The 144,179-nt window shown below is 44.8% G+C and overlaps 1 protein-coding gene across 1 annotated transcript; it reads right to left on the reverse strand.

The window, feature by feature from the left end:
* Positions 1-23,145: 23,145 nt before the first annotated feature.
* Positions 23,146-95,061, reverse strand: RBBP8NL (RBBP8 N-terminal like). The gene is made up of 14 exons (XM_088482902.1): positions 94,979-95,061; positions 78,942-79,074; positions 64,492-64,534; positions 62,626-62,721; positions 62,383-62,495; positions 49,687-49,759; positions 48,587-48,741; positions 45,957-46,039; positions 41,805-41,953; positions 40,311-41,121; positions 37,170-37,260; positions 36,362-36,435; positions 34,835-34,928; positions 23,146-25,696 (listed from the first exon to the last, which is right to left on the reverse strand). Exons 2-14 carry the CDS (start codon positions 79,006-79,008, stop codon positions 25,599-25,601), a joined length of 1,947 nt encoding a protein of 648 aa, XP_088339028.1. The 5' UTR covers positions 79,009-79,074; positions 94,979-95,061; the 3' UTR covers positions 23,146-25,598.
* Positions 95,062-144,179: the final 49,118 nt, after the last annotated feature.

Consider the following 144,179-nt stretch of genomic DNA (forward strand, 5'->3'; position numbering starts at 1 on the left):
GATCTTTGTCTCATCTGTCCATAGGATGTTGTTCCAGAACTGTAATGGCTTTTTTAGATGTTGTTTGGCAAACTCTAATCTGGTCTTCCTGTTTTTGTGGCTCACCAATGGTTTACATCTTGTGGTGAACCCTCTTTATTCACTCTTGTGAAGTCTTCTCTTGATTGTTGACTTTGACACATATACACCTACCTCCTGGAGAGTGTTCTTGACTTGGCCAACTGTTGTGAAGGGGTTTTCTTCACCAGGGAAATAATTCTTCTGTCATCCACCACAGTTGTTTTCCCTGGTCTTCCGGGTCTTTTGGTGTTGCGGAGCTCTCCGGTGCGTTCTTTCTTTTTAAGAATGTTCCAAACAGTTGATTTGGCCACACCTAATGTTTTTGCTATCTCTCTGATGGGTTTGTTTTGATTTTTCAGCCTAATGATGGCTTGCTTCACTGATGGTGACACCTCTTTGGATCTCATATTGAGAGTCGACAGCAACTGATTCCAAATGCAAATGTCACACCTAGAATCAACTCCAGACCTTTTACCTGCTTAATTGATAATGAAATAACGAGGGAATAGCTCACACCTGTCCATGAAATAGCTTTTGAGTTGATAGTCCCATAACTTTTGGCCCCTTAAAAAGTGGGAGGCACATATAGAAACTGTTGTAATTCCTACACCGTTCACCTAATGTGTAATTACCCTCAAATTAAATCTGAAAGTCTGCAGTTAAAGCACATCTTGTTTGTTTCATTTCAAAGCCATTGTGGTGGTGAATAGAGGCCAAAATATGAAAATGCTGTCAATGTCCCAATATTTATGCACCTGACTGTGTATATATATATATATATATATATATATACGTATGTATATATATACATATGTATATGTATGTATATATATATATATATACGTATGTATATATATATATTTATGTGTATATGTATGTATATACATGTGTGTGTATATATATGTATATGTCTATATATATATACTGTGTGTGTGTGTATATATATATATATATATAATGTTCGATCGATATACACACATATATATCGATCGATATCGCAGAGCCTCTGATTAGGGATGGCAACTGGCCATCGATGGTTTGCAAACCATCGATGGTCTGACTGAAAACAAGTCGTTTGCCATTGCTGGTGGCCATCAATGTTGCACCATCGATGGCAAACCTCATTCGATGTTTAGAAAACATCGCCAGTTGTGGTGTACACAGATCTCCTCGACCAATCGCAAAACAATTGATGGCTTCTAACGATGGTTGAACCATCGATGGTACAGCCGTCAATGGCCATCACTACAGTATAATATAAAAATTGCTATTTTTATGGTATACTGTGTTTTAAAAAAATATTTTTTTCAAATAAAATAGTGATGGATAAGTTTAAAATTACCGTATATACTCGAGTATAAGCCGACTTTTTCAGCACATTTTTTGTGCTGAAAAAGTACCCCCTCGGCTTATACTCGAGTGAAGTGTAGCGCTGACCGGACGGAGTTCGGTCAGCGCTACACAGCACAAACACACAGCCTCCGGAGCCGGCAGCTGCGTGTTTGCTGTAATCAGCAGCCGCTGAGAGTCTGTCAGACTCTCAGCGGCTGCTGCTGCTCCCACTGCGGGAGCCATCTTCCGGCTCCCGCAGTGGGTAATGGGAGACACGTCGTCATGACAACGTCTCTCCCATGCAAAGCGGCCGGAGGAGCGGATAGCGGCGGGACCAGGAGCGGGAGTTTCAGGTAAGTGATTTTTTTTTTTTTATTCTGATCACATCTCTCTCTACTGGGGGGGGGGACACTACAGGGGGCACTACCAGGGGGCGATTACTACAGGGGGCGATTACTACAGGGGGCACTACCAGGGGCACTAAAAGGGGGATTACCACTGGGGGAACTACCAGGGGAGGATTACTACAGGGGGCACTACCAGGGGGGATTACTACAGGGGGCACTACCAGGGGGGGATTACTACAGGGGGCACTAAAAGGGGGGATCACCACTGGGGGTACTACCAGGGGGGGATTACTGCTGGAGGCACTGAAAGGGGGGATTACCACTGGGTGCACTACCAGGAGGGATTACTACTGGGGGCACAACCAGGGGGAATTACTACTGGGGGCACTACCAGCTGCTGCCATTTCCCCACTAGGTTTATACTCGAGTCAATACGTTTTCCCAGTTTTTTGGGGTAAAAGTAGGTACCTCGGCTTATATTCGGGTCGGCTTATACTCGAGTATATACGGTATGTTCGTGACCTAATTCAATCATAAAAGAAACCGACAATTTTGGAGCGGTTTTTGGAAAAAGAATTAGTCAGTTAAGTGGTTAAATAGGTACACAATTCTAGGCTGTAAAAGATTGAGTGTTAAAGTGTCAGCAGAAATCCATTGGGATAATATGGTTTTCTTTGCAGCTGCTGCAATCTTTGCTAGTAGTAGACGGACACCTCCAGGGGGACAGGATGACCCAGAATGTCTTTTTGATATTACTTGGAATCATGTTCTTCTAGTATTTTTGAGCGCCACAGAGTACTACACATTTTCTTTGTATCAGTTTCTCTTATTTGTGGAGATAGGCATTCTCCATGTGTAAGTGCTGGCTGCTAGAGATACTTGATTTTAGTCAAATCCAGGTGCCTTAGTAAGCGCAGGGTAATTTGTTATATCTTTGAAGTGGGTCCTTGGGATCAATACAATCATGGCCTCTGGCATGAAGGGGAGAGAACCAACTTACAACAGGACCTAAAATATTTCCAGCAGCCTGGGCACAAAAAAACCCAAATGGGTTTTATATAATTCAGTAGGAAGGCAGTCTACATCAGGCACCTTATTATTAGGGAAGGACTTGATAGCGTCTTCCACTTCCTCTAATGTAATAGGGGAGTCCAAACAGTGCTGATGCGAGTCAGACAGAATAGGTAACATGATCAGATCTAGATAGGATGACATCAGATTGAGAGTAGTGAGCTCTAGACATATAAACATCTATATAGTTGACACAAAATATAGCAGCAATAGAGGGGATGTCCTCATGAATCGTTCCAGGGGCATCCTGCAATCTATGCACAGGAATAGGAGACATCTCAGACAATTATGCCAGATAACTGCAAGTGGGATCACCTTGAATATAATAATCATGGGCAGTAAACAGCAGTGGCTCCGCGATTTGTCTAACAAGAAATCAGTCCACTGCTTATATACAATGAGCTATTCTACCCTATCAGCTGAGAGACCCCTAGCAAGATAGGCTGCCTCAAGGGCTGTACTTTTACTCTTCAGCTCTGCCTCATGCTTTTTATTAAATACTTTTAGCTGTGAAACCCTAGAGATCAAAGACTCTCTCAAAAAAATTCTTAAAAGTGTCCCAGACCAAAAGGGCTGAATCAGAAACCAGATTCTTATCAAAATAATTCCCGCTATGCTGCAAGGAGTTCACAGGCTGCTCCAATTTGCGTCAACCAGAATGGATTGAATCTCCAAAAGGAAGTGCCCCTGGCAAATTCAAGATTCAAGGACCACAACAAGGGGGAGTGGTCTGAGAAACCTCTTGACAAATTTTCCACCCTGGCAACACAGGGAATTAAAGAGTGGGATATAAGGGCCATATCTATATGTGAAAATACATTATGGGAATCAGAAACACATGAATAACAAACTAATTGTAAGCACTGACGCCAAGCATCTATTAGACCCATTTCTGAAATGAAGGGGCCTATTCATTAAACCTAAAAATTCTCTAGAGATAATTAGGTTTAGAACTCGCATGGAGTTCTACCTAATTATAGGTGGAATTCATCATTCCACCTCTCCATAAGTATCTATTCCGAAAAGGTGTCATTTTTGCGATGACAGCTTTTCGGGAAATAGATACTTTTCCCTGCCTACACTACCTTATCGCATCTGGAAACAGTGCTGCGCATGCGCTGTTACATCTGTAAAACCAGCGCATGCGCAGCACTGCCTACAGATGCGTTAAGTTTGTGTACCCCCACCCCCCTCCCCCCTCCACTCACCTCCCCCCTGACTTACCTGTCCGCGCAGCAGCCTCCGGCTCCGTACTGCTGGTCTGTCATGTGGTTTCCCAGCAGACCACATGACAGATTAGAAAAAAAAAACTTTTTTTTTCTTCTAAACTTTCTTGTGCTCTGCTGGGGAGCACACATGTCCGACCAGCCTCTGGAGCCTGAGGACGGAGCAGAGCGCCAGAGGGACTCGTCGGGGGACCTGCATACGCGGATACAGGTAAGTCGATTCTGCTATTCGCCACCTCACAGTGGCGAATAGTAACTGCATCAAATTCCGAAAATTCATAATTTTCGGAATTTGATGGATACCACAATTTCCACATCCCCATACTAATGTGTGGAAATGAACGCAGGGGAACTTAGCAAGGAGATATCTGTGATATCTGTGATATCTCCTGTGCTAAGTCTGTTCATGAATACCAAAATAACGTTATTTAAGGAAAATGTCCTTAAAAACGTTATTTTAGTGTTGATGAATAGGCCCCTATGTGTGAAAATGAAGTCTGACCACCCCCCATCATTCAAGGACCTTCCCTCCACCATCGAGATTCATCTAGCACTTTATTATAATCTCCACAGTAGGGAATTTCAAAGTAAAACATAAGCTTAAGAGAGTAACGGCGCTAAAAGGGAGAGAAATATAAATTGCTAACAGAACAAAGGGAGAGGCATGGAGGGTACCTGCAAGGAAAACATAGCAATCTAAGGGATCTACCTGTACCTTATCACAGACAAAACACATAGACTTATGTATCAAAACAGAGGCCCCTCTAGAATTTGAGAGGAGTGAAACGATCACCCCACCCATAGTTTCTAAAGTGAGAGAATACGATTGCGTACCAAGTGTGTCTCTAGCAAACATACTATCCCCAGGGACCAAGTTTTAATTTGCCATAGAACTAAGGAGCATTTAATCTTATCATTAAGGCCCCGTACATTCTAAGATAGAATATTCAACATAAAAGTGCGGGACACCAAAAGACAGAAGGAGAAGGGCACCGATACCCCATCCAGAATAAAAACAAGGAAATAAATATCTCCAAAGACTCTGCACAGTACAAAAAACACATACGCTCGTGAAAAGAAAAAAACAATCTAAAAAAAGGTATAGAAAATAAAAGACACACACAGAAAAACCCAACTCCAACACAGGTATACCTAGATCCTAACATACAAGGGCTGATTGAAAAGTAATGAGACTGATTTTTTTATTCAGAATCAGATGACTCCACAGGATCTGAACATTTTTCTATTTCAAAGTAGCGTCCTTCACATTCAATACATTTTTTGCAGCATTTCAACAACGATTCAAAGGCGTGCAGTAGACTGTTTTGTGGTATCACTTTTAGTGTTGCAGCTGTGGCATTTTTCACTTCATCATCTGTTGAGAACTTCTTTCCGCGCAGTTGTTTTTTACAGGGTCAGGAATGCCCAGAAATTACAGGGCGCTAAGTCCGGGCTATATGGAGGGTGTTCCAGTGCTGTCCCATTAATTTAGTCAGTGCTGCCAACACATCAGCAGCAACATGTGGTCGGGCATTGTCTTGGAGCAAAAACCACTGTTTCTTCAGCCAATGTGGTATTTTCTTCCTCATGGCTCCACGCAATGGGTTTTCAGGACGTTTGCATAGTAGTCACCATTAATTGTCTGTCCATGGGGAACCCAGTGCAGTAGGAACATACCATGCGCATCAAAGAACAGCAGAAGCATGACTTTACACGCTGAAGGAATCACACAGATTTTTTTGGGCGAAGTCGCGTGTTTCCATACACTGGGCTGTTTGGATTCTGGATCATAATGATGAATTAGATTAGTCACAAGTCACAATCAGGAAATCGGGTAACCTCTCCGACATTCGAAGGGTGTTCTTGCGCGACTCAACTCGTTAACCTGTCATTTTGCAACATCTCCTCAGCTTTGCAATATTGACAACTGTAACCACGGTGGATGGTCTCCCAGAATGCGCTTCGTCAGTCATTTGCATATAACTCCCTTTTAAGTGCTTTCACCACCAAAATACTGCAGCATGGCTAATTGTTTCTCCACCGTATGCTTGCCGTAACATTTCATGAGTTTCATTTCAGTTTTTTCCAAGTTTAACACAAAGCTCAATCACACATCTCTGATGTAATCTCACAGACACGTCTTCCTCATCCACCATGATGAAATGTACGAAGAACTTCCACTCGCTGTGACCAAACAAAGGAGACTACGGCAGTCCAACCGCTGGTTCAAACACATCCATGTATGAGCTTCACAATAACCAGCATAGCGTTGCCACATCTACCTATGGGACAGAAAAACAGAGAAAGTCTCATTACTTTTCATTCAGCCCTCGTAGAAACAAACCCCTAAATTAACTCAAACCCACTATGGAAAGAAACAAAAAGGGGGAAGGGCAGCTATAACCGTAACCTAAAGGACTTGACATCCCCAGCCTAATAGGAACTGCCCAATAGAGAAACTTACTAAATTAAAAATGTAATATAACAAAAACTACAGTAGATATAAATTATACCATATCTGAGCATAAACAGTAAACAAATTGCATCAATCAGTAAAGTATAAATGCAACGTTAGAAATATGAAAAATAGGCTACTCAAGTGGAATAGAGTCTATCAAGGCGGAGGATCACAATTCGGCACCAAGTTGAGGCCTCACAAAAAGAGTTGAAGAAATGCATATCACTACCAGCAACCACCCGAATCCGGGCAGGGAATAACATGGAATATGGGAGTTGAAGCTCTCATAGCCAATGTTTTACCTGAAGAAACTGGGAGCAGGATTGTTGGACGTCAGCAGAAAAGTCTTGGAAAACTGCAACTCTTTGACCATTATGTTCTAGAGGAGCTTTGAGTCTAGCCAAAACAAAGAATGGTATCATGGTCATTATAATGAAGAACCTTAGCAATGAAAGTCTGCGGTAGCGTGCCAGGAGGAAGAGAATGGGTAGGGATCCGATAGGCCCGTTCAATTGCAAACTGTGGAGTAAAGAATTCTCTGATGAACACGGTGACCACTCAGGATTCCAGAAATTGCTCAGGGTTTGTACCCTCCGCTTTCTCAGGCAGGCCTACAAATCTGACATTATTCCTATGGAGACGACCCTGTAGATCAGTTAATTTCTGCTGACAGGCTGCCATCTGAGTTTCCAGAGAAGATCCCCAGTTCTGCCCCTCATTTTCTGCATATTTTGCCAGATAAGGGAAATATCAATATGGACCTCTGCCACACTGTCCACCAGCCTCTTTTCAGAGTCTGTGATAGCCTGTAATGCCATGGTAAATATAAAATACAGGATGGCCACCAAGCGCTGGTATCTGTTTTTATGCTCGAAAAAAAGGAGGAAAAGTTTGCAAATGGATTATATATATAGTCATATAGCCATATAGTTATATATAATCAATTTACAAACTTTTCTTCATTTTTTCAAGCTTAAAAACAGATACCAGCACTTGGTGGCCATCCTGTATTTTATATTGGACTTGCTGGATTTCCCGGCGTTGCCCGGGATTTTAAGAATGTTTGTTTACACATCATCCTCCAACCAACCTCTCCTTAGGCAGGTCTCACGAAAAGTGTGACAAACTTCAACAGTTCTAAGGTCTTCGAAGGAAGTAGGACCTGTAATGGTGTAAAGCAAACTTCGGAGATAGAAGCATTCAAAATTTGTCGGATGTACAGTGTAAACATGGCCAAGAGCTTCTGTTGCTCTGATACCAGGATGACCATATACAGCGACTAGATGTTTTCTGCACATAAAAACTTTGGGAGAAGCATTCCATGTGTATTACTTTGGCAGTTCACAGTACAGCAGGGTCCTTGCAAAGTCAAGGACAAATTTTCGCTTTAATATAGTAGAGAAGATAGAAAAGAAAAAATAATAGATAAGCTAAATCCTTTTGTAATTCTGTACCTGACCCGTAGAGGGCGGATGCTATGCAATAATTGTGGTTTTTCATTAATTAAAAATTAACACTACTTAATTTCAATTTCAAATTTTTTTAGTTGCCTCCGATGTGTTTTAATACGCTCGTATGTAAAATTTCACGATCGTGGCTTGCAAACTGTGGATTTGTATAGAAAGACAGAAGGACACATTTTCGCTTTCATATATTAGATTGTATATGTTTTGGTGAACCTGGTTTGAACTCTTGCGACGGAAGTGGGCATGCAGGTTATTCTACCTATTCTTGTATCACCAGCTGTACCATGGTGACTTCAGCAGATGCAGCCATAACAGGGGAAGAGGGAGCAGCGTCAGAAGCAAGAAAAGATGATGTTTCAGGCGAAGCAGGGGCTTGGCTTCCGCAGGCAAACTTTGCCAACTTAGCTGCAGCAGAGGTGTGCGACCTTCGCACCATCAGGTAAACAGTACAGAAAAAAAGTCACAAAAATAAATGTCACAGCACTCAGAAGACTCATGCACCACCAGATGTGCAGCAGATATATATGGTAATGCAGTTATCATGAGACCACCACTGGTGCACACAGAAGGCAAGGTGGCAGAGGCGGGCACCACTACAGTCACCAAAATGGCCACTAACCCACAGGATGCCCAGGAGCCAAGATGGCACCGGCAGCACACTGAGTCAGGAGGCACAGCAGTTATCAGACAGACTAGGGGAACACCCGCAGGAGCCCAGCTACATACTGCCAGGTCCACAGCAGCACAGACCTAGGGGGAAGAGGGCACAGGAGACTGTTTACAGCCGCCGGACAGCTGAAGTGCCAGATCTAAAATGGCATAGCAGCGTCCAAGGCAACACAGAAACCGGAGCAAGACAGCTCTGCAGCGAGGGCACACAGTGTTAGGAGGCTTACCTTACTCGCCCAGGTATCAGGGACTGCTCAGGCACTGTTATAGGGGTAAATTAAGTCCTCTAAAGGGCAACAGGATTATCACCAGGATAAATAGGCTGGAGAGCTCTGGGACCCCTACTCCATGCCTAACCAGGCCACGCCCCCCAGAGAGATAGATACTTGCAATCAGCACTAACACAGAGATGAAAATTTGTTGAAATAATTGGCTTTAGGTAGGATCACAGACCTCTTGATGGCCCACCGAGTGTTAGAGAGTCTTACCCTTGGGAGTATCCTAGGAAAGAGTATTTACAATGTTTCATCAACTTTTTACCTAGAAGAACCATCAGTCGATGCTATTGACCCAAAGTTTGCATCTTTTTTAACAATTCTTATTATCAATTACTTATATAGTGCCAGCATATTCCGTTGTGCTTTACAATTGGGAGCAAACAGTAATAGAACAATGCAGTACAGGAAGCCAAAATTTGGGACCAAAGACCATTATTGGCCAAGGCTAACATAGGAGGGGGGCTTTTGCTTGTTCCCCATACAACCTTTTTGTTTTCATTGGCTACAGTGTAAGTTTGAGGGACATTATTTCGTAGACAGGTGCCTTTAAAAGGGATGCTCAATATCCTGCCAGTTGTTTGAGGCATTCAGCGCATTCTAGAATGGGTGGTAAATATGAAGTAAGGCAACAAGGGTGTGTGCCTTATGTTGCATTGATATATATAGCATAATTTCTGGCCATAGCAAAGGAATTTGGTGTGTTATTGGCACCAGATAAAATGCAAGGCCCAACAACGATGCTAACATTCTTAGGCATAGGTGAGATGCTATTTAATTTACCAAAGGAGAAGGTGGGGGAACCGAAGATAACCATTCTCTCTCTGCTAGTAATTATGCATACTACATTGCAGCCGCTTTTGTTCACCTAATTTGTGTGAGTAGAAACATGCATATGGGTTGAGTTTTCTGCAGGCCCATCACTGCTGCAAGTTTGGTTGTTAGACACCTAATTTTATAAGACTTATAATGATAATCAAAGATCATATGAGAGTATGGCTATATTTCCTTGAAGAGTACAATCAGCATACGTTTTGGAACAAGGAAAAGTTTTTCCATTCTAAGATACAGCAGTTTATTGATACAAGAGGGTGTTTGGTTTGTATGCATTTTGCCGGAGAATTGTGTGCTTAGAAATGGCCTGCTGAATGGGTGCAAGTGGGTTTAACAGACGTTTTCCCAATATTAGTGATAGTGGAGCTATGGGCCAAGAGCTAATGAATAGACAGGTAATGTTGATGTCACAATCCACTGCAGTACCGCTATCCGACCAGTGGTACTATGTTCCAGCCAGTCTGGTCCTATATTCTGTTTGGTAATCCTGCAAGCCTGCGTTAATATTCGGATCCAGCAAATATGGGTTGCACCTGTGACTGTCCTATTTATACCTGCTCCATAGTTCCATCTGGCCAGATCATCGTGTCAGGTTCCAGTGCTATCCGGGAAATCTGCTCCAGTATTGCATTCTGCTGCAGTGCTATCCAGAAAACCTGTTCCAGTATTGCTTCACAAAATTCTGTTCCAGTGCTATCCAGAAAATCAGCTCTAGTATTGCTACACAGCAGTGCTTAAAGTGGTCCTAGAGTCATGGTCTAACTAACACCCCCCCCTGTCCTCGGCACCCAGTGCAGACTATAAATGTATACATTTGCACCCTTTCTCCAGCGCGCGCCACAAGGGACGTGGTCTCAAAAGAAAGGGGCGTGGTCCGCAAATAACACCACACAGTAGCACAATCTTATTCACATTACACCGCACATAGTGCCCCTGATTCACATTACACGACATTATAGTTTCCCTTATTCATGTTTTGACACACAGTAGTGCCCCTTATACACAATGTCAACATTAGTGCCCCTTATACACAATGCCCGCAGTATTAGTGCCCCTAATACACATAATGTCCACAGTAGTAGTGCCCCTTATAAAGTGCCCACAGCAGCAGTGCCCATTAATGCAATGCCCACTGTAGTGGTTCCCCTTATGCAATGCCCACAGTAGTGGTGCCCCTTATACAGTGCCCCCAGTGGTGGTGCCCCTTATGCAGTGCCCCAAATGGTAGTACCCCTTATGCACCATATGCAATGTCCCCATTAGCCATGCCCCCAGGAGTAATGCTCCCAATAGTAGTGCCCCCAGTAGTGCCGCCAGTAGTAATGCCCCATCAATAGTGCCCCCAGTAGTGGTGCCCCTTATGCAGTGCCCCCAGTAGGAGTGGTGCACCATATGCAATGACCCCAGTAGTAGTGCCCCCAGGATTAGTGCCCCCAGTAGTGCCGTCAGTAGTAATGCCTCCAGTGGTAATGCCCCATTAATAGTGCCCCCAGTAGTAGTGCCCCTTATACAAAAAGAAAACACACAATACTTACCTTAAGCTACGCTCCTGCATCTGCTATCGTCCAACTGCAGTGCTCCTCGGAACTATGGGAGAGACGTCATGACGTCTCTCCCTTCAACCACTGTGAGAGTCGGAAGGTGGAGTTCAGGAGTGAACTCCAGCCTCCGGGTTGCCACTGTAGGGAGGGAACTGGACGCCCGCTGGTATCAAAATCTCATCAGGCATCCGGAAATATGGACTCCAGCCCGCAGCCACCCTGCGGCGCTGGGCTGACTGGCCAGGTAAGGTGGGCTGGAGGAGGCGGAATTCATTCTGCCTCCAAATAGAACTGATGGACCGCAGTTCCACCTCGTTCTGGCCCCCTTTAATCCCTGCTTTACAGCATTCTGTTTCAGTGCTATCCAGAAACCTACACCAGTGTTTTTACATTGAACATTCTGAAGAGCAGCACCTGTTCTTGATTGCCTGCATACAAGCAATCCTGTAACTCAGAACCAGTTTCTGGACATATCTACAGTAGTGAGTTACCTTGTTTATTCCTATGTCTCTCACCTCGCTGCTTTCAGGCAGCTTAGCATTGTATCATTCTCACCACCTGTTTGTAGACTTTCACCTGTGGGCAGGGGTGGATTGGGAATTTAAAGTGGCCCTGGAAAAAAACGTAGAAAGTGGCCCCATGCGCCCCGAAAAGTTGGTGTTGCCTTGTGTCAGGGGTGTGGCCTAATGTGAAATGTTATTCCCGCAAGCCACTCCCACCCATTTTCATCATGCTGGGGGCATGCCCACCGCTCCAAAAGCTGATGCCATGCCCCCAATCCTTCTTTCTAGTGAATAAGCACAGCAAACATGTTAATGACAATGAGTATTTACTTACCTATATGATTTCTCTGCAACGAGGGAACCTCTGAAGAAATTGATCCTCCCTGGACAGGCAGTGTCTTGAGACGGTATTCACTATTCATGCAGGAGATCACAAGGTCTGGAAGCCACCTGTTTGTGTAGTAATAAAGCCAAGGTCATTATCGTTCAACAGAGGTTCAGTCAGATGTTTTGGGGCAGGACAAATGTGGGTTCCCCATATCAAACAATTTTATATTAATAAAATATATTTGCTAATTTGGTTCCACTTGCATCAGTAATATGGTTTCATTACAATTGTTGTCTTACTGAAGATTATTGTCCCCTAGTCTTTTCTTCTAATAGTACCAGTGATCTTATCGTCCTCTATGTGTGCTCCATCACCCCCCTCCCACACACACAGGGGTCAGTGCCATCCCCCCTCACCCCACGCACACACACAGGGGTCAGTGCCAGCCCCCCTCACCCCACACACACACACACACAGGGGTCAGTGCCAGCCCCCCTCACCCGACACACACATACACAGGGGTCAGTGCCAGCCCCCCTCACCCCACACACACATACACATAGGGGTTAGTGCCAGCCCCCCTCACCCCACACACATACATAGGGGTTAGTGCCAGCCCCCCTCACCCCACACACACATACACAGGGGTCAGTGCCAGCCCCCCTTACCCCACACACATACACAGGGGTCAGTGCCAGCCTCCCTCACCCCACACACACACACACACATAGGGGTTAGTGCCAGCCCCCCTCACCCCACACACATACACAGGGGTCAGTGCCAGCCCCCCTCACCCGACACACACATACACAGGGGTCAGTGCCAGCCCCCCTCATCCCACACACACATACACATGGGTTAGTGCCAGCGCCCCTCACCCCACACACACATACACAGGGGTCAGTGCCAGCCCCCCTCACCACACACACATACACAGGGGACAGTGCCAGCCCCCCTCACCCCACACACATACACAGGGGTCAGTGCCAGCCTCCCTCACCCCCCACACACACACACATAGGGGTTAGTGCCAGCCCCCCTCACCCCACACACATACACAGGGGTTAGTGCCAGCCCCCCTCACCCCACACACATACACAGGGGTCAGTGCCAGCCCCCCTCACCCCACACACATACACAGGGGTCAGTGCCAGCCCCCCTCACCCCACACACACATACACAGGGGTCAGTGCCAGCCCCCCGCAGTGGCAAACGCAGGAATTCTAGAGGGGGGTTTCTAAATGCTTGATTTTAGAGTGAGTGTGGCCAGTCCATGAAGAGGGTAGAATTAGCATTTAACCAGCTTTAATATGCGTCATATAAAGTATATTATGTGTCATAATTCCAGCATATACAGAACCAGCGATCACAGTAAGCCATTAGATGCGGCAGTAGGGCCATCCTGCCTGAGCTGAATGTTTTTATTTTAGATGTGGGCACCATTGCAGAGTATTAGAGCAAGTTCGGGAGTCTGGGGGAGCAGCAGAATAACCTAGCACTGCCCTGGACATATATGTACATATTGGGCTCTATAGCAACACATCCCTAACAGTGAATGTTTTCCAGATCTTCTAGTTGGTGCACAGGTTATTTATTACTGACTGATACATGTTAAAAGATCCACAGGTGATGCTAATTATTTAATTTATGATACTGTGAAGAACATGCAGCACTAGTAAAATTCTATTACATTACAATTTCTATTGTGGTGATGGTGTGGGCTGGGGAGGGGGATTTCCAGGCAGACGGAACCCCCCCCCTGCGTTTGCCTATGCCCCTCACCCCACACACACATACACAGGGGTTAGTGCCAGCGCCCCTCACCCCACACACACATACACAGGGGTCAGTGCCAGCCCCCCTCACCCCACACACATACACAGGAGTTAGTGCCAGCTCCCCTCACCCCACACACACATACACAGGGGTCAGTGCCAGCCCCCCTCACCCCACACACATACACAGGGGTCAGTGCCAGCCTCCCTCACCCCACACACACACATAGGGGTCAGTGCCAGCCTCCCTCACCCCACACACACACATAGGGGTTAGTGCCAGCCCCCCTCACCCCACACACATACACAGGGGTTAGTGCCAGCCCCCCTCACCCCACACACATACACAGGGGTCAGTGCCAGCCCCCCTCACCCCACACACATACACAGGGGTCAGTGCCAGCCCCCCTCACCCCACACGCAAACACATAGGGGTTAGTGCCAGCCCCCCTCACCCCACACACATACACAGGGGTTAGTGCCAGCCCCCCTCACCCCCCCCACACACAGGGGTTAGTGCCAGCCCCCCTCACCCCACACACACCCACATACACAGAGGTTATTGCAAGCCCCCCTCCTCACCCACACACACAAGGGTTAATGCCAGCCCCCCTTACCCCAAACAAACAGACAGGGGTTAGTGCCAGCCCCCCTTACCCCAAACACACACACAGGGGTTAGTGCCAGCCCCCCTCACCCACACACACAGAGGTTATTGCCAGCCCCCTCACACACACATACACACACACAGGGGATAGTGCCAGCCCCCCTCATCCACACACACAGGGGTCAGTGCCAGCCCCCCTCACCCCACACACATACAGGACAGTGCCAGCCCCCCTCACCCCACACACACACAGGGGTTAGTGCCAGCCCCCCTCACCCCACACACACCCACATACACAGGGGTTATTGCAAGCCCCCCCTCCTCACCCACACACACAGGGGTTAATGCCAGCCCCCCTTACCCCAAACACACACACAGGGGTTAGTGCCAGCCGCCCTCACCCACACACACAGAGGTTACTGCCAGCCCCCCTCACACACACACACGGGTTACTGCCAGCCCCCCTCACCCACACACACAGGGGTTAGTGCCAGCCCCCCTCATCCACACACACAGGGGTCAGTGCCAGCCCCCCTCACCCCACACACATACAGGACAGTGCCATGAAGGTGCTGGGGTAGAATCACAAACACTCACATTGAGACCATGCACTTCTCCTCCAGCCACTCAGCTGAGCTCCAGTACCAAGCTGCGACTAACCAGGAATCTCCCCATCAGATAATAGCTTCTCTCTTCACCTGGCAAGCTCCCCCATCACTCCTCCTCCATGTCTCACTCCCACAGGCTTCACACGTGCAGGGGGGAGGGATCCGCCCGCATGTCTCGCTCCCCTCTGCTCCAAACGTGCAGGAGGTAGAGGGGAAGGGATCCGTCGCTGCTGCTGCCACAGGAGACTTCGGCTGCGGACCCGCGCGCCTGTGCAGTGAGCACTCTTCCTCCAAAGTGCTGACGCGCGGGCCGGCGCAGTGTCTGACTGGGATTCGGGGGCAGTGCCAAGGCTCAGAAAGCCTCTTCTCGCGCTAGAGGTGGGCAGGTCACGGGCCGTAGCAGCTTACTGCTCTCTGTGTGTGACAGGCTGCCTGTCACGTTTAAAAAAATAAATAAATCACAGCCGGGTGTCGCGATTCGGGGGGCGGGGTCAAGATTGAGAAGCGGCCCCACAGACCAATCGGCCCACTGGAATTTTCCCCGCTAAAGGTAGGGGCCAATCCGCCCCTGCCTGTGGGAGTAGGTTACATTGTTTATATATCTCTTATGACATTATCCATTGCCTGGTACCATTTGTGTTATTGTTTAGTGCTTTTCCTGGACATTCCTGTATTAATCTACAGTGCATTCTAACTCATCCATTCCTGGACTATGTTCATTTATGTGTAATCAGACTGCTTAATTCCTACGTAAGTATCAGCATATTCACTGCACTATACCGTGTTTCAACTGTTTCACCTATTACTTCAGAAGTGCTTGTCTCATTCCCTGCAAGCACACACAGGAATTCCTAGTGACCTGACAGTTGAGGTCTGACACTGGGGTAGATGTATTATAGCGGCACATCATACACCTCTCTGGCCGATGAGATGTTAATACATCTCAATGTTAGTGCTTGCTGCTTCGCCTCGGTAAAGAGATGAAGCAGGAAGCACTAACGATAAGATGTATTAACATCTCATCTGCCGGAGCGGGGGAGTGAAAATTATCAGCCTAGTGCTGATGCGCTGTGTCTCACTCCTGGCCGGCTCCACTAGGTATGTTGCGGGATCTTGCAAGCATCGCGAGATTCCGCGTGCAGTCCCTGGAACCGGCAGCCACTAGACAGCGCTGTCCCTTCTGTGGGTATAGGCAGGGAGGGACTAAGGGTACAATTGACCCGGGCCCAGAGTCTCAGAGGGCCCCAAAGTTCTGAGGGGAAAAATGGGTGTGCAGTGTTTGATTGAAATTTATAAACTGATGGGCGAGGTGACCGGCACTGTGCAAGTGGCAAAAATGAAAACACTGTATCGAGCGCCAGCTGACCATCCTCTCCCGGCCTCCCTTCCCGGTCACCTGTCATATCACATGGTCCGGTAGCACATACCTCCCAAAATGACCCTCTCCAGGAGGGACACAATGCTCTGGTCCTGGACTTCCCTGGTAAGAGGTGTGGCTGCAGCGCAGTTCAAAATTTAAATAGGGGAGCCACACCAACTGTCATTTTACACACTGCCAAACATCACTGGCTGGGACTCACTGGCAGTTGATGTGACTCCCCTATTTGAATTTTGGACTGTACTGGAGCCCCACGCATTGTGGACCTCATTCAGAGTCGGTCGTTGCGGCTGCACGGTCGTAAGGTAAAAGGGTCCAGAAATGCAAATGAAGCGCTCGCAAGTTGCGTCATTAAGATGGGATCGTTAGCTGGACGAGCGAGGGGAGGATGCGGCCGTAAGACTTCCCATTACACGTCATCTCCGGGCATATAAGGATTAATCGAGACCATCGGGAACCATCGGAGCTGGCCGTAGAGCTTAAGGTTGACCATACCCTCTGTTAAGCACTACGATAAAGTCAGTGTAAAAACCTCCCATGTCACATGTGCCATGACACTACTTAGTTAATTATGCACTCCCATAAAACGCCGTTTGCATAGTCAGGCACGCCTGCGTTCGGATCTCCACTCTCCCGTTCACAAGCACCTTCCCCTGTTACCACACACAAACGCCTCATCCTGTCACTCAAACTAACGACCTGGCCTAGTTGAAGGAGAGAGCAATTTCTGATCGTAATAGCTAGTTTGCGCACACGCATTGCGAATTTTATGCATGCGCAGTTTAGCGAACATCAGTGGCGTACGACCGTGTGGCCGCAACGACTGACTCTGAATGAGGTCCAGTGTCCCTATTGGAGAGGGTCATGTTGGGAGGTATGGTAGCATATTAATGACGTTGTAACGTCATCATTACATTGCCGCTTCCTCCTCTGAGCAGCCGAGGTCCACCTAAGAAGAGCAGGCAGTCTGATTTGCATACAGAATCTCCAGCCAGCTTCAACAAGGTACAAGAGTCTCTCTCTCTCTCTCCGTTGCTGCTGTGATGGTACACGTACAATGGTCATTGCACAATCATCATGTCACTCTAGGCAGCACTGAAGAAAGACATATAACCTTCTTATATACCCATTATTCAGAATGGGCTCCTGTACAACAAGCTCGCAGTCTCCTAGGTAACAGGTGGCTTATAGATTATACAGTATATGTATATATCTTTATTGTGTTTTGGGGATAAATGTATTTGACAGATAAAGTTGCTTGGTTGGGGGTCCCCAGAGGTATAAGTCTACCGGGCCCCAAGATTTCTGTTGCCGGCCATGGGGATAGGGCATCACCATGCTTCAGCTGGCGATATCGATAACTGCAGCTGGCGGAATGGTCAGGCAAACTGACCGTTCATACATAGCCCAGCACATGGGCGCTGCTATCTTGTAGATAGCAGCACCGATAATGACAGGGGCACATAGCGCCCCTGTCATTTACCGCCCAGCCCCCAATCATACATGGGGAGAAGTGGTACCAGCGCACATAACGTGCGCTGATGCCACTTCGGCAGTTAATACATCTGCCCCAATAAGTAGTGAAGGCTGTGAAAATAGTCCATTCACCTGTCTGCAATATATCTGCGTGCCACCAAGGCATAAGCCGGTGTTTAACAAACAAATAACAAATGGTCTGTCCAGATTCAACTTTTCTAAGTGCTGCAGCTTGGCACTTTAGGCAGATAAGGCTTGTCAGACATGTTCACCTTTGGGGGTAAGTGATTACAAGTGTGGTATTACTGCAAGCCACCCTTGATCGGTAACTATGCTCTACCTAACAATAGTGTGATAGCCCAGTAAATAGTACCTAGCCATGTGGAATTAGGCCCTGATTCAGAGCCGCTCGTAAGCGGCCGCTCGTTCGTTCTGACCGATGTTCGCACATCTGCGCATGCGCACGGATTTTAATACGCATGTGTGAACCAGTCAGTGCGGCCGAAAATCGTTTGTTCGCTATATAGCGAATGCCTGCTATTTTGAGTGACAGAAGGAGGCGTATGTTGGTGGTAACAGGGGAAGGTGCTTGAAAACGGGGGTGTGGAATTAGAACGCAGGCGTGCTTAAAGGTCAAAACGGGCATTTTAAGGGAGTGCATAATTAATACAGCAGCGTCATTGACCACGTCACTTGGTTATTTTTTACTCAGAACTGCTCGCAAAATAGCGGTTGAAAAAACCAGCCACAAGAATAGCGAGCAGTTCATACGCTGTTCGATGTACTCGATTAATCTAATAAATAGCGGACATGATGTATGGTGCGAGCGGCAAGGGGGCGTATTTTTCAAAATTACAACCGCAAGTTTTGCTTGCTCGTTCAGACTTAGAGGCGTGAACAGACCGCAATTAGCGAACGGTTCATTTGAATAGCCACCCCTTGTTTTAGAACGAACGACCGCAAATAGCGAGCGGCTCTGAATGAGGGCCTTAGTCAGTAATTTACAAATTAATTTATGTAAACAGAAATAAAATATATATATATATATATAATGTAATGTATATTGGGTTTAAGGATAATTTAATATATGTACACTGAAAAAATATGTCTGCATGTTCAGATAATAATATATTTACACTGCATTGAATAGTTAAAGAAATGCTGGTTCATATTATGTACTGTATACACAGTTCTTCTGGACTAAGAGAACTGCCAGCTGCATTTATGTATGAGCCACCCTCCCTCACAGAGGGACACTGGAGCAGGCTGCCCTCCCTGGACTATGTGTACTGATGGGCGCGCGGCAAAGAACAGGTTAATGCCGCCGCAGGGGGGAGAAACGTCTCGATAGAGAGCTCAGGGGAGTGAGGCAGGGAAGCAGCGCGTGCGATGGGCGGGAAGCAGACCCCCATGTGACCACTACTATAAGAGAGATCTCGCAGGGGCTGCTGGGAGAGCTGCCTGAGGGGAGAGAGAGAGACGGGACTTACCTGCACACTTGGAGGGAAGCCGCCGCGGTGTTGAGGTGATCGCTGGGACCACAGCTGTGAGGAAGCTGTCCGGAGCCTGGCAGGAAGCGGCATCATCGGGACCACCCAGAACCCTGCCCCCTTCAGTGTGACTGACAGCTGGGAGGCTTGTGAGACAGAGGAGCACATTCAGACCCTCTCGCAAGATGCGATCGCTCGCTGGCAAAAAGGGGCCGGATATTTAAATTAAGCGCTCGCACTACGTTGCGTAAGGACGCCCACTATGTTTTAGCGAGCTACGGCAAAGTGCGCTCGCAAATTTCCGAAGATGCCCCCTTGCCACTCACAACACACGTCATCTCCGGGAAATGAAAGATTAATCGGGACCATCGTGAGCCATCGAAGCTGCTCGCAGCCCTTGGGGTTGCCTTAGCCTGCCGCAAGCACAGCGATCAGCGCTGGCTGAAATATATGCAGGTGACGTGTACAATGACGCTACTTTGCTAATTATGCATGCCCTTTAAACGGCGTTTTTGGCGGCCAGACACACCTGCGTTCGCACATCCACTCCCCCGTTCACAAGCACCTTCCTCTGTTACCACCCACAAACAGCACTATCTGTTACTCAAAGCAGCGACCTGATAGTGGCTTACGAGCTACCAAAGTCAGATCACAACGAATGGCTTGCGTATGCGCACTGCGAATTATACGCATGCGCAGATAGGCGAAAATCACTCAGAGCGAGCGAGCGGGTCTGAAACAGGTCCAGAGAGCGCTGTCCAAAGTGCTAAAAGGAACAAACCGAGGAGCAGGTCTGTCAGCTGCAATTCCTTTGCACCTCAGCACAATCACAAATCCTTGCAGCCCAACCACATTAGTACAGTGCCAGAGACACTAGTTCAGCTAGAACTTGCCCCGTCATTAGGGAGAGACTTAGACTCAGCTGAAAAATATCTACCGTGACTCCTAATCAGTTTAGTTTCTTCAACCTGTCAGCATCAGTTATATTAGGCTGAGCTTTTTTCCTAAAATCTCTCTCAGGAAAAATAGAGAGCAGGAGCTAGAAAATAATCTATCAATTGCTGGAAGTCTAGAACTATACAGTGAGGAATACACAGCCGTCTCAGTGCTGTCCAGATAGACTTTATACAGGTTATAGGAGAAGTTCCTATCTGGCCAGCTTATCCGGAATAGATCACATCATATAAACTGCAAAACAGCTGATCATTATCGCATGTAGCTAAATGTTGTGAGGTAACCGCGACATAAATAATTCCTCTGTTGAGCTAGGAAAGAACTCGTGAATAACCTTTTCAAGAGCTCCACAGAGTCGTCAGTTTCAGCAATATCTGTAATTGAAGTTACCCCTAATACAAAATAAGCGTCAGGACACAGTGACCTTATCGTTTAAGTAAAGGAGACTATTTCACAATTTGCACTATTACTAAGTTCAAACGTTAGTAACTATAACTGAAAACCCGGGCACCGTTTACCACATTGCGCAATCCTAAGATCATTTCTTGCATGCAGTAATATTGGATAATTAACTGTGCAGAAAAGGAACATTGAATTCATGTGTTACATTTGCAGCTATTGTGTTGTAGGAAAAAGTTGCATTGTGAATGTGCACTAACCCTTTCCTCCACAGTTCAAGGTGAGTGCAAAGTCGATCCAGTGTTCCAGACTAATCAAATTACCCCGGGACCTGTGTGTACATTTACTGTAATGCTTTGCATGGATGTATTGTACTGTATTTTTTATTGTTGAACTGCGATTGCATTGTATTAATTAGCTCCTTAGTGAGATTGTAACCTAGTGAAGGTATGCAGTTGGGAAGCCGGCGGACCTAATCCCGACAGCTGGCTTCCCGACTGTCATATCCCGGCAAGGGTCTAAATACAGGCGTGGATATACCGACGCTTGTCATTAGACATACGCCGGGAGCCCGACGCCCGGCATCCCGATCGAAGGGACCCCGGGTTCCGATCGAAGGGACCCCGGGCTCCGAGTCGCAAGGGGGGGGGGAGTGTTGGGTTTAGGGTTCCCGGGGGGAGGTTAGGGTTAGGCAACCCCGGGGGAGGTTAGGGTTAGGCACCCCCCCGGGGGACAGGTTTAGGCAGCGGGGAAGGGGGGGGGGGTTAGGTTTAGGCACATAGAGGGGGGATTAGGGTTAGGTACTGGGGGGGAGGTTAGGGTTAGGCACCCCTAAGGGAGGGTTAGGGTAAGGGGGTAGAATTAGGTTAGCTAATACTTACCTGAGGACGATCAGGATTTCCACTGCTGCCGGGATGCGTCCGGCGGTAAATAATACCGATTCCCTAGTGAATAAATTCACCTTTGTTGTTCAAAAACAAGCCAGTATACTTGTTTGCTTGAACCTTACTGAAACCGAGCCGGAATCTTAGGAAGCCGTTGGACGGGGTAAGATCACTCTACACTACACCATAGTTTGGATTTGTGAGGGCTGTCACATAAGTACGGTTCACCTGAGTAAGTCAGGGTATCTGGTACAGATTTTGTATGGATATGTTCTAAGTGTACTGACTAATATGAATAGTCAGGGACTCAGAAGCACAAGCAGAGTGAGGAAGGTTAGAGGCTAGCTTCAAGTCCAAACTGTGGTGTATTTTGTTTCTTTAAATTCCAGGCACCTGAACCAGATTACGGTATATTCTTCAAATTTGTCAGCTGAGGAGAGTATGAGATCATCCAGGCTCATGTAAAAATACAGCCTCATAAACTAGTATTATCATTGGGCTAGGGGGAGCTCATCACTGGGTTGGCACCACCACCGTGGCAACATTATTCTTACATATAGGGGAATATTTATTAATTTTAGAAATGGAGTTGTTGCCCATAGCAACCTATCAGATTCTATGTATCATTTCTCTAGCACCTTCTAGAAGATAATAGGTAGGATCTGATTGGGTTCTATTGGCAACAACTCGATTTCTAAAAACCTGCACTTTAGAAAATATACCCTATAGTAATCATTACCTCACAGAAAAGGTGGGTTTTAGGGCATTAACACCAGATGTGGATAGGATTTCCAAATTCCAGGGTTCACCTTGTGTAAGTAAACCTGTGTACATTTTAGAGAGGAGGCTAAAACAGTTCCTGTATTAGATTTTTTACTTCCACGCTTATTAAGCATATCGGGGTATTTCTAGGGATGTTAGCCTGATGGCAGAGGGGCTATTTAGCTTCCCTGTCTAAAGATGGGCACACACTAGACAATATCTTGTGCGATTCGTTCATATCACAATGCCGATGCGCGCTTCCGCCGGTCGTCCGTCACATCCTCAGATCTTATATACATGCAGAAAGATCTGAGGATGTCACTAGCGATGCCATGCTGATGAATGCAGCATGGCCCCTGCTACCCCTCCCCTGCCAGCACAGCTGGCATCAGCAAGTGTGTATGCACTTGCTGATGCTGGCACCTCCGCCGGGTGCGTCGCACGCGATAGATCGGCTGGGGGGTACATATAGCCTAATGTGTACGCAGGTTAAGGTTATGATTTGTGCCTGTTCTAACCTTACACCTAATTCTCAAAGCTGGTGAAAATCTGATCAACCAGAAGTAACATTGAATTGTCAGAATTGTTTTTGTTGCTTGCAACATTTGTTTATATTACATTCAATTGGCTGCTGATATATTACAGACTGGTCTCTTATTTTTTTATTGTAATTTATTAATGAGATGAAAAGATAATGTGCAGTTCATTTGAAGGTTAAAAGGCCACCATGCAGTCTTTCTCTTATATCTGACAGCTCATCACTATTCTAAGGCATAATGAGAATTAAATGAGACACATTTTGGCACAGAAACAAAGATAATATAATTCTATCAAAAACATGTTATGACCATTCTCACTAAACAACACAATAATAATCACTGTAGAACTGAGTAATTTCTATGAGAAGCCTCATTTATATGGTGTGAGAACCCCACATTTGTCAGATGTAGACAGGGCATTCTGGAAATATTAGTTCCACAACAACTAGAATGCATAAGCCTGGTGTCCAGGATCCTGTACTTTATTGTAATCACAGTGTGACAATCATTTAAGAAACATATTGTATTACTTTAATCCATTATATGAAATAACATTATATTACAAAAGGACAAGCATTATTATTATTACATAATTGCATAATTATTGAACCATGACAAACATTTTCTCTAATACCATCATAGTGGCACCTGGGAACTGTTTGTGTCAGTTAAAGTTGTGCCACTGTTATTTGGATGAAATGATGGGACATAGATATGAGACTGTGCTGTTCTGCCCCTAAAGTACTGATCATTAGTAAAGAGAAAATATACGTCACCTACACAGTCTTTCATGAAACAGTTCAAACGGGAGGTAGTATAAATCCTGGCTGTCGTGATCCTGGAGGTCAGAATGCCGGCGCCGGAATCCCGACACCTGTCAGAATCCCGGCACTAGCATCCCGGCTGCTGGCATCCTGATGGTAAGTAGTGGGGTTACGGTTTAGGGTTACGTACTAGGGGGAAGGATAGATTTAGCCTGCGGGAGGGCTGCTTTAGGTTTAGGCAGCTTGGGGAAGGGTTAGGTTTAGGGGTAGGGCTAGGATACTTATCAACAGATGTCGGTATCCTAACCCCTTTTGGGATTCCGGTGTCGGTATTGTGACCACCAGGATCCCAAGCATCGGCATCCCATACCCAACCCGTTCAAACTCATTCACAAATTCCTAAGTAAGACTTGTCAAAGTATAAACTTCCATTTTTTCAGTGTATTAAATATCTACTGGATGCATAAACAGCAGAGAAAGCTGAGAACAGTTTACAATAATTTACATAAGTGGGTACGGAAAATCCATATAGGCCCTGCCCTAGGCATACCAGACGATATTCCCCATTAGAAATGTAGGACAATAAGGCCACACCAAACCTGCTAAAACAATGCCCAGATTTATCCAACTCTCTTCCCTTTATTAACAGACATCATCTTTTTCATCTAGCGAAATTTGGTAGTGTTGGCATGTATAGCTTGGAGCCGCAGGGTTTCAGAGATGGAAGCCTTCCCTTATATTCATGCCAGCCAGCATAAAGAATGCATTATGCTTTTTTATTACTGGTAGAGTACATTTATTTATTCTTTATTTTGATTAGACATTGTGTCCAACAGCCATTTTGTTCCCTAAAACCAAGACTTGCCAAAATTGATGCGAGTGTGCTTGATTCGGCCCATATGTGTGTGGAGATAATGTGTGCTACCTAAAGCATTGCAATGAAATTAGCACTTTAGGCTCTAAATGACTGGCAGTATATGGACACTGGCATGTTACTGCCCAGTGTAAATAATCTTTGCAATATCTTATTTATAACCTGACACTCATGAGAGTAATTCCCAAGTTCTAAGGTGAAGTATATCGCTCAGCTATAATGTGCTTTGTATATATAGCTTGTCACTAGGTACATTAAAAGAAGAGGTTTGGGGGCTGCTGAGGCTAGAGAATCATAAGTGCTTTCCCATGTCTATTACAGTGATGGGGATCCTAACTACACCTAGTGAAGTATTGGCATGTCTAGATAAATTACTGATTGGAAATTCTGTACAAGATAGTTCTCACCTTGATCAACCCAGACCATACTCAGATCTGTCCAAAACTATATTCAGATACATCCAAACTCTACTTTGATGCAGACCATGTGCTATTCAGTAACCAGAGATCAAGACTTTCCTGGGAAAATTGGAGGTGTTCACAGGTATCTGCTGGTGGCCTGATACAATTCTGACTTAAAAGGAGATGGACAGAGTTTGACCAATGAGGTGGGTAGGAGAGTATCTTCTCTTCTTGCCCTTGTGAAGACTTCCACGCATGGGTTGTATTATATAGGAAATCATGTATCTATGCATTTTTAAACCATATAAAAACAAATAAAATTGCTTAACAATTTAACAAAATAAATAAAATATGGAAAGTTATTTAACCTCTATATGGTCCACTGTGCAAAAGTTTAACTACTGAGATAAATATAACATGAATTGTTTGGGGTGGTATAGTCTATGCCAGCATAACAAATGATTCCAATGTGCCAAGTGCTATTTTACCATGTGACTCTCACATTGTTAGCATTTATATATACAATATATAATATAATCGTAATCTAACCACCCTCTTGCCACTCATTCCAGTCTCTTTAAGCTAGGTCTTTGGTTATAACATTATCTTCTTGGGAGGTGTCGCTCTCTGCTGGCAATTCTTGGTTTTTCTTTTTCCTCTGCCATTTCTTAGAGGCTAAAAAAGAAAATGTTAAAATTTGACTGAATTTATTAGAATTATTCTTTTTTTTTTTAAACAAATACAGGTTTGTATATTTAGTTACTTTACACACCAACACGGAAAGTATTCACAACGCTTCACTTTTTCCACATTTTGTTATGTTACAGCCTTAATCCAAAATGGAAAATTAATTTTTGTCCTCATAATTATACACACAATACACCATAATGACAACGTGTAAAAAGTTTTTTTGAGGTTTTTGCAAATTTAATAAAAAAAAAAACAAACTAAGAAATCACATGTATATAAGTATTCACAACCTTTGCTCAATACGTTGTTGATGCACGTTTGGCAGCAATTACAGCCTCAAGTTTTTTTGAATATGATGCCACAAGCTTGGCACACCTATCTTTGGCCAGTTTCACCCATTCCTTTTTACAGCACCTCTCAAACTCCATCAGGCTGGATGGGAAGCATCGGTGCACAGCCATTTTCAGATCTCTCCGGAGATGTTCAATTGGATTCAAGTCTGGGCTCTGGCTGGGCCACTTAAGGACATTCACAGAGCTGTCCTGAAGCCACTCCTTTGATATCTTGGCTGTGTGCTTAGGGTTGTTGTCCTGCTGAAAGATGAACCGTCGCCCCAGTCTGAGGTCAAGAGCGCTCTGGAACAGGTTTTCATCCAGGATGTCTCTGTACATTGCTGCATTCATCTTTCCCTCTATCCTGACTAGTCTCCCAGTTCCTGCCGCTGAAAAACATCCCCACAGCATGATGCTGCCACCACCATGCTTCACTGTAGGGATGGTATTGGCCTGGTGGTGAGCGGTGCCTGGTTTCCTCCAAACATAACACCTGGCATTCACGCCAAAGAGTTCAATCTTTATCTCTCATGGTCTGAGAGTCCTTCAGGTGCATTTTGGCAAACTCCAGATGGGCTGCGATGTGCTTTTTACTAAGGAGTGGCTTCCGTCTGGCCACTCTACTATACAGGCCTGATTGGTGGATTGTTGTAGAGATGGTTGTCCTTCTGGAAGGTTCTCTCTCCACAGAGGAATGCTGTAGCTCTGACAGAGTGACCATCGGGTTCTTGGTCACCTCCCTGACTAGGGCACTTTTTCCCCTATTGATCAGTTTAGACAGCCGGCCAACTCTAGGAAGAGTCCTGGTGGTTCCAAACTTCTTCCATTTACAGATGATGGAGGCCGCTGTGCTCATTGTGACCTTCTGTCAGTGTGCTGGACAGCGGTCATCACTTACCGGGTACAGCAGCACTGGCTCCCTGATGGGTAATGGGCGGGGAGATCCCGGTGCCCGCTGCCGATGACAACCGCTTGGGCTGCCTGTCATGTCCCCTGGCGAGCGACAAGCAGGGAGATCCCGCCATCTGCGGCCGCTGGCTTCCACTGTCGGATGGGTGCAGACAGTCACGGCTGCCCTAGGGGCGCGCGTGCTGTGCTGCAAGTATATTTAGAGAGACAGGCACAGGATTAAGGAGTTGCTGATTGGGGCTGGCTTGAACCCTGACCTATAAAAGGAAGTTCCTGGGAGCACCTCAGTGCCAGAGTATAGGCTCCATACCATACTCCAGCATTCCTGTGCATATCCTGATTATTGGTTCTGACATTGGCTCGTTCGTGACTCTGATTCTGCCTCACCCCTGGTTGTGCATTGATTACCTGGTTCTGACCTCGGCTATTCCCTGTGACCCGTTACGCCTGCTCCCTGGTACTATATAGTATGTTTGGTTCTGATTCGGCTTGTTGACTATGCTAGTTTACTGCACTCCAACTAAGTTCACCACCACCTGTATTGGGAAACCTAACCTGAGGGCCGCGACCTGTGTGTCGGATGCAGCCAAATCCATACCTTCTTGCGAGGGTCCCTGGTGAATACTGCTGGCACATTAGACTCTGTGCCTCAGGAATAGGTCTAGCCAATTCCCTGAATACGGGTTGCATCCACAATCCGCCTGAGAGTTTGTGACAGAATACTCTGGCCCAAAAACATGGATGCTGCTGGTAACCAATCACCCCGAGACTTGCTCGATAACCTACTTGCTAGATTCGAGAAACAAGAACAGGATGAAGCTCAGATTATGCAGTGTCTACAGACCTTAATACAACAAGTCAGTACCATTCTGCCAGCACCCGTACAATCAGTCCCACCTCCTACGGTGACTGTGCAAACTGCAAGTGCTTCTGCACCATTACGCATCCCGAATCCTACGAAGTATGATGGGGATTCAAAGGACTGTCGAGGATTCCTGAACCAGTGCTCAATTCAATTTTAGGTCCAAGTAGCAAATTTCCCGTCAGAAAGGACAAAGGTTGCTGTCCGGTCAGGCTTTGGCTTGGGCTTCTCCATTATGGGAGAGAAATGATCCTCTGGTTAACAACAGCGCAGAGTTCCTGTAGGGTTTCTGAAGTGTCTTCGATGAGCCCGGACGAGTATCCTCTGTGGGATCAGCTATTCTACAGCTGAGACAAGGCAATCAATCTGCAGGACAGTATGCTGTGCAGTTCTGAACCCTTGCTTCTGAATTGGGGTGGAACAACGAAGCCTTAGTTGCCGCATTCATGCAGGGTCTGTCCGATCAGATCAAAGATGTACTTGCATCCAGGGAATTGCCAACTTCTTTGGATGACTTAATCTCCCTGTGTATCCTGGTGGATCTTCGCCATAGGGAGAGGGCGAAAGAAAAGCAACAGTCTCGTAGATTTACCTTTAAGGTCACCCCACATTTCACAGCACCAGTGGAACCTCCAGAAGAGACCATGCAGGTTGGGAAATCTCGCCTTCCTGTCGCGGAGAGAGAAAGGAAGTTTAAAAACAGACTTTGCTTATACTGTGGTGAACCAGGTCATCTTCTTTCCGGCTGTCCAAAATGTCCGGGAAACGGGAAGGCGTAATTGATTGAGGGGTGGTCAGATTAGGTACATTTCAACACACCCCAAAAAAACGTGTAGTTCCCCAGTTCTCCATTCATGTGACCCTAGTCCTGGGAAAGTCCTCTGAAGTCATTAGGGCTTTCCTGGACTCAGGTGCCGATGGCAACTTTATTACATCAAAGATTATCATGCAAGTAGGGGCTCTCCATCAGGAATCGATAGCATTTTACATACTTCCATCAGCCGAGAGCCCTGTTATCCTGAGTCTTCCTTGGCTCTGCAAGCATTCTCCTGGGCTAGATTGGGAGGAACTTCAAATTCTGTCGTGGGGGCCTCGATGCCATGGTTCCTGTTTGTCATCCGTCAAACCTCCATTCGGAGTTCAGCAGTTTCTCCGGAAGTTCAGCTTCCAGCTTCATACCGGTCCTTCCGAGATGTTTGTAGTAAGAAAGCCACTGAGATATTTCCTGCTCATAGGGACTGGGATTGCACTATTGACCTATTTCCTGGGAAAGAGCCATCTCGTGGGAGAATATTTCCTTTTTCACTTCTTGAGTCCCAATCAGTGTTTGAGTATATTCAGGAGAATCTGGAGCTCAGGTTCATCAGAGAGTCCAAATCACCCGCGAGTGCTGGTCTATTCTTTGTCAAAAAGAAGGACGGAGGTCTGAGACCATGCATAGATTACCGGGGTCTGAATGCTATTACCATCAAAGACCGGTTTCCATTACCTCTGATATCTGAACTTTTTGACCGAATTAAGGGAGCCAAGATTTTTACCAAGCTAGATCTTCACGGGGCCTATAATTTGATCAGGATTCGGGCTGGAGATGAGTGGATATGATTCGGCCTTCAATACTCGTGATAGTCACTAGTCATGCCTTTTGGGTTAAGCAATGCCCCAGCTGTCTTCCAAAAATATATGACTCACATCTTCAGGGATTTGCTCTATAAATACGTTGTGGTATATCTAGATGACATCCTGATATTTTCAGAGGATGTAACAAGTCATCGCCTGCATGTATGTGAAGTGCTGACACAACTCAGGGCCAACCAGCTGTTTTGCAAACTTGAAAAATGTTCCTTCGAGCAAAAAGAGCTAACGTTTCTGGGATACATTATTTCTGGTTCCGCCTTCAGATGGATTCGGCAAAACTAGCTGCCATTACTAATACCCCTTTCAGACATACTGAGATTCCCGGGATTTTGGCCTGCCTCAGCCAAAATTCCCGGGTCTCATGTCTGTGTGAAAGGTACCTACCCGGGAACACGTTCCCAGGTAGCCGCCCCTGCAATCGACCAGGGTTTTTCCCGGGACTTAAGTCCTGGGAAATTACCCTGTTGATGTCTGAATGGTGCTACCTGGGAATTTATACCCGAGTAGCACCAAGCAGCTTCTGATTGGCCGGCGGACGGTCACTCCTGTCATAGATGCAGCCTCACCAGCATTGAAGTCTGGCCGGTACTTGTGTCTCAGCAGCTCTTCTTCACCGGCATCTTGGACAATGCGAGGGGCAGGATGCTAGAAGAGGCGGCTCCGGGTCATGGGGTCACCAAGCTCGGCTCTAGCGCAGCGCCATCAACCTGGCTCCAAGAGTGGGCCTCCCCTGTCACTGCAGCCCGGGGACCCATTACAGAATGGTAGTACTGGCTCCAGCCTGGCTAGTCCCCCGCTCTCCCCTAGCACATCTCGGGGGACATGTCCGGATTAGGCTGTGGCGCTGACGTATCAGAGAAGAAAGTGAGAGGCGGGGAAGCTACGGCAGCAGTGTGGGATAAATGTCTATCACACTGCAGTCTCAGTCATCTCGCTTTCTATAAGCACCTACAACACTAGGTATTATCAGACATCCAGTGTGTATAAAACAGAAATACCCGGCTTGTGTCTGAAAGGGGTCTACCCGGGAATTTCCCGGGTAGACTATGTAGTGTGAAAGGGGGGTCTCCACCAAATACCCGGGATTTTACACAGGGGAAATTCCTGGGTCTGAGCAGGAAATTTCCCGGGTCGTATGTCTGAAAGGGGTATTACTGGCCTCATCTTGTTGGCTTAAAAGCAATACAGGTTGAGTCTCCCATATCCAAATATTCCGAAATACGGAATATTCCGAAATACGGAATAATTTTGCCATGACTGAGATAATGAAACCTTCGATTTTTGATGGTTCAATGTACACAAACTTTGTCTAAGGCACAAATTATTAAAAATATTGTATAAAATTACCTTCAGGCTGTGTGTATAAGGTGTTTATGAAACATAAATGAATTTAATTTCTGTACACAAACTTTGTTTGAGCCACAAAATTATTGAAAATATTGTATAAAATTACTTGCAGGCTGTGTGTATAAGGTGTATATAACACATAAATGCATTCTGTGTGTATATTGGGGTCCCATTCCCAAGATATTTCATTATGATATGCAAATATTCCAAAATACGGAATATTACATTATCCAAAATGCCCCTGGTCCAAAGCATTTGGATATGGGAGACTCAACCTGTACAACGCTTCCCGGGACTCTGCAATTTCTATCGCCAGTTCATCAAAAACTACTCGACCATAGCAGCTCCAATTACTGTGCTCACCAAAAAAGGACAAGATACCCGGAGATGGTTTCCTGCAGCTGAAGAGGCCTTTGTTCTTTTAAAACCGTGCTTTATGTCAGCTCCTATTCTAAGACAACCTAACTGCGATCTGCCTTTCTTCTTGGAGGTGGATGCTTCCACAGTTGGAGTTGGGGCTATACTGTCACAGAAGGATGAGTGGGCAAGTGATACTCCTGTGGGCTCTTTTCCCATACATTTTCTGCTCCAGAGAACAATTATGCAGTTGGGGATAAGGAGTTACTAGCTATTAAGCTGGCATTGCAAGAGTGGAGATATCTGCTGGAGGGGGCAAAATTTCTGGTGACAGTTTACACAGATCACAAGAACCTCACTTATCTCAAAACTGCTCATTACCTGAATTATCGCCAGTCCAGGTGGTCGTTGTTTTTTGACCGTTTTAACCTGGTTATTACCTATCGTCCAGGTTGAAAGAATGTAAAAGCTGACGCCTTGTCTCGAGCATTCAATTCTGCCCAGGAAGACGAAGTAAAGGAATACAAGACAGTTTTAAATCCTGGGTGCTTTTTTGTAGTTACTATGGTCATGATCCCACCAGGGAAAACATTTGTAGCACCCGAACTCATTTTTCACATTTTTCAGGTGATACAGGAGTGGGGAAAACTTTAGAACTGATCCTCAGGAGCTATTGGTGGCCGACTGTACGTCGTGATGTCAAGGACTTTGTGGCAGATTGTACCATCTGTGCTCAGCATAAGGTATCCTCTCAACTCCCTTCAGGGTCTTTATGTCCACTTTCAGTACCTGATCGTCCTTGGTCCCATATATCCATGGACTTTATAACAGACCTACCCTCCTGCCAGGGGTTCAATACAATCTGGGTAGTGGTGGACAGGTTCTCCAAGGTCGCTCACTTTGTCCCATTTTTAAGGGTTACCGTCGGCTCCAAAGTTGGCTGAGGCACTTATAAAGGAAATCTTCAAGCTACATGGGTTTCCCAAAGACATTGTTTCTGACCGTAGGGTACAATTTACTTCCAAGTTCTGGAGGGCGTTATGTAAATGCGTTAATATCAACTTGAGTTTTTCATATGCGTACCATCGAAAATCATTCGGATATATGTCGCAGCTTATCAAGACGATTGGGTTTCCTTGTTGCCATGGGCTGAGTTTACTCACAATAATTTGTCCCATGAGTCATCGTTGTACTCTCCATTCTTCATTCAGTATGGGCTACATCCCGTGATACAAGATGTACCTGCCCTTCAGTCAGCATCTCTCCTAGCTGTAAGTGGCACAGCGAGTCGGTTCTTCAGGATTTGGAGGGAGGTGAAAAAGAATTTGTATAAAGCCTCTTCCAGATACAAGCAGGTGGCAGACAAGAAAAGAAGAAGGAGTCCTGTACTGAACCCCGGTGATAAAGTCTGGTTATCCACTAAGCACTTACGATTAAAGGTTCCCACCATAAAGTTTGCTCTCAGATTCATTGGCCCCTTCCAGAATCTTCAGGTCATCAATCCGGTGGCAGTTCGCTTAAAACTTCCTGGTACTCTCAGGATTCCCAACGTATTCCATACCTCTCTTCTGAAACTGTTGGTGCTTAATCGATATTCGAGACAGTGCAACCCTCCCACTGCAATTCCAGTGGATCACCAAGAAAAGTATGAAGTCAAACAGATTTTAGATCCAGAATGTCCCGAGGTGCAGTTCAATTCCCAGTGGATTGGAAGGGATACGGGCCAGAATAACGTTGTTGGATTAAGGCTTTGGATATTCATGCACCTCAACTCCTTTGAAAGTTCCATCAGAAGTTCCCTAACAAGCCATTTGTGGGGTGTTCGGTGCCCACCCCTAGAGGGGGGGTAATGTCACAGTGTGCCTGACACCGGTCATCACTTACCGTATCCGGCAGCACTGGCTCCCTAACGGGCAGTGGGTGGGGAGATCCCGACTCCCGCTGCCGATGACGTCTGTTCGGGCAGCCTGTGATGTCCCCCGGCGAGCGGCAAGCCGGGAGATCCCGGCGCCTGCTGCCGCTGGCTTCCACTGTTGGATGGGTACAGACGGTTGCGGCTTCCCTAGGGGAACGCCGTACTTCAAGTATATTTAGAGAGACAGGCACAGGATTAGGGAATCGCTGATTGGGGCTGGCTTGAACCTTGACCTATATAAGGAACTTCCTGGGAGCACCTGAGTATAGGCTCCATACCATACTCCAGCATTCCTGTGCATATCCTGATTATTGGTTCTGACCTTAGCTCGTTCATGACTCTGATTCTGCCTCACCCCTGGTTCTGTGTTGATTATCTGGTTCTGACCTCGGCTATTCCCTGTGACCGGTTACACCTGCTCCCTGGTATTGTATCGTCTGTTTGGTTCTGATCCGGCTTGTCGACTACGCTAGTTTTCTGCACTCCAACTAAGTTCACCAGCACCTGTATAGGGAAACCTAACATGAGGGCCGCAATCCGTGTGTGGGACGCAGCCAAGTCCATAGCTTGTTGCGGGGGTCCCTGGTGAATACCGCCGGCACATTAGACTCTGCGGCTCAGGAATAGGTCTAGCCAATTCACTGAATACGGGTTGCATCCACAATCCGCCCGAGAGTTTGTGACACCTTCAAAGCCGCAGATATTTTTCTGTACCCTTCCCCAGATTTCTGCCTTGAGACAATCCTGTCTCGGAGGTCTACAGACAATTCCTTCGACTTCATGCTTGGTTTGTGCTCTGATATGCACTGTCAAGTGTGGGACCTTATATAGACAGGTGTATGCTTTTTCAAAATCATGTCCAATCAACTGAATTTAGCACAGGTGGACTCCAATTAAGCTGTAGGAACATCTCAAGGATCATCAGTGGAAACAGGATGCACCTGAGCTCAATTTTGTGCTTCATGGCAAAGGCTGTGAATACTTATGTACATGTGATTTCCTAGCGTTTTTTTTTAATTAAATTTGCAAAAATCTCAAAAAAACTTTTTATACGTTATCATTATGGGGGAGGAGACATTTCCCTGTTTCTTCAATGGGAAGGAACACAGGAAATGTCTGTTTCAGCCGTGGCTGGGCATATACTGCCTGATGTGGCCGACATCTTAACTCACAAATATCGCATTGGACGGCATGCTGGTCGATCCGGCATTCCAGATCCAACGATATTTAACCCTCAGTTGCCCGCACACCCGCTACAGTTATCGGATATCGGGCGGATATCACGCGGATCGCCCCGATAACTGTAGTATGTATGCCCAGCTTTAGTTAAGCAAATTGATGGAGAAGATGCTGTTAATTTAGTACACGAGCCACAAAGGTGATCTTTTATAATTGATAAAAAATGCAGAAACACAGCTTTCAAGCTGTCTTTTCTTCTCTTGAGATATCATGCAGCTATTCTGCTCCAGTTTTTACCGACATGCATAAAGGCCAATGCAGCATTGAATGCCAAAGGCGCACTTTTGGCTCTTATGATGGGAGATGACAGTCAGACATAGAGACTACAGCTAAGCCTCAATATGCCTGCTTCGGTATGTGAAGTCATCAGTTGGGATTTTGTTGTGCATTATGAGGTACTGTTTTCAACTTCAAGGAGTGGACAGAGCACACTTTTTGAGGTATTCACATTTGAGTGGGTCTCCACAGAGCATTGTAATAACACCTCCTTAGTGGAGGCAGTAATCTGATCATTGCCATTATTTTACCTTGAGAGGGTTTCTTTTTCCATTGGCCTTTGACTGGATTTCTCTCATTTGTATAACTGGCTCTGGAGATGTCTGACTGTATTTCCATTTCTTTCTGTAAAAGACAGGAACGCGTATGAGTACCAGTGCTTCCCCTGTAGTAAATATAATGATGTTAGAAGTGAACAAGGAGTACCATGATTGTTTAATTTATGTTGATATGTGCTTGAAAGGCGTTTCACTGTTTATTTAGAGATGCCTGGTGTCTCAGACAGCCAACCCACTATGGTTTTTTGTTCTGCCCACATATGGTAAATATTGAGTACAATTATATTAAAAGAAAGGGCAATAATTGTGTTTCATCGAAGAACAAATATATGCCCTGTAGGAAATCCCCTCCCCCCATCAAAACAGACATCTGTGCAAATTTGTAACCGTTGAAACAGCCACTTGAAATGTACCATTAATATATGACCAGCCCCATAAGAAACTATAGATACTCTTCCCAAAAAATCCATATAACAGATTCATGTTTCTTATCCATATGAGTGTAAAAATTAATCAGTATTTAGTGGACATGTCATAACTCTGCAATCTTTGTGACATTATGGGGAAAAGTCATCAATGTGCAACATGTTAAAATACAAAGCTGCAGGGTAAGCACATGCTAGTACTTTCCCTCCAGCTACACTACTGCCTTACAACTGACTTCACCTATTCCCAGTCTTGCAGTTCAGAATACTAAGGAAATAATACCAAATATATCAAAGTTTGTCTGTCTCTCTCTGTTAAAAATGTATCAATTACCTTTGGGTATCTTAAAATTTAACTCACAGCTTCCAGCCATGTATAAAGCCGCAAGCATTATCATTGAAGGAGACAATTTTTGTAAGTACTCACTCACATTAATACATGCTCGGGGATGCATACAGCTATGATATGGGAACTGTCAGGTTTTATTCTTGTATAGACACTGACTGCCCAGGACGCACATCTTCAACAGAGAGTGTACAGAGGTATGAGGACATGCTGTTGTATACTATCCCTTGTTTTATGGCAAGAGGTGGGTTTAGTAGTTGGGCAAAGCGATGGGTAGTGTGCTTCATTAAATAGCATAGTTGTTTATACATTTATCCTCACTGTTCATATGTTATATTCATTGGCAAATCACAGTTCATGGCATATAACTGATATTAAGCCTCCACTGTTTTTTTGGGAAAAGATTATTGTAATTGTTATCTGGGAATTACTTCATGCAAGAGTACAAGAATCATTTGTATCATCAGTAGCATTACATTAATATATACATACATTTGGCACCTGAGGACACAAATTGAACCATTACAGGCTTTCTGGGTTATATTTGCATTGCTGCATCATATATGTGACCAGCAACACAATTGAAGCCTCAAGAGATATGGCCATTCAACCTGTCCACTTAATCGTTGTCCACGCACATGACCAAATTGGATACAAATCAAGGTTTTTTGTGATCACGCTAAGTGGCCGGGTCTCAATGTGTGTGGCCTCCACCAGAGCATTACAGACCTCACTTCCTGATGTGTCCAACTCTTCGTCCATGTTTCGGTGCGGAGAAACTCTCGCTTGTTCTTCCTCTTCATCTAATGACACAGGAAACAAATGAATCATGAAATAAATTGGTGTCAGAATAAAAATTTCACTTCCCATTTCAACTCCATTTCTTAATTCACTAGTCAGACCCCCCCCCCCACCTTCATGAGATTTATGAGATATGTATCACCCAACAATGCATAGTCCAAAGAACATCCTCATAAATCTGAAACATACAGGTGCCTCAAATATAACAAATATTAATTTAATTAGATGCTGAAGCCAATTGTTACTCCTTATTTGCCCACCCATGTCTCCCACAGATATGCCAAACACTACACAGTCTGTTTCGTATATCAGTTTAAAACCCTAGTACTGAATTGATACATGAATGCTCTCAATACAAAAATATTCTGGACAGGACATGCTGGTTCTGCCATGCTCACAGAAGAAAAAAAAACAGCCCTGAGTCTTTGTTGCATATTACGGCCATAGTTGGTCCTTGATGCTGTTGTTACCTTTTCTTTGCCCCTGGATGCAGTAGCCATTTCAGCTGGCTGTGTTACACAGGGCATTCATGTTTTCCTGGTATATGTTCATGATGTTGACATTTAGAATGTCAACACTGACAATGTCAACACTGTCATAATGTCGACATTGAAAATGTTGACAGACAGTTTTAGGTTAGGGTTAGATGTACAGTTAGTTGATAAGTGTATGGAAAATGGCATTGTCGACATGCCATTCTGAGTGTCAACTTTTTGTAACATACCCCTTTTCTCACCTGTTTCCAATTCCAAACATCTTTTGTGCCCTTTTGCTGATATATTAGAGGTATTCAAATCTCTTTCCATGTCTGTGCCAGAATTGAAATCCTGAAATAGCAATACAAATTATGTCATGAGAATGTATATTTACATTAACTGTTGTATGCAAAAGTTTAGGCATCCCTGGACAGATTACAAATTGTAATGCACAGTTACTATTTATTTGCTGAATTTTGTTGAATGCAACACAGTAACACAGTAATAGGAATAGGAACTTTTTCCCACTCTTCTTATATTGTTACTCTCTCTGTACTGCCTACAATCACTCCCACAGCTCCACAGTGTATACTATTACCTGGCGCTGGCCAGGGTCCTAGAAAATTGGGGCGTGTCGGCCCTATTTTCTGGGTATGTCGTATGTCGTGGTCAGTGGCTGCGTCCCTGGACGCAGGTTCACTGGCCCCAGCAGCGTGAAATACACAGCCATCCTGAGTAACCAGAGGATTACTCAGATGGCAGATGGTCACGCAGCTGATCCGATGCTGCTTCATCCGATGCAGCATTGGATCAGAGAAGCTTATTACTTAAGATACTTCCTGCAGCTTTTGCTTATTGTAGCACAGCCTGAGCAGCTGTGCTACAGCGTCCTTCTCTGAATCAGGACCATAGTCAGCCTTTAGAGAACATGGCTTCTACAGTGCATGGTCTGAGCCCTTTTATAAAGTTATATAGAACACTACATATTTATAGTGCATGTAATATAATGCATCAGATTGATAACAGCAATGCACTGTAGTGAATACACCATTGTCCTGGGAATGAGATGTAGTTAGCAGACCGGCAGACGCCATGCCGCTGGTCTGAATCTCGATGCTGGAAGTCTGGCACGGGACTTAACATAGGCATTGAAATACTGACGTCTATCTTATTCCTGATGTCGGAACACAGACAGATGCCTGCCCGAACCAGTTAAGTCCAGGCCATCTTAGCCGTTAGCCTGCGGGGGGGAGGAGGGTTAGGTTTAGGTAGCATAGCAGGGTTAGCGTTAGGTTTGGGGGGAGGTTAGGGTTAGGCACTCTTAGGGGAGGAGGTTAGGCATCACTGGGGGGGGTTACATCTGATAGGGGACCCCCATACACATCAACAAACCTCAAGGAGAACTGCATTAAGTTCTAGTAAAAGCCAAGTACATGCCATTGTAAAAGAGATTACATTATCTAATGACCCCCATACACTTACTGCCGGATTGCCGGATCCTGCGATGGGATCGGAAACGCCGGTCTTAAATGCCGACCAGCAGCCAATCGATGTTCTGAAATCCGTCAGAGGATTGGTAAATTCCCCATGTTAAATTTCACTGATTTGCTAGTCACGATCAGATTCTGATCTTGATTGGCAAATCAGTGAAATCCAATAAGTTGGATTTTGGCGATCCTGAGATGCCGGGTTGCAGGATCGCAACATCGCTTGCCATGAAGATGGGGCACATGGGGAATGGAACAAATAAAAACAAGGGAAAGGAGAAGGGACACATGGAGGAGATGAGTGAAATGTAAATACACAAAGGAGACATGAGAGAGAGATGTAGGGACACTGGAGACATTATAGAAAGATGAAGTAAATGGAGACATGAGTGGAACATTGAAGTTGGGACACAGGATAGGGAGAAATAATTTCATATAGGAGGTGAGGGACACAGGGCAGACAGATTTGTGTCACTTTATATGTTTTATATTTTACTAGAAAGTCATAAAAGTGAGAGTGTAGAATCGGGATAGGAGCATAGCCAAGAGGCTAGCTAGCGGGTGTGTGTGGCCATGCCCCATACTGCACTCCAACCAATACAGTTGGGTGGTATGTTAAAAGGTATCTGAAGTGAAGTTTGCACTATCAAAACCCCTAAAGAGTCTAATGAAATAGGAGGTGCCCAGGATCCTGGCCATGCAGTTCAAATTTCCATATGTATATGTATATACTGTGTTTTTGGATATCTATATATCTAGAGCTATCTATCTATCTATCTATCTATCTATCTATCTATCTATCTATCTATCTATCTATCTATTTATCTATCTATCTCAAATAATTTTGCCCTGTAACATAAATATTGATTTTTTTCCCACCTTAAATCAATAAATAAGGATTCACTTCCTAATTAATAAGTTAATTGTGTCTCCTCTTATCTCCTGAATGGCCAGGCAGCCTAATCAGCATGCAATTTGAGCTCTCACATGTCTAAGCACCTTTTATTTCTGGCATTTCTTTCTGCAGTTTGATAAATCTTGCAGTTTGTGTTCTTTGCATCGAAACGATCAGGGCAGCGATTTGTATTGTAGTGTTTTGTAAAATGGATTTCCAGCAGTTTTCTAGTGTTTTTGACGGATACTGACAGAATACTGACGCCCGGGAAGCCGTCTGATGGAATACTGGCGTCGAAATCCTGATTTAAGACTAAAGATAGGCGTCTCTAAATTCCAAAGCCTATCTTTAGCCCGATGATGGAATACCGACAGACAACTTCCCGAATGAAGGTAAGTGGGGACAGAGTTAGTGTTAGCCGCGGGTTTAGGTTTAGGCACCCCTGGGGGGACTTAGGGTTAGGAATCCCCCGGGATGGTTAGGGTTAGGCTAGGGGAAGGGGGGTTAGAGGCAGGCACCATTGGGGGGAGGTTAGGCACCCCCCCCGGGAGGTTCAGGGTGCGGGAAGGGGGGGCTAGGTTTAGGCACCCCTGGGAGGGACTTAGGGTTGGGCACTACCCTGGGAGTTTTAGGGTTAGGCACCCCTAAGGGAGGGTTGGGGGGAGAAGGGTAGGGTACTTACCTTAGCCATCGGGATTCTGCTTGTTCGGGCTTCCGGCGTCGGCATTTCACCTGGCAGCTATTCAGCCGCCGGGATTTCATACCCAATCCATTTTGACTTTAGTAAACCTTGTGGTTTGAAAACCGCCAGAAAAACTGTGGTTTAATCACAGTAAACGTTTCCCCTAATGTATTCTGTAAGTATCAATGCCACCCTACAACCTACACATGCAACATAGAAAATAAGCAATACACAAAATCATTTGAGAGACTAAAGACTCCTTGAGGACTTCTACAATCCAATTCTATTATTACAGTTCTATAAAAGTGGAATAAAATGCTGCATAATATGGACTTACAATCACTTCATCTTGTACATCTTCCTCTCTATTTCTCTCCTGTTCACTTTTAGCCACCAATATCATGTCTTCCACCACACTTTCATGTACTCGGTCAGAGCTTGATGCCCTGATGGGAGGGGAGTTATTATTGCTGGACATTGGGCTTGCAATATGTGCTTCATAGATATGCTTCTGTTCTCTCTTAAGATTGTTCCGATTGTTGTGCTGCCCTTTCCTGGTGTCGGATAAATCGAGAGGCTTATCTGGAGTGGCCGCCTCGTCTTGTTCTCTGCTCTCTGGTTCTGCACACTTTACCTCTTTCTCTTCCCAGTCTTGCTCTTCCTCCTGACTACTCAGACGCCTGCTGTTCTTCCAACCTGCATGTAAAGCCTGTATAAATGACAGTTCCTTTTCTTCATGGCTTTCCCTTAGAAGACATTTTGAGACACCCGCTGGTGAAGTTGGTGTTCTAGGTACTTGATTCTGCTTGGTTAAAATGTAATGGAGCTTTTCTCTTTGCTTGGTCTGATTTATTCTGTTTTTGTAACCTTGCTCCCTCACATATAATACGGCATTCTGGAGCTCTGCCATTGCTGCCTTTTCCTCCCATACTTCTTCAGAATGTTTCATTTGTAACATAGCCTCGCGATTTTTAGCTAATAAATAATGTGCAGGTCCATCACTTGGTACTCCTGGACCACGTTGTGCAAGGCGTTTTTGGGCAAGGTGTTGTCTCAGAAGGCTGAGTTGTTCCTCGGGGATGACATGCTTCAAAGTATCAAGTGGGGAAGGGGCCTCACAAGATTCCACATATCTCTCTTTAAAATTTCTGTAAACAAAATAGTCAATATGAATGTTGACTCTCCCTTTATAACCAAGTATAGAAATACAACTTACAGGGGTGAGACTAACCATTTTGCTGCTTGAGGCCATATTTACAGATATATTGTTGTCCGTAGCACAGCGTCTCGCGCCATTCGTGGCATGAGATGGACTCCCGCAATAGGAGACGTGCATTTGCGTCTCCATAGGTTAGAATGGAGATGCGCTCCTGCGAGTGGAGATGCGCATTAGCATCTCCATAGGTTAGAATGGAGATGCACTCCCGCAATCGGGGACATGCCATAGCATACCATGGTGCGTAGCTCCATCCATGTGCACGTTTATGGCGCGATCAGCCATAATGATCATGGACGCATCTGTATATGGTGGTGAATGTAAAGAAATATATGGTAAACCGCTAATAGAGGTAACTGTTGCTGTAATCTATGTATAAAATCCTATAATTCTCCCATATGTTCCACCCTATGAGAAACATTGTGGTACCCTTATGACACCATATTCGCCAATATGAAGTAGTCCCATAAAGCAACTATATAGCTTTAAGTAATTCACATAAGCTCATCATATAGCCACAATTAATTCAGCATGGAACCATGTAGACCTACCACTTCCCTACAAATTAAAAATTAAATGTGAATAAACCCCCAAAAAACAAGCCATTTCACTTACGATTCATTATTTAAGTTGCGCTTGTGATGGGACGATGATGTTGCTGTTTGTCCACTTTTGGCTCCTGGTCTCATAACAGCGATAGTTCCATGAAGTTGGTTGGAGATTCTTTGCTGACTATGTGTATTTAGTAGCACTTTCTGCATGTTCTGGAACATGACAAGGTAAAATTATTATTATTATTATTATTATTATTATTATTAGGATTTATTCATAAGGTGCCACAAAAATGTGTAGTGCTAGTCAGTTGAGCAGTAAAAAATATAACAGAAATACCAAAAGGCAAAGTGTCGGACATACAGAAAGCAAAATGCCATGAATAAGACATAATAGGCATGATATATAAGTAGTGTCATAAAGAAAATATAGGAGGAAAGAAACAAGCATGCACAGGTGGACAGGGAGGGTGCTGACAAGAAGGAAAGCAAGGACCTGATTGCAAGAGCTTACAATCTAATGGGGAGGAGGTTGGTGAGGCTGTGACAAGAAGGGTTGACGCAGCGTAAGAACGTGGTTGTAGATAGGCAAGGCCATGGGAGTGGAGTTAGAAGGATTACTGATAGTCATTGTTGAACAGGTAAGTTTTTAAGGGGATGTAGTTATGTCTCAATCCTGATGCTGAAGTCTGACTCGGGACTTAAGGTCAAAATACCGACGCCTATAGTAATCCCGATGCCGGAACACAGAAGGACGCCAGCCCGAATGAGGTAAGTCCGGGGCGCCCCTAGGGTTAAGTTTAGATAGCATAGCGTGGTTAGCATAAGGTTTTGGTTAGGGTTAGTGACCACTGGGGGGGTTAGGGTTAGTCACGAACGGGGGAGACTTAGGTTTAGGCACTACTGGGGAGGGTTAGGGTGTGGGGTGGGGAGGGTTAGGGTTAGGCTACAAGAAGGGAGGGTTAGGGGGAGAAGGGAGGAGGGTAAGTATACTTACCCGACCCCCTGGATACCAACCATCAGGATGCCGCTGTCGGTATTTTGACAGGAGGCATCCCGAGAGTGGGCTTTGCAGACTGATTCCATGATTCCATTTTAAGTAGTTTTTGAAGCATTGGAGGCTGGTTGAGAGTCTGATTGCATGTGTGAGTGTGTTCCATAAGCGTGGATTGGGGAGTTGAGGTGCCAGTCATTGGCAGAAAAGAAAGGGTAGGAGGAAGTGTGTAGAGAAATTAGGTCAGAGATGTAGAAGTGGGGGCTAGGGGTTTTCTATAAAGAATGGAAAGCTGGTGTAGGGATTAGCAGAAAAAAATAGTCTTGCCACAGTATTGAGAATGACTTGACGTGGAGAGAAGTGAGCAAGAGGGAAGCTATATACTGTATGAGAAAGTTGCAGTATTTGAAGCTGGAGGTAGAGGGTAAGACTTTTGGTAGCATCATGTGTGGAAGGATATAAGTTTGGTAAAGTTGGAAGCTAAAGGCTTTGAAGAAACACTGGATGTGGCGAGTGAAGTAGAGAAAGGAGTCGAAGATGACACTCAGGCAGAGGACATGAGAAACAGTAGTGAGTGTTGTCCATGGAGAGGGAGAAGTGAGGGAACCTTGGACACTCATGAGGTAGAGAAAATGATCAGTTCTGTTTTAGACATGTTGAGCTTAAGTTATTGTTGGGACAGTCATGAGCAGAGAGACAGCTGGACACACAGAGGGGAGCAGGGAAAACGTCTGAAGTCTATAGCAGGTAATTAGTACATTAAGGATGAACTGTGCAGAGAGAAGAGTAGATGGCCAAGTAGGAGAGGAGTTGTGGAAGAGCTAGCGGTACAAACAGACAGGGAATGTTTGGACAGTTAAGAAGTGAACCAGGAGGGAACTCTGTTATGGAGGCCAATGGAGTGAATGGTGTGCTGAAGGAAAGGGTTGTTCACAGAGAGGTCCAGGAGGATGAGCAAAGAGAAAATAACCTTAGATTTGGCATAAAGAAGATCATTATAGTAAGAGTAATCTCTGTGGAGGGGGCAGATGCCAGAATGAAGTGGGTAGAGGTGGGACATGGATGAAAGAAGGCACTTGTAGATAACTTGCTCCAAAAAGTTGGATGCAAATTGTAAAGAAAAGATTTTTTCAGGATGGGTGAGACAAAAGTATATTTTAAGGATGAGTGGAAATTTACAATTTTGAGGGACAAGTTGAAAGCAGACAATGGGAGTGGGAGCCAATAAAGTGAGAGTGGTTGGGGTCAAGGGGACATGCAGAGGAGGGAAATGATGGCAGAAGACCATGGACTTCATCCCTAAAACTGGGGGAAAGAATGCATGATGGATTTGCTAGATGGGGCAAAACAAGTGGGAAATGTTAGTGTTGTAAACAAGGTGGGGGAAGGTGTAGTGTGGACAGAGGAAGAAGTTTAAGGTGGCAAAGAGGTGTTGGGTTGAAAGATTGCATGGAAAGACTTCACAAAAATAGGTTTGTTGAGAAAGAGATGGCAGAGTTGTAAAGTGAAAGAATTTAAAGTTGAGGAAGTTAGCATAAGAGCAAAATTTCCTACAAGTTCGCTCAATGGTACAGGATAATTTATGCAAGTTATGGGTATGCTTGGGGTGCCATGGTTGGGGTTTAGATTGCCGGAGGCCGTGACTGGCGAGTATAAGGCTGAAGTGTGAATGTGGTCATAAAGTGAGACAGCCTAATTGAGGCATGACAGAGAGGTTATAAGAGAGAGGAGTGGTTTAAGTGAGAAAGGTGGCATGGTTGAGAGCATCAAGAGGAGGGTTATTGTGTGCATGATGATGGGAGAGGTGCAGGGTGAAAGAAAGGGCCTGAAGGATATAAGGGTGAGTTGGAAAAATTGTAGAGGTGGGAGAAGGTGAAATCAAGGTAGTGACCAATACAGTGGGTGGGAGAGGAAGTCTACTGGGAGAGGCCAAGGAAAATAGAGAGGGAGAGAGGTTTGGCAGCAATGTTTTTGGATTGATCAATAAGGATTTTGAAAGTATCCAGAATTAAAGTGTAGGCCAGAAGATAAGAAGTAGCTAACCAGACAACAAACTTAGTATATCAAGGAGTAAGGAGACAGGATCAGGAGAGGAAGTCTACTGGGAGAGGCCAAGGAAAATAGAGAGGGAGAGAGGTTTGGCAGCAATGTTTTTGGATTGATCAATAAGGATTTTGAAAGTATCCAGAATTAAAGTGTAGGCCAGAAGATAAGAAGTAGCTAACCAGACAACAAACTTAGTATATCAAGGAGTAAGGAGACAGGATCAGGAGATAGTAGATATTTGGAACCCAAAGGCAGATTGCATAGAAAAGATGAACGGTGTGAACCTCAATGGAGTACAAGGGAAGAGATACAGTATCTCTGGGGAATGACCTGGAAGGTACAGCAGTTAGAAAGTAGGATGCCCACACTTCCACCCTTTAGACTCCATGTCTGATGATGAAGGAGAAGATAAGATAGTGGTTTGTAGTGGTGGATGTAGTGGTTTAAAGGAGGAGATACAGATTTTGGTGATGAAGTGCAGGTTCATAGAAGTGGAGATGTTACCCATAGCAACCAGATTCTAGCTATTATCTTCTAGAATGTGCTAGATAAATGATAAACAAAATTTAATTGGTTGCTATGGGCAAAACCTCCACTTCTATAAACCTGCACTTTAGTAAATATACCCCCTAGTGGATTCCCGGTACATGGGGTAGGAGAAGATCTGGGAAGAAATTATGGATGAGCAGAGTGGGGATAAACTGGGGTTTACGGTTTAGAAAGAAGTCCCTGCTAGCCAAGAGAAAGAGTGAGGTTGAGAAGTGAGGTGTGTTAAAACAGATGTGGATGAGGAGCTCATTGTTATAAGAGCTGGAGGGTGATGAGGGAGGGTAAGGGACAAAGAACATATCAAGGGGAGTAAGACATTGTTAGCAAGACATATTGTGAGGAAAGTATGAATGTTATATTTCAGACTTTTACAAAACCAAAACTACTAACATTTATCCAGGCAAATTAGGCCAAAGTAATTCCAGCCATAGACCTGCACAAACCTCGCCCCCAATTCAGCCAACCCTGACGTTAAGACAAACAACAATGCCCACTTTATGATATAGACCTACTGTATATAGACTATTGGTAAGTATGCCTTCCCATTCATTGGGGCTTATTACGTCTTATCTCACCAATTTGACACAGTAAAAAGATATTTACAAAGGCTTTTCACACATAACGTACCATGTCAACCTGGTGAGCTTCATTACCGATTGTCTGCAAATGCTTCACTGCTGGAGACAGTCTTAACACAGCAGCATATGTTTCTGTAGTGGAACAACATGCATATCTGTCATTCTGTGCAAACCACCCACTATTTTATTGATTGTCACATTTTTTCACTACCTTTACTTTTTTTTAATGCCTCTCCCTCATCTTCACATCCTCACCCAACTACAATGACAAATTTACATAATCTCTAATTGAGTATTGTATGAGAAAAACAAAATACAAAAAGCCTATATATAATGCATTCTGTGTGTTATTGATTTTATTCTACTAGTCGTAATCCTAATTTTAATCTATAACCATCATCGTTGTAGTCATATTGCCTTTTCCATTAAAAGTTTCTTCACTTTGCCTCCTATTTCTTATAGCCTGACACAGAATGAGTACTACAACAGCATTATAGTGTATCTTGCCAGAGCCATAACTAGACCTTTTGGTGCCCTGGGTCAGAAAGAGCATTGGTTCCCCCCCCTCCCCCCCGGTTTTTCACATAGGGACATAAGACAGAAACCCAAAAATTCCACAATTGCTGATGGCATCCTCATGGGCTGCCATTAGAAATTGTGGGGCAGATAGCTTCATGGGTAAGGTGTCTGACTGCCATGTGAGAGGTAATGGGTTTGAAACCCAGGTATGACAGTATGTTGAAATGTGTGAGTAAATAAAAGAGGGAGTGACTTAAGGTGTTTGGGGAGATGGCCAGATGGAGTGGGAGTAAGCGAAGGAGGAGATAGGGACAGAAAATTGACAGGCCCAAACAGCGCTCCCTGCCCTGCGGTGCCCTGTGCCATGGCACATGTCACACCACCCTAGTTACGGCTCCTCATCTTGCTGCAAACATATGCACGATTTGTACGCATCTTGTACGCATCTAATGCGACGCTTTAAAACTGGAGAGGTAGAATGGGGAGGGCAAGGGGGGTGTGATGTTGGGTGTAACTGTAACTGTAAGGACATGTTCACACATGCTCACCATGCACACTAGAAGTTATACCCATATATGCCTATTAAGAGAAGTATCTATTTTACCAGCTACGCTAGAAATGTGGTCAAACCTCTAAAAATTACTTTTTCGGGGATTTGACCACATTTTCGATATGCTTGGACGGTGGACCTATAGATGGTGTTGCCTGATCAGCGCCGTATCTGGACGGCAGTGCGCCTTGTGCAGCACTGCCGCCCTTCTCGCTCCCTCTCCGCCCCCCTCCTCCCCCTGAGCGCTGACCTTTCCTTCCACGGGGTGGAGGGAGCCACGCACCACTGCTGGAGGTCTCTTCCTGCAGACCTCCGGCGCCGGGAACCGTGTGGCCGGTGCCACTGGAGGATTCTGCCCTGTGCGGAGGAACCGGCCGCATCACCCTCCCTACGGCCCTGTGCCTGATAGAAGCCTTTGGGCTTCTTTCGGGAGACTTCCCCAAGAGGGATCCAATAGGATCCCTTTCAGGGTCCCCCACGGCCGCGCATGTGCAGAGGAACTCCCAGGTCATAAATCTGAAAATCCCCAAACCGCAGAGGAATGCTCTGTTCGGAAGAGCTGTCCTTTGCTTATAATTCATGCATACGGCATTACTAAACACAGTAAGCATGCGAGGATTGGCGGGATGCATCACATCCAAAATGTGATGCTTTATGCATCCTGGCCCAGGTGTCCTGTTGAGCATGGTAAATCCTTAAAATATAATCTTTATAATAAGGGACAGCACTTTTGAGGGTTATATTTACGAATTGGCAGCTTTTGTAAGCCACCGCTTCTCTGCGGGTTGAAGCAGCTCAAGTGCAACTACTCCACACCTAGTAAAGAACAGCCGTCCCCCACCAACTATTATGAAAATGTCACAATCTTCCTATGCAACACTATGCACTTTGGTGCAAAACACTGGGCACACACTGGTGCGAAGATTAGGTTTAGGCAGCACACTCAGCTGCCTTAAGGACTGTAAGGTTTTGGAGGTGCCAGTTCAGAGGAGCAACAAACAGGCTTACTCTATTCTAAGTGTCATGGTACATCATTATTAGTTGAAGACCATGCCATTATACCATATTTATATGAAAAGAAGGACAGGAATAAGAAGTTTGGAACCTTGGTCTTAAGAATAAAGACTGAACGACCTATGACAATAGCTAATAGAAGAGCTGCATAGCTTAAAAACACACAACAAATATTTTATGGCAAAAACTGTTGTTTCTGTAGGATATATACATTTTCTATGGGGCTCTCTGTAATGTCCATTTAACAAGTACCAATGCCTATAGCATCTCAGCATGGCGATAGAAGGTAATTGTTACTGGACAAACTGCTTTATTATTAAAATAGCAATTTTTCCCCACATTGAAACATAGTCAATTATCATTTTTTTCTATTTGATAAGATACCACTGCCAGTCATTATCACTAAGGGTGTTTAGTATTACTCAACTGCCCCGACAATATATAAATGTTAAATTGGGTGAAAAAAAGATTTTTCTATCGATGTGATGAGCAACAATAGAATGTTCTTATTGTCCAATTTTAATAAATAACTGAGAGATAGAAGGAGAAGGCTATTATATTTCACATTGATGCAGGATAGGCTATGTGTGACTAACCTTCTGACATCTGACGACTGGGCACATTTTCTGGGGTTTCCCCATCTTTGTTAGCTTTTTCTGTGTTTTTGTGATTTGCAGTGGAGATTGCAGGGTTCTGTCCATCAGTAGAGGAATTATTTTCAGGAGTGTTACTTCTGGATCTGTTCCTCTCACTATAGACACAAATACAAAGCAATTTACACTTTAATTAAACTGTGTAAAGAGAAAGAGCGCAGGATTGTGTATATATAGTATGTTTGTGTGCCAAACTTGATATATGCCATTCAAATTCAATTTCTGTCGCACAGAAAGGTTCATTTATAAACCAAAAGAAATGTAGGCCCACGCCACCTATATCTAAAGTATGCACCTCACCGAAACATTAAACTGTCAATTATGTTAATCAGAAAAGAACTGCCAGTGATAGGTCATTTGTACAATTACAACAACTTTAATCATTTTAATAAAACATAAACACATATTCACAATAAAACAGCCAATTGTTCTATATAGCATAAACATCCGCTCTTTTAAACATACAAATGCACACCTGATAACAATTATTAACCATTTACTTTAATAATATTTTCTCTTTAACCAATAATTTGAAGTTGTTTGAGTCATTCTTCAATTTTAAAGCATCACTTGGCTTTGGTTCTTCATTAAGTGTGCCTACTTGACTTGTTCACCCCAAGGTGCAGGCCCACTTTTAGGTCTTTGACATTTTTCACCTACATTCATTTAATTTATTCAGTTTTGTTTCCTCTGAGATACTGCTCAGTTTACTGTTATTTATATATTTAATTATTCATGAGAATCAGGGGACATTAGGACTGTATATATTAGATGTATCACTTTTTTGTGTTGGAATGTTTTATTACATAAATGATAATAATAATTTGTTTTCCAATAGAAGTTCAACTGAAAGGTACAAAATGCTACCCATTATAAGTACAGATTGAGGTCCATTTCAGGCACCTCTGCTCAGCCAGCAAATTCAGATCCTTTTGTGGAGAGGAAAAGACTGTGCCCAACCTATAACCTGAGTAATGTCTTGCTATGTCTACAGTTTTCATTTAAATGTTATGAAAATTATATTGGAAAGAACCAGCACTTACTCCAAACATTTGATTTTCTTCAGCTCCTCGAGGAGAGACTTGTTCTCTTCCTTCAACAAATTAATTTCACTGGCTGCCAAAGAGAAAACATAATATCCCATGAGCGTTCTTGTTCTCAAATAGATCTGCTCATTTTGGATTCATTGATGACACTTATGATCAAACCCAATACACAGCACAAAACACCACATCAAAGTACAGGCTTCCCACTCTCAAGGTGGTTATACTAGGAGTGTGCCTCAATGTGTAGAGAAAATAAACTCTTTTGTTTTTTCCTAAAATAATAGTTATTTTTTATCAAATCTCTGAGCTGGTACAAGTCCTTGTGCACAGCGGAAATGACTGTGCTCTCCTTTACAAATCAAGAAATGACAATAAAAAGGACACCACTCCGACACATGCACTGGCAGTGGCACACAAACACACATACACACACATCTTATGTAATGGTCTCAGCAAAACTAGTGTATACACCACTCCTTATTAGTAACACCTTTACGCCTCCCAACATCTCCTTGTAACTCATGCACCCTGGAATAGGTCTACTACCCCTTGCACAAGTCGCAGAACTTTGCAGTTCCAAAATTACTTTGCACTGTGCAGGGGACATTTTGTTTTTTTTCTAACTTGGCTTAATTGTTTTTGAAAACTGCAGGTAGATCCTCCGTAAACCAAGTAAAGTATTATGCAATAAAACTTAAAATGTTGTCTGCCAAGATGCAAAATGTGTGTTCAAATCTATCAGATTTAAAAATGTAAACTTGTGACAGGAAGGAAATTGCATGCCTGAGTCATTCTACTTTCAATACATTAGGCCCACATTTTCTTTGTATGCACAATCATCCTAAATTAATTCTACCCCATGCAGACCAGCTATAGTGCCTCCAGTCCTTGCTGGCAGAGTTTACTGCTGGTACTAGTAATTTCAAGGATACCCCATGCTTTCCGTCCCCTTAATTGTGCCAATACCAGCCTAGGCTTGCAACACTAGAGCTAGTTTTACTTTTTGTGGAGGGCTTACTTTTGCTTTCCCTTAATTTATTTATTTATTAACAAGTTTTGCAAGGTCTTTGCTGATAATCATTACTATCAGCACAGATCTTGCAGCAGGAGATTACATAGGCACAAAAGCTATGTCTTCTGGAGCCTTGGCCAAAGGACATAGGGCTAGATGCGTTCGCACGCAGCAAAAGTATGCAAATCCACGAACGCACAGCAAGGCAATAGCACTCCCACTATGTCTTAGCGTGCAATCGCTCTGTGTATGCAGATACACACTTTCCCACGTCATGTCCAGGAAGTGTATGCATCCATCGGTACCATCGAGTACCATCGGAAGTGATCACAGCACTTATGGCTGACCATACCCTACCGCAAGCACTGTGAGTGCTTGATTGTAAAATTCAGCTAGGTGATGTGTACTATGATGCTGCATCTTAATTATGCACGCTTCTGAAATGGCATTGAGACGCTCAGACACGCCTGCGTTAGCACCACCACTCCCCCGTTTCAATCGACCATCCCCTGTCACCACCCACAAACAGCATGTCCTGTCACTCATTCTAGCGAGCTGTCTATGCGCAGCAAGCGAACGCTTCCCGATAGCATGGACTAGTTCGAGCACGAGCACTACGATGCGTACCCATGCGCATATTGCAACCATCGGCTGGCTGCGTGCGAACGCAGCCTAGCGAGCGGGTTTAAATCAGGCCCATAGTTTCATGGCAGCTATGATATCCTTCTGACAAATACTCATCAACTGTGTGTGGCCCCTTCATGCCATATTAAATCTCAAAGTTGCCTATCCTTTATCACTAATGGTCTGTTACACATGCAGTACTGCTAGTAGTTTCCACACGTTTTAAGTAACAGGCCCATTAATTTTTAGGGGTGCTTGCAAGAGTCCACTCCGACGGGAAGAAAAAAAAACAGAAAGGGGGGTGTACCCCAGATGTCCCCAGCACACTTTTTTTGTTTAGTATGACCCCTCCCTTTCATGCACCTAAAGCTTATTGCCAAATTGATTTCAGCAGCTTCCACTTTGTTATGTTTCCTATGGGAAGAAGGTCAGGGGTTGCGAAGAGGGATCCCTCCACCTCCTACGCAGTGAGTGACCTTCGGCCGTGAGCATGAGTGACCTCAGGACAGACCCAGCACTGGTAAGTATCACTGCTACTAAAGCAGAAGTGTTACTAATCGCAGGGACAGATGCTTTCCAAGTAGCTATCCCTGTACCTGACTAATTAAGAGGTACTAATTAAGTCAAGTGCACAAGCATGGATAGCCTTAAAACCTGGGCTGTTAGGCTACCTTGAGGACAGATTTTGGGAACCCTGCAAAAGAGCAATAGGAACAGAAGAATATTTGAAACTATTGCAGGTAAGCTAACCAGCTTTTCATGTAGCCCTCAGAAGAGCATTCTGATTGGGTAATAGAATTTGTATACTGCACATTTTATCTCCTAACCTCTCATCATTAAACCTCCCTCCCACCCCCATTTCCCATTTTCTCTACTTTTGCAGATTACATTGGCTTGACACATACGAGATTAATTTTTTATTTTACCATTGAGAACGCTACCTTTTTGAAGTTAAGAATGTAACCCAGCCAGGCCTGGCTCCAGGTCTACTAGCACCCTGTGCAAAATATTTTGGAGTGCCCCACCCCAATTCAGTTATATCCAGAATTAATACTTTTATTGGCTCCCACAGGATCCGCCATAATGGCTGCTCTTCAGACTCTGCAAGACGTAGTGGGGATGGCGGCCCACCAGTTCAGAGTCGGGTTCCAGCGGCGACGTTGCATCTCTTATGGGGTGGCGCCCTATGCGTCCACTCAGCTGAAACGGCCCCTGAGCTACCCCGAGCCCGGTCATGGTAGAAATACTATTTCCTATTTTTAATGCAGATTAGCCCTGTAGGTGCCAGCACTGTTTACATATATGGTATTAAAGTCAGCAACAGTGCAGGAAAGCATTACAGCATTTTGTGTGAATTTCTACTGCTAATTCACAAGACAATGGCAGATTTCTCAGTGTGCGGATATTAGTTTGGGCCAATGCAAAGTTAAAAAAAAAACAGCCTTGCCATATAGATAGTCATATGAGCAGAAAGTGAGGGTTGGGCAAACATGGAGATATGCCACGTGATCGAATTGGGTCGCAGAGTTTTTTCCAGAGTGAAAACAAGCTTACTTTTATTTCTGCTGGAGGTTGTGCAAACGTTAAATTTAAACAGAATGCCTTGTAGAGCTGGAAACGTTTAACTTATTGCTCCAAAATGCTAATGCTGTCTTTAGTACGGACACCAGAAAGCTTTAATGTACTGAGTTCATTTCTGGGCTACTTCCTGGATCTACAAATGACATATACATATTACCATAATGGTAGTAATTGAGTAGAAAATAGCCTGGGGAGATTAAGAAGGTGGTTGGAGAATTTGATAAGCCTGCCTGAACAGGAGAGTTTTTTCAGGGAAAGCTTGCAGGTTTGGAGGCTATGGGAAAGTCTTGTTGTCTTGTTGTTTGAGGCAGGAATGCTGCAGACTGGGTGCAGCCCAAAGAACAAGTTCTGTAACCAGGGAAAGGAGCAATTAAAGAGTAATGAGCAAGTAATAGGTGAGGATGAGAGGCACAAGTCTTCGTCAGAAAGTAGGGATTGAGGCCCTGATTCAGAGCCGGACGCTCTGTCAGAGCGCTCGCTCTGAATCAGGGCCGTCCCTCTTACTTTTTGGAGCGGCCTCCTGGCCGCTTGCATAGCTGTGGGTGACCACCCATAGCTATAGCGAGCGGCCAAAATGATGGTCGCGATGGTCAAGACCATTGCGACCATCGGGCTTGCGACGAGACCCTTGCGGTAGGGTCTCGCTGCCGCAAGCCCTGGAGTGTTTTTGGCTCTATCAGAGCCGAAAGCACTCCCGCTGACATCACTAGTGATGTCAGTGGAGCCGGAACCAGACGGTAGGCGTTACCATGGGAACGCCTCCGTCTGGGCAGCCACGCCCCCGGCATGCCCACCAAAGGGGTCGTGCTGTCAATCACCATCGACAGCACGCCCCCTTTGTTGCGAGGCCCATAACGACGGCTTGGCCGTCGTTATTCGGGTCTCGCATCGTGCGCATGCGCACTTGGGCAACATCGACCCGCTTGCGAGCGCTCAGCGCTCGTGAGCGGGTCTGAATCAGGCCCTGAGTTACAAATTTTTTTGAGACAAGCAATATGGATACATATCTCTCTCCCAGGGCAATAACTAGGGGTGCGCGAATGGTGCCACTGCACAAAGCACACGGCCCTCTGCAGCAGCACTGTCGCTGCCCCACGGTCCCTGCCTCTTGCTAGTAGGGTGCCTGGAATGTCACTCTGCAGCCAGAATCACAGCAGTGGTGCCACCAGGAGCGTCCTCTGGACGCTTCAGACATGGACACCGCAGCCTGTACAGCCCACCAGAGTGTCCTGAAAATGTTCTGGGCACTGCTGTTCTTCAGGGTGCCGTGGCCCCACCAACTTGGCATGACGATATGCACTCGGGGAGGGGGGTTCCTGGCTGGCACAGGCTGACGTATCACCTAGTTACGGTGCTGCTCCCTCCATCTTGTAATCTCTCGGGAGTAGGGCTTTCCCTACCCTCTGTCTCATGTCCATACCTTCTTTTTCAGCCTTGTATGTACTTTTTTCATGAATAACTTCATGTATGATTTGTTATACCCATTATCTAGTGCAGAAGAGTTTTGTGGCGTCATACAAATAAACAACTATGACATCCAGTTTTGAATTAAAGCTTTAGCTGTGTGAGATGATACAGGCACTTTCTGGAGATTTTTCTTACATGTAACAGGATTTATATACAGACTGGGTGTTAGAGAAAATGGAAACTTCTGAGTCAAGGATGACACTTAGGCAAATTGACCAGTAAGTAGCTTATGTTGGCTGGCGGAAAGATTAATAGCTCAGTTTTGAAACGTTTTAATTTTAGGTGCAAAAGGACATTCAATATGAAATGCCAGAAATACCTTCAGTATCATAGGCCGCTAACACGGATTGTGCGACAGCCAGAGCTGATAGATACATTTGGTTATCAACCACATACATGTGATACTGTAACCCAAATGATCTTATTAGAGATCCAAGATATGTGGTACTCCAATTGATAAAGGAAGCACAGAGGAGGTGGTCCTAAGAAGCTAACACTGAAGGAGTGGTTTCATAAGTAGGATGAGAACCAGAATGAGATCGTGTCCTGAAGACCTAGGACAGTGGTTCCCAAACCTTCAGTTCAAGGCACCTTTAGGGTCTCCATAATTTTTTCAAGGCACCTCATAGCCAAAATAATTACAGAGCAGTCCCGTTTTTTTTAAGTAGTTGGGTCAACAGAATGTATTACCCCTCCGTCTCACTCCCAATGCCCCCTCCATCTCTCTCCTATTGCCACCACCATCTCTCTCCCTTTGCCCACTCCATGTCTCTCCATTTGCTGCCTCTATGTCTCTCCCTTTGTCCCTCTCCATGTCCCCCCTCCCTGACTTACCTTTAGCTGTGATCAGCAGTGCCATTCTGCAGCAATGCTCCTCAGATCAGACGCTTCCTGTCTGATCTCCCACAATACACCCTATTCAACAATAGGCAGCCACAGGATTCACTGCCTGTTGCTTCACAGTGACAGCTCTCCCCCTGCTCATCGCAACTCCCCCCCACCGCTCCACTCTACTACGCATCGCCAACCCCTTTCCCACCCGTGAAAAAAAAAAATGACACAAAAAAAAAATACAATGGTCATCGGTTAAGGCACCGCCGGGAGCTGAGGCGCACAGTTTGGGGACCACTGACATAGGAAAAGTAGCATTTCTATGAGGAGTAAGTGGTTAGCAGTATCAAATGCAGCAAGAGAATTAGAATAAGAGAATTTAGCAGTGATCAAATCATTGACCACCTTAGACAGTGCAGTCTCTGCAGTGTTAGAAAAGAGTCTAATTGGTTCTGTGAGCAAAGGAAGCATATGAGGTGAGATTAGGAAAACATCTGATATGTTTAGGAGCATGGAATTTTAAATACCAGAGAACTTGTCTAAAAACTTTTTTTTTTTTTTTGCTCAAATACTGCATGCTTGGATAATGAATGGGGGAAAAATACAGGTGAAGATGAAGAGATTATGGGGCCTGCCCCTGATAATTGAGTACTCAATTCACTACAAGATGCATCGGTGTTTACTAAAATACCGGAGCAATATTGCTCCAGCACATGGATGGCTGCTCTGATTATACTAATTAATAGCAAAGGAATGTTACACTACCATGATCGATCCGACAGTGTTCGTGAAAAGGTGCCAAAGGTCCAGGGGTACAGGGGAAATCCCAGGTGGTCCCCACTGCCTTAGGACCTCACCCCTACCTTTAGGGGTCATGTTCCAGACTGTGAGCTAAATTTTACATTGTTACTCTATTAGAGGCTCAGTTATCTTGTGGAGCAAGACCACTAAAAACATCAGTTCTTGTTTTTTTTCTATATAAACTACACCAATATTTGTCTATGGTTAGCCAAGCAACTGCGGTGGCTGGCCACATCCCCTCCTTTGGTGGCCACACCCCTTAAACATGGGCCCCTATTACTGCATTCCCCCGTGGAGCACTTTATGCCCCAGTCTGACACTGCCAAAGGTTATTCAATCTTGTCATTGAAATATGAAGCACCACTTGGGCAGTGAATTGTCATTGTAGGGGGATTGAGAAGAGGTTTAAATAGAGGTGCATTTGTGGATACGGAGATAACATATTGGTATAGTTGTTCAGCAGATTATTTTGGTAGGTTTGGTTCATACTGTAGCAGTATATGCATCAGTGACATTGTACATCATGAGAGAGTTTTTTTAGAGCAATTCATTTGCATTGTGTGCAATGGCAGATGCTAGGAAGGAAGAGTAGCTGGAACCACTTTAACATGGGCTCTTGCTAGAGGGTGATCAAGATGCTCTACTGTAGAGAAGTTTATGCAAAGAGGTGGAAAGTTCTGAAAATTAATAGAAGGGGGAGATGTACTAAAGGGAAAGAATGCAGTTTTCGGGGGTTTTACCGCACTCCCCGTATGTACAAAGCAACAGAATGCCTTCAGGTGGCGTTACCCAATAGAAGCCTATGGGCTTCTTAACGCGACGCTCCTGGCTGGGAAGGATCCGATTGGATCCCTCCCATGAGCCCCCGCGGCCCGCTCCCTTCTGCCCGGCAGCATTGCAAAGGACAGCTCTTATCGGGAGAGCTGTCCTTTGCGAGATACTTAGTAAATACCTCGGTAATGAACCGCGGTATGTACGCAAAGTCAGGGGGGATGTACCGCTTTGCGGAAGCGATGCTTAGTACATTTCCCCCAAACTGAGATATCTGCTTAGAGAGATAGGAGACCAGGGGGTAATTTTAAAAGCAAGTTTTAAAAGAGATGTTGCCCATAGCAACCAATCAGATTCTACTTAACATTTAACTAGTACCTTCTAGAAGATAATAGCTAGAATCTGATTGGTTGCTATGGGCAACATCTCTTCTAAAACTCACTTCTAAAAACTCACTTTAGTAAATTTACCCCCTAGAACACATCAGTACTAGATACATTGGGGTGCCAGACTGTAGATAGACAGTAATTAGTTAGACAATGTCTAGATCGACCCCAGTTGTTAGACAGTCAATAGATTGACAGGTACAAAAGGTCGACAGGTACAAAAGGTCGACACACTAAAGGTCAACATGTAAGAAGGTCGACAGGTACAAATGGTCGACAGGGTCAAAAGGTCGACATGAAAATGGTCGACACAAAAATTATCTACATTTTTTTTTTTAAGTTTAGGATCAGGCACTTAAGATGAGCCAGTGTCCAACGTCATTCCCTACCATCCAACGTCATTCCCTACCATCCAAGTGGGCATGGAGGGGGAATAAATGCATGTGGCGAGTGAAGCGAGCCACCGTGCCCGCAGCGTGGTGAGCGAAGCGAGCCCGCAAGGGGCCGAATGGTATTTACGCAAAAAACATTTAAAAAAGTGTCGACCATTTTTGTGTCAACCTTTTCCATGTCGACCTTTTGACCATGTCGACCATTTGTACCCGTCGGCCTTCTTACATGTCGACCTTTAGTGTGTTGATCTTTTGTACCTGTCGACCTTTTGTACCTGTCGATCTATTGACTGTCTAACAACTGGGGTAGATCTAGACATTGTCTAACTAATTATTGTCTATCTCTTATACCACACCCATACATTGAATGTTGATAATTCTGTAGCACAGCACAATTAGAATTCTAAACCACAAATATATTTACATATCAGTATTTAATCACATATAAAAGTTTTGATAAAGAAAATTGAAAATGACAAAATAAATCTGGTACTGCTGTATCATAATGATTGGAACTCTAGTGATCAGTCAGTCATAAATGGAACAAATTGGGGAACACTATAGTTGCCGTCAGGTTGGTGAAACAGGGGAGCTTGGTGTGGCCAAGTGAGAATTGCTGGAGGGAAGGTTGACTTGTGTCATCATTGCCAACGCACCCCAGCTATACAATGCCACAATTATCTTTATTGTAAAGTGGAGGGCTAGGCCACAATGCGATTCAGTGCAAATAGCATCAAGCTGCCCAGGCTGTCCACTTCACACAGAAAGGGAGTGGGAGCAGAAGGACGCAAGTGTGCCTCCGGTACACTTGACCACTTTTCTGGGCATCTAGGAAAGCCACCCGAGATTTGTGAATCTCCTGGACATTCTGAGAGATATAAGCAAGTATGAGGAAGAAACAAAAACAAGACAGTGAGCACATAGGCAAACACAGGGGGGGTTTCCGTCTGCCTGGAAACCCCCCTCCCCATCCCACACCATGACCACATAGTAATATAATAGAATTTTACAAGTGCTGCATGTTAATCTCAGTATCACAAATGAAATAATTAGGACTACCTGTGGATCTTTTAACATGTATTCGCTAGTAAGAAATAACCTGTGCATCAACTAGGAGATCTGGAAAACATTCACTGTTAGGGATGTGCTGCTATAGAGCCCAATATGTACATATATGTCCAGGGCAGTGCTAGGTTATTCTGCTGCTTCCAGACTCCCGGACTTGCTCTAATACTCTGGAATGGTGCCCACATCTTAAATAAAAACATTCAACTTAGGCAGGATGGTCCTACATCTAATGGCTTACTGTGATCTCTGGTCCTGTATATGCTGGAATTATGACACACAATACAATATGTATGACGCATATTAAAGCTGGCTAAGTACCCCCTTCTAGAAATCCTGCATTTGCCACTGGAGCAGGCCAAGAAAGGAGTTTAGAGAGAGTAGTTTGGACGCATAAGGATAATGTGGATCATCAATAGAGATGTTGTTGATGTCAGAGGATAAGGAACCCAAGCTGATAAATGTTATGTGAAATTCTGGGACAATCCAAGGGACAAGATAATGCAAAGGGAGTATGAAAATCTGGATAGTAAGGACTTCAAAAGAAGGGAATTTGAGTAAAGGAACAGGAGGGAGACCTTTGAATGTGCAGTGCGGAAAAGGAAGAGTTTAAACCTGCTTCCAGGCCTAAAGCGAGCAAGAAGTGGGTGTGGGTGAAGTTCCAGGTGTGGGAGAAGTTGCGACCACTGTGTAAAAATGCTGCATATGGGGCAGTATCTGACACATAACCATTTTATTAACAGTCAGACTTACTGACTGAGATAAAATAAATCCTTATTAGAGAAGTCAGATGGCTTGGCAAAAATTATAATAGCAAAAAGGTAACTCGGGGACACTCTCCATAGGAATTAGTGTGGCTACACTGATTGGTCAGAGCGTGCAAACTGACCAATCAGCGCTCATTCCTATGGAAAATGTCTCGAGTGACCTCTCATTAGCATCTGTGTCCTGAAATGAATAAGTTGCATTGTCTGAATAGTTTTTTTTGTTTGTTGGTTTGTTTTTTTAGCCAATACCCCATGACATGCCTACATGGATGGAGATTCCCTATGGACTGAGGCCCTGATTCAGAGCCGGACGCTCTGACAGAGCGCTCACTCTGAATCAGGGCCGGGCTGTTTTTTTTTTAGAACGGCCTCCTGGCCGCTCGCATAGCTGTGGGTGACCACCCACAGCTATAGCGAGCGGCCAGTAAGATGGTCGCGATGGTCAAGACCATCGCGATCATCGGGCTTGCGACGAGACCCTTGTGGTAGGGTCTTGTTGCTGCAAGCCCCAGAGATATTTCGGCTCTGACACTCACTCAACATCAACAGCACGCCCCCTTTGGTACGAGACCCGAAGCGAAGGATTGCCCGTCGCTATCCGGGTCTCGCGCATGCACACGACGGAGCCGGCTCCGTTGTGCGCATGCACACTGGCCCACCATCAGAATCAGGCCCTGAGTGAGTAATAAATTGGTAAACAAGAGTGTGTGTATTGTTCTTTCTTTTGATATTTTTTTCACAGGTGGACTACAGGTGTTCAGGGTTTTATGCATCGCCATTTGCAACTGAATGGATGTATCTTCATGGTAATTGGCTATTCGTACAGGGTCGTATGGAGGGGTGTGCGAGCGTCACCATTGCGCAGGGCCCTGGGGGCGGTACTGTTGTTGTCCCATGACCCCTGCATCTGACTAGCATGGTGCCTGGAATGGCACCCTGTGGCCAGAGCGTCCGGGCAGCTTTCTAATGACAGTAGCCCTGCCCCCTTGCATGATGCCACATGTTCAGGGGTGGGGCATACAGTACATAGGCTAAGTGTTCTGAGGGCATGTCATGGGCTTGGAATTACAGGCTATTCACAGGTGTACATACGCAGAGATCCATCTGATTATGGATGGACCTCATGAACCAGGCATAGTGCTGCTAATTACACTGATGGTGATTACACAAGACAATAGATGGGGCGGTGCACAGGTGTGACCAACTCTGACTATGGGTAAAGATCCACCTTTATTCCTATGCACATTGCAGACACACTTGTGGCCAACTTGCGTTCAGTTCTGAATCAGGCCCAATGCGAGTTATTCTAGTAAAGGCACAGGACCTTATTCAGAGTCACATGCTGTTCAGCCACATCTGAGGCCACATTGTGTATTTGGAAATAGATGTAGATTCTCACCTCTATTCAGAGTCGCCCACATATATGCAGCTGCACCGTCCTTATACTTCTGCATGTGATAGCAGTCGTCATCGTTAAAAATGTGAATTAAATAAAAATAGTGCATCTGGATACTGCTGCTAGGTGACACTTAACACACCTTGTAACTACATTTAGGTACACACAATGGCTCTCATTCAGAGGCGCTCGCAAGAAGCGAGCGCTCGCTCTGAATGAGGGCGGCCGCTTGACTTTTCAAGTGCTGCCTCCTGGTCGCTAGCTAAGCTGTGGGTTACCACCCACAGCTTTAGCGACCGACCAGGTTGATGGTCGCGATGGTCAAGACCAATGCAACCATCGGGGCTTGCGATGAGACGCTAAGGTTGGGTTTCGGCACTGACATCACTGCTGATGTCAGTGCGGCCGCCCACAAAACGGCAGGCGTTCCTTAAGGAAACCACCCCCCCACCACGCCTGCAAAACGGGGCGAGCTGTCGGTCACCATCGACAGCCGCCCCTTTTGTAGTGAGCTCTGGAGCGAGGGAATTTCTTGCTCCGGGGCTTGCGCATGCGCAGTGCGGCCGCTGCACGTGTGCAGACCCTAAACATCGACCCGCTTGCCAGCGATCAGTGCTTGCGAGCAGGTCTGAATGAGGGCCAATGTGTAATTTCCACTCAGTGCTGTAACTTGTTTCTTTTGGGCTTCAAATACTATTCATATCAGTTGAAATATGGAAAAAACACAAACACCCAATAGTGTAATAAATTCAAAGATAGAAATAATAATAGCCATCCTACAGTACAGTACATCCAATCTAAAATGGACTTACTAGACTATAAAGGGACTAGTATTTTTGTATTTGAAATCGTATGGAAAAACCTGTTATAGCGCTAAGCTGTCATCATTATCAGCGCACATTTACACCAGCCCCATCCTAGGTGGAAAAGATCCATCTGAAAATAGCAGATCTCTGCATACGCTCATTTCTGAACAGCCCAACATTCCATTTATACTTACATGACATGCCCACCACTTATCCTACATGCATACACCCTGTTGCCACTCTCTGTTACACCATACATACCCACTATCCCAAAGGTGCGGAAGACTCATGATTTTTCTGGTAGTCCCCTGCATCCCCGGAAGAGTGAGCAGATCTTCTGCATCCCACCCATTTCCTAGTGAAGTGGGCAGGATGGGGAGATAATACCAGGATTTGTGTAGAAAGAAGGCAGGGCTAAAATTATGCAAATTGCTTAGTTATAGCCCCACCTCCTCTCCACAGAGCAGCGATTCACAGCATTTTGCCATGATGGGGGTTGGACCAAATGACATAAAGAGCCCGGCCCTGCCCCCCATTGTGGTCATTTACATCTCCTCTCTTGGCTTCTCCCAGAGAGGAGAATTAACACGTAGTCAAATATGAGTTACCCCCATTTAGCCACAACTGGAGATCTGTCTGTATTGTGTGCAACTCTGAATAGCCTACAGATCGACAGAGATGCATATCTATTTCTCGGGCGACCTCGGACGCATGCACAGTGCAAAAAATATCGTAGATACCACTCTGATTCAAGCTAACAGTGAGAACTGACAATAAGCTCTGGATGCACTTACTGAGGACAGAGATTTGTTGCAGACTGTGGAAATTATGGTTCTCATATTCTTGCTGCTTCTTCTTTGCTAGTTCTTGTGTCACTGTGCACCTGTCACACAGGCCGGCTCTCAGCCTAAACAAATAAATAAAAAAAAATATATATACATTGGATATGAAACTCAAATATTTTAATCATTGTTATTTAGTAATAACCAACGGTAGATTGTAGAGGTGCGAGACTTCATCCTATTCCTTGTACTCACCTGTTCTCAAGTACTTTAATATTTTCATTAAGTACTTTTTGATGTTCCCGCAGTAAATGATTCTTAGAAAACAGCTCCTCGATCCTCTGTGAGTCCCTGAAATAAGGAAGACAGGCTTTGGGTAACTAGGCCCAGCTTTTCACAACCTCCATTACTTGTAGAATTATCTGTGCGCCTCATTCTCAAAGAAGCTACTGACTGATTATTTCCATGTGTAGAGACACTTTTTAATGTCATTCTTCAAAGAATTATCATTGCACTATAGGCCTGATTCAGACCCGCTCGCAAGCGCAAAGCGCTCGCAAGCGGGTTGATGGCCGGGCAGTGCGCACGTGCGGCGTGTGCACTGCGCGAGCCCCGCAGCGAGCGAGAAATCACTCGATCCGGGGCTCGCAACAAAATGGGGCGGCTGTCGATGTTGATCAACAGCTCACCCTGTTTTGTAGGCGTGGAGGGGGGGTGGCTGACCAAACGGAGGCTAGAGTAGAAGTTCACTGGGGCTTGCGGTGGACGAGACCCTACCACAAGGGTCTCGGTGTGATAATCGCGACCATCGCCAGGCAGCTCGCACAAGCTGTGGGTGGTCACCCACAGCTGTGCGAGCGGCCTGGAAGCCGGACCCCCCCCCCAAAAAAAACGCCCATCAGACCTGCGAGCTGCCTCCGGCAGCGAGCGGGTCTGATTCAGGGCCAATGTGTGCAGTCATCTTCCATGTACTCTAGACCAGTGCTTCTCAAACTCGGTTCTCAAAACACAATAACAGTCCAGGTTTTAAGGATATCCATGCATAAGCACAGATGGTTAAATCAAAATGAGGTACTAATTAAGTCACCTGTGCTCAAGCATGGATAGCCTTAAAATCTGGACTTTTAATGTGTCTTGATGGCAGAGTTTGATAAGCACTGCTCTAGTATATAGATACTAACTATTGGAAACATAAGTCAAGCTCGTTCCGATACTACCTAAAGTTTTGGGTTTACTCAGTGAAGTGTGGGACAGCTGAACATTCCATATCAGTCAGCTTCTTCCTTTATAAATGTGCTGTATACACTATTGGTTTGTTATAATATAATGTGCTATGTTACATAAATCATGTTTCCTTGTTAGGAAGCCAGCAGATGGCTCAAAAATGTGGGTCTACCCAACATATCTATTACTATATAGGCTCAAATAGCTACCTATAAATGGAAAATAACCAAACCCCAGTGGTTATGATGGGGGTCATAAAAGAGTGTTGTAAAATTGTAGGCAGAGAGAATTTGGTTTTATTTAATTGGACATCTTTAAACTTTGCTATTCGGGTCTATATAACATAACTAATATGATCTTTATTTGAGATTGATAATTTTGGCTTCATTTGAGATTTGTAGGATTTACTATGGAACCTATGTGTCACCCAGTTGCTCTCTTTTAATTAGGAGCAGTGAATACTGAGTGCCACATTGTGACCCCACACTGAAAATATCAGATGTAATCCTGGCATCTATAGTCAGTGGCAGTCTGGGGCAAGGGCCCATCGGGGGAATGCAGTAATAGGGACCCATATTTAGGGGTGTAGCCAGCCTCCAGAGGAGGTGTGGCCTGTCTCCATAGAGACTTGGCTAACCATTAGAAAGTGCATGGTCTGGGCCCCATAAAAAAAATATATATTTAGTAAAGACTGCCGGTGCATGCATGATAATGTACCAGATTAATAATAACAGCAATAGTTTGTAGAAAATACACCCTAGTCCTGTGCAGTATAAGGTAACATATGTATAATGTATAATCAAGTGCACAGACAGTGGGGCCCACCAGGGGTTTCCCCTGTATCCCTGTGGATACAGTCCAACCCTGTCTATAGTGTAGTTATTGCCATGCACTCACCGGCATTTCTCCATGGTCAAGTCTGTAAGTTTTACCTGTATTCCTACAACAGAACAAGAGAAAATTATTAACTGCTGAATTGCATTTCTCATCTGGCATTTTCACACTAAAGCCATATTCTATAGAGATGTTTTGTACTCGGGCATAAAACAAGAATTCTGTACTTGATAAACACCTGGAAAATTGCTTTTATAGGCCAACCACATTAAAATTTACTTTATTTCAGGCATTGTTAAGCCTCGGATCACGGGTCCAGCCAGCTCTGGTTACGGACACACCTAGTGCACAATCGGCAGAAGTTGTACGGACGAAGGTTTGCAGCCACTCTTGCTTGTTTATAAAAGGAGTGGTTAATAATTAGAATAACAGCATTGTTGCTGCAAGCAATATATTGTAACCATTTAAAATTTACTTTATGTAATTCTCTAATTCATGCCATGCCAACATTCAGGAACAATTTGGGAACCTTGAAAGGTACAGAAACTTCCAGTAGCAGAATGAAGGGTATCTGCAGTGTTGTCTAATGTCTCTGAATACAGTTCCGAGCTTCCACTTAATGGAGAAGATATAACGTTCCATTAAATTATATCCATTCCACTAGCTAGCAGAACTGTGGGTGTCTCTCTCTCTCACTAGACACCCAGGGGCTGATTCAGAGTTGCGCACAAGTTCACTTTCTGGATGGATCTTGGGATTTTCGTGCTGCACACTCCTAGCTGAGCATACGCAACTACGGGTGTATTGGAGCAGCAACTAGGCATCACATGTAGTTTAGGTGTTCTGAGAATATGTATGCTTCCAATTTTTTGAACAGATATCTTACCCCAATGATAGGTCTGTTCCAAATGTGCACCGACAGTAAAGACGGCTACTTCTGCGAGCAGATGAATGGCGGCAGATGGCCACATAGATACTTACAACTCTACTTATGGGCGAAGATATGCATTTATTTCTGTGCATGCAATGCTCCCACACTTGAGGCTGACTTGCATGAAACTTTGAATTAGACCCTCAAAGAAATGGTGCCGGGTCATATGCTATACCAGTGACACCTGGTTTGAAAGGTGGAAATCTATTTTAACTACTATGTTCACCCACAAATTACCATACAGTTTCAGTCATCAGTCCTATTTCCCCCCCAGCTAGCAGAACTGTGGAGTTATCTGCCAGGTATCCACCCCTACCAATGCTGCACTGGATCCTCTCCCTGTGTTGTCAATCGTGATATACCATAGTGTTCATGTTGACAAGGTTTGAATAGTCAAATCCAAGTCAAATCCGAGTCAGGACCCGTGGACTTTGCTGACAAGATGTGCAGGAATCTAGGAGGGTGGGTTAGCTGTCTACTCATGGAGAGGACCCATGTGGTATGTAGCCTAGTGCCATCTGAAAGGTCAAAGATCTCTGTAAGGCTCCCAGTCTGTCCATGGATTCAATTGAAGGGAGCTTAGCCCCTAGCCCATACTTGCCTACCCATCCGATTTGGTTGGGAGCCTCCCGAAAATCGGGTGCCATTTTGGCCCCGCCCCCTGCTTCACAATGTCTATATTATCGCCCAAACTGACGCGATCGTGTGGCCCTGCCCCCACCACGCCACAAGTGTCTGTTACCCACTTGGCCACTCCCCCTTGTCCCGGGGCATGCCCCCCCATCCTGCTGATCTGGCTGCTCCCTCCCAGAAGGAGCAGCCAGAAAGTCGGCAGGTATGCCCTAGCCCTGAATACAGGAGATAGGAGCTGGAACGAATATTTGAGAACTCAGGGAACAGAACGGTGAGTAATGCAGCATATCAATAGCCCGCCTGGAATCCGCTGAAGATAGTGCAAACTGACTACTGACTACTAGAGTTGGGTGCCTAGAGTATACACCCTCAAAGAGGGATATAGATCCAGTGCCAAGCACCTGGAGTGACCACCCCAGCGGAACCCAAAACTCTCGGAGAGGACCCTCAGAACAACTACCACCATCAATGGCAGTACCGAAGGTATGAGGAGCAGAGAGTCTTGGAAACAGTTAGGAGCTGTAAACAGGAATAGTCCACTTGAACTTGCAATGTGCAGGCAAGTTGTAAACAGGAGACTTGCTTGAAGTCAGGATAACAGAAGACTGAAGACTTGGCACCTGAAGCACTATAATAGACTTTAGGATAAACAGGTTACTTCAGACCTCTGCTCAGGCTGGAACAAGGATGTAACAAACATGCTGAACCAGACTGGATCTGGAATGAGAGACACAGGCAATACTATGCAGACTGATCCGGACTGGAACCGGAGCTGAACCAGAATGGGACCGGAGGTGAACAGCAGCTGGAACAAGAATGGAACAGCTTGAGCCGAACTGGGACCAGAACTTGAACAGGAATGGGACCAGAGGAGAACAGTAGCTTGATCCGGACTGGGACCTGAGTTTGAACCGGAATGGGACTGGAGTCTTGAATCCGATTGTCATGCAGACAGGATACTTGCAATAGTGGTATGCTGCAGAGTAGACGAAGCAGACTCATAGGCAGTACCTTGCAGAGGTCCAGCTGACAAGAACGCAGGTTCAAGCTGCAGAACGGAGCCTGGAAATACACGTGCGCACACAGAGAAGCATTGTCCCGACAGTGTGCTAATGGCAGGTATAGCTTTAAATAGGGCACTTGCATAGGATAGGAGGAAGCAGCCATTTCAACGGAGCAGACCAGTAGTGACTGGATGTGTTCAGCTGATCATAACCATCATGGCTGCACCCATGCAACTTTGAGAAGTGCTGACATCACCCTGGAACAGGATGACTCAGCTTGAAGAAGTACTACCGGACATGGTATGAGAGACTAAAGGGTCGATTCATCATTACTTAATTTCTACAAAAGCAGGTGAAAATTAAAATTTTCACCTGCAATTGTAGAAATTAAGTGTCCAGGCCATTAATAAAAAAGATAAAGCAGGAGATATCACAGATATCTCCTGCTTACCTTTCTCTCCCAGAATGGTCCTGGTGTATGGGGACAGAATTCATCAAACTATGAAAATACAATATTTTCGGAGCTTGACTGTGGGAGCATTCTCCATCTTCAGAAGGTGTTTGCACCCGCTCGCCACTCGCAACCCGTTCGGAGTCCCTGGTTGTGAAGAGGGATCCTTTCAGGTCCTTCTGCCCTGTCTGTTTCCTTCCGCCAAACGCCAGGGCTTTGGTCCGCATGCGTGACCTGTAGGTCATGCATGCACACTAGTGTCACTGCTCTGAAAGGAGCAATGAAAAGATTCACTGCTTCAAAAAGAGCAATAAAGTGCTTCAGGGAGACAGCTGAATTTTGGGTCAGCTGTCTTTGCACCGGAGCAATGATGAATTGCTACAGCGCTTGTGTCGAGTTAGTATGCTACTTATTGGGGTCCGTTAGGACTCCGATATTTAACATAAAAAATAGACCCCCTAAGAGGTATATTTACTAAAGGTTGATTTTTGAGTACATTTTTTATGCCGATTTTAGTCGACTGCAAACGACTCAAAATCTACTGTATAAATCACTCTTATTTACTAACATTCAATTTGAAATCAATTTCAAAATCAAGTGCGATGTGGGTCAATTTTCAAGAGTGTAAACAAAAATGGTCAATTTGGAATGTGCACTTCAAAATCACCTACAAAATCACCTACAAAATAGACTAACACTTCCTTATATACTCCTAATGGCCAAAACATACCAAATACACTGTAAGCCACAGAAACTCATTATAATAAGCATGGAACACACCCAAGCAAATTGAAAGGTTGTTTTGTGGAGAGGAGGGAGGAGCGTTTAGCAGTACAGTAGTGATTTCATATACTGTAGGTGCTTAAAAAGTGATTTCTGAGAGTTTTGTCCTGTCAATTTCTGTATTGTTATTGTCATTTTGAAGTTTGTCTTATTTTTTATCTTGTCTATTTTTTTATTTAGTCTTTGTCAGTGTTTCTGTGTTTTTTTTTAAATCTGTTTATTTAAGGAAAATGTTTTCATATATACAGTAATACAGTAAGCAAAACATAGTAGATGGCTACCAAAAATTACAGAAAGCAAAACATAGTAGATGGCTACCAAAAATTACAGAAATTAGAGACTAGATTTGTAATACATCATAATATTACATCAACAATAGTCAATGAAATAAAGATATATGGGACAAGGAAAGGTTAGGAAAGGGGAAAGAGAGGAATTGAAAAGATTGGTGAAAATGTTAGCGGATAAGGAATAAGAGAAAAGGAGATAGGGATAAGAGGAGTGCCAGCCAATACAGTTCAACATCACGCCAAAAATATCTCTAATGGAGAATTTTTAGATAGTAGTCAGGGGGGGTTCAGCATTAAAGTGGGAAGTCCATGGAGTCCATACTTTTATAAAGTGATCTGGGGTATCATGTAAGATAGAGGATATTCGCTCCATTTTATAAGTAATCCAAATTGCGTTGATGGTAGCTAGCACTGGAGGAGGTGTAGTTGATTTCCAATGAGTTGCTATTTGGCACTTGTTCAAGATATGCTTTCTAAGTTTTTGTATAGGTCGGGTAGTATTTAGAATAGGGCGAGAAAGCAGAGTAGTTAGTGGGTTAAAAGCGATTTGAACATCTACAATTTCTCTAATCAATTTATGAATATCGTTCCAGTATTGTTGAATGTGGGGGCATGACCACCAAACATGCTCACATAATCTCCAACACATTGGGGAAACCACTGGGTATATCGAATGTAGGCAGGAAGGGACAGATACCAGCAGGGGCGTAACTATACCTACAGGGGCCCCACAGCAAAATTTTTTATGGGTCCCCCTCTCAGCCCGCGGCCCCCAATCTCGTCCCGCTCTTGCCCCCCCCCGGTCTGAGGCCCCCCTGCACCCCGGCTTACCTGATCCATGGTCATGCTGTGCAGGGCAGACCCACCTTCCCTCCCGGTCGGCTCCATCTCACTGACTGATGTTGGGAGGAGGTGGCCACACCTTCTCCCAGTATCAGCCAATTGGGACAGCCGGAGCTGACTGGGAAGACGCGACCACAGAGCGGGGGGGCACGCAACCAAGGAGCAGGTAAGTGCAGTAGAGGGGAGTGAGGAGGGTGCGGAGGGAAGGGCAGCGGACAGCGGACTGGCACCGTAGGTGCAGGGGGAAGGCCGGGCCCCGGGTTGGTCTGGGCCCCATAGCAGCCGCACCCCCTGCACCCACGGTAGTTACGCCACTGGATACCAGCGGTAATAAAGTTTATACGAATTCTCCTTAATTCTAACTGAAATAGAGCTTTTAGAAATCTCAGATCTGATTTCTGACCACTCCTCGAGACTAAGAGTCTCTCCTATATCAGTTTCCCATGTCAATTCATGTGGCTCTTTTAAAGGCTGGTTGTGGGAAAGAAGAATTTGATAGATTGTAGAAATTAGGCCTTTGGTGGTATGGTGATTTTGACATAATGACTCTATAGGAGTTACTGTATACTTATAGGAGAGGTTGATTTTTTGAGCGATTGGTAAAAATTAAGGATTTGTAAATACTGATAAAATACTTTGTGTGGAAGGGAGTATCGAGATTGTATATCAGGGAATTCTTGGAAGTAACTTAAGGGAGCTAAATCCATTGGAAAAAAGAATGTTAGATTTGGTATAATGCTGAAATGATTGATGGATCATTCCTGGGACAAAATCTGGATTATTCCATAACAGAATTAAAAACGGATGGAAGGAGCGAAGTTGACATAGTCGTGTGCAAATTTCCCACATAGAGAGAGTAAACCAAACTGCAGGAAGGAATGAGACCATGTTCGGGCGATTAGCAGGGGTACACCATAGGAGATTATAAGGGGAATATGTCTGAAGAACATGAGCTTCAATACTAGTCCAAATTTTTCGGTCAGGGGGTGCGTGCCATAGGATACATGTTGACAGTTGGGAGCTCCCAAGCCTCCCTACAAGCCATGCTTTTGCAGTATGCGCATCCTAACTCGTGGCCTTCGACCTGCCCATATAAAATGCGTTATCTTAGTTTGAAGGTTCTTAAAATTTTTAGGGGGATGTGTGTATTGGTAAGGTCTGCCAGAGATATAAAAGTCGGAGTAGTATATTAATTTGACCGCTGCAATACGGCCTGTCCAAGAAATCAATAGTTTTCCCCAAGTGGAGAGATCCGAAGCGATAGTAGCTAATAGCCTTGGAAAGTTAGCAGCGTAAAGAGTAAAGTAGTTCTTGGTAAGGTTGATGCCCAAATATTTCAATTTGTCTGGCTGCCATCTGGAGGGGAATGTAGACTGTAATAGTCGCAGAGAGGCTGGGGGAATCTGATATCTAACATTTCAGTTTGTCTGAATTAATTTTAAAGTTTGACAGCTGACCATAAGGCTCAATTTCAGCTAATAGGTGTGGTAAAGAAGAGTGGGGGTCTGTTAGTGTCAGGATTACGTCATCTGCATAAAGAGCAATTTTATGATCTATGTTACCAACAATGATAACAGAGACACAATTATTAAATCTGATTCTAGCGGCAAGGGGTTCCATCACAAGTGCAAAAAGAAGTGGGGACAAGGGGCATCCTTGTCTAGTGCCATTTCGAATAAGAAATGGGTCAGAGGAGAGGCCATTTACAAGTACAGAGGCTGAGGGATTATGGTAAAGTGAAGTTAGACCGTTATAGAAAGCTCCCTTGAAACCCATTGTAATTAGAGTTTGTTGGATAAAAGGCCATGCCACTCTACCGAAAGCCTTTTCTGCGTCAAGGGCCACCACCAGGGTCGGTACTGATCTGTTTTGGGTGAGGTGAATTAGGTTGATCAGTCGTCTGGTGTTATCTGAAGCTTGCCTATTAGGAATGAAGCCCACCTGATTTGGATGGACTAGATGTGGCATGATGGGGGATAGTCTGTTGGCTAAGATTTTTACAAAAAGTTTCAGATCTACATTTAATAGGGAAATTGGTCTGTAATTTTTTATCTCCAAAGGGTCACGATCGGGTTTTGGGATAATGATTATATTGGCCCTGGTGGTGGCCTCATCAAACGTCTTACATTCCAATAATGAGTTGAAAAGTAGTTGCAGCATTCGGAGTAGAGATTCTGTACATTTTTTATAGTATACGGCTGAGAGGCCATCTGGACCAGGAGCAGCCGATCTGCGGAGCTGTCTTATGGCGGCTATAATTTCTTCATTGGAGATGGGTGCATTTAAGGAGAGAATATGTTTGTGAGTCAATTTAGATAGGGGGCAGGATGATAAATATTGACTCATTTTTATTGTGTCCTGGGGGGAATTTGTAATAGAGGAGGGGAAGTTATAGAGGGAGGTAGTGTTTCTGTGTTTGTGCCTGAGGTGTGTGTGTGTTTAAGCTTAGTGTTAGTTTTTAAGTGCAGTTTGTGTATTTATTTTTCGTGTTGTGGAGGCTGCCAGGAGTAAGGCAAAAGAGGATAGGGAGGTGAAGGAAAGGGATCCAGTTGGAGAGGATAGTGTGATGAGGAGGCAGAGGGCCAGGACTCCGATTTGGGGGGGGAGCCTCAACCTGACAAAATTAAATCTGGCTGCAATGTCAGGTTTAACTTTGAGGAGAATTGTGCATTGGTAAACTCCTTGTTGTCTAACTTTGGGGAGTTATTTGGTCGCCGAGCCCAACGCTCAACTACAAGAAGAAAGCGAGCCATGTGGCAGGCAGCAGTTGATGCAGTGAATTCTATTGGGCATTTAAAAAACAACGAGCACCAGTGTGTGAAATGTCTTTCAAACATCTGACGCAGTATCAAATCCAAGATGGTCCTGGAAAAGCACTCTACACGCAGCACTAGAGGAGGGTCACCTGAGGAGGTGGATTATAATGAGTATGATGAATGGGTCAAGGGAATTATACCTGCAGGAATTGGTGTCAGGAGTTAATGTGTATGCCACATTTGTGTCTCCTTTAATAGGCATCATAATTGTGTCCTACCAATAGAATGATGTTTAGAAGATAAAATCACCTGTTTTTTAATAGTCTATTAATTTTGGGATTTTTCTGTCAATTTTGTAGTCGATTTTCAATCTGACTTTTAGTAAATGAGAGAATCCTATGCCTATGAATGTGGTAAATAAATAGATTTGTGTAATAAAATAATAAAAATAACAAGTGGCAAAACCATGGCAGTTATTTTCTGTTTCCCTAGAGCAGTGGTTCTCATACTCGGTCCTCAGGACCCCACACTTTCCAGGTCACCCAATCACTTTTTCCAGGTCACCCAGCAGGTGCACACGTGTGTTCATTACCCATTGACAGTTGCCACATTTTAAAAGATCCATATTAGGAGCTAATTATTTCACTTGTGATTCTATGAGGAGACCTGGAAAACATGCACTGCTTGAGGTGCTGAGGATCAAGTTTGAGAACCTGTGCTCTATAGCATAGTTTGTTCTGAGAAAGACATGGTAAAATTGAATTTAGGTAAGTTACTTATATTTCATTCCCTATGAAAGTGACTGAAGGAGATAATGTGAAAATTGATCTGGTCATATGGGGAAAAATACTAGTCCTGAAGGGGTTAAGAAAAATAGAATCTTACAAAGTGCTGATAGCGCCATTAAACATTTAAATGCCCAGTTGCCTTATATAGAGGATCTACAAGTAGCATTCTTAAATGACATATGTAAATGATACCCTGTCTTGTCAAAACTTGAGATGTATGATGTTCTGTTTACATATTATATGCCGCGGAGTGTAATGTTTTTCTGCTATCAGCAAGGGTGATTTTCAGAGCGGTTCTGTAGTTTTCACTGTCTGGCTCGTATATGAAAGTGTCGAAGCTGAATAATTGGCTGAGACAAGTTCAGTTTAAAATTTAATCACGGCGATGCCATCTTGCGAATGGCCGCAAGACGCCATCTTGAAAATGAGATTGCAAGACGCCATTTTGCGAATGGCCGCCTAAGCGCCATTTTAGATAAACTCACATTTTAGTACATGTGGCGATAATACTAATAGCACCATGCGTTTGCATCTTTCACCATTTCTCATACACACATTAATACACACAATTGCACTGTTAACTAGTCGCATATTAGCGAATGCATAGGACTTTGTATGAAACCGCTGTTTTATTAGCTTTATGAGCACGCATCTGCCCCAAGTTAACTAGCGTCCTTATATCAAACCCTGAATACCCACACATTACATTATCACACATAAGGTTCAATACGCTTTAAAGTGTATGATTTAAGTTGGTTCAGTTAGTTTAAATGCTGAGAAATAAAGATATTTGATAGATAAGGTATTATACATGTTAAACAAGTCGTGTTTGGAGTGTTATCGGTGGGGAGATCGCATCATGCATTCTCGAGTTATGGATCGCAGAGCCTACAAGCAACAAAATGTATATTTTAGGAACAACTGTTAGGATGTTGCAGGGGGCGTGAAGAGGAAGATCCCCAGCTGTTAGAGGCAGGGAGAGTCTATTTGAACTAGCCTGTTAAATGTGCTGTAACAGATGCTTCTCCCCTGGGAACCAATAACACCAGCAACAAACTTCCCTATTGTCCTGTTTATTCTGAGGTGGTATAAATATGTGTGCACGAACGCTGGTTCTCAGTCTTCGTGCTGAACGCTGTATGACTAGGGGTCTCTTGCTGATGCCTATCTCCGGGTCCGGAAGCGCCTGCGTATGTATACTGTACTTGGGTCTGTATAATTGCCCTTTTGCGCCTAAATTGTGTCTTGATCAATTGCGTGTAACTGTCTGAACTTTTATCTGAATAACACTTGTGCTGTGGAACCACAGATTCCACGTCTAAGTCTTTATTTATGGTATGACTGCGTACGCAAATTAGCGTCATCCTTAGAGGTTTATAGGAAGGGTTTTAGAATGTACAGGCAGAGGTATATAGAGGTTCTGATCCAGTATCGTTAAAAGAAATGCCCAAAAGACTGAGGCAAGTCTAGAGGGTTTACTTACTAAACGTCGGGTTTTGAAACTCGGCACTTCTGATTATGTTTATGCCCGAAATTGGTTCTTTTAGCATCATGAAACAAAGAAAAAATCTATTATATTTGCAAGTCAAACTCTATACTTACAACTGTGTGAGTGAATTCTATTGTAATGTGTGTTATGGGATATGCTAGTGCTATATACAATGAAAAAATAGTAATAATACAGTACATAATACATACAGCAATAATAAATCAGAGAGTGGAAATAGAAGGGGGTACAACTGCACAGGCTTTGTAGGATCTGCAAATAGTTTCACCTTCATGGTGAGAGGTTCAAAATACTTTTCTATCAATATTGGGTACAATATGCTGTAGTTTTTACGTTGTGAAAAGGCCGCAACAAGGCATCAATGTACAGTAGTGCTCCATATTCTCCAATATCCACAGACAGACAATGTAATGCATCACATGGTTAGATGCATGGATCAGTAGCAAAGTGTCCATGGCATATTTGGAAATGGAAAATATGATTGTTCCCTTATAAATAGCATTGACTTTCTGTGAAGTTATGATTTTAAGTTACTTATGCAGTATATTAGGAGCAATGTGTCATACACAAACAGATTGTATATTCACAGGATGGTAAGCTGCTTGCCAGACACGTTAATTCACTTCTGCTCATTAACAAGAAAATATTCTCTGCCATAACGACTCAAGCACGTGACAAACCTGTCCATCAAGTTTCACTCTTTTTACACAACTCCAACAGATTTTTATACTTCACCCTTCACTCTGACATTGAGAAGCCCTGAATACTTGTTCCATGCCATATGTATTCTAATGTCAGGTGAAAGTTAACCACATGCTGCAATATAGCAGCCACTGTTGTGGAATTGTACCAGTAATGAGCGTGACATCATAATTGAATTGAAATTGAATAAATCATTATCAGATCTTTATAGGACACACTGGGATATACAGTCCAAACATGAGTGTGTTCATCCCGGGAATCTGATGGGATGGATCCAGGATTCCCTGGGAAGGGGGGGGGGAGAGCACTGGGTGTTTGGTGGAGTGTCACGAGGCAGACTAATAGCTTTCTAATGGTCCACATGGTCACACCCCCCCAGGCCCAACTTGTGCGAGTCCAGCTAATCTAAGATTACATCCTGGTCTGGGTTAGTATTGCTATGTCATTTCCAAGCAGTTTTGGGGTTGATGTATAATCAGTTGTTCCATCTGTATGTAATACATTGGAGAATATTGCTTTCTTTGAGACAAACTTGTTATAAGAGTTGGTAACTATGTGTCAAAATCTTTTATTTTTACCCGCTAGGTGCAATAATCCAGCCCCAATAAAAAGAAAAGCTACAAATTGCTACAACTTAATGCTTAAAACTACACAAACTCTGACTGAGCACTGAGGCAAGTCTATTCATGAGTGGTTCTCCTAGGGCCTGTCTATGTGAGGAGAGGAACAATGCAGTCTCTCCACCGGCTTTACTCGTTTAGCCAACACAGCCCATTTCACTCTCTCTTTCCCAGGACATTTTTCTCATGGTTCTGAAACATGTCTCATCCTGTCACTAAAGACCTGACAAAACAATAATCCTGACTCTAGTCTCACTCAATTCTGTAAGTGGTGAATTATATAGTAAAGTATTGGAAATACCATCAAATGATCTGCCGTCTGCCAAACACTGTGCAGAAAATAATATGTTGTAATGAACAGTATATGGAAATAGAATATGACCTTTAAAAAAAATAATTGCAGACTTATGTTCGTGATAATAAACAAGTTGATAGGGGTCTAGTGTTGCTATAGGAACTTAGGATAACAAGAGATCTAAGCCAGCAAGAGGGGTTCTTGTGTTGATTTTTGATCTTAAAATCGTGCAATGCTTGTGAGATCCAGGCAGGTTAGGGGGTGTTTGCATGGTAAAATGTCTACAGCTGATCATGCGCTACTATAGAATGCAGACAAATAAAAGTTGATAGTAACATTCTAAAGAGGTCAGGTGGAGAAACTAATAATAGTGACCTATCAGATGTTAGTTATCATTTATCTAGTACTTTATATAAAATGCTAGGTAGATTCTGACTGGTTGCTATGGCAACTTCTCCATTCATTCAGAAGGTTTGATTCATCTCCCTCTTTGAGACATAGGGGTCTATGTACTAAGCCTTAGAGAGAGATAAAGTCGATGGAGATAAAGTACCAACCAACCAGCTCCTAACTGTCATTTTTCCAACACAGCCTGTAAAGTGACAGTTAGTAGCTGATTGGTTGGTGCTTAATCTCTGTCCACTTTATCTCTCTTCAAGGCTTAGTACATAGACACCATAGTTATCAGAATACTGCTATATAAATAAATGTGCTGCTATATAAATAAACCAATCACATCGTAGTTGTATTTTTTCTAATGCAGTTTAAAAATGAAAACAAATAATTTATTGGTTGCTATGTAAATAACAAAAGTTTATTACATAAGCCACTGCGGGATCTGGTCACATGGTTGACATTGACCATGTTGACATTCATAATGTCCACACCAAAATGTCGACATTAGAATGATAACATGATTCAACATGCACAAGTTGACATCCTCAAAATGTTGTCATGTTTACAATGTCGACATCTGAAATGTTGACATGTAAAGTGTTGACAGTCTGAGGATGCCGACGGTTACAGTTAGGCACTTGGGGGAGGGTAAGTAGTAGGGTTAGTGATAAGGACAGAATACTTACCGGAACACCTCTACTCTGCCGCCTGCACTGGAACTGCATGTCATATGGCCGCCGGGACCCCATAGAAGACGCTAGAATCGCTGCAGCCATCGGGAGCAGGTAAGTGACCTGTAGACATGATGAATGTTGACATGGCCATTGTTGACATGCTAAGCAGCTAAGCATGTCAACATGTTGACATTTCAACCATGTCGACATTACCATGCCGATCTAGTGTGAGTCGACATGATAAATGTCGTTGTTGACCTAACATGCCACATCTGCCCCTACAGCTTACATAGAGTCTCACAAAGTGGTCTGATTTGATATGTGGTCTAGGTTATTAAGAGGCACTTGTAGTATGACCCAGTGATGACAGAGAAATACAGTGGGCCTGATTCAGAGACGGTCGCAATGCCGATGTTTTCTCAAATGGACATTTTTTTCCCAACTGTACATGGTATAAGTCACACTGCACACGTGCCACAATGGTTGCAGTAGTCCTGTGATCGCAGTGAGGATTTATTCAGCATATGATTGACAGGCAAAGACCATTTGTCGGCTGCGAGAGGGGGCATGGGTGTCTGCTATTGTAAATCCAAATGCAGTTACAAAGCCTCCAGCGTCTCAGTTCTGATGGCCATTATGAGTAACCATAGGGTTACTCATAAGTTTAGTGGTCAACACAAAAGTCTCCACTAGCAGTCTGTACTAATAGATCTAGGCATGCATCAACTAATAGTAGTTTGCTTGCCAGTTACTATATGATCCAGTTTACATTTGCAATAGACCAATTAGAGTGTTAAATACTTGAAAATGTTTCTGGCCTGATACAGAATATCTCCATTGAAGGGTTATAGGAGCTGGTGAAGGAGCATTTGTGTTATTGTTCTCCGTTGTACAAGTGGGCAAATAACATTTTGATCCCTGATTTTTGTCTGCTCAGAGGTGATATAAACCAGGTCCCACCCTCTGCAAGGGGGTGTACATTTCAAATGTAAATGTGTTTTATTCAATTGTAAATGTGTTTTTTGGTTTATTTATATGTAGTGTAAGCCAACACTGCACAGATTTCATCTCATTCCCATAAAAGGTTTGGTAAATAAGAGTGTGGCAACTGTGGAAATGCAAAGGAGTAATCATGAAGGGAACAAATTAAGATACTTTCATTGTTTCTGCCTTGGCATTTCCTGAAGAATCTGCAACTCACAAATATAGGTGCTTACCCTTTTTATGGGGCTGTTCTAAATGACTGGACAATGATTGTGCACCATAAAATGCATATGCAACATATTAGTTGCACATTTGATATAAAGAAGCAGCACAAGGTCATAAATGAGCCTTACTGTATATGCGATGTGGGTGCGATATTAGCACTCAAAATTGCATTGCAGTATGTGATAATATCACCTGGATTTATTAAATAGCACATGCAGGGACAAGGGCTCAAAAAGTGACCATATCAGCAGTCACTACGCTTCTCCTGCGCATGCGTGGTCTACTGGCATGTGTGGTGACCATTGCTGGGGAGGGTTCCCGAAGAAACCCTTTCCCAGTAAATTTTGTGAATTGTAGCCTATATACTACAGCAGCTAACGTCATCTTCAGATGGCGTTAGCTGCCGGGGCCAATCACCAGAATGCAAAGCTTGGTGAACCTATGGGGGTTGTGTGTCGGAAAGGAAGGGACTGCAGTAGATTTCATAGATCATACGATCCCTCCAACGTACATCTGGGAAATACTTAATGTTTGCGGGTATGCCCCGAAAATGTGTGTTTTTGGGGAATATGCCGCAAATATTTAATGATAAATATGCCATTATGTCCTTTTTTACTAGAACTTGTCTTACCTAACACTTCTTTGTCATGGATATCCTTCAGTCTGTGCAGAGCTTCGCTAAAACTGTCATTAGCCATATTGGTGCCTGGAGAAGCCACGCTTCTTGCTCACAGCTTTTAGATTATAACCATTCAGTTGTTGCCCTGGGAACAGAAGAGGAAAGACACAGTTGTATTAAAAAAAGAGCCTCTAGCATCCCACATATTAAACAGCGGGGAGAAAAAGGCCAGTGCAGGATGTGCTTACTGCCCATTCCCCGAGATAATCAAGACATGATGCAGTTGTGCAGGGTTTATCATAGACTGGTAAACAAATGATACGATCATGAACAGTCTTACCATCAAACATGTTACTGAAAGTAGAAAAATATAATATAACTATGCAAAATTATTCATTTAATGGCTACCAACCACATTTCTAGTTGGAAAACAACTCTGATCTGCCCATGCCTCACCCTTTGCAACAGTCAAGCTCCTTATGAATTGCTACTTTTCGAGTGAAAATTGTGATGTGATGTGTAGTGGACATATAAATATCTGGATACAACTTTTGCCTCACCAGGCAAGGGTACATGCCGCTTAACGTACAAGGGTACATGCCACTTATTGGACAAGGGTACATGCAGCTTACCGGACAAGGGTACATGCAGCTTTGACAAAGAAAGATATTTCTCCTACACTAACCCACCTGAAATCCTACATCATAATATTAAAGAAAGAAAAATTGGGAAGACAAGCTACGTCCATCAGCCATCAAAACCACATTCCAGTTCCTAAAGATAGAGGAGCAAATCCTGATCAGGAACAACCATAGATAAGGAACAGTGTACAGTTGGGGGCTTGATTCAAAAAATAACATGAACAATAATTAGAAAGAGTATAAAATGGAGAGAAATATTTCAAATACATTGAAGCAGTATATGTATGTTATTTAAATACCTACAGAATTGAAAATGCTCACTGCTTGCCCCTGTTATTATTTTCTTAGGAAAGTTAAGATTTGTTGTTGTTGTGGCGTATTCAGCAAAAGACTACACTATGTAGTCTCTTCACCAATACAGTTATACTTGGTTTGGTGTGTGATTGGGCTATATGATCATTGCCTGACGCTTCCATATACTTCAGCATTTGGAATATTGGGTGTGTAGCAAAAAGTATGGGCTAGTTGCTATGTATAGTGTGGAAGTAGTTTACTAGATTAAAGTAACTCGAAACTCAAAAGATGTTATGCATTGTGTGTGTGACATTTCAACATGATGAGACAGAATTTTATACTGTTATAAGGAGGTAAATATAACACTTTAAGAGCAAGATACAAAAACATGATTTTTTTATACATTTCCAATGTAATTCCATGTGAGTCTTCCCATTGCAAACTATGGGCCTGATTCAGGCCCGCTCGCTAGCGTATAGCGCCCGCAGGCGGGTCGATGGCCAGGTAGTGCGCACATGCAGCGTGCGTGAGCCCCGGAGCGAGTAAGAAATCACTCGCTCCAGGGCTCACTTCAAGACGGGGCGGCTGTCGATGTTGATCGACAGCTCGCCCCATTTTGTAGGCGGGTCGGGGGGGGTGGCTGCACAAACGGAGGCGTTCCCGAAAGGAACGCCTGCCGTTTGTGGGCGGCTCTACTGACATCACACGTGATGTCAGTAGTGAACTTCCTGATCTATTAGAGCAGGAAGTTCACTGGGGCTTGCGGTGGACGAGACCCTACCACAAGGGTCTCGTCGCAAGCCCGATGGTCGCGATAATCGCAACCATCTTCAGGCCGCCCGCTAAAGCTGTGTGTGGTCACCCACAGTTTAGCGAGCGGCCTGGAGGCCGGGGTAAAAAACACCCGGCCCGACCTGATTCAGAGCGAGATCTTGCAAATAGCGAGCACCTCTGAATCAGGGCCTATGTTGCTCGTTCGTACGACGAATTATATATTGTATGTGCATCGGCAGGTGTGTACACCCGATATGTCTGTGGTCGACGTCGTTCACAGGCATATCAGGTCCGCCCTGCAACACAATGCCGATATATCATCCAGAATTATATCGGTACATCTGGCTGTGTGTACGGACGACTCACTGACCGCAATTTAAATTCCCGCCCTGTTGCGATGTATGGCCAGACGTATCAAGCGGCCGATTGGTAAGTGTGAATAGCTAAGCAAATCGGCCGCTTGGTTAGCACGATGGCCGGTTGGCCGTTGATTCGCTCAAGTGTGTATACAGCATAAGTGTTTACTATAACCATATATAAGAGATGACCCTTAGTTGGCAATAGTTACAGATAGCTTACAGAGGCCCTTTGTTACTGAGGTGGTTCACATGATTCTTCCCTGATAAACCCTGGAGTTCTACAGTCCCCATCAATTTATAATTATTATTAGTTAACAATCAATACATAACAGGGAGTACAGGAAAAGAGAGGGTAAGGGAAAGGACATATATGGTAGGGAATAAATGTTTCCCTATTTTTAATATTTCTCTTCAATAAATAATAACATACAAAGGCCAGAAAATAAGGTATAAATATATACATTTTACCATGCTATCTATCAATAATGAACACAGGGACAATTACAGGAACTTATCTCTAAAACCTGAGGCAGTCTTTAGCATTTAAACAGTTGGTAACTAAGGTGACCAGATTCTAGCAAGAGGTACATTTTGGTGTTTTATGTACTACAAACATGGTACCTTCTGTATCCAGACCATAACTAGAAATTTTAGCATGTAGGGCAAGGAGGAAAACTGTAACCAAATGAATCTTAAATATTAATTTCCATGTGTCCCCTACAGCCTTACATCCTGGGTGGTTGCCCCACTCACACAGCATTAGTCACAGTCATAGTCCACATAGTTACACTAAAAAAGAAAATAATACCCTTTCATTGGTGTGGAACGATGATTGGCATCTTTTGGCTTTGGATTTCCTAGATGTACAGTAGATGTATAGAATGGTGTTGTAGGGGGTTCTTAAGGGTCTAGTGATGGTCAGTGAATACAGGATAACTAGACTCCTATTAGTTCACTATCTCGCACCTATGTCATGTCTTACACTAATACATACGGTAGACAATGACCCTCTCATCATCATAAATTGTAATTTCCACCCTATCCTCATATTTCTCTACTAGCATGTACTACTCTATCTCAATGTTCAGGACATGCAAAACCGAGGGTTTGCACTTATTGCTCTATGACAATGAATAGTTGTGAGTACCAGATGAATCTGCTGTAATATTGATTGTGTATTAGCTAAAAACAACAGCAATAACTAGACTCTACCTGGGATCACTATCAGGCATGTTTGTAAAACCATCCAGCAGTAGACCATAGTGACCACTGTCCAATCTCAATAACTTGTGCCAGTCATACTATCTGTATACAGGACCTACTGGATCCTCTCAAATACTGCTACATACTTATGTGGGATATTAATCCCGGTGCTAGAGGATCATCAACCTGTGTGTAGTCAGCTTCAGAAAAATGTGTTTGGCTATTGGCTAAAGGAAAACCTTGCTTGTTTTTTGCTCACATTCAAAATCGATCAAGGTTTTCTTCCTGTATAACCCATGTTATAGTAGCACGAGGTTCCATGAGAACCTTGCAGCTAATTAACTCATCCATACAATGCTGCCATGTCATCTTATTAAGGGCCATTATAATTAAACATTAGTCCAAGTTCAGCAACCTGTTGTGGAACTATAATTCTTTGCATGACAGGCATTGACTATCAGTGTGTTCTGGAACTTGTAGTTCTTTGACAGCTAGAGCTCCATCAGTTACATTTACATTAGTGAATCAAAGATACATGTATTATCAATTACTTTCTTTATTCTAGCTGGATAAAAGAAAATATAATGCTGTCTGATTGCATAGGACATTGTAATGAAAATGGCCTAGAGCTGGAGCTCTCTTGAACAGGATCTGCTCTCCAATCCTTTTTTTTATGACCACTATCCTTGTGCATGATGGTTATATACTGTTTGTGTAACTGATTCATTAGTGGTATAGGTTTGGTAAGAATAAAGGAAGGTCCAGATGAGTATGGATGGGGTAACTGGAGCCCCAAAACATCAGGAGGCCCATACAACTTATCCCCACTGCTACCTGCTTCCATCATCTGGTGCAGCAGCGCAGCAATAAATGTACGAGCCTGTCAAGTTCTTGCAGTGACAATGTCTTCTTGATAGACAGAGACTTACTTTAAAACCCAGCATGATTTTTGATTATTAGTAAAATTTTTCTATCATTTTTAAAAATTTACTGTCATAGACCCCAACATGTCAGTTGCCTTGGGGGTGCCTACAAACCTTGATATGGCCCTATGTAAAGGTTATACAGATTTGGGGTGTGAAGACCCAAGATGGAAGCGAAGTATGAAGAGTAGGCAGTATGATTTTAGGCATAAAATGTACAAGATGGTGATCGTAACACAACAGCAGGCCCATGCATGTAAGATCTCAATCCAAGTAATTGCCCAGAGTTTTCACAGTGGAGCCCTTACCGACATGGGTAGTAAGAGAAGAAGAGTATCCTGCATCAAAAATTATTTTTATAATGTGACTTTCAAATAAGGTAAGGCTTCTTCTTTGACTGTATAATTATGTAATAAACCATTAATACTACAGCCAGTATATATGATTATATCAGGGGTGCTACCCTTGCAACTTAAAAAGTACTTTATTGTATGGAGAAGAAGAGAGTAAAGTGAGTTGCTTGGTGTGCTACACTGTGGGCCTAATTCAGACCTGCTCGCGAGCGCTGAGCGCTCACAAGCGGGTCGATGTTGGCCCAGTGCGCATGCGCACGAGGGAGCCGGCTCTGTCGTGCACATGCGCGAGACCTGGATAGCGACGGCCAAGCCGTCACTATGGGTCTCGCTACAAAGGGGGCGTGCTGTCGATGGTCGGCGCGCCGGGGGTGTTGCTGCCCAGACGGAGGCACTTCCATGGGAACGCCTACCGTCTGGGGCCGGCCCCACTGACATCACAAGTGATGTCAGTGGGAGTGCTCTCGGCTCTGATAGAGCCGAAAGCACTCCAGGGCTTGCGGCAATGAGACCCTACCACAAAGGTCTCGTCGCAAGCCCGATGGTCGCGATGGTCTTGACCATCGCGACCATCTTTTTGGCCACCTGCTATAGCTGTGGGTGGTCACCCACAGCTATGCGAGCGGCCAGGAGGCCGCTCTAAAATTAGGAAGGACGGCCCTGATTCAGAGCGAGCGCTCTGTCAGAGCGTCCAGCTCTGAATCAGGGCCTCTGTTCATTACATAATAGTTAAAATAAGAGTTTAAGGTGCGCAGTAAAAATCAATCAAATAAAGAGTTTGTTACTACTCCCTGTAATTTCCATTGTTTAGTACACAAAATTATATTTATCCGTTATGCATTTACCCCAAATATAAGGGCAAAATAGATTCGGCTAAATAATCAAAGACTAAATAGTATTATAAGAAATAAGTAGATAAAAACAGCTGAATGTATCCTTCTGTGATTCCTCTTGATTAATGTATTCCAAGTGTGTTATTTTGTAGCAGTGTTATAAATTATACAGTACAATAGGTAACACAAGTGATGATTAAATGTTCTATGGGGTCCATTCATTACGTTAGTATTGGACGACCCCCAATAATTAAGTAGCTAACTTGCAGCAGTAGATAAACATTCACTGGAGCAATTCATCATTGCTCGGGTGCGGAAACACTTGATCCAAAAATCCACTGCCTTCTCCATCCCCTTCTCCCTGCTGAGACTGACTTGGCAGTGCTAGTGTGTCCGCGTGATCTGGGCTTCAAGCAGGCGCACAAAGTCCCGAGGTCCGGCGGAAGGAGCCGGTTTAGGGGTGGAGGGATCAAAAAGGTATAGTGTCTCTCTCTCAAATTCAACCTGCGTCCCCCAGCGGTAACCATTGGAACACATGCGAATTGTGACTTAGATGCATGCGCAGACTGAAAACACTGCTTGAGACCAAAAGTAACGCTGCTTCCACCTCTGACTCAGGCCTTATGTGTTCTTGGACAGAGGTAAGGGTTACTCTTACCTTCTTTCCTTATGGGTGTCTGGATTCTGACTGTCGGGATGCCGCTGTCGGAATTCTGACCAGCAGCATCCCGACCGCCGGGATCTCTTACCTAACCCGTTTACAATATTTACTTTAAGGCATTCTTGAGAGTTTTCTTTCGTCACTAAATAGAACTATTTATGACTATAAAGCTCTATGGAGCAGCTGAGTTTTTGTTGTATGCAAATTGTGGGTCATTTGACCCATTATAAAGACAGCCAACATTGCACAGAACTTGTTCTTGGAAGCTTTACTAATGCATCACAAAAACTGACATACAGTAACTTCATCAGCTATCTTAACTGCTTAGTTATTATACTGGATGGGCTAAACTTAAGGTCTAACATAAGTTTTATAACAGGAATACTTTATGTGTGCATTGCCTGTCACACATTATACAGTGCATTCATCTTAAATAAAATGCAATAAGTTTTCTCATTGGGATATGAACAATATGCGACTTTCTGCATTTTACAAAGTCCAAGTTTAGCCTAATAGTCTAGTGATGCAGTGACTCAGATATTGTTTATGTGAATCCTGTTCCAGGAATGAATCTGCTTGGTTTAGAACCTGCTATGCTGCCAGGAATTGCATATGTTTGTACAAGAAGGTAACGTTGCAAGCTGGCTAATATCTACATAACACATCTCTGATATTTTGTTAATAGTAGGACCTCAGCTATACACTGGAAGTGTGTCCTAGAGTATCTTATACATGAGATACATGAGATACAAAAGGGATTCACCCTAAATCATTTACAGCTACATGTTATAAAGTAGAATGACAGGATGTAGTCAGCATCCCGGTGTGTGGGATGCCGACGGGCGAAATACCAGTACCGAAATCCCGACAGCATTTGGATCTTGGCACCAGAATCCCGACCGTCAGCTTCCCGAAGGTAAGTATGAGCCTTTAGGGGGAGGGTTAGGGTGCAGGGTTAGGCATTAGAGGGGTGGTTAGGCACTAGGGGGGAGGGTTAGGTGTAGGGTGCTGATAGGGGGAGGTTAGGTTTAGGCAGTAGGGGGGCAGATAAGGGTTAGGCACTAGGGGGGAGGGTTATGTTTAGAGTGCGGGCCGGGGAGGGGGAGGTTAGGTTTAGGCACTAGGGAAGGGAGTTTTAGGGGTAGAGGTAAGGGTTACTCTTACCTTCTTTCCTTATGGGTGTCTGGATTCTGACTGTCGGGATGCCACTGTCGGAATTCTGACCAGCAGCATCCCGACCGCCGGGATCTCTTACCTAACCCGTTTACAATATTTACTTTAAGGCATTCTTGAGAGTTTTCTTTCGTCACTAAATAGAACTATTTATCACTATAAGCTCTATGGAGCAGCTGAGTTTTTGTTGTATGCAAATTGTGGGTCATTTGACCCATTATAAAGACAGCCAACATTGCACAGAACTTGTTTTTTCAGTTTATGATGACTGTCTATTTGAACTTGCGAGGACTGTTAACTCCACCTTCTATTTAGAACAATGCAGAAAAATGTAATGCATCATAATTCCTCCCAATCTATCCTGGAGAATAGTATTTGTGTTGTGCCATGTTCTGTGTCTTTCAGGGCATTGTTATGCGGATTATTTTTATCCTACCTATTTATACGACAGTCCTATTTGTAATTATTGGAATATTTTTTTGTAATAGAGAAAGAAGTAAAGCAAAGTATAAATTGATCTGAAACATTCCTTTCTGACATCTGTCTTGCTGGCAATTTTACTATAAAATATTATACCTATTCAAAACGCGTATAATTTCCTATCCCCATGGAGGAATATGCCTGATATATTTGTTATTTTTCTGTTTTGTTTTGAAGTAGCTGGGATTTTTTTAAATATTTCTGTTTTTAACAGAAAATGACTGGCATGCATGCCCCCCTTGCAGTTTTCATAAGCAGTCCATGAATAATTGCAGGGCATCTATAGGTGAGAGGGGGAGGGGGGGGGGGGTTCAAATGCTTGGTTTTTGAACAAAGCATAAAACATTTTTTTGCTTAGTGAAATTGTTTTACTATAAATAACAAGATCAGTTGTGTCACAGAGTGACGTTAGGTGTTATCTAATAACAAAATTCAGAGTGACTATATTTGTTTTATTTTCAAAACAATTTACATTATAGTGCTAAGCACAGTCAAACAAACATATACACCTCAAGGCTGTCAGGTGTTCCAGCGCTGTCAGCAGAACCAACTCCATCTTCTGCCCTGGGTCTGAAGGTCTGCTCCCACTGTACTCTCTGTACCAGAATACTGTGGGGTTTATTTACGAAGTGTCGGGTCGTAAAAAAAAATTGCATTAGCTGCAATTCACCAAGTTTTTACAGTGGATCAATTTAACACACTTTACAGGCTATTGTCAGCATGCTTGGTCTGACGAGCTATGCTAATTCTACAGTGAGCGACCTGGGGATGTGCATGAAGGAATTACCCTGAACTCCAAAAAGGGGCAAATAATATTGGATAACAGTATAGAAGGCTATTATTGGCCATAAGCAAAGTATTTGAGATTCTTAAAAGGTGTACAATTTTTAACAGTATAATAATTCTAGTAAGAAAGTGTTTTTTTTACCAAATCAAAGTCTCTATATAATTTTGGGGTACAGAAAAATGTATTTAATGTGAATTTTAATTATTTTAAGCAAGTATCAAAAATAATGTGAAAAAAACATTTTTAAATTCCATCTACAAGTTCAAAAATACACATAATTCAACCCTTTTTTGAGCTTTTTACAGCAAATCACCTGAAAAACGACATGACATTATTGGCCAATGCCTCCAAGTGTGTGATTATTCATTGGGAGGGGTGTACCAGAGTCCCGACATTTGTTCTTTAAAATAAAGATTTTTCTCTACTTTTCACTTACTAAAGGAGCTCAAAGTAAAATTTGCGTTACCTCCCATTGAGATCTGCTTTAACACAGATTTTCTAAATGAATAGCGAAAACTCGCAGCCATGGGTTTTTGTAACCGATGTCTATCAAATATCAATACATTATATATAATTAAGTATACATTCCTAGTACATTAATAGGCAACACTGTCATGAATATGGGCTCCTCTGCTGTGTATAGGTTACTTTAATATCAATATTCCAGAAAACAATTACATCTGCAGTATTAGCAATTTTAACACCCCATAGAGGCAGAAGCTCACAAAGCACTGGGCATTTCAGGGTCCCATAGTATATGGCCATGTGCTTGATTAATATAATATAACAGGAAAGATGAGGAGCTATATATAAGTATCATGTAATGTATAAGCTGTTCAAAGAGCTAATTATATATCAGTATTTTATGGTGGAACATTGCATTATAGGTACAAAATATAATAATATTACACTTTTAGTTATTTTTACAATATTAAAGGGATAGATGTACTAAGCACTGGAAAGTGATAAATTGCAGCGTGAAAAAATACCCACCAATCAGCTCCTGTCATTTTTCAAACATAGCCTGGAACATGACAGTTAGGAGCTGAGTGGCTGATAGTTTATCACTTTACAATTTATCACTTTCCTGAGCTTAGTACATCTCCCCCAAAGTGATTTAAGAATAATGAAATGCCATTTGTTCAAACGGTAGTTGATTTATGCAAACCAATATGGTCGCAAAGTAGTATGTTTCATCTGCTCGGGCAGATTAGTACACATGGCAGTTATCACTAAAATTAAAATGCTAAAAATCACTGGTGTTCTCAAAATTGTTTGCAGTTTGCCTTTAAGAATGAAAGTGCGATCACAAATAGCATGTTATGCAGGGGCTGCTTGAGAAAGCTATGATAGTGTTCTTATTTGTTTGACTTTTTCACCATGTTTGTTTGATTATTTTCAACGACCTGGAGACAAAAGACTGTTTATTCTTTTCCTTTTTCCTGCATGGGTGACAGGGCAGTGCCATTTAATCTGAGACATTCCACCAGCTCGGTGTGTGAGTACAAAGCTTCTCTTATGTGATGTATATACTCCTGCATTCCTGCGGGGTAACATAGGAGCTGGTTCGCCAACCTCAGGTTACATCTCTCTTGTTAGGCTCCTTCCATAGCCATTGATATGTGCAATTATTAACCCTTTAATTAAAAAAAAAAGCAAGTCTATTGCCAAGAAGTCTTCTTCTATATAGTATTGTCCACATTTTTCATGGGAAATGTATATGTATGAGTCATAAATAGACAGGATGTCATTAATGTGGATCTTTCACCTACACACAGTGAAGGCAGCCATATACTGACTATACATTCACTAAGAACTTGCTACATCACTGAGCTATGAGACGGAGTGGATCATTTAAGAACGAGAAGAAATGTGGCCTTGCAGTGCATTTAGTTATATGCAAATAAGTCTGGCGCATAAGTTGGGGTACACCCACACTCTAAGGCCCGTATTCAATTTGAGGTGAAAAGATGTTTTTGCGTGTTTTTGGCGGAAACTTTTCGCCGATGACGTCATTTCGCCAGGCGGAAAAGTATCGCTGTATTCAATTTGAAAGACTTTCCGTATAGGCGGAAATTCAGTGCAATGTAATAGGCGGAAAAGTATCGCATATAAATAGGTGGCGGAAAAAAGTGCAGAATTGGGGTTTTTTGGGTGCAACGATACGGGTGCAGCCTTCAGACAGTCCCCCAAAGGTAAACTGTGTAAAAAAAATTTAAAAAACACTAATGAACACCCAAAAAAATCACTTTGAATTTGGGGGCGAAAAAAAAAATGTTGGGGGACAAAGTTAAAAACTAGCAAACTTGACTCTGGAGGTGTCCCCAACTATGCCCCAGGTGTTTTTTTCATTGCAGGGGCTTGCGGCAGTTGGATTTTTCAAGTTTTTTTAAACTTAACTTTATCAACTTTAAAATATGCTGACCCCCCTTTCAAGTACCCCAAATTTGCTGGGATAAGTTATCTTCTGCAAAAAAAACTTCAGAAAACTATTCGCACCACTTATACAAAAGCGCTATTTAGCAGCTATTGAGCCCGTTTAAAAACACCAAATACCTTCAGCACGCCAAATCGGGTGGTACCATAGCTAACCCCCATGTCAGAGCATCTTTTGGGGGGTGTAAGGCTGATTTCCCCAAATCTGACAGTACTTTCCACTTGTTTAAGTTTTGCCGGGTCCCGTTTTCGCCTACTATCAAATTGAATACGGCGATACGCGGGCACGCGCGCAATACTTTTCCGCCTGCAAAACAGGCGAAGTAGGCGAAAAGTCCGGGAGGCGAAAAAGTATCGTGGGTCCGCTCAAATTGAATACGGCTCTGAGTTTAGGAACTGCCCCTGTAAAAAAGCTCTGCAAAACTTTTTGTGGGAATACTTATCTAGATGGGAGACCTCACTTAAGTTTAAAGTCCAGTCTACTATCACTTTAGGACCACCCATATTATTGATTAAAATGTTTTCTTTGTTCATGCAAAATAGTATTTGAGTCTTATTTATGGCTTTTATAAATGAGTGGATACATACCCCCAAACTTACAGTGAGCCATGTCAATTGTGCCAACTCGGTGGGGGCTCGAGCACCCCCAATTTATGTACCCTACAGTCATATTTATGGCATAGCATTTTTGAACCATATGGAGAGAAGATGCAAATGATTAATTCGGGAACGGGCAAATTACATAATTAGGCCCTACCCCACCACAACAAAATGTTATGAATTGTGGCTCCATAGGTAGTGGCTAAAACAACATTATTTGTGTCATTTTAGCCCCTCTCCTCCATACAGAGCCGCGATTCCCGGTATTATCTCCCCATCCTGCCCACTGCACTAGGAAGGGGACGGGAAGCAGAAGTTCTGCTCACTCTTCCGATGGTGCGTGGCACACACCTTCTGGGAGACTAGATAAGTATGCATATGGTGGCTGTGGATGGTATACAATTAGGAAGCCGGCTGCCTTAATACCGACAGCCGGCTTCCCGACTGTCATATCCCGGCGAGGGTGAAATGCCGGGCGTCTAGATGTAGACGCCTGACATTTTTCCGACGCCAGGAGACAGGCGCCCGGCATCCTGATCGAAGGGATGCCGGGCACCGCGAGCGGACAGCCGTGGGGGGGGGGAGGGTTAGGTTTAGGGCACCCAGGGGGGACTTAGGGTTAGGCAACCCCACCGGGGGACTTAGGTTTAGGCAGCGGGGAAGGGGGGGCTTAGGGTTAGGCACTTAGAGGGGGGATTAGAGTTAGGCACTTGGGGGGGGAGGTTAGGGTTAGGCACCCCTAAGGAGGGTTAGGGGGTTAGGTTAGGTTAGTAAGTACTTACATATCGACGATCGGGATTTCCAGCGCTGTTGGGCTTCCGCTGCCGGGAACTCTGCTTTTGTCGGCCAGGTGCTGCCGGGAATCGAACCGAACCAATTCCATGTGGAGTGAGCACCCTTATAGTGGTTATATTTACAAAAGTGGTTTGATTTGTTATTGTGGATTTGCAATGTACTAAAAAAAAAAATGTTTAAATTGATTTCTGAGATTAACATTTATCTAGAATTTTAAAACCTTATTTGAATGCACTACTGTTAAAATATGAATTTCTCAAATGCGTAAAAGTAAGATTCACATGAAATCATGGTTATTCAGAATAAGAGCACTCTTACAAAGTGATGATTAAGAAAAAAAAGCAAGCAAACATGAATTTCACATTAAAGAAAGTCTTTTCCCTCCATTATTTTAATTTCATGCAAAATTGTTATTAGAAGGGTAAGTGCTTTTGTTGAAATATTATAATCACATGACCTCTGGCAGTTTTTCAATATTATGCCTTTATGCACAAATCACACTAATATGGCTACTGCGTGGCCAGTTCATTTCTTTAAAACTAATATGAATTTATACAAGACTCTTTAAGGTGGATTTTCACATTCATATGTATATTATTAGATATAGTTGATTAGCTTTCACATGGGCTGCTTAAACCAGGACTGGCAACCCTGGTCCTCAAGGACCCCTAACACTTCACATGTTCCAAACTACCTATCTGGTGCACAGGTGTAGTCATTCCTAAAGCCGGGTACACACTAAATGATATGTCGTCCGATCTTCCACATCGGGCAGTATATGACCGATATGTTGCTGACGATGCGCGCTCGCACGCATTGTCAGTGACATCGTCCGTCGGGCGATATCGTCAGCGGGGGCCATGCTACCGTCACTCCTGGCATTGGCAAGTGTGTATGCCTTGCCGATGTCGGGACCCGCCACTTACGATATCGTGCTGGGTACACATAGGATAATTTGTACCCAGCATAACTGTCTTATTTTAAAAATTGTGCTGCATCCATTCCTAAAGCTGGGTACACACTATAGGATCTATCATTCCGATACGGATTAGAACGATATATATCGCACACATCATATAGTCGTTACAATGGTCGTTCATCGCATCGTCCTAGCTGCTGTTCTGCACAGCAGATGGGACAATGCACGGATCATCGTAGTGCTGTTACATGCTGCATGACATCGCACCTTTATACACTGGATTGTGTAGTGTGTACGGCACACACAATGTATTGTTACGTCGCATCGCACCTTCACTGGGTACACCGTATAGTGTGCACTCAGTTTAACTGAACTACAGATCCACAGATAGTCTGGAAAACTTGACCTTGAAGACTGGTTTGGCCACCCCTGGCTTAAACTTTTGCAATATACATTGTTATTTCTCTGTTCGCTTTCTTCAGTTTTTTTAATCCATTCCTTTATATTATCGGACAAAGTCGCTTATTTTCACCGACCTGGAAAATGTCACAGCTCTACCTTACTCTCAACATTGGAATTAGAGAACATATTTGTGCCATATAACAATTTACAAGAGGCAAATTAGAATATACAGAATAATGGCATGTGAAAGAAGAGCCAGCATCTGAGACGTGTAAATGTACCCAAATGTAGTAATCCAAGTAAAGTTAGATTAGAGAGAGGAGCTGGCTATATATCACAATGAACTCGATTACATATTTCATAACGTCCAGCATTTTAAATTGTCAAATCGGGACAAAATAGGCCATGTCCCCGATCAATCCAAACTTAGCCTCGATGTACCAAGACATGCCCACTATTGTAAATTACAGTCAGCCCTCTTCGTGGCAGATGGATTTGTACTCTCCCGAGAAAATTGGAATATTGGGAGGTAAAACAGTTCTAACGATTTACTGAAATCTTAATGCGTACATTAACACTTGGGGTGAGAGCTTGAGACATATTATAATGATGACCCCTTCCATCAGATACAAAATGCTCTGCTCCTGGCCTTCCCATCTAATGTATAATTGCAGTCACCTGTGTTGAGCTAGGTAATTGATGAGACAGGTGTTTCAACACAGGTGTCTGCAATCATAATGTAAGAAGGAATTCCAGGATCAGAGCATTCTGTACCTAATGGAAAGGGTCATGTTGGAGTACTAATGATGTGTAACTTTAACAGAAAAGTTATCTGTTTTAGATATTAAAGTGCTGAGGTGGCTTTGTGTGGTAAGAGGATGGGGTCTAGGTTTCACGATTTGGCCAGGTGTAATTTATTTAATTTAATTGACTTTTAATTTTTAAATATGTACTTCTAGAAGAAACTATTATTATATGTAAAAATCTGCCTGTATGTGTGTGTGTGAATATCTATATCTCTTTCTCGCTCTATATTATATATAGATATATATTATATAGATATATATACACACACACACACATACAAACAGATTTTAAGTAATATATACATATATAAAGGGCAGAGTTGCCGGCTCTCCCGCAATGTCCGGGAGGCTCCGGAAAATCAGGTGGTGTTCCCGACCCCGCAAGAGAGGGCAAGTCTCCTGCTTTGGGGGTCACCGTCAGAAAGTTCCTCCCACCCACCCTGGCAGCCGTCCACGGAAGAGTTATATTGGGCGGTGTGGGGGGGGGAGGGTTGGGGTGGGAATGGGGTGATGGTGCAATTCTTGGAGGGGGCAGCCAAAATGTTGGCATGCATGATACAGTGGGCTTGCACCGTGCATTGTTGAGTTGGGACAGACCATGCCCAAGAATTTCATATACTGAAATGTAAGATTAAATTGGACTGTTTGCTGTTGATTCCTTCATACCGCCTTACAACATTATTATCTTTATTACCCCTTTCTTGAGGAGTGCAACAGGGAATTTTATTTAGTGTTATTTGTGAGAGCCAAAGACTATACAATGCAAATAAATATATAGAACCATACATATATAATATTATTGTTCAATCAGCAGTAACCTCTTTTTCCCAGTCCTATATTTTATATATATATATGTATATATATATATATATATACATATATATATACACGTGTATATATATATATGTATATACATATATATATATATGTATATATATATATATATACCAAGTCCAAAATGGTCCGGCACTACTCCATACTAATTACACCATCGCCTCCGTGCCCTCTGTCCAAATTGTAGGTGAACCCGATAATCAGCGGCACTGAAGGACTTTATCAATCAAACTGTTTAATAAGCCAACGTTTCAGGGCTTCTATGACTTGGCAATAGGGCATAGAAGCCATGAAACGTTGGCTTATTAAACAGTTAGATTGAGAAAGACCTTCAGTGCCGCTGATTATCGGGTTCACTATATATATATATATATATATATATATATATTACACCCAGTGCTGCTTTTAAATCTCGGCACTACTTCACAGCTGCTAAGTACACCTTATGTAATGGCTCTCGATGATATATTGTAAGTTGTTGTGTCCCTCAATATGCTTCATTGCACATAGAAATTGTAAAAAAAAAAAAGCCCCTGCTATTTACAGCAAACTTAATGATTTTACTTATTATATTCCAATTGGTAAAACCCCTAGTCTAGACACAGTTCCTATTTACTATATATATATAAATATATATATATATATATATATAAATATTGATAATATAAACTGCATAGTCCTGCATTCTCCTGCAGTATCACAGTGTACGAGTATGTGTGATATCTCTGAGCTGCTGACTAATTATAAAGCCAATGCACAACACACATCTCACTTACATGTCCTTTAGAGACAGCTCCCGAACACCCAGCCTCGACGACCACTTAAAATTGGGACTATCATGAAACAACCAGCAGTCCGACCGCACACCTACCAAGCACGCAAATAAAATAAATTTGTCTTTTTTTTTTTTCTTTCTTTTTGACAAACTTGTTGAACAGGTTTAAGTTCCTTCATCCCTGCAGCAGGAACGAGGCAAACCATACTCAAAGTGGACAGACCGGTCCTGCTGTTTCCCAACAAAGCTGTAGAACTTGTATGGTGCTGGATCAAATAGAGATACGATTGTAGCATGCTGGGATTTGGGCCTGGAGGTGGAGGCTGTGCAGTGAGCAACAACATTACATACAGCACCAGGGTTTGTCTCGGTATCCGGTATCCGGTCACATTGTCAACAGTTACCTTGTCGACATTCATAATATCGACACCACAATGCTGACACTAGAATCCTGACATGGTTCAATATGTCGACAGGCACCATGTTGACATCCTCAGAATGTTGACATGTTCACAATGGCGACATCTGAAGTGTCGCCATGTGAAATGTCGACATTTTTAGAATGCCGACACTTAGGTTTAGGCACCTTCGAGAGGGTTAGGGCTATGCACTAGGGGGAGGTTAGGGTTATAAAGGGGGTTTTTACCATGCGCTTATCTGGAGTGACTAAATCTAAGTGGGAGCTGCTATAGCTAGAGAGATCACCTGTCTCCCACAAAGTACAGTAAGAGAAAATATTAGCTTGCGCTCATGAGGTTAGGGTTATGCTGCTGGGTGAGGAGAGAAAAGGGTAAGGATAGGGATTAGGGATAAGGGGAGAATACTCTCCGGATCCGCTGCTCGTAAAGACATCTGCACTGGAACTGCTTGTAACATGACTGTCTATCATATCGATATATCATCTGTGTAGACATGATTACTGTCGACACAGTAAGCATAGCGACATGCTGCATGTCGACATTTCGACCATGTTAACATTCTCATGGCAACCTTTATATGATACCTGTTGACATAACATACAACTCCCATTTGTCTAATACAAGTTCTGGAGCAGTGTTTTACCGGTCATCAAATCTCCCTAACAGTCCAGATTTTAAGGATATCCATGTTTGAGCACAGATTACTTAATTAGCACCTCAGCCATTTTTATTTTACCAGTTGTGCTCAAGCATCTTTATCCTTAAAAATCTGGACTATTAGATGGCTCTGAGGACTGAGATTGGGAAATACTGATCTATAGTTAGAGGCAATAAAATAAGTGCCTCATGTAATAGAGTGCGAGATACAAGCACGGGTGCGATTCCAGGAACTTAACCCATATTTTTAAAGTTGCAACAATTTTAAAGGCCAAATCAACCTACCCGTGTCTATAATGTGCTAGTATCTCTATATCTATATGAAATAGATACTGGTTATAGTCTCCGCTATACATGTAAGAGTACATTAACACACATACACTGTTTTTATCTTTTTAAAAGTGTCTTAGACATTTTTTCCTCCATACTGGGCCGAATACATAGACCCTGGTAGTGTGTCTGCACCTAGTGTACTCTACAGCATACTTGCCTACTTTTGAAAAAGCTTTTCAGGGAGATTGGGAAAGCAGCACCTATTAGCACGGCAAAAAAAGTGGGCGTGTACTGCTATATCTGAGAGGCGTGTCATAAACTTGATTTACATCCCAATGTAAATGAACCCCTAAGCAATTAGTAAGATCTTCTTGATGAAAATACACTGAAAATACACTGATACTTATCAGAAAATGTATGTAGCCATAGGGATCATTGTGCCTTATAATAACCAATGCAGGAAAATTATACTAATGATCCCATTTCAATGTATATATCTATATTTTTTTGATAAATAACAGCTACATAATGAGGGTATGGTGCAATGAGGGAGATTGCTGGACTCTTCAGGGAGACAGGGAGATTGCTGCTATTTCAGGGAGTCTCCCTGACAATCAGGAAGAGTTGGCAAGTATGCTCTGCAGAATTCCTACACGCTTTTCACTATTTGGAGGTGGGAAGCTTTATAAAGTTTATATATGGATAAGAAGTAACTGAGGAGTTCTGTGATCATATACTGTAAAGGCACAAGGCTGTAACTTGAGTAATTTTATAACATGAATTTTAGGTGACTTCTAATTTCCTGTAGTATTTTACAGTAGAGGCTGGATTGTTCCTTATAATAATACAGGTTTTCCTTATGATCACTGAAATGATGACATCAGAACTCACTGATTATACAAATATCAGTTAGAGGAGTTTAGAAATATATTAACATAATTTCTGTATGAAAAAAGCAATGTGACTACAGTTCTCCTTACAGTCTTCTTTATCGCTGTTATATATTAGGCTGGACCGTCTATAACTCTATATGTAGTGATCAGTTCATAAAATCTCATTTGAGTTGTACATTTCTGTTCCTTAATTAAATAAACACAAATCCTAGAAACATTTTGCCATACTTCATCCGAGCACTGCAGGACAAATCAGAATGCGTCACGTGCTTCTGAGCTTTTCCATCTTGGCAGCAGAGAAGGGGTTAACCCCATTGACCTCAGTGTCATAATGAGTTTATTTTAATGGGATTACAGTACAAAGTGGCTTTATTGGGAGAGGAGGAAGTTACCATGTGTCTTAGATTCACACCATTGTGAGGTGCTGCTGAGGATCTGTGTGTAAGGTGATGCCCTAGCAGACTTACATACCCACACCCTGCTTGGAGGAACCGGTTGGTCATATATTTTTCACAAGGATGAAAAAAAAACAGCTTACAAACTGCACCAACCACATGCCGGGGCCAAAGGATCAGTTCAGCAGACAACAACCAAAACTCACAATAACACCTCATCTACTGGGTGACAGAGTGATGGGCAGTTACTTAGAGGCCCATTTATTAATGATCGCATTTTGCAATGCGATCAGGGCATGCAGTACCGCCCATGATCGCATTGCAAAATGCGATCATAGCGGCCAGATGTATTAACCGGCACATGCAAGGTGACGGGCTGCGATGTGGGTGGAGTGCATTCGGGGCTGCTGCGCATGCGCAGTCCAGCGGACTGCACATGAGCGGCGCCCATTGCCAGTGGAGGGATCTGGGATATCCCTCCGCTGGCTGATATGCGGTAAGTGACTATAGACTACAGCGGCTAATGCTATCTTCAGATGGCGTTAGCTGCTGGGGCCAATATCGGGAATGCTTCGCATTCCGGATATTGGTGCATTTGGCAGCATCGCATCCCCCATAGAAACCTATGGGAGAGGCGGCTGCGAGTGGCAATGGAGGGATCGGAGATACCTGCTGCAGTCCCTCCTTCATACATCCGGGGGATACTTAGTATTTGAGGTAAACCCCCGAAAACGTCTGTTTTCAGGGATTTTACCTCAAATATTGAATGATAAATGGGCTCTTAGTCCTATTCTGTAGTGCTGTCTGATACTCTAGGACGGACCGTCCGGAGCTGCCTTACAAGCACATACATTGCTCTCTTAAATTGCCACCAAAATATGTGATGCTTTCCTCTATATATCATCTTTTCATAATATCATATTGATTTTATAAACAACTAGAAATTAAAATGTAACAAATATAGGGCCTCATTTATTAGCGAGTTTTATCACCAAAACGAGTGATAAATGTCACTGTGTATGATAATGGTGCTCCAGCCAATCAGCTCCCAACTGTCAACTGTTAGAAAAATGACAGTCGGGAGCTGATTGGCTGGAGCACCATTTATCATACACAGTGAAATTTATCACTCGTTTTGGTGATAAAACTCGCTAATAAATAGGGGCCATAGATTTTTTTTGGTACTTCCTCATCTTTACGGCCCTCTGCTGGAGGCGCTGGTTACGCCACTTACGTATCTTCACTAGTCAGTGAAGATACGTAAGTAGCGTATAGATCAGCCAGTGTCCAACGTAATTTCCTACCATCCAAGTGGGCATGGAGGGGGAATATATCCTTGTGGCGAGCGAAGCGAGCCACCGTGCCCGCAGCATGGTGAGCGTAGCGAGCCCGCAAGGGGCCGAATGGTATTTCCTCATGTTTACGTAACTTATGTATCTTCACTGACTAGTGAAGATATGTAAGTAGCGTAACCAGCGCCTCCAGCAGGGGGCTGCAAAGATAAAGAAGTACCGTTTATTGAGAGAATGAGAAACAAGAATCAGATGACCTGCGCAGAGGTCCAGAAAAAAAACACTTGGTACAGCAAAAGGAAGCCAATACCTCAGACATTTAGGTATCATTGCCCGTAATTCAAAGTGATGCTGAATAGCCCCGGGGGGGGGGGGAGCTCCCGGAGCTATTCAATTCTGTGCGATGTTAAGTCGGAAAATGCCGTTTCTCGTGACTTAACCTGGGTGTTTAGTAGTTAGTACTGGCATTCTCCGACTAAAGTGCCAGCTGCGGGGCTGTTAGCGCAGCCCCAAGCCGGCAAACAGCCGCACGGCCAGCACTTTAGTCGGATTTCTCCTCGTATCTTCAGGAGGGTGTGAGAAGAAATCCTTTAGTCGGACCAGGAAGGAAGTGGGGTGGGAGCCCACGTAGAAAAAAGAAGAAGAAAGATTGTGTTAATTGAAAACACTAAACAAAATTCTGGACAGAAGATAAAGTCGGCACCAAGTTTCACCAGAGCAGAATGAGGCTGATCATTATTATGTGCCTTTCACAATTAGGAATCTATTTAACATGTTAATTATCCGGGTCCCTAGGATTCATTTTGTCAGAAGTCCATTTAACTACCAATATGTATTTGGATTGTTCGCGGAATCCAGAGCAGCCGGAGCAACAACCCAAACAAACACGAACCCCATTGAGGCTGAATGTCTCCCAGCAGTGTCCCTTTGCCACAAACAGAAAAAACAGCAAACTAAGGACCTGATTCACTACAGATCGCAACTGCGATTGCAATAGCGATTACACAAGCAGTTCAACTGCGATAGTATGCTAATCCATGCAGCCGCAGCACTACACAAGGACGCCCACTTTACCTTACACACATCCATAATGTTTAGCAGGACTGTGAAACCATCAGAACAATCGAGTACCATCGCAGCCTCACACACACTTGCACAAGCTCTGACCTTACTTAGAAATTGCTAACTTCAGCTCACGCTATGTGTCCTCAGACTGCGCAGTGCATCGCAGTGGATAATTTATGCTTTTCCCTGACACTTCCTTTTACATAGGACTTCCTGTCTATCACTCGCCTGGTCATTGCGATTGCAGTCCCGATCGCAGTGGCCGGTTCGCGCATGCGCACTGCGATGTATATGCATGCGCAGTACGCAATAACCGGCTGATTGTGTGCGTATTACCAAATGCAATCCAAGCTGAATCAGGCCCTTAGTAAAGGGGCAGCAATGTCCCTCATACGGAACACCTGACCTGTGACCGCTCCTAAAATGTATCCTGTGCAGGCCAATTGTGTCAAAACATCAATATATTTATAAGCTTATATAAACAACAATAAGGATATATGTAACCAAACTCAATTGTCAACTTTACATAGATGTGGTACAGTAGATCCACTTTCCTTGTATGTTACAATGCTGGTGAGTTTTAACAATATCTCTATGTTGCGTTTTGTGTAGGGTATATAGTTTGCTAGTGTACTAGCAGTGTGTTGTAAACAGTGACATCTGCTGACTGAATTAAACTCTGGAAATTATTGATGGTACTGTACTCAAGTCTGCTGAGTACTATACAACTGACCTGCCACCTTATGGAAACTTTTGGTATAACGGGCTGATTATCAAGGTTAAAAAACTTTATTGTCAGAAATGGGAGTATTCACCATCAGGGTGTTTTTTTCATTTTTTTCCCTCATGAAGGCTTCCCCATTCATTTGCATAGAGATGCTTCAGAGTAACCCTGTAGACGCGGTAGTAGGCCCAGCCATACATAGTGCAGTGTACGTAATACATCAGATATATAGAGGGCCAGCACTCACAGTAACCCGTTATATGCAGAAGTAGGGCCAGCCATACATAGTGCAGTGTATGTAATACATCAGATATATAGAAGGCCAGCACCCACAGTCATATGCGAAACTCGGGGGTGGTCCGAGGTTCCACCGTACCACCCAATAGCCCTGTTCACAGATCCGCCATATTTAATGAACGGCTACCAGCGGCGCCCAGTCAGGAATGCACAGTATTGGCTGCACCGGACCTGGAGGATCAGTTTAACTTTATTGCTCCAGAGCAATAATTATATATATATATATATATATATATATACACACACATATGTGTGTGTGTGTGTATGTATGTATACATATACCGTGCATCCAGAAAGTATTCACAATGCTTCACTTTTTCCACATTTTGTTATGTCACAGCCTTATTTCAGAATGGAATAAATTCATTTTTGTTCTCAAAATTCTACACACAATACCCCATAATGACAACGTGTAAAAAGTTGTTTTGAGATTTTTGCTAATTTAATTAAAAAATAAAAAACTAAGAAATCACATGTACATAAGTATTCACAGCCTTTGCTCAATACTTTGTTGATGCACCTTTGGCAGCAATTACAACCTCAAGTACTTTTGAATATGATGCCACAAGCTTGGCACACCTATCTATGGGCAGTTTCGCCCATTCCTCTTTACAGCACATCTCAAGCTCCATCAGGTTGGATGTGAAGCATCGGTGCACAGCCATTTTCAGATCTCTCCAGAGATTTTCAATCGATTCAAGTCTGGGCTCTGGCTGGCCATTCAAGGACATTCACAGAGTTGTCCTGAAGCCACTCCTTTGATATCTTGGCTGTGTGCTTAGGGTTGTTGTCCTGCTGAAAGATGAACCGTCGCCCCAGTCTAAGGTCAAGAGCGCTCTGGAGCAGGTTTTCATCCAGGATGTCTCTGTACATTGCTGCATTCATCTTTCCCTCTATCCTGACTAGTCTCCCAGTTCCTGCCGCTGAAATACATCCCCACAGCATGATGCTGCCACCACCATGCATCACTGTAGGGATGGTATTGGCCTGGTTTACTCCAAACATAACGCCTGGCATTCACGCCAAAGAAATCAATCTTTGTCTCATCAGACCAGAGAGTCCTCAGGTGCATTTTGGCAAACTCCAGGTGGGCTACCATGTGCTTTTTACTAAGGAGTGGCTTTTGTCTAGCCACTTTAATATACAGGCCTGATTGGTGGATTGCTGTAGAGATGGTTGTCCTTCTGGAAGGTTCTCCTCTCTCCACAGAGGAATGCTGTAGCTCTGGCAGAGTGACCATCGGGTTCTTGGTCACCTCCCTGACTAGGGCCCTACTCCCCCGATCTCTCAGTTTAGACGGCCGGCCAACTCTAGGAAGAGTCCTGGTGGTTCCGAACTTCTTCCATTTACAGATGATGGAGGCTGCTGAAACAAACACACAGCTGCCGGCGCCGGCCCTGCAGGGCGGTAGTGTAAACCGCACATAAGTGCAGTCCGCACTACCTACTAGGAACAAACACACAGCCGCCGGCGCCGGCAGCTGTGTGTTTGTTTCAGCAGCCGATGAGAGTCAGACAGACTCTCATTGGCTGCTGCGCCAGCTGCCGGAGCTGAGCTGGAGCTCCGGCTCCCGCAGTGGGTGATGGGAAAGACGTCATGACGTCTCTCCCATCATGCAGAGCGGGCCCACCCGGAGGACAGAGGAGCGGATACCGAAGTGGGGATTAAGGTAAGTGGAGTTTTTAAAAAAAATTTACATGTGTGACTGGCTGGGATTACTGCTGGGGAGGGGGGTTCACTACTGGGGGCACTGCTGGGGGATGCTACTACTGGGGACACCGCACGACTACTATTGGGGGCACTGCATGGGGGGGAGATCACTACTGGTGGCACTGCTGGGGGGAGGCTACTACCGGGGGCACTGCTGGGGGTGAGATCACTACTGGGGGCATTGCTGAGGGGGGATCACTAGTGGGGGCAGTGCTGGGGGGAGGCTACTACTGGGGGCACGATTACTATGGGGGCATTGCTGGGGGGAGGCTACTACTGTGGGCATGACTACTGCAGGGAGGATGCTACTACTGGGGGTACTGCTGGGGGGAGGCTACTGCTGGGGGGAGGCTACTATTGGGGGCACTATTACTACTGGGGGGGAGGCTACTACTGGGGACACGACTACTACTGGGGGCAATGCTGGGGGGATACTACTGGGGAAGGCTACTATTGGGGGCACTATTACTACTGGGGGCATTGCTGGGGGGGAGGCTACTACTGGGGGCACAACTACTACTGGGGGCACTGCTGGGGGGCTACTACTGGGGGCACTGCACATGGGGGGACTAGTACTGGGGGCACTATATAAGGGGCACTGAACAGGGGGGACTAGTACTGGGGGCACTATATGAGGGGCACTGCACAGGGGGGGACTACTACTGGGGGTATTATATAAGGGGCACTGCATAGGGGGACCACTACCAGGGGCAATGCGTAGGTGGGACTACTACTGGGAGCATTATATAAGAGGCACTGCATAGGGGGACCACTACTGGGAGCACTGCATAGGGGGCCACTACTGGGGGCACTGTATAAGGGCTTGTGTAGCTATCTGAGGGTGGGGGGTGCAAGGCTGAAGAAATGCCTAGGGTGCCAAGAAACCATGGACCGGCCCTGGGATGCAGCCCCCCTCAGTAACATCTGCCACCCCAGTGAGCCAGCTGCAGTCTGTGACGGCACTGGCTGCACTGTGGCTGGAGGTGGCTTCCCATTGGAAGCGCCACCTGCCAATCATGCACAGGACTGCCAGTCCGGGCAGCAATTAGCAGACAGCGGCTTCCAGTGGAAGCCGCTGCTCTGCCTTTCGGGCAGCCCTACATGGCTTCTAGGGGCTGCAGTGAATGCAGTTCCCAGAAGCCGGTGTTATGCGTATGCATGGTGCTACTGCCGCTCATGTGCATGCGTTGGTCCCAGCGCCTGCCAGATCCATTGCACAGGCGCTGGGATCTGCCTGGCCAGACCAGCAGCAGCGGCAGCCCCCCTCTTAGGCAAGAGGATAGGAGCCGTTGCTGGCTGCATGTAAATTCCAGTATCCCCACACAACTGCAGGCCAGAAAACTATCTTCAACCTTGGCTGTCTCTAGAATGTGTGTTACTTTTAATAGCAATGTGAAGGTATTATTTTCCCTTGTGGGCTATATGACACTTTATACATTATATTGTGTTGTGTATCAAAACTGTAATATAACTGTGAGGGGGGGTGCTAGTCCCTTATTTTGCCAGGGGCGCTCAAACCCCTAGATACAACCCTGTGTGGAGAACCTCTGCGACGTTAATAACGCTGACGATCTGCTGCATATCTAGTGCCTTGAACTGGAACACCACCAGGACCAGTGACATTTGCTGCCTGTAGACCTTTTTCCCCATGGACGATATCAAACTCTAAAGTCTCTCCATCTCCCAAACTGTGGAGATACTTCCTGGGGTAGTTTTTCTTAATGGCGGTATAATGTACAAACACGTCCTCCTTTGTGTCCTTCTGGTTCACAAATCCATAGCCGCGTTGCACGTGGAACCATACAACTTTGCCCTAAATTCTTCTTGCGATGGCTGGTGTAACATCACCTGTTGATGGCGAGTTCACAATTTTTATTTGGTTCTGTATTCCTGGGCTCAAACTCACATCTTTGGGTTGTCCTTCTTCCATTTATAAACCTATTCTTACGTATCTTCTGAGGGCTGGTCCTCAGGCTCCCTCTGGATGCAATAGCGTTCAATGTGGCCGCTTTGCTGGCAACCTCTGCAGATGTGCCTCCTTTGTGAGGCACATCTGCAGACCAATTTGTCAAATTGGTCCATTGGACGTTGGCCTGACTCTCGTGGAATGTCCCATCGTGATTGATTCCTCCCACTGCTTTCTTGGCGTCAGTCTCTGCGTTTGTCTCCAGCCCGTTCCTGACAAATCACCTTTAATTCCTTCATTATTTCAGTGATGGCACTTGTAAAGGCCCCGATCGGATCTTGGCCAGATTGCGCTTGTTGGGTGACGGTTCCCCTAGGTTGCTAGAGTGTCAGGCGTCATATATGGTCTGGCCTACCCATGATTTCCACCTTCCAATGATTCTGGAGATGTGCCAAATTCACTGTCAGTGTTCTGGTTAAGCCCAAGAATATCTAGCCCTGCTTCCTTGATCTCTGAAAATGTGCATACAGGGTACTGGCATCTCCACATGCTGAGCTGGGCCCGTATCACTTCTCCTCGTGCCCCTTCCATGAATAGATTAATAAGAGTCTCGTTGACTTGCTCTACCACCTGCGATTCTCGAGCTAGGATAGCACACATTGCCCCCTGCAGTCCTAGGGCAAACTCACTCAGTAACTCTTGGGGTTGATTTTTCCTAGCGTAGAGACAGCTTCTAAGTTAAGAGACAGTCCGTGAGTCAAATATACTCTCTAATTTCTTGAAAATATCTTCCGTTGTCTTTCAATTATCCGATCACAATTTCTACTCTTTTCTCGTCATTGAGCGAATACAGTTTAAACATTGATTTTGTCCTTGAATTCTGAAAGAGTACTCGTACCCTGCGTACTTTTTCCCCCAGAATATATTGGTAGCCATGGGGCCCCGAAATAATACGGCATAGTAATGGGTGATGGTTGTGTCGTATGTAACATTCCTCCTCTGGTTGAGACATTTATTGACGGCGAAGTTCTCTGACCGGGTGAAGCAGGTAATAGTCTCTGGCCCGAAGTCTGGGGTTCCAACATTTCATCGCTGGAATTCTGTACAGAATCCTTTTCACGGATGCCAAGTTGTAAAACTCCCACTAGTAGATGGTCCCAGGTGTGTTGTTATGTAGTACTTATGTACTCTGCAAATCTGCCTCTCGAGCCCCTTAGATGTTTTGGGCTAGTTCCAATGAAAATATCGGCAATTTGATTATCCAATTTACTTTGAATCAATGTGTAATTTTATTCACAAATAGCAATTTTATAAATCAACAACTTATTACTAAAAACAATACAATTCTTCAATTCCACAAGCAATATGAGGCACACATATTTGAGAATACATTTGATTCTAGTTAACTTTTACTAGACTTGAACTCAAGATAAAGATGAAATTCGTCTTCCAACTGTGAAAAAATAGGTTACTTACATTCATGCAGACAAAGATACAATATCATTACACAGCAATTAAAGAAAACCAAAACATCAGTATCTCACTGTTGTTTTGTGCACAATAAACTAACTATTACCCTTGCATGAAAGTGTTTGTCTTAGTTTGTAAACTTGTTTGCAAACGTTGCTCGGGTTAAATGTTGAGTTCACTATTTCTAGGGTCCTAGCAGTACTGCAATCTGAATTGACACTTGTGTGGACCAAGTAACAAAGTTAATGCCTCTTGTCTTTTATCTGCCCTTAATAAACTCACTGGCAGTGACTGATGAAATTAGCGTCTGTAAACTTGTAAAGCGATATCACTGCATCCTCTAAGGTCACCACAACAATGTTTATTCTCTCTCTCTCTCTCTCTCTCTCTCTCTCTCTCTCACTCTCTTTCTCTCTCTCTTTCTCTCTCTCTTCCTTTTTAATGATAACTGAAAGATGTCAGAACTAGCAGCTCCTTAGGTTTCTAATTTGGAAAGTTAACTTAAAAGTGACTCCTTTTCCTCTTTCATTCGTGAACAAGCCCCGGCGAAACGCGCGTTGGCAGGACGGTTGCCCATGGCTGCGCAGCACGGGACACCCCATACACCAAGTTTGTATCCATGCTTGCATACTTTTAGGTTTACTTATTTGGGTGCAGCTCTGTGTTGACGGCAATTTGCTGCACTGTGCACACGTGAACTGACCATCTACTCTCAGGGGCATATTCAATTAGCCGCGGGGTTTACCCCGCAGCTAATTGGCGCGCTGGACGGGATTCATTTAGCGGGGATTCCATGCGTGGGTGTCCCTGAGACCCCGCGCGCGAGTCCCCGCTTTTTGATTTTACCTCGCACCTCATGTAGGTGCAAGGTAAAATCAGCGTGAGGCTGCCCTATTCGGCCTCGCGCGAGCAAGAATAGCACACTGATTCCGCAGTTCTCGCGGAATCAGTGTGTTCTCGTGTAAAAGTCCGTTTTTTTGACGTGGGGAAAAAGCTATTCTATTGAATAGCTTAACCCCGCGCCGCTGGACTTTCACCCCACAATTACTCGCGGGAGAAGTCCCGCGGGTAATTGAATATGCCCCTCAGTAGATATATGTAAATACTATATGCACAGGCATTCTCCCCTTTTTATTGACTGCTATTACATGTTTGCAGAACTCTGCGGGGGTTATATTTCTACAGCACTTATTATATCATTGTACTGTCACACGGAGGCTAATGCATTAGAGCTAACTCATTTGCATGTACTCATGATAAACTAATTAAGCTCGTTACATATGCGTTAACAGCCTTGTGATAGTATCATGTTTTTTGTATGAATTGGATTACTTGTGAGTATTTTATTTATGCACAGGCACTTTATATCTTGCTGCTAAGTATAACCGTTGTGTTGTGGTGAACATTTACAGATTGGTTGCCTCAACCAGCACATGCATTTATAAAACCCTGTGGCCCTCATTCAGAGCCGTTCGCTATTTGCGTTCGTTCGTTCAAAAACCAGGGGTGGCTATGCAAATGATCCGTTCGCACATTGCAGTCTGTTTACACCTCTAAGTCTGAACGAGCGAGCAAAACATACGCTCTTTTATTTCTTAAAAACGCCCCCTGGCCGCTCGCACCATACGTCATGTCCGCTATTTGTTAGATTAATCGAGTACATCGAACAGGATATGAACTGCTCGCTATTCTTGTGGTTGGTTTTTTCAACCACTATTTTGCGAGCAGTTCTGAGTTAAAAACAACCAAGTGACGTGGTCATTGACGCTGCTATATTAATTATGCACACCCATAAAACGCCCGTTTTGACCTTTAAGCACGCCTGCGATCGGATCTCCACTCCCCTTTTCAAGCACCTTCCCCTGTTACCACCCACATACGCCTCATTCTGTCACTCAAAATAGCAGGCACTCGCTATATTGCGTACAAATGATTTTCGGCCGCACTGACTGGTTCGCGCATGCGTACTAAAAACCGTACGCATGCGCAGATGTGCGAACATCGCTCGGAACGAGCGTACTGCCGCTAGCGAGTGGCTCTGAATGAGGGCCTGTGTTATTAGTTAAGACTGTTGCTATTAGATGCAATATCCTAGAAACATTGATGTGATACTTATGTGTGCCCTCCAGGGGCTGGCTGGCAACTTTCAGGCTGGGGGGCACACACAAGCAAGTGGCCCTGGCTTGTCAATGAAAAAAAACAGAAAACTATAGATACAGTATAAATATTATATACATTTACTTTATTTATTAACCATATTATCTATCTATCTATCTATCTATCTATCTATCTATCTATCTATCTATCTACTGTGTGTGTGTGTATGTATGTATGTATATAAATATATATATAATTAGGGATGTGCAGGCTCGGATAGGTTCGAGTTTGCACGTGGAGTTCGGATTTTTCCCTCCAAAAAAACGGAACTCAGAACGAGGCAAAACGTCATCTTACATGGACGAACATCATCATTCCTGGACAAAAGACTAGGAATGATGATGTTCGTCCATGTAAGATGACGTTTTGCCTCGTTCTGAGTTCCGTTTTTTTGGAGGGAAAAATCCGAACTCCACGTGCAAACTCGAACCTATCCGAGCCTGCACATCCCTAATATATATATGTAGCAAAAGACAGAACCGGCCCTCTTGTGTATAGCATATACGTTGCCTGGGTGCCCTTCCAAATGAGGTGATCATATAATATAGGGGTGATGCTGGATGGAACTCCGGGTCTTGTAATCGGTGAAAATAACCGCTACCACACGCAGTCAGTCCAACGTTTCGGTTTAATACCTTTGTCAAGGACTGGTGGTAGCAGTTATTTTCACCTATTACAAGACCCGGAGTGCCATCCAGCATCACATATATATCTACATCCCACACACTGCGATCCCCTTCCCCTATCCACATCCGACACACTGCGATCCCCTTCCCCTATCCACATCTCACACACTGCGATCCCCTTCCCCTATCCACATCCCACACTCTGCGCTCCCCTTCCCTATCCACATCCCACAAACTTCGATCCCCTTCTCCTCTCCACATCCCACACACTGCGATCCCCTTCCCCTATCCATACAGCACACACTGCTTTCCCCTTCCCCTATGCATACCCCACACACTGCTCTCCCCTTCCCCTATCCACATCCCACACACTGCGCTACCCTTCCCCTATCCACATCACACACACTGCACCCCCCTTCCCCATCCACATCCCACACACTGCTCTCCCCTTCCCCTATCCATACCCCACACACTGCTCTCCCCTTCCCCTATCCACATCCCACACACTGCGCTCCTCTTCTCCCATCCACAACCCAAACACTGCACCCCCCTTCCCCCATCCACATCCCACACACTGCTTTCCCCTTCCCCTATCCACATCCCACACACTGCGCTACCCTTCCCATATTCACATCCCGCACACTGCGCTCCTCTTCTCCCATCCACAACCCACACACTGCACCCCCCTTCCCCATCCACATCCCACACACTGCGATCCCCTTCCCCTATCCACATCCCACATACTGTGATCCCTTTCCCCTATCCACATTCCACACACTGCTCTTCCCTTCCCCTATCCACATCCCACATACTGTGTTCCTCTTCTCCCATCCGCAACCCACACACTGCGCCCCCTTTCCCCAATCCACATCCCACACACTGCGCTCCCCTTCTCCCATCCACATCACATACTGCGCTCCCTTTCTCCCATCCACAACTCACACTGTGCTCCCCTTCCCATATCCACATCCGGACCAACACAGGGCTCCCTCTCCTTCCCCTATTCACATCCTACACAGGGTTCCCTCATCTTCCCCCTTGTGTTCCCATTCCTCTCCACCTAATACCGCAGCATAAAATGACACCATCCTGCCTGGCGGCCGCGATTGTCCTCACTGTCCTGCACCTACATAAAAGTTACTTCTGGACGGTAAGTGACATAAAATTCCCCCCCACGGCTGCTGCTGCTGCTGGATGGTACATGGAGAGAAGCTGAGCCCCGGGTTGGGACGTGGCTGCTTGATGATGACCCACAGGCTGAAATATCCAAAATCATCAGGCAGCCCTGCCCTCACCCCAGTGCTGCTCAACCTCTGAAGGTACAAGACGCTGTCTTATTAAAGACAGTCACACATTCTGATACTGGCCAAATCCGGGGGTTGCCTGTGTGGCTCCGTGTCGGTGGATGGTCAACAAGGGACAAGAACAGCATCAGTGGCGGTTCTAGGGCACTGGTGGTGCTAGCCTGCCACTAGCACCGCCAATGATACAGGGTAAGAGACAGAAGACAAGGGGAAAACACACATTTGGGTGGGGGGAAAGGGCTGAATCCAGGAAACAGCTGGTAAAAGTCTCTCCTAGCAGAAATTCAAGGTGAATGTAAAGTCTGGACAGGTACTTACAGTACTTCATCAATGTATCAGCTGTCTCCCACTTACAAGCCTGCATTACACAGCATAGTGGCACCTCTTACATTCCATGCTTCCACAGTTACTTTACTATTTATTGCACTTTAAATAGGGCCTAGCACCAGCCTATAGGGCACTGGGGCCAGTACTAACCTTCAGGGCACTAGGACCAGCAATAGCCAGGGCACGGGGGCCAGCAGTATCCAACCCTGCAGTTTTGTGCCATGTGCTCTGCAGTAATTTATTACCTGGCTACAGTGTTATTTATGCGGTTGTTCCTATTCTAGCTCCCTCTTGCATACTGTATTTTTAGTGCCCTCTGGGGCCCATAATCCTGGCAGCACAACTCACGTCTCAGCACAGGGCTGGTGGTATTAATCTCTGATGGTGGTTGCAGCCAGGCCACCTGCACTCAGATAGTGAGTGCACACTCTGGCATCTGCAACAAAACTGTTAGGCAGGAACTGTAAAAGTTAAGCATTTCTCATCCCTTAGGCTCCTGCTGCCCACAATGTACCTGATGCAGCAGTCTCTGTCTTCATCACAAGTCCAGAAAAGGCACCTCTCTCCTCCCCAGGGCTGAAGGTGTTTCTGCTGCCACGGCAGCTGCTTGTGCTCCCGGTCACTTGCAGTACTGCCAAAGGCCACTAGGTGGCGCTGTGCAGTTATAGGCAGCAAAACAAATGCATTGACAGCCCTAGCACAGCTGAATTGTACCGGCCCGGGGGGCAGATGGCACCCTGCCCCCCGGCCCAGCCCGCCACTGGTGCCCCCCATATGGACATTGGGACTTTAGGACCTAGGGGTCATTCAGAATTATTTAGAGTCTAGCGCTATTCTATTGCTCTAATTGAGTGGCAACTATCTCAGGTGAGTAATACTCTCATTGGATGTCCAATGCGTAAAAGCAAAACATCCGAAAGCAGATACAAAATCCTGAGTAACGTGCCACTCACTCTGTTGCTTCTAGGGGTTAACTGCTCTCAGTCAAATCTCTCACCCTTCATTGATGGCCATTTGGCCAAGTGAGGTGTAGTAGAGTTGAAAGTAGCAGTTCTGTATCCGTGACCATCCTGGTACTTCTCTTTTACAACTAATCTAATTGCTTCATATACAACATTGAATATACAAACTGGGTACACCTCAAATGACGCTATTGAAGCTTGAGATATGAAATTGATGTTATCTAATATTTCGCCCTATGATTATGGCTTAGAAGGTACCTATGCCTCTAACCTCTATGCATTTTATTTTTTAATTTTATGTTATTAATGGCCTTTATATGTGTTTTGGTATATTTGTTTATTTAGTGTTATATGGAATTAAATTTTTAAGTCAATAACATTAAAGGTTATGTTTTATATTATTTTCATTTTTCAACTACAAAGAGTGCTCACAACACAGTTCTTTCTTCTACTTGTTTTTTCTCACTAGTGATTCCAACTTTTTAAATAAAAAGCTATGCAATAGGAATAGTGGTCACTAACTAACTGATACTAGATTTATATATTTTGTCTGTGCGACGATTTCCCCATTTCCCATCCCCTGATATTGTAAATCCTTTTCCAATTTACCTTGGCAGTTAGTGTACACCTAAAACGGTTCTAAATAGTCACTATCTTTTGTGAGTAACAGGTTAGTTAGCAGTGTATTCAGGGATGCTGACTAGTAATACTCTTAACTCTGGCGAGTAAGGTGATATTTAGATGAAGACTGTGGGGCCTACTCATCAACACTAAAATAAAGTTTTTAAGGATATTTTCCTTAATTAACGTTATTTTAGTATTCATGAACACATTTAGCACAGGAGATATCACTGATATCTCCTTGCTAAGTCCCCCTGCGTTAATTTCCACACTCCCCATACATTAGTATGGGTATGTGGAAATTATGGTATTCATCAAATTCCGAAAATTATGTATTTTTGGAATCTGATGGTATTACCATACGCCACTGTGAGGTGGCGTATAGTAGGTAACACTTACCTGCTTCCAGCTGGTGAGGTCCCCCGGCATCTTCCTCCATCGCTCTGGACTCTCCTCTGTTAGGCCGGATTAAGGTCTGTGGGGGCCCCTGGGCAACAAGCATGTGGAGGCCCCTATTAAATGTGACAAACTGGGGGTATGCGCAATGGGGACCCCAGTAGCATCAGTGCCCACAGTGGTAGTGCCCCGTATGCAGAGCCCACAGTAGTGGTGCCCTTTATGCAGTGCCCCCAGGAGTGGTGCCCCTTATGCAGTGCCCCTATGCAATACTCCCATTAGTATTGCCCCCAGTAGTCAAGCCCCCTGTAGTTATGCCCCCTTTAGTAATGCCCCCTGTGGTTGTGTCCCCAATAGTAATGCCCCCTGTATAACTACCCCCAGTAGTAATACCACTGTAGTTGTGCCCACAATAGTAATGCCCCCAGTAGTCATGCCCCCTGTGTGTGCCCAATAGTAATGCCATAGTAGTAATGCCCCCTGTAGAAATTCCCTCAGTAGTAATACCCCTGTAGTTGTGCCCCCAGTAGTAATGCCTCCTGCAGTAGTGCCATAGTAGTAGTGCCCCCTGTAGTAGTGCCCCGAAGAGTAGAGGCCCCCAATATTAATGTTCCCTGAGTAATGCCCCCAAAAGTGGTGCCCCAATAGTAATTCCCCCCAGAGTAATGCCCCCAGTAGTAATGTCCCCCCCTGAGTAATGCCCCAGTAGTAATCCCCCCGAATAATGCCCCCAGTAGTAATCCCCCCCGAGTAATGCCCCCAGTAGAAAAGCCAATTGCACTTAAAAAAAAGCTAATACTTACCTTAAGCCCCGCTCCCGCTGCCGTCCACGTCCATTCCGCCCCTCTGCACTATGGGAGACACGTCATGACATCTCTCCCATAGTGCACTGCGTGAGCCGGAAACCGGAGCTCACAAATGAGCTCCAGTCTCCGGCTCTGGCTGACACGGGGAGGGAGCCGGGCGCCCGCTGGTTACAATCAGCGAGCGTCTGGCAAATAATGCCTCCCTGCGGCGCCGGGGCTAGGTTGGCCGGAGGAGGCGGAACTGGTTCCGTCTCCTCCGGTTCACATTAACCCCGATGGGTGCGGGGGCCCTTCAGGTGTGGGGGCCCAGGGACGATCGCCCCTGTCGCCCCCCCCTTAATCCGGCCCTGCTCCTCTGGCTCCGTCTGCTATGCTGTCATGTGCTCTCCCCAGCAAAGCACAATAAAGTTTAGAAAAAAAAAAAAACTTTTTTTTTTTTTTTAACTACTGTGTTCTGCTAGGGAGAGCACATGACAGCAAAGCAGATGGAGCCTGAGGCTGCTGCACGAACAGGTAAGTCGGGGACGGGAGGGAGGTGAGCAGAGGGGGGTTGGTGAGCGGAGGGGGGACACACAAGCTTACCGCATGTGTAGGTAATGCTGGGCATGCGCTGGGTTAACGAATATAACAGCGCATGCGCAGTACGGATTCCAGCTGCGGTAAGTTAGTGTAGAGAGGGATAACTATCTATTACCTGAAAAGCTGTCATCGCAAAAATGACAGCTTTTCGGAATACATACTTATGGGGAGGAGGAATGATGAATTCCTCCGCTAATTAGGTAGAACTCCATGCGAGTTCTAAACCTAATTACCTACAGAGAAAGTGTAGGTATGATGAATAGGCCCCTGAATCCTTATCTGGAGACACTGAAGGCAGTGGCGTCCCTCCCCACAGTGACACCCGGTGCGGGGAGGGACGCCATGCGCGCGGCACCTGCCGAAATGGGGGCGTGGTCTTCGGGAGGGTGTGTGTTGGGGGCGTGGCCTCGCATGTCGGGCATTCGGGAGGGGCGTGGCCTCGCGGCGTGAACCCGGCCCGTGGCCGTGGTTAACAAAATGATACATTAGGTATCAATGGGGTGGTGCCGGCGGGGGGTGCAGGAGGTGCGGGCATGGGCAGTGCCGGCTCCCTCACTGACAGGAGCCGAGTGCTGCACTTAACGCTATAGTGCAGCACCCGGCTCCTGTCACTGAGGGGGATTCTGCACCTTGGTGTCACCCCTCGGCGGGTGACACCCGGGTGCGGGCCGCACCCCCCGCACCCGCCTTGTGACGCCACTGACTGAAGGTTATCACAGTCTAGGTTATTAGCTGAGTGAGAGCAGGCAATTTATGCAGAACTATGCACTTGGGTGTGAAGAGTGAACTCCCTGTGGTGGCTTAGCAATATGTCACTCTGGCTGCTGTCCTTTGACTGATCTCATGAATGTTCCTTGGAAAGTGGCTATGTTACATAAGGGCTGGATTCACTACTCACTGCTCCACCTCCGGCTTGTCACACTGTAGAACAGGGCTGGTCCTGTATGAACTCCTCCCAGGTTTCACCCACTCTCTGCCTCCCCTTGACCAATTATAGAAAGGATGTCAGCAGAAAGCACTGCCTCTCTCAGCTTGGCCGGACTTCCCTAATCACCAGTGGGGAACGGAAGTCTCTGGTAGCTCCGGTGCTCCGTCTGCAGATTATCGCGTCTCTGGCTGCCGCCAGCTGCTGTCTGCTGCCAGGTGGGTGCACAGGTCTGGTCCTCCTCTTCGTTACTTCAGGACTGCAACTGCCAACTGCTGCTCCCTTCCAACTGACACCTGCCTGACACTGGTCATGTGACCTGTCCCCGACCTCCCGAGCAGCTGCAGAGGCTGCTGGGAATTGTCCGCACAGTGTTATGGTGCATACACACGGTCAGATATGTCAGATGAACGACTGAACGATTTGAACAATTGAACGATTTATTGAATAGAGTTGTAAACAAATATATTGATATAAAATGTATACAGAATTCCCCTTCCTCCCAACATTTTAAAATGCAAAATCAGGGCAAAACAAGCCCGTCTCATAATGTAACCAAACCACGCCCAGCTTGTCCTAAAGTATTGATATATACGCTTGATTGTAGAGACAGCTTTCATTTATAATTTACAACATAAAGGCTCAGATTTATCAACTAGTGATATTCTTGTTATCACTCTTTACTAATCTTAAATGTGCTCCAACCAATCACCTCCTGTAATGTGATTGAATAATGACAGTTAGGAGCTGATTGGTTGGAGCACCATTTAAGATGATAAATTTGATAAATCTGGGCCATACTTACCTACTCTCCCGATTTGGCCGGGAGCCTCCCAAAAATTGTGTGGTGCCCACCGTAAAAGTAGATAAGCCTCCTGGCTGGCCGCCGACCCCCCAGACACCTCCACAAATCCCAGACAACCCCCCGCAGCGGGGGGGCCGATGAAGCGATTTGCGCTGAATCGCGTCATCATAACCCCGCACCCTGCATCCCAATGCCGGGTAGTATCCACACCCCATCTACCGTGTCACGCCCTCCTGCTTGTTCGACCTGGCTGCCCCCTCCTGGAGGGGGCTGCCAGAATGTCGGCAAGTATGATCTGGGCCTTATTACCTAAAAAATATAGGCTCCAACCACTGTGTTTTTAGAGCATGTCACTGCTTCAGTGTGTGAGAGAGTGGGCCTGATTCAGAGCTGCACGCAATGCCGATGTTCACTAGCAATTCTCCCACGGCACATGCGTTACACAAATTGTGTGTACAAAGGCGCTGTTGCGATTGAGACACACAGTATCAGAAATGTTCTGAGAAATTATGGGCATTCCTGAGCAGTTCCTGGGAGGTGTCACAGAGATGGTCCTTCTTATGGATGCAGGGCCGGATTATAGGGGGGCCCCACACTGCCGCAAATGTTGCCCTGACCTGACCGGCTTCACCTGGTGCTGACCGCTGGTCATGCAGTGCAGCGAACAGAGACTAGTAGATTCTCATTTCAGGAAACCCAGCAGCTCCTGTGGAAGTAGCTAGGATGTTAGCTAGGATGTTAGCTGATATCGCACTGGAGGGAGTGGTGGCTGCAGAGTCCCGCTAAGCCGAACCAGCCACTCATAAGGTAACCCTCCCAGAGCCGGCAAGATTTTGGCTGGTTCTCCCTATTAGATAACCCCATATATATGCTTATATATTTATTTGTGTTAAAGACCAGCACTCCAAGCAGCACCTCTCAGACTCAGTCAGATGTTGATCCATCCAGCAGGCAGCACAGCACCCCTCTGCCCAGTGCCCATCAGAGAGCCAGCCTGCACCTCTCAGAGTCAGACTCAGTGAGTCAGATCCAGCAGGCAGCAGCACCCCTCTATGTCCAGAGCCCGCCCCTCTACAAGCCCGAGCTAAGACAGACTCACTCTTGTCTGGTGGTAGTCTGACCGCCTGCCTCTTCTTCAGCCAGGCCAGGGAGTCGGGACCATCCCTGCTGCAGTGCCTTCTCTTGATGCCTGGATGGGCACTGGACGGCGGCTAATGGAGGCGGAGGCGGAACCGTGGGTTGTCACTCAGGACTCAGCTCTACAAAGGACCATGGGAGGAGTGGCTGCAGCAGGGCATGTGAGCTTCTGTGCAGAAACTTATTCTGACCTGACCGCTGCGCAGCCTGATCAGAGCTGAGCTTCCATTGCGGTAGCGGTGGGGAGCCGGTAATTGCTGCGCCTGGACAGCAGCACCGTTACTATGTCACAGCTGGCAGCTGCAGTACTGTTGGATGTCCCTAAAGCATCCCACATGCCCTTGGCCAGTGGTCGGGGAACAGGGCTAAATTACCCCAAATGGGGTTAAACTGAAATTCCTGGGGGTAATGGATGCAGGGCTGGAGGTGCACGTGAACCCAGATGCGCCGCTGCACCCGGCGCCAGTGACCTCGAGCCTGGCGTCGCAGGGAGGCTCTAAGCCGGACGCCCGCTGAGATGTTATTATCAGCGGGCGCCCGGGTCCTTCCCTGCAGTGCCGCGTTAGCCGGAGGCTGGAGTTCTCTTCTGAACTCCAGCTTCCGGCTCTTCCCATGCGCACTATGGGAGAGATGTCATGACGTCTCTCCCATAGTTCTGAGGAGCAGCCGGGCGGACAGGACGGCGGCGGATGCAGGAGCGGGGATTAAGGTAAGTGTTTTTTTTTTTTTACAAGCAGCACTACAGGGGCATAACTATGGGGGCACTGCTACAGGGGCATAACTATGGGGGCACTGCTAGAGGAGCATAACTATGGGGGCACTGCTACAGGGGCATTATATTGGGGCACTACTACAGGGGCATTATATGGGGGCACTGCTACAGGGGCATAAGTATGGAGGCACTAATACAGGGGCATTATATGGAGGCACTACTATAGGATTTCCTTTCAAATCAAGGGGGTAACGTCGGCGTATCTAAATATATTTTGGGGTAAAAGGTAAAAAAGTTCCCTGCCCTAGGCATTTGCTTAGAATGCCTATGCCTAGGGCAAGCTTTGAATCCACCGGTTCCAGGGTGCGGCTTCAGACAGCTCCCATTAGTGACCAGCCGCCAGCGACTGCTGACTCTGTAGCTAGCGGTGGGTGCCGCTAGCTCACCTGACCCCTGTCCACCAGTCTAATGCTAACAGCGCAGCTAGAGCCCGGACAGCTTATCATCGCTGGCTGCAGGCACCAGACCCTGCTGACCGGCCTGGAGTGCTGTGCACACTGGAGGGGGACCCCATGGCTTCTGCAGAACCATAAGAGTGAAGACGCTGAAAAATGTTTGGACCACCCCACCTCAACAAACAGGATCCTCCATTGGTAAGTAACTGGGCTCACTTACCTTGGATTCAAACACCCACTGAGGACTCTGTATAATTGGATAACTACTTCTATTGCATTTGGCAATCTGACACCACCCCCCACCTTGTTTGTTTATAATTTGTATACTACAGTAGTTGCACTAAACACATTGTTATTATTATTTTTGCATATCACCCATCTACACCAGTACAGGCTTGCCTACCCTCCCGATTTGATATTCGGGAGCCTCCCGAATATTGGGTACCACGTCCGACCCCCCGGAAAGGCAGGCAAGCCTCCCGGCTGCCGCCTGCCCCCCAAGACTACTGCTAGTCCGATGACGTGATTCGTGCTGATTTGCGTCATCATGGCTCCGCCCCTGCTTCACAATGCCTCTATTTCCAGCATTGTGCCCCCAATACTGACCTATTGCCCGGCCACGCTCCCTGCTGTATGCAGGCATTCAGCTCCCTCCCGGAAGGAGGGAGCTGAATGTCGGCAAGTATGCACCAGTATTGTCCTTACATTTCTTTGTAGTAACCACCAGTATATTGTTTTGTGCCTGAGGTATAGGATCTGCTCATTATTGACAAATCAAATTGGTACTATAATATCCGTTGATTAATTCCAAGACCCCCCTCCCAGCGCGTATCATCTCACATTTTAGATAATTTATCTTCTACAGTAGCTAAAGGTGAACTGTATCTATATTCTCCTTTTTATCATTACATCATGTTTGCTGTCGGGAGCTGGTGCCACTTCCCAGCAGCACCACAGATATGATATAATTTGCTGTGACTCTGCCAATTAGTGCAGTCAATGCAAGGGACAGCCACATACTAGTAGTGGCAGAGGGTGGCCTGCAGCATCACAGACATGATGTAATGATGTAACGCGAAGTTGCCAGTCAGTGCAACTGCAGCCAAGGCAAGGGCCCTGGACATACTAGTAATGGTGGCAAATGTGTTGCCAATTTTATTGGGGGGGCACATCTGAGTTGCTCTGGCCCCCACAAGCCTTAATCCGACCCTGTATGGGCGTGTTATGGAAGTGTCGTGGGCGTGTCGGTGAAAGTGGTTATGTACATAGACGTTCAACTGCTTACATAGGTGGCTATACTCGGACTGAGAAACTGCACCTGCCACAGGGCTAGAGCAAGTTTTGATGGTGTGACTGATTGTGGTGTCTAAAGACGCACCAAGCGGTGTTTCAGCATCTAAGGACTGAGACAATGGGTGTCTCCTTGCACATTCGGACGCACGGCTTTACAGCATGGAAGGACTCTGAAGCAGCATTTATATAAAGTCGCAAATGTACGACCGATAATAGATTCAGACGCTTCTGCATCCACCTCCAAATCATGCCAAGGGACTTCTAGGGTTGCCATGTTAAATGACTAATCCAGAAGACAGTTCTCATTTTTGGAGAGCGTATTGGGAAGCGTTATCTGCCTACTGACACAAAGAACAACCATGCAAATATGTTTACCAAGAACTCCCATCCCCTCCTCCCTGCCACACACACATTTCATTCAGTACAATGAAACTTTGCAAGGGACCACAACTACTATTTTTTTTGTTTCATTTTGAAACACTGTATAATTCTCAAAACACAGCCATAGATGTTGATAACTTTAAGGTCTTGTTTGCACATTTATCTTTTTTTCCCATTTGATTCCCTGCAACAAAATAAAAATAGAATAGAGGAAATATGGAAGATAAATTAATACAATTCTGAGAATATTATTTAAAAAAGTGAGTGGACATTTCCATTAAGATGAGGACGTCAGGTACTTGCATTGTTAGAAGGTGTGGGAATTATTCCCCAGTATGTCTGACCACATTGCACATCTGCGGCTGGCTTGGAGTGTTTTTTCTTGTTGTCCTTTGAGATCCACCTAAATGAGGCTTTATCAGCTCAGAAACACTCCTGGAGATAAGACTTCAAACAAAACACAGCCTAAATACACCTCTTAAAAGCCCCAAAAATGTAGTTTCATAAATGTTTGTTATGCGATTTATAGATAAGGCTGAGGGGCATTGTCCAACTGCATTATATCCCAGAGATTTCTGACCAAAGCACTTCTATCAGATAAATAGCTGACTTATTACTTCATATCTGAATAAAATGTCTAATTGTCAGCTAATCTTGATCTGTATACTCAGCAGCAAGAGTAGTTAATTAGACATGACCCCTGTCAGCCTCTGAAGAAGGCCTGTTCAATTCAGCACTGTTTTTTACTCGTGCCAGAAAGTAAGACACTTCTCTTCTGTTCTCCTGCCTGTTCATTGTTTATTTTGTTGTTTAAATAATTCAAAACTTAATTGTGTACTGACGTCAAATAATGTTCCATTGTCATTGTACAAGGCTCTCATAATCTGGGGGACAACTCAGGAGTGTTTTGTGCCCACATGGTGGCGCAACAACACAGTTATAGGGAGACCTTAACAAGCCCTATTTACAAAGTCAGTTTCTTCCTAAAGGCACTTTTGTGGTCATTGTTTAAGTTTTAGGGCCCTATTTACTGCAATCCGCATTGAAAATGCAGTTGTAGTGTGATATTTTCTCCTAAATTCGCTTTGAGAATTTAGGCAATATCACAGGGATTTATCAAAAATCCTCTGCAGGGACAGAGGTTGCGATAAAGCTCTGGGCCTGATTCAGAGCTGCTCGTAAGCGGCCGCTCGTTCGCTCTGAGCGATGTTCGCACAACTGCGCATGCGTATGGGTTGTAATACGCATGCACGAACCAGTCATTGCGGTCGGAAATTGTGTGCTCGCAAAATAGCGAATGCCTGTTAATTTGAGTGACAGAATGAGGCGTTTGTGGGTGGTAACAGGGGAAGGTGCTTGAAAACGGGGAGTGGAGACCCGAACGCAGGCGTGCCAAATGGTCAAAATGGGCGTTTTAAGGGTGTGCATAATTAACAAAGCAGCGTCATCGATCATGTCACTTGGTTGTCTTTTAGCCTGAACTGCTCGCATGATTGCGGTAGGAAAATGCTACCACAAGCACTGCGAGCAGTTCATATGCCTTTCGATGTACTTGATTAATCTAATAAATAGCGGAGATGACGTAGGATGCGAGCGGCCAGGGGGCGTTTTTTTTAAAATAGCGAGCGCATGTTTCGTTCGCTCGTTCAGACATAGAGGCGTCAACAGACCGCAAAGAGCGGGCGCTCTATTTAAATATCCGGCCCCTTTTTCTGAACGAGCAAGTGCAAATAGCGTCCGGCTCTGAAACAGGCCCTCTGTCCCTGCGAATCTCCTATGCAGTCTTCTCACTGTATTTTTTGCAAAAAATACAGTGAGAAGCTATCCGCGTATGCGCCGCCGACTTACCGGAATTTTTAACAATATATATTTAGTAAATCTCAGGCAGATCGCATTTCCCATTACAAGTATGGAAAATGCGATCTGTATACTAAGAATATGCAAATTAAAGGGCATAGAGTAGTTTTTGATGAAAACTACTCTATTTGCCTTTTAATAAATGTATGTGATACCATAATAATGTGAAAAGAATGTGAAAACAACTTTTTCAAATTTTTTTTTGTAAAAATAAAAATAATATTGATAAATAGGACCCTTATGGGTCTATTTACTAAGCAGTGTTAGGAGACAGAGTGAAAAGTGATAAGGTGCCAGCCAATCAGCTCCTAACTGCCATCTCACAGGCTGTGTTTGAAAAATGACAGTTGGGAGCTGTTTGGCTGGCACCTTATCACTTTTCACTCTGTCTCCTAACACTGCTTAGTAAATAGACCCCTTAGTCTTTTTGTGTAAATACTACCCCTTCTACACCAGAGCTAAAACCCGGGTTATTGCAGGATTAACCCGGGTAGCTCCTTGGTGTAAAAGGGGACAGGGTTGGATTCCTGGGTCGAGTGACCCATCTATCCAACCCAGGTATCCTGCAGGGTTTAATACGGAATGACCCGTGAAACCTTACAGTGTAAACGGAGCAATCTGGGTCACGATGACCTGGAGTGCGCCGCGACCCGGCTCCAGTGTAAACGGCACCGTCTCAGGAATATCCTGGGTCGGTGCCGGCTAAATTCCTGGTCTGTTCCGGTTTGGAATCCTGTTTGAACCTCCGGGTCAGACCCGGAATTTAGGTATAAAAGCGGCATGAGTCTGTTTTGCCTATGGAATGCTGCTCTATGTAATGCAGTTAAAGTGTATTTTATAGGCATTTATAGGTACTGTATAACTGATAAGTGTGTGTGTGTTTGTTTGTTTAATTTTAAACTGGGGAAAACCTGTCATCCCAATCATTCTTGCTAGCATTCTAGATTGGAAAATATCAGAAGAGACCTTTTTGTGACAGGTCATGCCCCTTTTAGCAGTCAAAAATCAGGACAGCACATCTTCGCTACTGCAACTCTGCTATTAGGTTATGAGACCAGCAGCCTTAAGTTAATAGGTTCTTGGCCCTGTACAGTAACACTACCAACAGATTATGGGCCCAGTGATCACTGAAATCCCAGTCATTGTTCAGACCCCAGATACAGACTTCAACTAATGCAAGTGGGATCTGAACCCAGGCTTTCACCGTGCCACAAATCCGGCTGCCAAAAGTCCAGATACCCTTGGCGTGGACAATGCAATAACACGATCAATAAAGCTGCAAACAACACAGAGTAAGAAGATCTGAGTGAGTACAGACAGACCCGTATTCACCTGTAAAAGAGAAATATATACTGCAGGGATCAGCTGAGTTTTGCAGAAAACTATGCTACATGGAAATTTGCCATGGTGATGCAGTTAAAGCAAGAGACGTTATAAAAATTTACTAACAACCCTGGTGATAATCCAAGCTCAGAAGAATAGATAGAACTATGGCTATGATTGGTCTAACTGTGAAATCACAAGTTTATGCCATCATCCACAGTAATGTGGGTAACTCTGAAAATTGCTTATGAAGATAAAGGGTTAATGAGAAGAATTAACTTGAGGTACACATAGCATTCAACAAAGTTTAGTGCATGTCATAATAGATGACGAGGAGGCTGCAATGGCGATGCTGCAAAATCTTATGCAAGAGTACAACTTTCTGGTAGTAGCATTAGAGTCAAGTACTACATAGCTAACCACAGATACTGTACATTCTAAATCATTGCAGTTTCAAGAATGCATACCTACAAAAATAAATTCTGAAAATTCTGTTCTACTGCCTAAAAATTCAAAGCACAAAAGAAGCCTAAGTATTTCAGATATCATAAGTTGGGACATAAGGCCTCTGAATGCAGATCAAATGTATCAAGTTGCACCTCATCAATTAAACATTATAGTAGCAGAAATTAGTCAGCCATGAATGTAGCACATAGCCACCCTAAAGACTACTGGTACATGGACTCAGGAATCAAAAGACATTTTAGTTGTAATGAAAGTTGAGTCAATACATTCAAATCGTGTGAGTCAGTAAAAGTCAGAGAATTGGAGACAAGGTCCTAAATACCACAAAGTTGGGACAATTACTCTATGCTTGAAGGTGAAAGGCAAGGAAATTAACACAGACGTTGAAGATGCATTATTTGTGCCTAACCTAGGAACTAATTTAATTGCCATTAGTGTTCCTGAGAGGAGACGATACAGAGTTCAGTTTGCAAAGGGTCAGTGCATTGTGTACAACCAAAGAGGGTCTGTAATTGCTAAAGCAACCCGGTACCAACAACTATATATCCTAGACACTGTGGAGTGCTGTGCAATGGTACCTGCTGAATCTAACCAGTCAATGGAGCTGTAACAGAGTAGACTAGGACACGTAGGCTATGACAATATACAGAAGCTTCAAAGTGATATAGGAACTGGGGTGTCAATAGACAATCCTGTAAGATCAGCATGTGAAAGCTGCATGTAGGGCAACCAAACATGTTGCACCGTTCCCAAGTTTGCATCTAGAGCATAAGTGCATTGGAATTAGTGCATACTGATGTGTGTGGACCAATGGAGGTAGATTCATTAGTGCTATTTCATGACCCTCTTCGATGATGCTAGGATGACACTTTTTTCCTGAAAAACTAAAGCGAGGTAACAAGTACATTCAAAGTGAACAAGAATCTCATAGAAAACCAAACAGGTCTGAAACTGAAGGTACTGGCAATGGCGGAGAATACAAGAATAAAGATCTTGCCAACTACCTTAAAGAAAATGGCATACAGCATCAGCTACCACTTATACACCAGAGCGAATGGCATAAGTGAAAGAGCTAATAGGTCAATAGTTAAAAGAACTCGAGCTACCTGTATGCTGAATGATACAAGTCTTGACAAAAGATTGTTGTCTGAAGCAGTACAAACAGTTGTTTACCTCAAGAATTGATAACCTACAGGGCCAATCAGAGACATGGCACCATTGTACATCAGTCATTCAGTGTATTTGGAAGCAGAGCTTATGATCATGTATCTAAAGAGAGAAGGTGCAAACTTGATCCTAAATCCAACTAGTGCATCATGCTAGTACAGTATACTGTAACCAAAGCAAAGTTTATTGTCTATGGTACCTTAACAACAAAAAGCTAATACTGGCAAAGGACGTTGTGTTTCATGAGACTACTTCAGCTAGAACAACCAGAGCATTGTACAGCTAGAAAAGATTTGTGATGCTACATACTGTATTCCTGCAGCTGAAAGCATGTCAGAGAATTAAACATTGAATATAGATAACTATTCGATGAACAGGAGTCCCATGAGAAGCAACAAGAAACAATAGTGAGGAGTTTTCTAGACTTGTTTACTGTGTACCTCAGACACTTCATGACCCAAAGTCAAGTTGCCATTGGCAAGAATGGAAATCTATCATAAGTCCTGAAGGCAAAGACAAATGTCTGAGAAGCGTGACCGCATCAACGATTGTGGGGTATATTTACTAAAGGTCGATTTCAATTGATTTAAAATCAATGAAAATCGTTCAACATCAATGTGTTTCTGTGGCCAAATCACACATTTACTAATAGACAATTTTTATTTTTTTTCAGTATTAGTAAATGTGTGATTTAGCCTCAGAAACACAACATTGATGTTGATTGATTTTCATTGATTTTAAATCCATTAAAATCAACCTTTAGTAAAAAATACCCATGTGTACCCAAATGCAAAAGAAGAAGATAAAGAAGAACTTGCAGTGCCTTACCTACTGCTCTGACTTAGGGGTGAATTTACTAAGAATCGTGTTGGTGTGCGATCCCTAATTGCAGCTCTTCACCAGAACGTCTTCTGCAGTAAATCACAAATTTACTAAGAAGCATATTTGGCTGACTGTTGGCATTCAGTGGTGATACTCACCATGTTCTGGCGTGTGTGAGTTGACTTGTGTTGACCCATAATCGCAAATGATTTCGCAAATCCTAGCAGCTTATTTAGCAGAAGCATGTAAAGATCTATGCATGCTTCTGAGTGTAAAATAGACATTAAAGGATTCACATAAAAATAAAATGCCATGGGGTCCCCTCACCCAAGCATAACCAGCCCTGGGCTCTTTGAGCTGCCCCAGGTTAAAAAAATACAGGGAAAAACATGCGTTGGGGGTCCCCCATATTTAATGAACCAGCACCGGGCACTTGGATCCAGCCCTGCTTCAGAAAATATGGAAACAGAATGCGTAAGTGTCGCCTGTGTAATAGCGGGGGGGGGGGGGGGGTGTCTAATGCAACAGCCAGGGGACACACTTGACGGGGTCAGCCAGCCAAGGCATTAAGCCGGCCATCTAGTCAGCCCAGGCCGGGATTCCAGAGGAAGTGGGGACGCCCCCCATGAAGGGTTCCCCTATCTCCAGTGTAACACATGCCAAGGCTGAAGCCAGGTGCTATCCCCTGCACCCCTGGGTGATGGGTGCAGGGTTGATAGGTGTAGAGTATAGATTTAACCTAATACTGTCTTCTACATTAGGACTACTGGTCCCAGCAAGCCTCCACTGGATGCCGGATCTTGGATAACCATAAGCAGGGCTATTTTTCAGGTGGAAAGGAGCGAAGCTCCATTCTTTAAGAAAAAATTACATAATCATGAACTCGATGGCCATCCTGTGAATTACCCCCATGCTAGTGGAGCCCAGAGCTGGTTAATTAAATATGGGAAACCCCTAAGCATTGTTTTGCATTTTTTTTTTAACCAGGGTCGACTCAAAGAGCCCAGCGCTGGTTATGCTTGGTAGGGGGGAACCCATGTCATTTTTTTAAAAAATTTACTCTTTAAAGCCTTTATTACACACAGAAGCATGCATGGATCTCACTGATCTGTGTATACTTCTGCTAAGCATGCCACTGCTTTGGTCGTCTGTTCATTTAGTGCATTGCGTTGCGATTTGGGTGTGAGTTCGCTCGTGTTGGCAAACACGAATCTTAGTAAATTTGTGATTTGCATTGATGTCAATGTTATTCATACGATGTTTGGGTCCATGGTTATATGGCGTGAATTGGAGTGTGAAGTCATGTTTGACATGCCAAATCCATGTGAGTTGCACTTTAGTAAATTCCCAATATCCAAAGTCATGGGTTTATCACTGAAAAACACCAAATTGAACAAACACGATTCTATCCCACTCGTAATTTGAATCTTTCTGTTTCAGACAGGCCATCTACAATGCTACCAAACATCACTTTTATTATTTATTTATTTATTTATTACCAGTTATTTATATAGCGCACACATATTCCGCAGCACTTTACAGAGAATATTTGACGATTCACATCAGTCCCTGCCCCAGTGGAGCTTACAATCTATATTCCCTATAACATGCGCACACACATACACACTAGGGTTAATTTGTGTTGGGAGCCAATTAATTTACCAGTATATTTTTGGAGTGTGGGAGGAAACCGGAGCACCCGGAGAAAACCCACGCAAGCACAGGGAGAATATACAAACTCCGCACAGGTAGGGCCGTGGTGGGAATCAAACCCATGTCCTCAGTGCTGTGAGGCAGTAATGCTAACCATTACACAGTCTGTGCTGCCCTACTTTGTCAGGGAGCTGATGGAGGATGCTTTAGTTAGTGTTTGTCATGTTTCTGGTGAAAACAGTACTGCCAGCATGTTGACAACAGTTTTGATTTCTCATGTACAGAATGTTTTCTTGCAGGGATGTGGGATGGCTCAATACAAAGCTAGGCAACTGCTACATGCATATTTTCCCAAGCGTGCTGCGTAAGGGATTGCAGCTGAGAAGCCATTTGCATCCACCTCTGAACCAAGTCCATTGTCATTGTGTATCCTTCTTCTTAAAGGTAGTACATATAATGAATCATGGGCCTGATTCAGAGTAGCACACAATATCGCGATTTGTAGCAAGCCGCGCATGCGTCCTGGGTCTACATAGGCAACTAAGTGAATTTAGCAGCAATCCAGAGTCGTACACATCTTGGTTACTTCTCATTTAGGGCTAAATGGAAGTTACTGGGAGGCAACGAGGAGCTCGCGCACAGTAGAAGCATCCTATGGGCCTGTAGACAGAGTTGGAGGCTATTCAGAGGTATGCACAGATCCTTCTGATTTCCATTGGATCTCCTTCACCAAGGATAGGGCTTGTGCAAATAATAGTGATGATGGCTGAGGGGTTGGTGGCGCTACGGTCACGTTGATGTGTACTACTCGGAATACAGGCAGCAGTGTGCATGGATTCACTGGAAGCTGCCAAAACTGCAACAGCTTTACGTGCGACACAGAATCAGTGCCAGTCTCTATATGGTTCCTTTTATGGGTCTCGCACTTTTTAGTTCATGGATTACAAATTTACGAATGCTTTAGTAATCTGAGGACATTGTACTGTCACCACTGACAGATGCATATTTACATTTTTTAAAGAACGTCCTGTACTTAAAACTACAAATAATTCCAAAATTGGATTCATTTGAACCCTGCAGATAATGTTACTGAAGTAGGATTCCTCCTCATCACCCCTTATTTGTAATAGCGCTCTCAGTATAAGCTAGCAGCAATTCCTCCCACAGACTCTCAGTGGACATTTAGCAGTTACGGAGCAGGAAAGCTTTGTGTCATTCCTGTGGTTTGAAAAATAAACAGCATGTTTTAAACATTTTTCTTCCCTTTGCCCCTATTTCTTTTATTTTGTCTTTCCAAGAGTCCTGCATTGCTGGGATGTGCGTTTTCTTTGAAGTTTGGAGCCTGTCTTTATTTTCGTTGGAACGAGATCAGAAAGTATTTCCAAGTCCACGAGTTGGTAATATCTTTTTTAAAGATTTGACGAGTTGTGTGGTTCTCTTGCTAGACCCTGTGCCCTGTATCGGAGAACCCATCATTTGGCTGTACCCCTGCACATTATGCTATAGTGTAAGGCTGCTGTCAATCACAGCTGAAAATCTTTCTATAATACAAGACAGACACGAACATGTTACAGGGAGCCGTACCACTCTAGAAAACATACACAAGTGTTTATGACAATACAAGTTGTGGCTACACAGATGTATTAGGATGGGAAGCCCCTGGCTGCAAGTTGAATTAAAGTTCTTCTACATCTGGAATAATCCTACTGCTGTTCATAGACAGAGTGGCTGTAAGTGTCACATTGTGTTTAATGAGAGCCATTTAGAATCATTGTTGACACAACTCACAGTCGGATTATAATTGTGGCAGCAGCCCAGGGCCCAGGTTTCCTGTGGGGCCTAGACATTTTATTAATACTCTGATACAAGTGAAACAATATAATATTAGTGTGGGATTTGGGTCTTGCTGCTAAATTCAATTAAGTTATTTAGATGCTATTGCTGCTTTATAGTAAACCAATTGGAGTTTGAGACTGCAAGATATATTAAAAGTTTATAACAGGTTAAACTGTGCTCTAATTATATGTTTCATTCAAATTGTTTTATATGGAGTATTAAATAATTATAAAAGTTCCAGTTTGTGCACAGAGAACCCGACAATGTTAATTAATGGAGCCTATTTATCACTGAAATCACTATAGTTTAGTTGACGGCCACACGCACAGCAGACGCGTAGTCATGACTGCACATGTACAAGCGGAGAGTGCTGGGGTGGGATCCTAACTTTTGCGATCTGTAGCCCATAGTGCACATCAGCTAACACCATCTGGGGATGGTGGTAGCAATTTGGGTCAAGCCCCTGAATGCAAATGTGAATTTGGCATTTAAGTAGTCCCAATATGGTGGCTGCCTTTGCGATTGAAAATGGAGTATCTGTAGATACATTCAGGGGACTCTTAATATTTGTAGGCACCCCAAAACGAGTGTTTTTTGGGGGATATCACACAAATATTTTTTGATATGCCCCATAATCTTGGTTTTTCAATTGTTTTAGAACCATTGATAGAATATCAAATCCAGTACTGCTGATGGTTGTTACATAGAATAAAGCCAGCATAATAAACAATAGGCAAGAATATGAAAACTGATTGGCTGAGCAACCTGCTGGCAGTGTCTCACCATACATCTGACCATCTCTATAAGCAGGAAAGTCCTGTTGCACAGTAGATTACATGAAAGGTAAATTAAAGGGGCTGACAACCTTTGGAGACCCCTGCTAATTAGTATCCCCTTACATGTCATAGGCAGGGCCGCCATCAGGGGGGACTGCTGGGACTGGGGGCGGAAAGGGGGCAGGAGGCTGGAAAGGCAAGGGCGCAAGTGGCTTGAAAAATGGGGGCAGAAAGCGGGCAGGAGGCTGGAAAGACAAGGGGGCGGAAAGGGGACAGGTGGCTTGAAAGACAAGGGGGCAGGAGGCTGGAAAGACAAGGGACGGAAGGCTGGAAAGACAAGGGGCAGGAAGATGGAAAGATAAGGGGGCAGGAGGCTGGAAAGATACGGGGGCAGAAGGCTGGAAAGACAAGGGGGCAGAAGGCTGAAGTGCCATAAGGCAGGAAGCTCAGGTGACATGGGGCAGCAAGTGACACAGGGATCAGGAGACTAGAATGATATGGAGTAGTAGGCTTGAATGACACAGCAAGCTGGAGGTGAAACAGAGCTGGCGGCGACACAGAGCAGGGGGTAGGAAAGATACAGGAGGCTAGAGGGCATATGGGGAAGGAGGCTGGAGATGACACAGGTGGCTGGAGGAGACATGTGGTAGGAGGTGACACAGGGAGCAGGATGCTGGAAGATACACAGGGCAGGAGGCTGGAATGTTGCAGGGATCTGGAGGTGACACAGGGAGTAAGAGGCTGCAGGAAACATGGGTCAGGAAGCTGAAATGGCGGAGGGATCTGGAGGTGACAGGGCAGGAGGCTGGAATGATGCAGGTATCTGGAGGGGAGACGGAATAGGAAGTTGGAATGTTGCAGGACATTGGGCTCTATTTATTAACATTATTTTTACTAAAATAAAGTGAAAACTGGTGTTTTCACACCCTTTGCACATTATTTTAGTTTCACCTACAGTTACTAAAGGGCAATTGGAGTAGAATTCATAAAATTCTACTCCAACCCCTAAGTATCACTTTTTTAGTAAGCAGATCGCATTTCCCATAATTGTAATGGAAAATGTGATCTGACCAAAGTTACTAAAAATAAATTGTGAAAAAATACCAGGGAAAGCCCTGTGATAATAACGCCACCTGGAGGTCTCCCCCGGTTACCAGACTCCTGCTCCGCTCTGATGGAGAGAGCAGAGCCGGAGATGGCCCCAGTGATCATTTGTGGGGTCTACACAGACCACACACTGATTCACTGTAAAAAAAAAAAAAGTAAAAAAAAAAAACTTACCTGACTCCAGGGACCGGAGTTCGGGGCTCCGGTGATATCCTCCCTCCAGTCTGCTGGTCTCCCATGCTTCCCCTGCGGCCTGGTCGTCACCTGACAGGGTTCCAGTGCAGTATGGGATGTCAGCTGACTGAAGGACATCGAGGACATCGGAGCCCGGATCATGCAGGTAAGTGTAATTAAGGGAGAGGGGGGGGGGAGTTACAGGGGGGGAAGGGGGGTTGCAGGGGGGCCCGTGATCACGGGGCTTAGCGACGGGGGCAGGGCTTAGCGACGGGGGGTAGCAGCGGCGGCTGGTCGGCGCATGCTCGGGGTACTTGTCATGGTATTTTTTTGCGGAAATACCGTGAATAGTGTGCAAAGGGGATTCGCAGGGACAGAGCTTTCTCACGGGCTCTGTCCCTGCAAGGAATTTGTAGTAAATCCCTGTGATATTGCCTGAATTCGCAATGCGAATTCAGTCGGTAATATCACATTACAATCTGCATTACAAATGCGGATTGTAGTAAATAGAGCCCATAGGGAGCAGGAGGCTGGAGATGACAAGGGGTATGTAGCTGGAAAGACACGAGGATAGAAGGGACATGGAGCAGGAGGCTGGAGTGACACATGGGCAGGAGGCCGGAGGGGACACAGGTGGCGAGTCTGGTTGAACCTTTGTTGTATGATAATTAGATTAATTATATTCCTACACAAACAGGTCTCTTCTGGACAATAGGATTTCCTAAATGAATAGTCAATAACGAGTGAAGACACCGTCGGACCAGGGATGATCATTTTCTTCAGAGGTTTCCCATCCAGGGGCAGAATTATGGGAGACAATGGAGGCGCCTGCCGCTGGGCTCCAGCTCTGGAGGGGCACCTCCTCCATTGTCCACAACATATTCATCCCACTTAGGGCTATAACTATGTAGCCGAAGTGTACCGTCATGGTCGCCCAATACATGGCACCCCTAACCCGGCACCTGAGAAGCCACCATACACTACTGGTGAGCTCCATGTCAGACCATAAGCTGCCACTGTCGTCTTGCTATAGCCTGTCTGCATGCAAATTACTACATTACAGTGTCAGCGGCTGTGACGGGGGGGCACCAAATTATAACTTGTCTCCGGGCGTCTGGGAGGAACTTACGCCACTATTCCCATCGCAGAGAAACCTCCATATAGGTAAGGTCAGGTGTATTTTTTATTTCATATGCACATGCTGTGCCTGTGCCAAATATATTAGAATTGCACATAGTACATGTGCCAGGATTTTGGAATTGCTGAGAGAGAGAGTCCAATGAGCTGCAAAACAAAAGATGTGGAAAAGCAGTTCTACAGATGACATCTTTTGTGCTGCAGATAACTCTGGGCCTGATTCAGACCTGCTCGTGAGCGCTGAGCGCTCACAAGCGGGTCGATGGTGCCCAAGTGCGCATGCGCACGCGAGAGGCGGCTCCGTCATGTGCATGCGCGAGACCCGAATAACGACGGCCAAGCCATCGTTAAGGGTCTCGCACCAAAGGGGACGTGCTGTCGATGGTGATTGACAGCGCGCTCCCTTTGGTGGGCGTGCCGGGGGCGTGGCTGCCCAGATGGAGGCGTTCCCATGGGAACGCCTACCGTTTGGGTCCGGCCCCACTGACATCACTAGTGATGTCAGTGGGAGTGCTTTTGGCTCTGATAGAGCCAAAAGCACTCCTGGGCTTGCAGCAGCGAGACCCTACCGCAGGGTCTCGTCGCAAGCCCGATGGTCGCGATGGTCTGGACCATCGCGACCATCATTTTGGCCACTCGCATAGCTGTGGGGGAGGCCGCTCCAAAAAGGAGCAGGGACGGCCCTGATTCAGAGCGAGCGCTCTGTCAGAGCATCCGGCTCTGAATCAGGGCCTCTGTTCTCTCTGCTATCCAAAACCCCAGCACATGTACCATGTGCAATTCTAATTGGCACAGGTACTATGCAAACAGTCCAGTTACAGTGATCCCCCTTCTCATCCTGTCCAGTGTCCCCCACCATCTCACTGACTCCCCCATCCAAGTGTCTACCCCATACCCTTCCCAACCAGCCCACTGCCTCCATCTAACTGTCCCTCAGTGAGAACGCCCCCCCAGCCAGTCTAGTCACAGTGTCCCGCTATCATTCAGCCCACCACCACTAGCTCAGTGTCCCCATATATATCACTCACTGCCTCTCCCCATTATCCTCTACCTGTCACCCACTGCCTGTCACCCTCTACCTGGCATAACCCACTGCCTCTCCTTTTCTCCCTCTACCTGGCATCACCCACTACCTCTCCCTGACACTCTATCTCTGGCATCACTCACTGCTTCTTCCCGTCACCCTCTGCCTCCCCCCTGCGTCACTATCTCCCCAACACCCTCTCTCTCCTGTCACCCTCTGCCCTCTACAAGGCATCACCCTCTCCCTCTCACCTTCTGCTTCTCCCTATCACCCACTGCCTCTTCCCGTCACCCTCTCCCCGTCCCCCGTGCCTCTTCCCATCACCCTCTCCATGCCGCCCACCTGCTCCACCTCCTACTTATGTCGTTCCTGTTCTGTACAATAAAGTGCTGACCGCCTGCTCACATGCAGCGGCAGCCGCGGGGAGGGGGACAGACCCACCCACCGCCAATGGGACCCGCAGCTGCCTGGAAGATGACGGTCGTTCAGTGTATATGAACAACCATCATCTACAGATATATCTGCAGATCACTTGATCTGCAGATATATCTGCTAGGTGTGTACCCACCTTAAGTCCTCTTCCATATGCACATACTAAAGGTAAACTGGAACCTCTTCTCACTTGCTCATGGAGACTTGCCCACTCTTCCCCGAGGCCGGGAACACCACCTGATTTTCAAGAGTCTCCGGGCCTTCCTGGGAGAGTAGTCTAGTATGCATAAAAGAGAAAACATAGCTTAGAAGTTATAGTAAATCTCATGCATAAATGCTAAGGGGCAGATTCAATTAGCCACAAGCTACTGTATCTGTAAGCACTAGGAGAAGAAACACTACCTTTTTCTTTCCCAATAACCACAAGCTAAGTTGCACACTTTTTTCTGCAGCAAAAACCTACGGCCGCAACTTTTTGCTATTCAATTAGAAAATCGTGCTAACGCTAGTTTCCATGGGAGAAATCACAGCTTTGAGTTTGCCGCTCCAGTGCTGGGGAAAACTATTTTAAAATCCTTATTTTAATGTAAAAATGGCAGGTTATAGGGGGGAAATCAATTAACCCCGATAATTTATTGGGTGCAAAAAATGGGACATTTCCCCATTTTGTAGCATCGGGCAATTCAATTAGAGCCCTTTTTTTCAGGTGAATACACATAGAATCCGTGAATGTGTTTTTTCCCTGGCGGCTTCCCACAAACAGGCTATATTTATCGGGTATTTTTTTTTAAGCCTGCTGAGGTCCCGAATAAAAAACCCAGATAAATGCTGCAGGCTGCCGCACATCAGAGCTAATTGGATAGCCCCAGGGGATCAATTAGTGTGCTGTAATTTACCACGGCTAATTGTATTCCCACCATACTGCAATACCTTGGGTATACTCCTCCCAATAAATAATAATGTATTTTAAACATACTTGCCTACTTTTGAAAAAGCATTTCAGGAGGATTGTGAAAGCAACACCTATCAGTGTGGCAGTAAAGTGAACGTGCACTGGCACATCTGAGAGACGTGCCATAAAATTGACTTACATCTAAATGTAAATGCTCCCAAAAACCTTATAACCAATGCAGTGAAATTACACTATGATCACATTTGAATGTATATATTAGAGTTGTGCGCCAACCCCCGTGTTTTGGTTTTCGATCTGTATCTCCCCTGGATCTGGATTGGTTTTGCCAAAACTGGCCCTCCGTGTTTTGTTTTTGGATCTGGATTTTTTCTTAAAAAATCATAAAAACTTCTAAAATCATATAAAATGGGCCTGTTTTTGTTCCCACAGTATTATTAACCTCAATAACATTTATTTTCACTTGTTTACAGTAAATTAAACAACCACAACCACATACCCAAGTACCCAAGTAGTACTCCTACCTGTAGTATGCATACAAAATTACACCTTTCTTATTGCAAAGGTTGCTAATTATTATTATTTTTTATTAACTATAACAATAAGGAAACTACCAGCTGCTTTTGCTTGTAGCACATGAACACTGGGGCTGATTCAGAGACGGACGCTCTGAAAGAGCGCTCGCTCTGAGTCAGGGCATTTTTTTATTTTTGGACTGGCCTCCTGGCGCTTGCATAGCTATTGGTGACCACCCACAGCTATAGCGAGCGGCCAGGTTAATGGTCGCGATGGTCTTGACCATCGCGACCATCGGGCTTGCGACGAGACCCTTGTGGTAGAGTCTCGTGGCCCGCAAGCCCCAGAGAGCTTCTGGCTCTAATAGTGATGTCAGTGGGGCCGCCCACAAACGGCAGGTGTTCGCTTGGGAACGCCTCCGTTTGTGAAGCCACCCCCCGGTCCCAAACGGGGCGAGCTGTCAATCACCATCGACAGCTCGCCCCCTTTGGTGCAAGACCCGGAGCGACGGAGCACCCGTCGCTAGCCGGGTCTCGCGTATGCGCACGGCTCCGTCGTGCTCATGCCCAGTGGGCAAACATCGACCCGGTTGCGAGCGCTCAGCGCTCGCGATCGGGTCTGAATCAGGCCCACTGGGCGGTGTTGAGACCAGCTGGATTTACTCCTCTATACAAGTGTCAAATAAAAAAAAATGTTGTTATAGTTGATATGTATGAAGTGAACGTGCTTACAGAATACTTATATATATATTCTCAACACACTGGGAGCATTGGGCCTGATTCAGAGCCGGACGCTCTGACCAGAGCGCTCGCTCTGAATCAGGGCCCTCTTCCATGAAAATGGAGCGTCCTCCTGGATGCTCGTATAGCTGTGGGTGACCACCCACAGCTATAGCGAGCGTCCATGATGATGGTCGCGATGGTCAAAGACCATCGCGACCATCGGGCTTGTGACGGAGACCCTGCGGTAGGGTCTCGCTGCCGCAAGCCCTGGAGTGATTTTGGCTCTATCAGAGCCAAAATCACTCCCACTGACATCACTAGTGATGTCAGTGGGGCCGGCTTCAGATGGCAGGCGTTCCCATGGGAATGCCTCCGTCTGGCCGGCACGCCCACCAAAGGGGGCATGCTGTCAATCAACATCGACAGCACACCCCCTTTGGTGCGAGACCCGGAGCGACAACTTGGCTGTCGCAGTCCGGGTCTCACGCATGTGTGCATGCGCAGTGGGGCAACATCGACCCGTTTGCGAGCGTCCTTTGCTCGCGAACGGGTCTGAATGACCCCCATTATTCCATTTTTGGAAACACTATTAATTTTTTAGACAGTTTGGTGTTTTTAATGCACTATGGGCCTGCTTCAGAGCCGGACGCTCTTTAAGAGCACTATGATTCAGATGTGGACGAAATTTACACAGATTGAGCAAATGTTAGCCATTGCACATGCATAGAAGTCGCACTGTGCATGAACAGCGGTTGTTTTACAATTATGCTCACACAGAGGATTTATTTGCAAAGTGAGTGGCAGGTAGTCAGCGTTTGGGGGAGGTAATGGGGGTTGGTTATAAAAACGCAGGCGTATTGGACCAATTCAACACTGTTTTCTAGGCATCCATAAATAGCCACTGTGTTCATAATCGCAGAAGGAGAGCCCTCTGCATGTCTGGAGACCCGATATATCTGCGTTCGATGTTTCCGGGTTTTGTGCATTAGCGGTGGATGTGAGATTATTTTAGTGGACGTCTCTATGCACTGGACGGCGGGTGGGTCATTAGCAGATTTTCGCTATTGCGATTCATGAGAAATCGCTGCTGAGAGGACGATAGCGTCCACATCTGAATAAGGTCCTAAGAACACTAAAACAATGCATAGTTTGCTACAGGGGCTTATCTATAACACCCTGCACCCATACTTTGTAATACTTACCTCTCCGAACTCCCACATTGGCTGGAAAGGCTCTACACAAAATGCCTGGAAAATGGCAGCCGCGGCCATTTTCCCCGCACTGTGCGCATGCGCAGTAAACTCCGGACACAGACTAGTGCCACCGGAGAGGAGGGGGATTTGGACGGGGAGTGAACACGGGCCCCCTCTTCGCTGAATACGCCCCTGGTTTGCTAATAAATGGCAGGAAGGCTCCCGAAAAATCAGGTGGCACTCCCAGCTACCCGGAAAGGTGGACAAGGTGGTTGCCTACCCCGGACCCTCCCCCAGCGCACAATCACAGGACCCCCCACACAATCATGTGTGATGACGCGATCGCACGGGCACCTCTCCTGCTCCGCCCCTAATAAAGCATAATGTCCTTGTCACTTAAATGTGACAGAGTCAGACCTGGACACATACACATATACTCTAGTCAGGGGGCAAATCTCTTGTGAGTTTCGACACCTGTTGCACAATATCTACTAATTATGATGGCGAGGATCAGCTGATTGTGTCTGGGTCCCCGTCACAGATAGTATATGCTGTACATCATTATTGTGCATATTATGAAGTTGTGGCAATCTAATCCCATTACTTAACTGATATTTGCATTTGGACCACTGCAGTCAAGAATATTGTTTAAAGCCGCAATTCACAGCAATTTACAGTGAGAAGCGGGGCTATGATGATACGATTCAGTGCAAACTGTGTCATCACACCCCTGGACCGCCCACTTCATCTGGGAAGTGGGCAACATGACTGGATTTATAATAGAGATTATGTTTGGTTTTGCTGTAAACTGAACACACCAGAACTTTGGGAACCAAGTCACGACTCGGATCACTTTTGGGGTTCCGAGTAGAACCAAGTCACGGCCCGGGTCTACTCACAAGTTTGGAACTCAAATCTAAAATCCGGGTTTTGGATTGCATGTAAACAGGACCAAATTACATGATTTTAGCTGTTTTTATCAATTTTAAATGAATATAAAACCAAAACTGAACCAAAACACTTGAGGTTGGTTTTGCCAAACCGTAACATTTGAGGGTGGTTTTGCCAAAACCATAACATTTCAGGGTGGTTTTTCCAAAACCAAAACATGGGGGTCCGCGCACATTTCTAATTTATTATGGGTACAGGGGCCCTGTATACACTGCACCCAGTGTATACATTGGCAAGCAGGTCCCTGCTCCTCTGCGGCTCCATCTTATCAGTGACATCTTTGGGAAGATAGCGCTACTGTACATAATGAAACAAAGACTCTGCCTCTTGTGAGCATGCTCCATCTTCCCGATTATTACTGGGAATATGGCCCGCTGCTCAGAGGAGGGGGTCAACTGTTCATGGGCCCTCTCAGACATTAATACGCCCATGCACAAGACATTAACCACTCATGTGATTATGTTAGTGAGGACAGGGCTGCATGTGACAGGCCGTGTCATGACGGGAGGAAGACAATTGGGCACATCAGGAAGCTACTGACAGAGTAATATTGTGAAAGGAGCAAGGACCGTCACCTACAAAAGCACAGGCTACAGTCGGACTGGTAAAGTAAGATTGTGGTGTCAGACTCATTTTTATATGAATGACATTCATACAGCCAATTTGTTATCTGTGAGCTGGTGGAACAATTGTTTTGTCATCCACAATTATCTCTGCAGGTTCCGCTTCACTTCCAGCAGTATCTGACATTATAGTTATTGTATTGTAGTTCCTAATTAACTTTTATGTTTTATCTGTAGCACTGCCCATGGAAATCTTTCTTTTCATGTATTTGTCGACTGCCAACCTGCTGGCCACAGCGGAGACTCTGGTTTCATGTTCACGTTCAGTCACTTCCACTAACTGTGTGATATGTTAAATGCTTTAATACATTTGGCAGCTCTTGTTTTATTGCTTACTTGTTCATACAGATAGAAACATAACACAGAACCAGTTGGTGGCAAATCTCCCAGACCGATTAGCTGCGCCTGGAAATAACACACCACAGGGATCCTTGATCCGCTGGAATTTATATGAGTCTTAATGGGGTCTGGAAGGTTTTGTCACTCTGGGTATCTCGATTCATCTTATACTGTGGAGTGAGGGACACTGAGCACAGAGTAACTGGCTGATGCCTGCTGTTACCCCATACTGGAGATTTGAACCATTCATTGACACTCTGTGTATCACAAACCGAGGGCCCGGTGTTCTGGGCTCGATGTTCTGAGCCTGCTTACTTGCCAAAAAGAAAGTTTCTTAACTGATGTGCTGAGAGCGAGAGACAATGAAAAGAATGTCTGCGGAGCAAGGACTCACGCGCACATTGTAAAAGAGAGATTATATTTTGTCTAGCAAAATGCTAATATTTAATATGTTTGAGCGATGGCGTTCTTTTTCAAACAGAGGAAGGCACAGATTTATGGTTAAAGTAGAAATAAAAATGTAGCATTAACAAAAGCCAAATTATGCAATGATAGAAAAAGATAAGAAAACCAGAGTAATACGCTTGGTTGTAATGAAAGGTCAGAAGTTTATTCGTATAGTGCCACATTTTCTGGGCATACTAAAGACAGTGGCTGTGTCCTTGTACACAGCTTCATTGGCTTCAGCTGTTCATGCAGAGTGATCCGATGCTGCGTCCTCGGACGCAGTTGCTGATTACATTAGGCGGCAGGAGGCGTTAGCTTATTATTGCACAGCCTCTGCCTACAAAGTCACAGAGGCTGTGCAATAGCATACAACTATGAATCAGGCCAATAGTCATCTGCATTTGGTCACCATGCTCATGGTATTGAAGCATACTTGCCTACTTTTTACATCCCCTCTCTGGGAGGAGGCCAGAGAGGGGATGCAGGTGACTACTTAGGGGGCAGGGCAGGGCTCTGACATAAAAAGGCCCTGCCCCTGTCATGGCAAAATGCCAAGATTTGCGGGTCAGTGGGGAGGGGCTAAATGACGCATTTTTGCATCATTTAATCAGCCCCCTCCCCACTAGGAAGTGGGCGTATGTGGGAGGGGCATCCGAAGATGGGTGGGGCAACCCGAAAAATCGGGAAAGTAGGCTAAGTATGTATTGAAGTGAACTGATCCACTAGACCACAGGTTCTCAAGCTCGGTCCTTAGGACCACAAACAGTGCATGTTTTCCAGGTATCACAGAATCACAAATGAAATAATTAGCTCCACCTGTGGATCTTTTAAAATGTGTCAGTGAGTAATGACTACACATGTGCAGCTGCTGGGTGACCTAGAAAACGTGAACTGTGTGGGATCCTGAGGACTGAGTTTGAGAACCACTGCACTAGACAAATGGCAGGGTTGCACACACGCTATTTTCATTGTTCAAGACAATTATTTTGAGGGCCAAATATGGGACAGTTTTGGTCTCACTTGGAAGAAAACTTTTACGTTTTTTAAAGGACCAGGACAACTGGTGTAAAATCCAAAAAAGACTGAAATGAACGAAAATTTGAAACACCCCAAAGTTCAAGGGAAATTGCACACGGCAGTATGCGATTGGCAACAGTAGTTTATTGTGTAGGACAGTTTTCCTGAAGGTGAAATGTCGGTATACAGTGGACTTTCCATTAGATAGACATCTCTACAGTCAAACAAATCATTACCTTTAGGGAAGCCAATCCCTGAATTGGGATCAGCGAGACCCAGGATATTGCATAAAAACACTGGGATTTGAAACCCAGGATTGGTGCATCCAATCCCGGGATTTTTGGGATTAAGCTGCGGCAGGCTGCGCATCTTTCTTCATCCTGGGTAGCACTGAGCACTAGTTCCCTTTGGCTTAGATGCTGCCCCCGGCCATCCTGCAGCAGTGCTGTGTGGCTGTGTGTGATGTCATAGGGGTCACGTTGCGCAGCCAAACACCAGCCCGCCACTTGAACAGCCCAGCGCACTGTAGAGTCTACTGTGGTTGTCCGGCTATTGCTAAGCGGTTGCTGAGTGCTGACACTCTCACTCACTCTCTTTGAGTGGTGCCTGAGGAGGAGGTCTGGAGTTGAGTGACTGGCTGCAATGAGAGGACCACGGTTGGGAGCTGGGACTCTGGAGGAACGGGAGTCGGTGTCTGCTGCTGCCTGCCATTGACTGGTCCCTGGGCTGGCCCTGCACTCTGTAAAACTTACTGAAGCCTTGTCATAAAGTCTTGGGTAGATAAGTTGCAACCCGTATTTAGATATTGGCATTCACCAGGGACCCTCGGAAGAAGGTATGGACTTGGCTGCGTCTGACACACAGGTCGCGACCCTCAGAATAGGTTCCCTTATACAGGTGCTGGTGAACTCTGGATGAAGTGGAGAAGACTTGTTGCATAGTCATCAGGCCGGGTCAGAGCCAATGGGTAAGACTGTACCAGGTAGCAGACGTATGCGGGTCACAGGGAAGCCAATGTCAGAACCAGATATCAAATGCAGTACCAGGGAGCAAACGGATTCGGAGTCACGAACAAAGCCAAGGTCAGCAACAAACAACAGGTAATGCACAGGAACGCTGGAGTAAGGTAATTGAGCCTATACTCTGGCACAGGAGTGCCCCCATAGACTTCCTTAAATAGGCAGGACTAAATTTGGCACTTCCTGTGACCTCACCCTAATTAGTGTATATGGTCCTTTAAATTCTGCTGCAGGACGGCGCGCGCGCTCCTAGGAGAGCTGCGGTCACCTGCACTTCAGCATCCACACAGTGGGGGGCAACTTCATACATCGGCAACGGCACCGGGGAACTCCACGCCCGCTGCCTGGAACCCCAGTGCCGCCGGACCCAGTAAGCACAAGCCAGTGTCCGGCACACTGACACAGGAGGAGGCTGAACATATCGGCAGCAGGCACCGGAGACTCCCCACCCGCTGCCTGGGACTCCAGTGCCGTAAGTACAAACCATCGTCCGACGCACTGTGACATTACTCCCCCCTCTAGGAGTGGGCATCGAACACCCCACAAATGGTTTGTTAGGAAACTTTTGATGAAACTTTCGAAGGAGTTGAGGTGCATGAATATCTGAGGCCTTAACCCAACAACGTTCTTCCAGACCATATCCTTTCCAATCCACCAGGAATTGAACTGAACCTCAGGACATTCTGGAGTCCAAAATCTGTGCAACTTCATACTCCTCTTGATGATCCACTGGAATCGCAGAGGGAGGATTGCAATGTCTAGAATATCGATTGAGCACCAGAGGTTTGAGAAGAGAGATATGAAATACATTGGGAATCTTGTGAGTACCAGGAAGTTTTAAACAGACAGCCAACGGATTTATTATCTGAAGGATCTAGAAAGGACCAATGAATCTGGGAGCAAACTTCATGGTGGGAACCTTCAATCGCAAGTGTTTAGTGGACAACCAGTCTTTATCACCAGGGTTCAATACAGGGCCCTTCCTTCTTTTCTTGTCCGCCACCTGCTTATACCTGGCAGAGCCTTTACATCATTTCTTCTTTACCTCTCTCCAAATCTTGAGGAACCGACTCACAGTGCCACCAACACCTGGAAGGGATACTGACTGAAGAGCTGGCAACTCGGGTATCACAGGATGCAGCCCATGGCAACAAAGAAACCCAATCATCTTGATTGGCTGAGACATACATCTGAATAAATCTCTAGATTTTGATTTACACGTTCCATTTGACCATTACACTGAGGGTGGGATGCAGAGGAAAAACTCAGGTTGATATCAAAGCACTTGCATAAGGACCTCCAGAACCTAGAAGTAAACTGCACCCCAAGGTCTGAGACAATGGCCCTCATTCAGAGCCGCACGTTAACAACAGTACGCTCGTTGCGTTCCGATGTTGACTAACCGCGCATGCGTCGGGGTTACACCGCGCATGCGCGTACGGCAAATTGCGAGCTTTTTTTCTCTCGTTCCTAAAATAGCGTACAGGAAGTGACATGTCAAATGTGATTGACAGAACAGGGCGTTTTTGGGTGTTGACGGGGGTGGAGATGACAAAACGCAGGCGTGGCGAAGCGTTTTTGGGGCGTACATACATTAGCAGATGCGAACGTCAAATGTGTTCGGACCGTCTCATACGTCACTGAAACATCCGCTTTCCCTTCAAAATGCTCGCACAGCTTAGGGTCAGGATTACTCGACCACATTGGCGATGGCCTTCTCCTCCGTCCCGGGACTCCACGATGGTGCTGCGATTAATCGTGGCTGGTCAGTAAAGTAATTAGTGTTGGATTGAAATCCGGCTTGGTATGTGTTTGGAAAGCAGTTTATTGGGATAGCACAAAAGCGTACGCAGGTGGAAATCAGAGCTGCTAATGTCATGATTACACAATCAATTAGCGTACATTTTTGGGGTTTTATTTTGGCCACAATTTGTTGGTTATGGCCTATTGTAACAATAATGTCATCATCTTTTAATTAGCTCCCCTTTTTTTTGGTTTACTGTGGAATTTGCATCGCTATGTGTTTTTTTAAACGTTCCTTAAAGAGGCCTTTTTTTTAACATAAGAGGGTCAGTTTTTGCGTTTAAGGCCAGGATTAAATGTAACCCATTTGTACAATAATCTCACAATACAATGTCTGTTTTTTTGGTAAAATTTATTGTTTACACACAAACAAATTGGCATAATATTGTATTGCCTTTTTTTGTGGCCAAGATATTTGAACTAAAAAAAAAAAAAACATAACTACTAACATAATCGTAAATACAAAATTTAAAAACATTTCACAAGAAAGGAGAGGGAAGTTTTGACCAGAAAGGAATATGAGCCAAGCACAGAAGGAAAGTGGGAAAAGTCGCCATTGCTGTCACCGTTTTCTCGGCCGTTTGGATGGGTGAGGGTGGGCGCCAGACCGGGTCCGGGATGCCATCGGGCTGGCCTGTCCAGAGGCAGATGTTGTGGCCTCTGGACTAGGCACAGGGCTAGGCACATTTGGAGGATTGGCTGATGTTGTGCCAGAGGTGGAGGATCTGGATGTTCCGGCAGGAAGGGAGGTCGGCTCCACCATGTGCTGGCGAACGAGCTGCTCCAGGGCATCGGCGATGCGGATGTTGGCCCTGGTATTTTCCGCCAGGGCCTGAGCAATGGTCACGTTGGCCGCAGCATTTTGCTCCAGGGCCTCAGCCACCCGTATCAGACTGGCGTCCATCCTCTGCAGAATCTCCGTATGGCAATCCGATTTAAAATTGAGTTCTGTGAGGAGGCCCACTGCCTGCGAGGGGGCACGCCCTGGACTGGCTTCTGCAGGGTCCTCAGCCGGATGTACTGGTTCCTCCCCTGCAGAGTCAGCAGAAATTCTGCGGCCAAGGCTCCCCTCTGGAGCAGACTCATCCGCCTCTGTCTCTGTTAGGAAATTGGAGAAAAGACTCACATTAGAATCTACATATTGGCACAATAGCATTTCTGAGATGGTGACATCACAAGACTTACCTTGGCCAACATGAGGAGCCGCAAAGTCTGGCATGTCCGTATCCATGTTGGACACGCCAAACACCTCCACAGCCTGCACACACCCCTGTGCCATCTCTTCTAAGTCTGTCAACTCCA

This window comes from Taudactylus pleione, unplaced genomic scaffold, assembly GCF_031769625.1.
Source record: "Taudactylus pleione unplaced genomic scaffold, aTauple2 ptg000018l, whole genome shotgun sequence".
NCBI lineage: Eukaryota > Metazoa > Chordata > Amphibia > Anura > Myobatrachidae > Taudactylus > Taudactylus pleione.

Bases quoted from the DNA above. Each gene is read 5' to 3' on its own strand.
- RBBP8NL (XM_088482902.1), bottom strand. From the start codon at position 79,008: ATGGCTAATGACAGTTTTAGCGAAGCTCTGCACAGACTGAAGGATATC. The intron at 62,496-62,625 runs GTGAGTACAAGG...TTATTTGTTTAG, and splicing joins ATTAAAGTACTTGAGAACAG to GCTGAGAGCCGGCCTGTGTG. The intron at 34,929-36,361 runs GTCTGTAATGCT...TGTCTTTTACAG, and splicing joins TGGACACATCAGGAAGTGAG to AAAGAAATGGAAATACAGTC.